Below are 144,179 nucleotides of genomic sequence, written 5' to 3'. Positions count from 1 at the left end.
AGCGTGATATTATGACGTTATACGCCGTTTTGAGCCATGTTTGAACTTTCTATCACTTTTGGTTCCGGTAATTCTGTCGACCATATTTGTGATATTTAGGCGCCAAATGACATGTTGGAGCATGTTGGAGATAAAAAACAAAATGTGCCCAAAACGTGATATTATGAAGTTATACGCCGTTTTGAGCCATGTTTGAACTTTCTACCACTTTTGGTTCCGGTAATTCTGTCGACCATATAGGTGATATTCAGATACCAAACGTCACATTGGAGCATGTTGGAGATAAAAAACAAAATGTGCCCAAAACGTGATATTATGACGTTATACGCCGTTCTGAGACATGTTTGAACTTTCTATCACTTTTGGTTCCGATAATTCTGCTGACCATATTTGTGATATTTAGGCGCCAAATGACATGTTGGAGCATGTTGGAGATAAAAAACAAAATGTGTCCAAAACGTGATATTATGACGTTATACGCCGTTCTGAGACATGTTTGAACTTTCTATCACTTTTGGTTCCGATAATTCTGCTGACCATATTTGTGATATTTAGGCGCCAAATGACATGTTGGAGCATGTTGGAGATAAAAAACAAAATGTGCCCAAAACGTGATATTATGAAGTTATACGCCGTTTTGAGCCATGTTTGAACTTTCTACCACTTTTGGTTCCGGTAATTCTGTCGACCATATAGGTGATATTCAGATGCCAAATGTCACATTGGAGCATGTTGGAGATAAAAAACAAAATGTGCCCAAAACGTGATATTATGACGTTATACGCCGTTTTGAGCCATGTTTGAACTTGCTATCACTTTTGGTTCCGGTAATTCCGTCGACCATATATGAGATATTCAGATGCTAAATGTCACATTGGAGCATGTTGGAGATAAAAAACAAAATGTGCCCAAAACGTGATATTATGAAGTTATACGACGTTTTGAGCCATCTTTGAACTTTCTATCACTTTTGGTTCCGGTAATTCCGTCGACCATATACGTGATATTCAGATGCCAAATGTTATATTGGAGCATGTTGGAGATAAAAAACAAAATGTGCCCAAAAGTGATATTATGACGTTATACGCCGTTTTGAGCCATGTTTGAACTTTCTATCACTTTTGGTTCCGGTAATTCTGGTGACCATATATGTGATATTCAGATGGTAAATATTATTTTGGAGCTTGTTGGAGATAAAAAACAAAATGTGCCCAAAAGTGATATTATGACGTTATACGCCGTTTTGAGCCATGTTTGAACTTTCTATCACTTTTGGTTCCGGTAATTCTGGTGACCATATATGTGATATTCAGATGGTAAATATTATTTTGGAGCTTGTTGGAGATAAAAAACAAAATGTGCCCAAAACGTGATATTATGACGTTATACGCCGTTTTGAGCCATGTTTGAACTTGCTATCACTTTTGGTTCCGGTAATTCCGTCGACCATATATGAGATATTCAGATGCTAAATGTCACATTGGAGCATGTTGGAGATAAAAAACAAAATGTGCCCAAAACGTGATATTATGAAGTTATACGACGTTTTGAGCCATCTTTGAACTTTCTATCACTTTTGGTTCCGGTAATTCCGTCGACCATATACGTGATATTCAGATGCCAAATGTTATATTGGAGCATGTTGGAGATAAAAAACAAAATGTGCCCAAAACGTGATATTATGAAGTTATACGCCGTTCTGAGCCATGTTTGAACTTTCTATCACTTTTGGTTCCGATAATTCTGCTGACCATATTTGTGATATTTAGGCGCCAAATGACATGTTGGAGCATGTTGGAGATAAAAAACAAAATGTGCACAAAATGTGATATTATGACGTTATACGCCGTTCTGAGCCATGTTTGAACTTTCTATCACTTTTGGTTCCGATAATTCTGCTGACCATATTTGTGATATTTAGGCGCCAAATGACATGTTGGAGCATGTTGGAGATAAAAAACAAAATGTGCCCAAAATGTGATATTATGACGTTATACGCCGTTTTGAGTCATGTTGGAACTTTCTATCACTTTTGGTTCCGATAATTCTGCTGACCATATTTGTGATATTTAGGCGCCAAATGACATGTTGGAGCATGTTGGAGATAGAAAACAAAATGTGCCCAAAACGTGATATTATGACGTTATACGCCGTTTTGAGCCATGTTTGAACTTTCAATCTCTTTTGGTTCCGGTAATTCTGTCTACCATATATGTGATATTCGGGTGGCAAATGTCACATTGGAGTATGTTGGAGTTAAAAAACAAAATGTGCCCAAAACGTTTTATTATGACGTTATATGCAGTTTTGAGCCATGTTTGAACTTTCTATCACTTTTGGTTCCGGTAATTCTGTCGACCGTATATGTGATATTCAGATGGTAAATATTATTTTGGAGTATGTTGGAGATAAAAAACAAAATGTGCCCAAAACGTGATATCATGACGTTATACGCCGTTTTGGGCCATGTTTGAACTTTCTATCACTTTTGGTTCCGGAAATTCTGTGGACCATATATGTGATATTCAGATGGTAAATATTATTTTGGAGTATGTTGGAGATAAAAAACAAAATTTGCCCAAAACGTGATATCATGACGTTATACGCCGTTTTGAGCCACGTTTGAACTTTCTATCACTTTTGGTTCCGGTAATTCTGTCGACCATATAGGTGATATTCAGATGCCAAATGTTATATTAGAGCATGTTGGGGATAAAAAACAAAATGTGCCCAAAACGTGATATTATGACGTTATACGCCGTTTTGAGCGATGTTTGAACTTTCTATCACTTTTGGTTCCGGTAATTCCGTCGACCATATATGTGATATTCGGGTGGCAAATGTCACATTGGAGCATATTGGAGATAAAAGACATAATGTGCCCAAAACGTGATATTATGAAGTTATACGCCGTTTTGAGCCATGTTTGAACTTTCTACCACTTTTGGTTCCGGTAATTCTGTCGACCATATAGGTGATATTCAGATGCCAAATGTTACATTGGAGCATGTTGGAGATAAAAAACAAAATGTGCCCAAAACGTGATATTATGACGTTATACGCCGTTTTGAGCCATGTTTGAACTTGTTATCACTTTTGGTTCCGGTAATTCCGTCGACCATATATGTGATATTCAGATGCTAAATGTCACATTGGAGCATGTTGGAGATAAAAAACAAAATGTGCCCAAAACGTGATATTATGACGTTATACGCCGTTTTGAGCCATGTTTGAACTTTCTATCACTTTTGGTTCCGGTAATTCTGGCGACCATATATGTGATATTCAGATGGTAAATATTATTTTGGAGCTTGTTGGAGATAAAAAACAAAATGTGCCCAAAACGTGATATTATGACGTTATACGCCGTTTTGAGCAATGTTTGAACTTTCTATCACTTTTGGTTCTGGTAATTCTGTCGACCATATAGGTGATATTCAGATGCCAAATGTTATATTAGAGCATGTTGGGGATAAAAAACAAAATGTGCCCAAAACGTGATATTATGACATTATACGCCGTTTTGAGCCATGTTTGAACTTTCAATCTCTTTTGGTTCCGGTAATTCTGTCGACCATATATGTGATATTCGGGTGGCAAATGTCACATTGGAGTATGTTGGAGTTAAAAAACAAAATGTGCCCAAAACGTGATATTATGACGTTATACGCCGTGTTGAGCCATGTTTGAACATTCTATCACTTTTGGTTCCGGTAATTCCGTCGACCATATTTGTGATATTTAGGCGCCAAATGACATGTTGGAGCATGTTGGAGATAAAAAACAAAATGTGCCCAAAACGTGATATTATGACGTTATACGCCGTTTTGAGCCATGTTTGAACTTTCTATCACTTTTGGTTCCGGTAATTCTGTCGACCATATATGTGATATTCAGGTGGCAAATGTCACATTGGAGCATGTTGGAGATAAAAGACAAAATGTGCCCAAAACGTGATATTATGAAGTTATACGCCGTTTTGAGCCATGTTTGAACTTTCTACCACTTTTGGTTCCGGTAATTCTGTCGACCATATAGGTGATATTCAGATGCCAAATGTCACATTGGAGTATGTTGGAGTTAAAAAACAAAATGTGCCCAAAACGTGATATTATGACGTTATACGCCGTGTTGAGCCATGTTTGAACATTCTATCACTTTTGGTTCCGGTAATTCCGTCGACCATATGCGTGATATTCAGATGCCAAATGTTATATTGGAGCATGTTGGAGATAAAAAACAAAATGTGCCCAAAACGTGATATTATGACGTTATACGCCGTTTTGAGCCATGTTTGAACTTGCTATCACTTTTGGTTCCGGTAATTCCGTCGACCATATATGAGATATTCAGATGCTAAATGTCACATTGGAGCATGTTGGAGATAAAAAACAAAATGTGCCCAAAACGTGATATTATGAAGTTATACGACGTTTTGAGCCATCTTTGAACTTTCTATCACTTTTGGTTCCGGTAATTCCGTCGACCATATACGTGATATTCAGATGCCAAATGTTATATTGGAGCATGTTGGAGATAAAAAACAAAATGTGCCCAAAAGTGATATTATGACGTTATACGCCGTTTTGAGCCATGTTTGAACTTTCTATCACTTTTGGTTCCGGTAATTCTGGTGACCACATATGTGATATTCAGATGGTAAATATTATTTTGGAGCTTGTTGGAGATAAAAAACAAAATGTGCCCAAAACGTGATATTATGACGTTATACGCCGTTTTGAGCCATGTTTGAACTTTCTATCACTTTTGGTTCCGGTAATTCTGTCGACCATATAGGTGATATTCAGATGCCAAATGTTATATAAGAGCATGTTGGGGATAAAAAACAAAATGTGCCCAAAACGTGATATTATGACGTTATACGCCGTTTTAAGCCATGTTTGAACTTTCAATCTCTTTTGGTTCCGGTAATTCTGTCGACCATATATGTGATATTCGGGTGGCAAATGTCACATTGGAGTATGTTGGAGTTAAAAAACAAAATGTGCCCAAAACGTGATATTATGACGTTATACGCCGTTTTGAGCCATGTTTGAACTTTCTATCACTTTTGGTTCCGGTAATTCTGTCGACCATATAGGTGATATTCAGATGCCAAATGTTATATAAGAGCATGTTGGGGATAAAAAACAAAATGTGCCCAAAACGTGATATTATGACGTTATACGCCGTTTTAAGCCATGTTTGAACTTTCAATCTCTTTTGGTTCCGGTAATTCTGTCGACCATATATGTGATATTCGGGTGGCAAATGTCACATTGGAGTATGTTGGAGTTAAAAAACAAAATGTGCCCAAAACATGATATTATGACGTTATACGCCGTGTTGAGCCATGTTTGAACATTCTATCACTTTTGGTTCCGGTAATTCCGTCGACCATATGCGTGATATTCAGATGCCAAATGTTATATTGGAGCATGTTGGAGATAAAAAACAAAATGTGCCCAAAACGTGATATTATGACGTTATACGCCGTTCTGAGCCATGTTTGAACTTTCTATCACTTTTGGTTCCGATAATTCTGCTGACCATATTTGTGATATTCAGATGGTAAATATTATTTTGGAGCATGTTGGAGATAAAAAAACAAAATGTGCCCAAAACGTGATATTATGACGTTATACGCCGTTTTGAGCCATGTTTGAACTTTCTATCACTTTTGGTTCCGATAATTCTGCTGACCATATTTGTGATATTTAGGCGCCAAATGACATGTTGGAGCATGTTGGAGATAAAAAACAAAATGTGCCCAAAACGTGATATTATGACGTTATACGCCGTTTTGAGCCATGTTTGAACTTTCTATCACTTTTGGTTCCGGTAATTCCGTCGACCATATATGTGATATTCGGGTGGCAAATGTCACATTGGAGCATATTGGAGATAAAAGACAAAATGTGCCCAAAACGTGATATTATGAAGTTATACGCCGTTTTGAGCCATGTTTGAACTTTCTACCACTTTTGGTTCCGGTAATTCTGTCGACCATATAGGTGATATTCAGATGCCAAATGTCACATTGGAGCATGTTGGAGATAAAAAACAAAATGTGCCCAAAACGTGATATTATGACGTTATACGCCGTTTTGAGCCATGTTTGAACTTGCTATCACTTTTGGTTCCGGTAATTCCGTCGACCATATATGAGATATTCAGATGCTAAATGTCACATTGGAGCATGTTGGAGATAAAAAACAAAATGTGCCCAAAAGTGATATTATGACGTTATACGCCGTTTTGAGCCATGTTTGAACTTTCTATCACTTTTGGTTCCGGTAATTCTGGTGACCATATATGTGATATTCAGATGGTAAATATTATTTTGGAGCTTGTTGGAGATAAAAAACAAAATGTGCCCAAAAGTGATATTATGACGTTATACGCCGTTTTGAGCCATGTTTGAACTTTCTATCACTTTTGGTTCCGGTAATTCTGTCGACCATATAGGTGATATTCAGATGCCAAATGTTATATAAGAGCATGTTGGGGATAAAAAACAAAATGTGCCCAAAACGTGATATTATGACGTTATACGCCGTTTTAAGCCATGTTTGAACTTTCAATCTCTTTTGGTTCCGGTAATTCTGTCGACCATGTATGTGATATTCGGGTGGCAAATGTCACATTGGAGTATGTTGGAGTTAAAAAACAAAATGTGCCCAAAACGTGATATTATGACGTTATACGCCGTGTTGAGCCATGTTTGAACATTCTATCACTTTTGGTTCCGGTAATTCCGTCGACCATATACGTGATATTCAGATGCCAAATGTTATATTGGAGCATGTTGGAGATAAAAAACAAAATATGCCCAAAACGTGATATTATGACGTTATACGCCGTTCTGAGCCATGTTTGAACTTTCTATCACTTTTGGTTCCGATAATTCTGCTGACCATATTTGTGATATTCAGATGGTAAATATTATTTTGGAGCATGTTGGAGATAAAAAAACAAAATGTGCCCAAAACGTGATATTATGACGTTATACGCCGTTTTGAGCCATGTTTGAACTTTCTATCACTTTTGGTTCCGGAAATTCTGTCGACCATATATGTGATATTCAGATGGTAAATATTATTTTAGAGCATGTTGGAGATAAAAAACAAAATGAGCCCAAAACGTGATATTATGACGTTATACGCCGTTTTGAGCCATGTTTGAACTTTCTATCACTTTTGGTTCCGGTAATTCTGTCGACCATATATGTGATATTCAGGTGGCAAATGTCACATTGGAGCATGTTGGAGTTAAAAAACAAAATGTGCCCAAAGCGTGATATTATGACGTTATACGCCGTTTTGAGCCATGTTTGAACTTTCTATCACTTTTGGTTCCGGTAATTCTGTCGACCATATTTGTGATATTTAGGCGCCAAATGACATGTTGGAGCATGTTGGAGATAAAAAACAAAATGTGCCCAAAACGTGATATTATGAAGTTATACGCCGTTTTGAGCCATGTTTGAACTTTCTACCACTTTTGGTTCCGGTAATTCTGTCGACCATATAGGTGATATTCAGATACCAAACGTCACATTGGAGCATGTTGGAGATAAAAAACAAAATGTGCCCAAAACGTGATATTATGACGTTATACGCCGTTCTGAGACATGTTTGAACTTTCTATCACTTTTGGTTCCGATAATTCTGCTGACCATATTTGTGATATTTAGGCGCCAAATGACATGTTGGAGCATGTTGGAGATAAAAAACAAAATGTGCCCAAAACGTGATATTATGACGTTATACGCCGTTTTGAGCCATGTTTGAACTTTCTATCACTTTTGGTTCCGGTAATTCCGTCGACCATATACGTGATATTCAGATGCCAAATGTTATATTGGAGCATGTTGGAGATAAAAAACAAAATATGCCCAAAACGTGATATTATGACGTTATACGCCGTTCTGAGCCATGTTTGAACTTTCTATCACTTTTGGTTCCGATAATTCTGCTGACCATATTTGTGATATTCAGATGGTAAATATTATTTTGGAGCATGTTGGAGATAAAAAAACAAAATGTGCCCAAAACGTGATATTATGACGTTATACGCCGTTTTGAGCCATGTTTGAACTTTCTATCACTTTTGGTTCCGGTAATTCTGTCGACCATATATGTGATATTCAGATGGTAAATATTATTTTGGAGCATGTTGGAGATAAAAAAACAAAATGTGCCCAAAACGTGATATTATGACGTTATACGCCGTTTTGAGCCATGTTTGAACTTTCTATCACTTTTGGTTCCGGAAATTCTGTCGACCATATATGTGATATTCAGATGGTAAATATTATTTTAGAGCATGTTGGAGATAAAAAACAAAATGAGCCCAAAACGTGATATTATGACGTTATACGCCGTTTTGAGCCATGTTTGAACTTTCTATCACTTTTGGTTCCGGTAATTCTGTCGACCATATATGTGATATTCAGGTGGCAAATGTCACATTGGAGCATGTTGGAGTTAAAAAACAAAATGTGCCCAAAGCGTGATATTATGACGTTATACGCCGTTTTGAGCCATGTTTGAACTTTCTATCACTTTTGGTTCCGGTAATTCTGTCGACCATATTTGTGATATTTAGGCGCCAAATGACATGTTGGAGCATGTTGGAGATAAAAAACAAAATGTGCCCAAAACGTGATATTATGAAGTTATACGCCGTTTTGAGCCATGTTTGAACTTTCTACCACTTTTGGTTCCGGTAATTCTGTCGACCATATAGGTGATATTCAGATACCAAACGTCACATTGGAGCATGTTGGAGATAAAAAACAAAATGTGCCCAAAACGTGATATTATGACGTTATACGCCGTTCTGAGACATGTTTGAACTTTCTATCACTTTTGGTTCCGATAATTCTGCTGACCATATTTGTGATATTTAGGCGCCAAATGACATGTTGGAGCATGTTGGAGATAAAAAACAAAATGTGTCCAAAACGTGATATTATGACGTTATACGCCGTTCTGAGACATGTTTGAACTTTCTATCACTTTTGGTTCCGATAATTCTGCTGACCATATTTGTGATATTTAGGCGCCAAATGACATGTTGGAGCATGTTGGAGATAAAAAACAAAATGTGCCCAAAACGTGATATTATGAAGTTATACGCCGTTTTGAGCCATGTTTGAACTTTCTACCACTTTTGGTTCCGGTAATTCTGTCGACCATATAGGTGATATTCAGATGCCAAATGTCACATTGGAGCATGTTGGAGATAAAAAACAAAATGTGCCCAAAACGTGATATTATGACGTTATACGCCGTTTTGAGCCATGTTTGAACTTGCTATCACTTTTGGTTCCGGTAATTCCGTCGACCATATATGAGATATTCAGATGCTAAATGTCACATTGGAGCATGTTGGAGATAAAAAACAAAATGTGCCCAAAACGTGATATTATGAAGTTATACGACGTTTTGAGCCATCTTTGAACTTTCTATCACTTTTGGTTCCGGTAATTCCGTCGACCATATACGTGATATTCAGATGCCAAATGTTATATTGGAGCATGTTGGAGATAAAAAACAAAATGTGCCCAAAAGTGATATTATGACGTTATACGCCGTTTTGAGCCATGTTTGAACTTTCTATCACTTTTGGTTCCGGTAATTCTGGTGACCATATATGTGATATTCAGATGGTAAATATTATTTTGGAGCTTGTTGGAGATAAAAAACAAAATGTGCCCAAAAGTGATATTATGACGTTATACGCCGTTTTGAGCCATGTTTGAACTTTCTATCACTTTTGGTTCCGGTAATTCTGGTGACCATATATGTGATATTCAGATGGTAAATATTATTTTGGAGCTTGTTGGAGATAAAAAACAAAATGTGCCCAAAACGTGATATTATGACGTTATACGCCGTTTTGAGCCATGTTTGAACTTGCTATCACTTTTGGTTCCGGTAATTCCGTCGACCATATATGAGATATTCAGATGCTAAATGTCACATTGGAGCATGTTGGAGATAAAAAACAAAATGTGCCCAAAACGTGATATTATGAAGTTATACGACGTTTTGAGCCATCTTTGAACTTTCTATCACTTTTGGTTCCGGTAATTCCGTCGACCATATACGTGATATTCAGATGCCAAATGTTATATTGGAGCATGTTGGAGATAAAAAACAAAATGTGCCCAAAAGTGATATTATGACGTTATACGCCGTTTTGAGCCATGTTTGAACTTTCTATCACTTTTGGTTCCGGTAATTCTGGTGACCATATATGTGATATTCAGATGGTAAATATTATTTTGGAGCTTGTTGGAGATAAAAAACAAAATGTGCCCAAAAGTGATATTATGACGTTATACGCCGTTTTGAGCCATGTTTGAACTTTCTATCACTTTTGGTTCCGGTAATTCTGTCGACCATATAGGTGATATTCAGATGCCAAATGTTATATAAGAGCATGTTGGGGATAAAAAACAAAATGTGCCCAAAACGTGATATTATGACGTTATACGCCGTTTTAAGCCATGTTTGAACTTTCAATCTCTTTTGGTTCCGGTAATTCTGTCGACCATGTATGTGATATTCGGGTGGCAAATGTCACATTGGAGTATGTTGGAGTTAAAAAACAAAATGTGCCCAAAACGTGATATTATGACGTTATACGCCGTGTTGAGCCATGTTTGAACATTCTATCACTTTTGGTTCCGGTAATTCCGTCGACCATATACGTGATATTCAGATGCCAAATGTTGTATTGGAGCATGTTGGAGATAAAAAACAAAATATGCCCAAAAGTGACATTATGACGTTATACGCCGTTTTGAGCCATGTTTGAACTTTCTATCACTTTTGGTTCCGGTAATTCTGTCGACCATATATGTGATATTCAGATGGTAAATATTATTTTGGAGCATGTTGGAGATAAAAAAACAAAATGTGCCCAAAACGTGATATTATGACGTTATACGCCGTTTTGAGCCATGTTTGAACTTGCTATCACTTTTGGCTCAAAACGGCGTATAACGTCATAATATCACGTCTTGGGCACATTTTGTTTTTTATCTCCAACATACTCCAAAATAATATTTACCATCTGAATATCACATATATGGTCGCCAGAATTACCGGAATCAAAAGTGATAGTTCAAACATGGCTCAAAACGGCGTATAATGTCATAATATCACGTTTTGGGCACATTTTGTTTTTTATCTCCAACATGCCCCAATATAACATTTGGCATCTGAATATCACATATATGGTCGACAGAATTACCGGAACCAAAAGTGATAGAAAGTACAAACATGGCTCAAAACGGCGTATAATATCATAATATCACGTTTTGGGCACATTTTGTTTTTTAACTCCAACATGCTCCAATGTGACATTTGCCACCTGAATATCCATATATGGTCGACAGAATACCGGAACCAAAAGTGATAGAAAGTTCCAACATGGTTCAAAACGGCGTATATCGTCATTATATCGCTTTTGGGCACATTTTGTTATTTATCTCCAACATACTCCAAAATAATATTTGCCATCTGAATATCACATATATGGTCGCCAGAATTACCATAACCAAAAGTGATAGAAAGTTGAAACATGGCTCAAAACGGCGTATAACGTCATAATATCACGTCTTGAGCACATTTTGTTTTTTATCTCCAACATACTCCAAAATAATATTTACCATCTGAATATCACATATATGGTCGCCAGAATTACCGGAATCAAAAGTGATAGAAAATTCAAACATGGCTCAAAACGGCGTATAACGTCATAATATCACGTTTTGGGCACATTTTGTTTTTTATCTCCAACATGCCCCAATATAACATTTGGCATCTGAATATCACATATATGGTCGACAGAATTACCGGAACCAAAAGTGATAGAAAGTTCAAACATGGCTCAAAACGGCGTACAACGTCATAATATCACGTTTTGGGCACATTTTGTTTTTTATCTCCAACATACTCCAAAATAATATTTACCATCTGAATATCACATATATGGTCGCCAGAATTACCGGAACCAAAAGTGATAGAAAGTTCAAATATGGCTCAAAACGGCGTATAACGTCATAATATCACGCTTTGGGCACATTTTGTTTTTTAACTCCAACATGCTCCAATGTGACCTTTGCCACCTGAATATCACATATATGGTCGACAGAATTACCGGAACCAAAAGTGATAAAAAGTTCAAACATGGCTCAAAACGGCGTATAACGTCATAATATCACGTTTTGGGCACATTTTGTTTTTTATCTCCAACATGCTCCAACATGTCATTTGGCGCCTAAATATCACAAATATGGTCAGCAGAATTATCGGAACCAAAAGTGATAGAAAGTTCAAACATGGCTCAGAACGGCGTATAACGTCATAATATCACGTTTTGGGCACATTTTGTTTTTTATCTCCAACATGCTCCAATACAACATTTGGCATCTGATAATCACCTATATGGTCGACAGAATTACCGGAACCAAAAGTGATAGAAAGTTCAAACATGGTTCAAAACGGCGTATAACGTCATAATATCACGCTTTGAGCACATTTTGTTTGTTATCTCCAACATACTCCAAAATAATATTTACCATCTGAATATCACATATATGGTCGCCAGAATTACCGGAACCAAAAGTGATAGAAAGTTCAAACATGGCTCAAAACGGCGTATAATATCATAATATCACGTTTTGGGCACATTTTGTTTTTTAACTCCAACATGCTCCAATGTGACATTTGCCACCTGAATATCCATATATGGTCGACAGAATTACCGGAACCAAAAGTGATAGAAAATTCCAACATGGTTCAAAACGGCGTATATCGTCATTATATCACGTCTTGGGCACATTTTGTTTTTTATCTGCAACATACTCCAAAATAATATTTACCATCTGAATATCACATATATGGTCGCCAGAATTACCGGAATCAAAAGTGATAGAAAGTTCAAACATGGCTCAAAACGGCGTATAACGTCATAATATCACGTTTAAGGCACATTTTGTTTTTTATCTCCAACGTACTCCAAAATAATATTTACCATCTGAATATCACATATGTGGTCGCCAGAATTACCGGAACCAAAAGTGATAGAAAGTTCAAACATGGCTCAAAACGGCGTATAACGTCATAATATCACGTTTTGGGCACATTTTGTTTTTTATCTACAACATGCTCCAAAATAATATTTACCATCAGAATATCACATATATGGTCGCCAGAATTACCGGAACCAAAAGTGATAGAAAGTTCAAACATGGCTCAAAACGGCGTATAACGTCATAATATCACGTTTTGGGCACATTTTGTTTTTTAACTCCAGCATGCTCCAATGTGACATTTGCCACCTGAATATCAATATATGGTCGACAGAATTACCGGAACCAAAAGTGATAGAAAGTTCAAACATGGCTCAAAACGGCGTATAACGTCATAATATTACGTTTTGGGCACATTTTGTTTTTTATCTCCAACATGCTGCAAAATAATATTTACCATCTGAATATCACATATATGGTCGCCAGAATTACCGGAACCAAAAGTGATAGAAAGTTCAAACATGGCTCAAAACGGCGTATAACGTCATAATATCACGTTTTGGGCACATTTTGTTTTTTATCTCCAACATGCTCCAAAATAATATTTACCATCTGAATATCACATATATGGTCGCCAGAATTACCGGAACCAAAAGTGATAGAAAGTTCAAACATGGCTCAAAACGGCGTATAACGTCATAATATCACGTTTTGGGCACATTTTGTTTTTTATCTCCAACATGCTCCAAAATAATACTTACCATCTGAATATTACATATATGGTCGCCAGAATTACCGGAACCAAAAGTGATAGAAAGTTCAAATATGGCTCAAAACGGCGTATAACGTCATAATATCACGTTTTGGGCACATTTTGTTTTTTATCTCCAACATGCTCCAATGTGACATTTGGCATCTGAATATTACCTATATGGTCGATGGAATTACCGGAAACAAAAGTGATAGAAAGTTCAAACATGGCTCAAACGGCGTATAACGTCATAATATCACGTTTTGGGCACATTTTGTTTTTTATCTCCAACATGCTCCAATATAACATTTGGCATCTGAATATCACCTATATGGTCGACAGAATTACCGGAACCAAAAGTGATAGAATGTTCAAACATGGCTCAAAACGGCGATAACGTCATAATATCACGTTTTGGACACATTTTGTTTTTTATCTCCAACATGCTCCAATGTGACATTTGGTATCTGAATATCACATATATGGTCGACGGAATTACCGGAACCAAAAGTGATAGAAAGTTCAAACATTTCTAAAAACGGCGTATAACGTCATAATATCACGTTTTGGGCACATTTTGTTTTTTATCTCCAACATGCTCCAATATAACATTTGGCGTCTCAATATCACCTATATGGTCGACAGAATTACCGGAACCAAAAGTGATAAAAAGTTCAAACATGGCTCAAAACGGCGTATAACGTCATAATATCACGTTTTGGGCACATTTTGTTTTTTATCTCCAACATGCTCCAACATGTCATTTGGCGCCTAAATATCACAAATATGGTCAGCAGAATTATCGAAACCAAAAGTGATAGAAAGTTCAAACATGGCTCAGAACGGCGTATAACGTCATAATATCACGTTTTGGGCACATTTTGTTTTTTATCTAAAACATGCTTCAAAATAATATTTACCATCTGAATATCACATATATGGTCGCCAGAATTACCGGAACCAAAAGTGATAGAAAGTTCAAACATGGCTCAAAACGGCGTATATCGTCATTATATCACGTCTTGGGTACATTTTGTTTTTTATCTCCAACATGCTTCAATATGACATTTGGCCCTGAATATCACATATATGGTCGCCAGAATTACCGGAACCAAAAGTGATAGAAAGTTCAAACATGGCTCAAAACGGCGTATAACGTCATAATATCACGTTTTGGGCACATTTTGCTTTTTATCTCCAAAATGCCCCAATATAACATTTGGCATCTGAATATCACATATATGGTCGCCAGAATTACCGGAACCAAAAGTGATAGAAAGTTCAAACATGGCTCAAAACGGCGTATATCGTCATTATATCACGTCTTGGGTACATATTGTTTTTTATCTCCAACATGCTTCAATATGACATTTGGCCCTGAATATCACATATATGGTCGCCAGAATTACCGGAACCAAAAGTGATAGAAAGTTCAAACATGGCTCAAAACGGCGTATATCGTCATTATATCACGTCTTGGGTACATTTTGTTTTTTATCTCCAACATGCTTCAATATGACATTTGGCCCTGAATATCACATATATGGTCGCCAGAATTACCGGAACCAAAAGTGATAGAAAGTTGAAACATGGCTCAAAACGGCGTATATCATCATTATATCACGTCTTGGGCACATTTTGTTTTTTATCTCCAACATACTCCAAAATAATATTTACCATCAGAATATCAAATATATCGTCGCCAGAATTACCGTAACCAAAAGTGATAGAAAGTTCAAACATGGCTCAAAACGGCGTCTAACGTCATAATATAACGTTTTGGGCACATTTTGTTTTTTATCTCCAACATGCTCCAATATAACATTTGGCATCTGAATATCACATATATGGTCGCCAGATTTACCGGAGCCAAAAGTGATAGAAAGTTCAAACATGGCTCAAAACGGTATATAACGTCATAATATCACGTTTTGGGCACATTTTGTTTTTTATCTCCAACATGCTCCAATGTGACATTTGGCATCTGAATATCACCTATATGGTCGACAGAATTACCGGAACCAAAAGTGATAGAAAGTTCAAACATGGCTCAAAACGGCGTATAACGTCATAATATCACGTTTTGGGCACATTTTGTTTTTTATCTCCAACATGCTCTAATATAACATTTGGCATCTGAATATCACCTATATGGTCGACAGAATTACCGGAACCAAAAGTGATAGAAAGTTCAAACATGGCTCAAAACGTCGTATAACTTCATAATATCACGTTTTGGGCACATTTTGTTTTTTATCTCCAACATGCTCCAATGTGACATTTGGCATCTGAATATCACATATATGGTCGACGGAATTACCGGAACCAAAAGTGATAGCAAGTTCAAACATGGCTCAAAACGGCGTATAACGTCATAATATCACGTTTTGGGCACATTTTGTTTTTTATCTCCAACACGCTCCAATGTGACATTTGGCATCTGAATATCACCTATATGGTCGACAGAATTACCGGAACCAAAAGTGATAGAAAGTTCAAATATGGCTCAAAACGGTGTATAACTTCATAATATCACGTTTTAGGCACATTTTGTCTTTTATCTCCAATATGCTCCAATGTGACATTTGCCACCCGAATATCGCATATATGGTCGACGGAATTACCGGAACCAAAAGTGATGGAAAGTTCAAACATGGCTCAAAACGGCGTATAACGTCATAATATCACGTTTTGGGCACATTTTGTTTTTTATCTCCAACATGCTCCAATGTGACATTTGGCATCTGAATATCACATATATGGTCGACGGAATTACCGGAACCAAAAGTGATAGAAAGTTCAAACACGGCTCAAAACGGCGCATAACGTCATAATATCACGTTTTGGGCACATTTTGTTTTTTATCTCCAACATGCTCCAATGTGACATATAGCATCTGAATATCACATATATGGTCGACAGAATTATCGGAACCAAAAGTGATAGAAAGTTCAAACATGGCTCAAAACGGCGTATAACGTCATAATATCACGTTTTGGGCACATTTTGTTTTTTATCTCCAACATGCCCCAATATAACATTTGGCATCTGAATATCACATATATGGTCGCCAGAATTACCTGAACCAAAAGTGATAGAAAGTTGAAACATGGCTCAAAACGGCGTATATCGTCATTATATCACGTCTTGGGCACATTTTGTTTTTTATCTCCAACATACTCCAAAATAATATTTACCATCAGAATATCACATATATGGTCGCCAGATTTACCGGAGCCAAAAGTGATAGAAAGTTCAAACGTGGCTCAAAACGGCGTATAACGTCATAATATCACGTTTTGGGCACATTTTGTTTTTTATCTCCAACATGCCCCAATATAACATTTGGCATCTGAATATCACATATATGGTCGCCAGAATTACCTGAACCAAAAGTGATAGAAAGTTGAAACATGGCTCAAAACGGCGTATATCGTCATTATATCACGTCTTGGGCACATTTTGTTTTTTATCTCCAACATACTCCAAAATAATATTTACCATCAGAATATCACATATATCGTCGCCAGAATTACCGTAACCAAAAGTGATAGAAAGTTCAAACATGGCTCAAAACGGCGTCTAACGTCATAATATCACGTTTTGGGCACATTTTGTTTTTTATCTCCAACATGCTCCAATATAACATTTGGCATCTGAATATCACATATATGGTCGCCAGATTTACCGGAGCCAAAAGTGATAGAAAGTTCAAACGTGGCTCAAAACGGCGTATAACGTCATGATATCACGTTTTGGGCAAATTTTGTTTTTTATCTCCAACATACTCCAAAATAATATTTACCATCTGAATATCACGAATATGGTCGACAGAATTACCGGAACCAAAAGTGATAGAAAGTTCAAACATGGCTCAAAACGGCGTATAACGTCATAATATCACTTTAGGGCACATTTTGTTTTTTATCTCCAACATACTCCAAAATAATATTTACCATCTGAATATCACGAATATGGTCGACAGAATTACCGGAACCAAAAGTGATAGAAAGTTCAAACATGGCTCAAAACGGCGTATAACGTCATAATATCCCGTTTTGGGCACATTTTATTTTTTTATCTCCAACATGCTCCAATGTGACATTTGGCGCCTGAATATCACAAATATGGTCCACAGAATTATCGGAACCAAAAGTTATAGAAAGTTCAAACATGGCTCAGAACGGCGTATAACGTCATAATATCACGTTTTGGGCACATTTTGTTTTTTAACTCCAGCATGCTCCAATGTGACATTTGCCACCTGAATATCAATATATGGTCGACAGAATTACCGGAACCAAAAGTGATAGAAAGTTCAAACATGGCTCAAAACGGCGTATAACGTCATAATATCACGTTTTGGGCACATTTTGTTTTTTATCTCCAACATGCTCCAAAATAATATTTACCATCTGAATATCACATATATGGTCGCCAGAATTACCGGAACCAAAAGTGATAGAAAGTTCAAACATGGCTCAAAACGGCGTATAACGTCATAATATCACGTTTTGGGCACATTTTGTTTTTTATCTCCAACATGCTCCAAAATAATATTTACCATCTGAATATCACATATATGGTCGCCAGAATTACCGGAACCAAAAGTGATAGAAAGTTCAAACATGGCTCAAAACGTCGTATAACGTCATAATATCACGTTTTGGGCACATTTTGTTTTTTATCTCCAACATGCTCCAAAATAATACTTACCATCTGAATATTACATATATGGTCGCCAGAATTACCGGAACCAAAAGTGATAGAAAGTTCAAACATGGCTCAAAACGGCGTATAACGTCATAATATCACGTTTTGGGCACATTTTGTTTTTTATCTCCAACATGCTCCAATGTGACATTTGGCATCTGAATATCACCTATATGGTCGATGGAATTACCGGAAACAAAAGTGATAGAAAGTTCAAACATGGCTCAAACGGCGTATAACGTCATAATATCACGTTTTGGGCACATTTTGTTTTTTATCTCCAACATGCTCCAATATAACATTTGGCATCTGAATATCACCTATATGGTCGACAGAATTACCGGAACCAAAAGTGATAGAATGTTCAAACATGGCTCAAAACGGCGGTAACGTCATAATATCACGTTTTGGGCACATTTTGTTTTTTATCTCCAACATGCTCCAATGTGACATTTGGTATCTGAATATCACATATATGGTCGACGGAATTACCGGAACCAAAAGTGATAGAAAGTTCAAACATTTCTAAAAACGGCGTATAACGTCATAATATCACGTTTTGGGCACATTTTGTTTTTTATCTCCAACATGCTCCAATATAACATTTGGCGTCTCAATATCACCTATATGGTCGACAGAATTACCGGAACCAAAAGTGATAAAAAGTTCAAACATGGCTCAAAACGGCGTATAACGTCATAATATCACGTTTTGGGCACATTTTGTTTTTTATCTCCAACATGCTCCAACATGTCATTTGGCGACTAAATATCACAAATATGGTCAGCAGAATTATCGAAACCAAAAGTGATAGAAAGTTCAAACATGGCTCAGAACGGCGTATAACGTCATAATATCACGTTTTGGGCACATTTTGTTTTTTATCTCGAACATGCTTCAAAATAATATTTACCATCTGAATATCACATATATGGTCGCCAGAATTACCGGAACCAAAAGTGATAGAAAGTTCAAACATGGCTCAAAACGGCGTATATCGTCATTATATCACGTCTTGGGTACATTTTGTTTTTTATCTCCAACATGCTTCAATATGACATTTGGCCCTGAATATCACATATATGGTCGCCAGAATTACCGGAACCAAAAGTGATAGAAAGTTCAAACATGGCTCAAAACGGCGTATAACGTCATAATATCACGTTTTGGGCACATTTTGCTTTTTATCTCCAAAATGCCCAATATAACATTTGGCATCTGAATATCACATATATGGTCGCCAGAATTACCTGAACCAAAAGTGATAGAAAGTTGAAACATGGCTCAAAACGGCGTATATCATCATTATATCACGTCTTGGGCACATTTTGTTTTTTATCTCCAACATACTCCAAAATAATATTTACCATCAGAATATCAAATATATCGTCGCCAGAATTACCGTAACCAAAAGTGATAGAAAGTTCAAACATGGCTCAAAACGGCGTCTAACGTCATAATATCACGTTTTGGGCACATTTTGTTTTTATCTCCAACATGCTCCAATGTGACATTTGGCATCTGAATATCACCTATATGGTCGACGGAATTACCGGAACCAAAAGTGATAGAAAGTTCAAACACGGCTCAAAACGGCGCATAACGTCATAATATCACGTTTTGGGCACATTTTGTTTTTTATCTCCAACATGCTCCAATGTGACATATAGCATCTGAATATCACATATATGGTCGACAGAATTACCGGAACCAAAAGTGATAGAAAGTTCAAACATGGCTCAAAACGGCGTGTAACGTCACAATATCACGTTTTGGGCACATTTTGTTTTTTATCTCCAACATGCCCCAATATAACATTTGGCATCTGAATATCACATATATGGTCGCCAGAATTACCTGAACCAAAAGTGATAGAAAGTTGAAACATGGCTCAAAACGGCGTATATCGTCATTATATCACGTCTTGGGCACATTTTGTTTTTTATCTCCAACATACTCCAAAATAATATTTACCATCAGAATATCACATATATCGTCGCCAGAATTACCGTAACCAAAAGTGATAGAAAGTTCAAACATGGCTCAAAACGGCGTCTAACGTCATAATATCACGTTTTGGGCATATTTTGTTTTTTATCTCCAACATGCTCCAATATAACATTTGGCATCTGAATATCACATATATGGTCGCCAGATTTACCGGAGCCAAAAGTGATAGAAAGTTCAAACGTGGCTCAAAACGGCGTATAACGTCATGATATCACGTTTTGGGCAAATTTTGTTTTTTATCTCCAACATACTCCAAAATAATATTTACCATCTGAATATCACGAATATGGTCGACAGAATTACCGGAACCAAAAGTGATAGAAAGTTCAAACATGGCTCAAAACGGCGTATAACGTCATAATATCACTTTAGGGCACATTTTGTTTTTTATCTCCAACATACTCCAAAATAATATTTACCATCTGAATATCACATATATGGTCGACAGAATTACCGGAACCAAAAGTGATAGAAAGTTCAAACATGGCTCAAAACGGCGTATAACGTCATAATATCCCGTTTTGGGCACATTTTGTTTTTTTATCTCCAACATGCTCCAATGTGACATTTGTCGCCTGAATATCACAAATATGGTCCACAGAATTATCGGAACCAAAAGTTATAGAAAGTTCAAACATGGCTCAGAACGGCGTATAACGTCATAATATCACGTTTTGGGCACATTTTGTTTTTTATCTCCAGCATGCTCCAATGTGACATTTGGCATCGGAATATCACCTATATGGTCGACAGAATTACCGGAACCAAAAGTGATAGAAAGTTCAAACATGGCTCAAAACGTCGTATAACTTCATAATATCACGTTTTGGGCACATTTTGTTTTTTATCTCCAACATGCTCCAATGTGACATTTGGCATCTGAATGTCACCTATATGGTCGACAGAATTACCGGAACCAAAAGTGATAGAAAGTTCAAACATGGCTCAAAACGTCGTATAACTTCATAATATCACGTTTTGGGCACATTTTGTTTTTTATCTCCAACCTGCTCCAATGTGACATTTGGCATCTGAATATCACATATATGGTCGACGGAATTACCGGAACCAAAAGTGATAGCAAGTTCAAACATGGCTCAAAACGGCGTATAACGTCATAATATCACGTTTTGGGCACATTTTGTTTTTTATCTCCAAATGCTCCAATGTGACATTTGGCATCTGAATATCACATATGTGGTCGACGGAATTACCGGAACCAAAAGTGATAGAAAGTTCAAACATGTCTCAGAACGGCGTATAACGTCATAATATCACGTTTAAGGCACATTTTGTTTTTTATCTCCAACATACTTCAAAATAATATTTACCATCTGAATATCACATATATGGTCGACAGAATTACCGGAACCAAAAGTGATAGAAAGTTCAAACATGGCTCAAAACGGCGTATAACGTCATAGTATCACGTTTTGGGCACGTTTTGTTTTTTATCTCCAACGTGCTCCAACATGTCATTTGGCGCCTAAATATCACAAATATGGTCAGCAGAATTATCGGAACCAAAAGTGATAGAAAGTTCAAACATGGCTCAAAACGGCGTATAACGTCATAATATCACGTTTTGGGCACATTTTGTTTTTTATCTCTAACATGCTCCAATGTGACATTTGCCACCTGAATATCACATATATGGTCGACAGAGTTACCGGAACCAAAAGTGATAGAAAGCTCAAACATGGCTCAAAACGGCGTATAACGTCATAATATCACGTTTTGGGCACATTTTGTTTTTTATCTCCAACATGCTCCAATGTGACATTTGGCATCTGAATATCACATATATGGTCGACGGAATTACCGGAACCAAAAGTGATAGAAAGTTCAAACATGGCTCAGAACGGCGTATAACGTCATAATATCACGTTTAAGGCACATTTTGTTTTTTATCTCCAACATACTTCAAAATAATATTTACCATCTGAATATCACATATATGGTCGACAGAATTACCGGAACCAAAAGTGATAGAAAGTTCAAACATGGCTCAAAACGGCGTATAACCTCATAATATCACGTTTTGGGCACGTTTTGTTTTTTATCTCCAATATGCTCCAACATGTCATTTGGCGCCTAAATATCACAAATATGGTCAGCAGAATTATCGGAACCAAAAGTGATAGAAAGTTCAAACATGGCTCAGAACGGCGTATAACGTCATAATATCACGTTTTGGGTACATTTTGTTTTTTATCTCCAACATCCTCCAATATGACATTTGGCGCCTGAATATCACAAATATGGTCCACAGAATTATCGGAACCAAAAGTGATAGAAAGTTCAAACATGGCTCAGAACGGCGTATAACGTCATAATATCACGTTTTGGACACATTTTGTTTTTATCTCCAACATGCTCCAATATAACATTTGGCATCTGAATATCACCTATATGGTCGATGGAATTACCGGAACCAAAAGTGATAGAAAGTTCAAACCTGGCTCAATACGGCGTATAACGTCATAATATCACGTTTTGGGCACATTTTGTTTTTTATCTCCAACATGCTCCAATGTGACATTTGCCACTTGAATATCACATATATGGTCGACAGAATTACCGGAACCAAAAGTGATAGAAAGCTCAAACATGGCTCAAAACGGTGTATAACGTCATAATATCACGTTTTGGGCACATTTTGTTTTTTATCTCCAACATGCTCCAATGTGACATTTGGCATCTGAATATCACATATATGGTCGACGGAATTACCGGAACCAAAAGTGATAGAAAGTTCAAACATGGCTCAGAACGGCGTATAACGTCATAATATCACGTTAAAGGCACTTTTTGTTTTTTATCTCCAACATACTTCAAAATAATATTTACCATCTGAATATCACATATATGGTCGACAGAATTACCGGAACCAAAAGTGATAGAAAGTTCAAACATGGCTCAAAACGGCGTATAACGTCATAATATCACGTTTTGGGCACGTTTTGTTTTTTATCTCCAACATGCTCCAACATGTCATTTGGCGCCTAAATATCACAAATATGGTCAGCAGAATTATCGGAACCAAAAGTGATAGAAAGTTCAAACCTGGCTCAATACGGCGTATAACGTCATAATATCACGTTTTGGGCACATTTTGTTTTTTATCTCCAACATGCTCCAATGTGACATTTGCCACTTGAATATCACATATATGGTCGACAGAATTACCGGAACCAAAAGTGATAGAAAGCTCAAACATGGCTCAAAACGGCGTATAACGTCATAATATCACGTTTTGGGCACATTTTGTTTTTTATCTCCAACATGCTCCAATATGACATTTGGCGCCTGAATATCACAAATATGGTCCACAGAATTATCGGAACCAAAAGTGATAGAAAGTTCAAACATGGCTCAGAACGGCGTATAACGTCATAATATCACGTTTTGGGCACATTTTGTTTTTTATCTCCAACATGCTCCAATGTGACATTTGCCACCTGAATATCACATATATGGTCGACAGAATTACCGGAACCAAAAGTGATAGAAAGCTCAAACATGGCTCAAAACGGCGCATAACGTCATAGTATCACGTTTTGGGCACGTTCTGTTTTTTATCTCCAACGTGCTCCAACATGTCATTTGGCGCCTAAATATCACAAATATGGTCAGCAGAATTATCGGAACCAAAAGTGGTAGAAAGTTCAAACATGGCTCAAAACGGCGTATAACGTCATAATATCACGTTTTGGGCACATTTTGTTTTTTATCTCCAACATGCTCCAATGTGACATTTGCCACCTGAATATCACATATATGGTCGACAGAGTTACCGGAACCAAAAGTGATAGAAAGCTCAAACATGGCTCAAAACGGCGTATAACGTCATAATATCACGTTTTGGGCACATTTTGTATTTTATCTGAAACATGCTCCAATGTGACATTTGGCATCTGAATATCACATATATGGTCGACGGAATTACCGGAACCAAAAGTGATAGAAAGTTCAAACATGGCTCAGAACGGCGTATAACGTCATTATATCACGTTTAAGGCACATTTTGTTTTTTATCTCCAAAATACTTCAAAATAATATTTACCATCTGAATATCACATATATGGTCGACAGAATTACCGAAACCAAAAGTGATAGAAAGTTCAAACATGGCTCAAAACGGCGTATAACGTCATAATATCACGTTTTGGGCACGTTTTGTTTTTTATCTCCAACATGCTCCAACATGTCATTTGGCGCCTAAATATCACAAATATGGTCAGCAGAATTATCGGAACCAAAAGTGATAGAAAGTTCAAACATGGCTCAGAACGGCGTATAACGTCATAATATCACGTTTTGGGCACATTTTGTTTTTATCTCCAACATGCTCCAATATAACATTTGGCACCTGAATATCACCTATATGGTCGATGGAATTACTGGAACCAAAAGTGATAGAAAGTTCAAACCTGGCTCAATACGGCGTATAACGTCATAATATCACGTTTTGGGCACATTTTGTTTTTTATCTCCAACATGCTCCAATGTGACATTTGCCACTTGATATATCACATATATGGTCGACAGAATTACCGGAACCAAAAGTGATAGAAAGCTCAAACATGGCTCAAAACGGTGTATAACGTCATAATATCACGTTTTGGGCACATTTTGTTTTTTATCTCCAACATGCTCCAATGTGACATTTGGCATCTGAATATCACATATATGGTCGACGGAATTACCGGAACCAAAAGTGATAGAAAGTTCAAACATGGCTCAGAACGGCGTATAACGTCATAATATCACGTTAAAGGCACTTTTTGTTTTTTATCTCCAACATACTTCAAAATAATATTTACCATCTGAATATCACATATATGGTCGACAGAATTACCGGAACCAAAAGTGATAGAAAGTTCAAACATGGCTCAAAACGGCGTATAACGTCATAATATCACGTTTTGGGCACGTTTTGTTTTTTATCTCCAACATGCTCCAACATGTCATTTGGCGCCTAAATATCACAAATATGGTCAGCAGAATTATCGGAACCAAAAGTGATAGAAAGTTCAAACATGGCTCAGAACGGCGTATAACGTCATAATATCACGTTTTGGGTACATTTTGTTTTTTATCTCCAACATCCTCCAATATGACATTTGGCGCCTGAATATCACAAATATGGTCCACAGAATTATCGGAACCAAAAGTGATAGAAAGTTCAAACATGGCTCAGAACGGCGTATAACGTCATAATATCACGTTTTGGGCACATTTTGTTTTTATCTCCAACATGCTCCAATATAACATTTGGCATCTGAATATCACCTATATGGTCGATGGAATTACCGGAACCAAAAGTGATAGAAAGTTCAAACCTGGCTCAATACGGCGTATAACGTCATAATATCACGTTTTGGGCACATTTTGTTTTTTATCTCCAACATGCTCCAATGTGACATTTGCCACTTGAATATCACATATATGGTCGACAGAATTACCGGAACCAAAAGTGATAGAAAGCTCAAACATGGCTCAAAACGGCGTATAACGTCATAATATCACGTTTTGGGCACATTTTGTTTTTTATCTCCAACATGCTCCAATATGACATTTGGCGCCTGAATATCACAAATATGGTCCACAGAATTATCGGAACCAAAAGTGATAGAAAGTTCAAACATGGCTCAGAACGGCGTATAACGTCATAATATCACGTTTTGGGCACATTTTGTTTTTTATCTCCAACATGCTCCAATGTGACATTTGCCACCTGAATATCACATATATGGTCGACAGAATTACCGGAACCAAAAGTGATAGAAAGCTCAAACATGGCTCAAAACGGCGCATAACGTCATAGTATCACGTTTTGGGCACGTTCTGTTTTTTATCTCCAACGTGCTCCAACATGTCATTTGGCGCCTAAATATCACAAATATGGTCAGCAGAATTATCGGAACCAAAAGTGATAGAAAGTTCAAACATGGCTCAAAACGGCGTATAACGTCAAAATATCACGTTTTGGGCACATTTTGTTTTTTATCTCCAACATGCTCCAATGTGACATTTGCCACCTGAATATCACATATATGGTCGACAGAGTTACCGGAACCAAAAGTGATAGAAAGCTCAAACATGGCTCAAAACGGCGTATAACGTCATAATATCACGTTTTGGGCACATTTTGTATTTTATCTGAAACATGCTCCAATGTGACATTTGGCATCTGAATATCACATATATGGTCGACGGAATTACCGGAACCAAAAGTGATAGAAAGTTCAAACATGGCTCAGAACGGCGTATAACGTCATTATATCACGTTTAAGGCACATTTTGTTTTTTATCTCCAACATACTTCAAAATAATATTTACCATCTGAATATCACATATATGGTCGACAGAATTACCGAAACCAAAAGTGATAGAAAGTTCAAACATGGCTCAAAACGGCGTATAACGTCATAATATCACGTTTTGGGCACGTTTTGTTTTTTATCTCCAACATGCTCCAACATGTCATTTGGCGCCTAAATATCACAAATATGGTCAGCAGAATTATCGGAACCAAAAGTGATAGAAAGTTCAAACATGGCTCAGAACGGCGTATAACGTCATAATATCACGTTTTGGGCACATTTTGTTTTTATCTCCAACATGCTCCAATATAACATTTGGCACCTGAATATCACCTATATGGTCGATAGAATTACTGGAACCAAAAGTGATAGAAAGTTCAAACCTGGCTCAATACGGCGTATAACGTCATAATATCACGTTTTGGGCACATTTTGTTTTTTATCTCCAACATGCTCCAATGTGACATTTGCCACTTGATATATCACATATATGGTCGACAGAATTACCGGAACCAAAAGTGATAGAAAGCTCAAACATGGCTCAAAACGGCGTATAACGTCATAATATCACGTTTTGGGCACATTTTGTTTTTTATCTCCAACATGCTCCAATATGACATTTGGCGCCTGAATATCACAAATATGGTCCACAGAATTATCGGAACCAAAAGTGATAGAAAGTTCAAACATGGCTCAGAACGACGTATAACGTCATAATATCACGTTTTGGGCACATTTTGTTTTTTATCTCCAACATGCTCCAATATAACATTTGGCATCTGAATATCACCTATATGGTCGAAGGAATTACCGGAACCAAAAGTGATAGAAAGTTCAAACATGGCTCAATACGGCGTATAACGTCATAATATCACGTTTTTTGCACATTTTGTTTTTTATCTCCAACATGCTCCAATGTGACATTTGCCACCTGAATATCACATATATGGTCGACAGAATTACCGGAACCAAAAGTGATAGAAAGCTCAATCATGGCTCAAAACGGCGCATAAAGTCATAATATCACGTTTTGGGCACATTTTGTTTTTTATCTCCAACATGCTCCAATGTGACATTTGGCATCTGAATATCACATATATGGTCGACGGAATTACCGGAACCAAAAGTGATAGAAAGTTCAAACATGGCTCAAAACGGCGTATAACGTCATGATATCACGCTTTGGACACATTTTGTTTTTTAACTCCAACATGCTCCAATGTGACATATGCCACCTGAATATCACATATATGGTCGACAGAATTACCGGAACCAAAAGTGATAGAAAGTGCCAACATGGCTCAAAACGGCGTATAACGTCATAATATCACGTCTAAGGCACATTTTGTTTGTTACCTCCAACATACTCCAAAATAATATTTACCATCTGAATATCACATATATGGTCGACAGAATTACCGGAACCAAAAGTGATAGAAAGTTCAAACATTGCTCAAAACGGCGTATAACGTCATAATATCAAGTTTTGGGCACATTTTGTTTTTTATCTCCAACATGCTCCAATGTGACATTTACAACCTGAATATCATATATCTGGTCGACAGAATTACCGGAACCAAAAGTGATAGAAAGTTCAAACATGGCTCAAAACGGTGTATAACGTCATAATATCACGTTCTGGGCACATTTTGTTTTTTATCTCCAACATGCTCCAATGTGACATTTGCCACCTGAATATCCATATATGGTCGACAGAATTACCGGAACCAAAAGTGACAGAAAGTTCAAACATGGCTCAAAACGGCGTATAACGTCATAATATCACGCTTTGGACACATTTTGTTTTTTAACTCCAACATGCTCCAATGTGACATTTGCCACCTGAATATCACATATATGGTCGACAGAATTACCGGAACCAAAAGTGATAGAAAGTTCCAACATGGCTCAAAACGGCGTATAACGTCATAATATCACGTCTAAGGCACATTTTGTTTGTTATCTCCAACATACTCCAAAATAATATTACCATCTGAATATCACATATATGGTCGACAGAATTACCGGAACCAAAAGTGATAGAAAGTTCAAACATTGCTCAAAACGGCGTATAACGTCATGATATCACGCTTTGGACACATTTTGTTTTTTAACTCCAACATGCTCCAATGTGACATTTGCCACCTGAATATCACATATATGGTCGACAGAATTACCGGAACCAAAAGTGATAGAAAGTTCAAACATTGCTCAAAACGGCGTATAACGTCATAATATCAAGTTTTGGGCACATTTTGTTTTTTATCTCCAACATGCTCCAATGTGACATTTACAACCTGAATATCATATATCTGGTCGACAGAATTACCGGAACCAAAAGTGATAGAAAGTTCAAACATGGCTCAAAACGGCGTATAACGTCATAATATCACGTTTTGGGCACATTTTGTTTTTTATCTCCAACATGCTCCAATGTGACATTTGCCACCTGAATATCCATATATGGTCGACAGAATTACCGGAATCAAAAGTGATAGAAAGTTCAAACATGGCTCAAAACGTCGTATAACTTCATAATATCACGTTTTGGGTACATTTTGTTTTTTATCTCCAACATCCTCCAATATGACATTTGGCGCCTGAATATCACAAATATGGTCCACAGAATTATCGGAACCAAAAGTGATAGAAAGTTCAAACATGGCTCAGAACGGCGTATAACGTCATAATATCACGTTTTGGGCACATTTTGTTTTTATCTCCAACATGCTCCAATATAACATTTGGCATCTGAATATCACCTATATGGTCGATGGAATTACCGGAACCAAAAGTGATAGAAAGTTCAAACCTGGCTCAATACGGCGTATAACGTCATAATATCACGTTTTGGGCACATTTTGTTTTTTATCTCCAACATGCTCCAATGTGACATTTGCCACTTGAATATCACATATATGGTCGACAGAATTACCGGAACCAAAAGTGATAGAAAGCTCAAACATGGCTCAAAACGGCGTATAACGTCATAATATCACGTTTTGGGCACATTTTGTTTTTTATCTCCAACATGCTCCAATATGACATTTGGCGCCTGAATATCACAAATATGGTCCACAGAATTATCGGAACCAAAAGTGATAGAAAGTTCAAACATGGCTCAGAACGGCGTATAACGTCATAATATCACGTTTTGGGCACATTTTGTTTTTTATCTCCAACATGCTCCAATGTGACATTTGCCACCTGAATATCACATATATGGTCGACAGAATTACCGGAACCAAAAGTGATAGAAAGCTCAAACATGGCTCAAAACGGCGCATAACGTCATAGTATCACGTTTTGGGCACGTTCTGTTTTTTATCTCCAACGTGCTCCAACATGTCATTTGGCGCCTAAATATCACAAATATGGTCAGCAGAATTATCGGAACCAAAAGTGATAGAAAGTTCAAACATGGCTCAAAACGGCGTATAACGTCAAAATATCACGTTTTGGGCACATTTTGTTTTTTATCTCCAACATGCTCCAATGTGACATTTGCCACCTGAATATCACATATATGGTCGACAGAGTTACCGGAACCAAAAGTGATAGAAAGCTCAAACATGGCTCAAAACGGCGTATAACGTCATAATATCACGTTTTGGGCACATTTTGTATTTTATTTGAAACATGCTCCAATGTGACATTTGGCATCTGAATATCACATATATGGTCGACGGAATTACCGGAACCAAAAGTGATAGAAAGTTCAAACATGGCTCAGAACGGCGTATAACGTCATTATATCACGTTTAAGGCACATTTTGTTTTTTATCTCCAACATACTTCAAAATAATATTTACCATCTGAATATCACATATATGGTCGACAGAATTACCGAAACCAAAAGTGATAGAAAGTTCAAACATGGCTCAAAACGGCGTATAACGTCATAATATCACGTTTTGGGCACGTTTTGTTTTTTATCTCCAACATGCTCCAACATGTCATTTGGCGCCTAAATATCACAAATATGGTCAGCAGAATTATCGGAACCAAAAGTGATAGAAAGTTCAAACATGGCTCAGAACGGCGTATAACGTCATAATATCACGTTTTGGGCACATTTTGTTTTTATCTCCAACATGCTCCAATATAACATTTGGCACCTGAATATCACCTATATGGTCGATGGAATTACTGGAACCAAAAGTGATAGAAAGTTCAAACCTGGCTCAATACGGCGTATAACGTCATAATATCACGTTTTGGGCACATTTTGTTTTTTATCTCCAACATGCTCCAATGTGACATTTGCCACTTGATATATCACATATATGGTCGACAGAATTACCGGAACCAAAAGTGATAGAAAGCTCAAACATGGCTCAAAACGGCGTATAACGTCATAATATCACGTTTTGGGCACATTTTGTTTTTTATCTCCAACATGCTCCAATATGACATTTGGCGCCTGAATATCACAAATATGGTCCACAGAATTATCGGAACCAAAAGTGATAGAAAGTTCAAACATGGCTCAGAACGACGTATAACGTCATAATATCACGTTTTGGGCACATTTTGTTTTTTATCTCCAACATGCTCCAATATAACATTTGGCATCTGAATATCACCTATATGGTCGAAGGAATTACCGGAACCAAAAGTGATAGAAAGTTCAAACATGGCTCAATACGGCGTATAAAGTCATAATATCACGTTTTGGGCACATTTTGTTTTTTATCTCCAACATGCTCCAATGTGACATTTGGCATCTGAATATCACATATATGGTCGACGGAATTACCGGAACCAAAAGTGATAGAAAGTTCAAACATGGCTCAAAACGGCGTATAACGTCATGATATCACGCTTTGGACACATTTTGTTTTTTAACTCCAACATGCTCCAATGTGACATATGCCACCTGAATATCACATATATGGTCGACAGAATTACCGGAACCAAAAGTGATAGAAAGTGCCAACATGGCTCAAAACGGCGTATAACGTCATAATATCACGTCTAAGGCACATTTTGTTTGTTACCTCCAACATACTCCAAAATAATATTTACCATCTGAATATCATATATCTGGTCGACAGAATTACCGGAACCAAAAGTGATAGAAAGTTCAAACATGGCTCAAAACGGTGTATAACGTCATAATATCACGTTCTGGGCACATTTTGTTTTTTATCTCCAACATGCTCCAATGTGACATTTGCCACCTGAATATCCATATATGGTCGACAGAATTACCGGAACCAAAAGTGACAGAAAGTTCAAACATGGCTCAAAACGGCGTATAACGTCATAATATCACGCTTTGGACACATTTTGTTTTTTAACTCCAACATGCTCCAATGTGACATTTGCCACCTGAATATCACATATATGGTCGACAGAATTACCGGAACCAAAAGTGATAGAAAGTTCCAACATGGCTCAAAACGGCGTATAACGTCATAATATCACGTCTAAGGCACATTTTGTTTGTTATCTCCAACATACTCCAAAATAATATTACCATCTGAATATCACATGTATGGTCGACAGAATTACCGGAACCAAAAGTGATAGAAAGTTCAAACATTGCTCAAAACGGCGTATAACGTCATGATATCACGCTTTGGACACATTTTGTTTTTTAACTCCAACATGCTCCAATGTGACATTTGCCACCTGAATATCACATATATGGTCGACAGAATTACCGGAACCAAAAGTGATAGAAAGTTCAAACATTGCTCAAAACGGCGTATAACGTCATAATATCAAGTTTTGGGCACATTTTGTTTTTTATCTCCAACATGCTCCAATGTGACATTTACAACCTGAATATCATATATCTGGTCGACAGAATTACCGGAACCAAAAGTGATAGAAAGTTCAAACATGGCTCAAAACGGCGTATAACGTCATAATATCACGTTTTGGGCACATTTTGTTTTTTATCTCCAACATGCTCCAATGTGACATTTGCCACCTGAATATCCATATATGGTCGACAGAATTACCGGAATCAAAAGTGATAGAAAGTTCAAACATGGCTCAAAACGTCGTATAACTTCATAATATCACGTTTTGGGCACATTTTGTTTTTTATCTCCAACATGCTCCAATGTGACATTTGGCATCTGAATATCACATATATGGTCGACGGAATTACCGGAACCAAAAGTGATAGCAAGTTCAAACATGGCTCAAAACGGCGTATAACGTCATAATATCACGTTTTGGGCACATTTTGTTTTTTATCTCCAACATGCTAGAATGTGACATTTGGCATCTGAATATCACCTATATGGTCGACAGAATTACCGGAACCAAAAGTGATAGAAAGTTCAAACATGGCTCAAAACGGCGTATAACTTCATAATATCACGTTTTGAGCACATTTTGTCCTTTATCTCCAATATGCTCCAATGTGACATTTGCCACCCGAATATCACATATGTGGTCGACGGAATTACCGGAACCAAAAGTGATAGAAAGTTCAAACATGGCTCAGAACGGCGTATAACGTCATAATATCACGTTTAAGGCACATTTTGTTTTTTATCTCCAACATACTTCAAAATAATATTTACCATCTGGATATCACATATATGGTCGACAGAATTACCGGAACCAAAAGTGATAGAAAGTTCAAACATGGCTCAAAACGGCGTATAACTTCATAATATCACGTTTTGAGCACATTTTGTCTTTTATCTCCAATATGCTCCAATGTGACATTTGCCACCCGAATATCACATATGTGGTCGACGGAATTACCGGAACCAAAAGTGATAGAAAGTTCAAACATGGCTCAAAACGGCGTATAACGTCATAATATCACTTTAGGGCACGTTTTGTTTTTTATCTCCAACATGCTCCAACATGTCATTTGGCGCCTAAATATCACAAATATGGTCAGCAGAATTATCGGAACCAAAAGTGATAGAAAGTTCAAACATGGCTCAGAACGGCGTATAACGTCATAATATCACGTTTTGGGTACATTTTGTTTTTTATCTCCAACATCCTCCAATATGACATTTGGCTCCTGAATATCACAAATATGGTCCACAGAATTACCGGAACCAAAAGTGATAGAAAGTTCAAACATGGCTCAAAACGGCGTATAACGTCATAATATCACGTTTTGGGCACATTTTGTTTTTTATCTCCAACATGCTCCAATATGACATTTGGCATCAGAATATCACATATATGGTCGACAGAATTACCGGAACCAAAAGTGATAGAAAGTTCAAACATGGCTCAAAACGGCGTATAACGTCATAATATCACGTTTTGGGCACGTTTTGTTTTTTATCTGCAACATGCTCCAACATGTCATTTGGCGCCTAAATATCACAAATATGGTCAGCAGAATTATCGGAACCAAAAGTGATAGAAAGTTCAAACATAGCTCAGAACGGCGTATAACGTCATAATATCACGTTTTGGGCACAATTTGTTTTTTATCACCAACATGCTCCAATATAACATTTGGCATCTGAATATCACCTATATGGTCGATGGAATTACCGGAACCAAAAGTGATAGAAAGCTCAAACATGGCTCAAAACGGCGTATAACGTCATAATATCACGATTTGGGCACATTTTGTTTTTTATCTCCAACATGCTCCAATATAACATTTGGCATCTGAATATCACATATATGGTCGCCAGATTTACCGGAGCCAAAAGTGATAGAAAGTTCAAACGTGGCTCAAAACGGCGTATAACGTGATGATATCACGTTTTGGGCAAATTTTGTTTTTTATCTCCAACATACTCCAAAATAATATTTACCATCTGAATATCACATATATGGTCGACAGAATTTCCGGAACCAAAAGTGATAGAAAGTTCAAACATGGCCCAAAACGGCGTATAACGTCATAATATCACGTTTTCGGCACATTTTGTTTTTTATCCTCAACATACTCCAAAATAATATTTACCATCTGAATATGACGTATATGGTCGACAGAATTACCGGAACCAAAAGTGATAGAAAGTTCAAACATGGGTCAAAACGGCGTATAACGTCATAATATCACTTTAGGGCACATTTTGTTTTTTATCTCCAACATACTCCAATGTGACATTTGGCATCTGAATATCACCTATATGGTCGACAGAATTACCGGAACCAAAAGTGATAGAAAGTTCAAATATGGCTCAAAACGGTGTATAACTTCATAATATCACGTTTTAGGCACATTTTGTCTTTTATCTCCAATATGCTCCAATGTGACATTTGCCACCCGAATATCGCATATATGGTCGACGGAATTACCGGAACCAAAAGTGATAGCAAGTTCAAACATGGCTCAAAACGGCGTATAACGTCATAATATCACGTTTTGGGCACATTTTGTTTTTTATCTCCAACACGCTCCAATGTGACATTTGGCATCTGAATATCACCTATATGGTCGACAGAATTACCGGAACCAAAAGTGATAGAAAGTTCAAATATGGCTCAAAACGGTGTATAACTTCATAATATCACGTTTTAGGCACATTTTGTCTTTTATCTCCAATATGCTCCAATGTGACATTTGCCACCCGAATATCGCATATATGGTCGACGGAATTACCGGAACCAAAAGTGATAGAAAGTTCAAACATGGCTCAAAACGGCGTATAACGTCATAATATCACGTTTTGGGCACATTTTGTTTTTTATCTCCAACATGCTCCAATGTGACATTTGGCATCTGAATATCACATATATGGTCGACGGAATTACCGGAACCAAAAGTGATAGAAAGTTCAAACACGGCTCAAAACGGCGCATAACGTCATAATATCACGTTTTGGGCACATTTTGTTTTTTATCTCCAACATGCTCCAATGTGACATATAGCATCTGAATATCACATATATGGTCGACAGAATTACCGGAACCAAAAGTGATAGAAAGTTCAAACATGGCTCAAAACGGCGTATAACGTCATAATATCACGTTTTGGGCACATTTTGTTTTTTATCTCCAACATGCCCCAATATAACATTTGGCATCTGAATATCACATATATGGTCGCCAGAATTACCTGAACCAAAAGTGATAGAAAGTTGAAACATGGCTCAAAACGGCGTATATCGTCATTATATCACGTCTTGGGCACATTTTGTTTTTTATCTCCAACATACTCCAAAATAATATTTACCATCAGAATATCACATATATCGTCGCCAGAATTACCGTAACCAAAAGTGATAGAAAGTTCAAACATGGCTCAAAACGGCGTCTAACGTCATAATATCACGTTTTGGGCACATTTTGTTTTTTATCTCCAACATGCTCCAATATAACATTTGGCATCTGAATATCACATATATGGTCGCCAGATTTACCGGAGCCAAAAGTGATAGAAAGTTCAAACGTGGCTCAAAACGGCGTATAACGTCATGATATCACGTTTTGGGCAAATTTTGTTTTTTATCTCCAACATACTCCAAAATAATATTTACCATCTGAATATCACGAATATGGTCGACAGAATTACCGGAACCAAAAGTGATAGAAAGTTCAAACATGGCTCAAAACGGCGTATAACGTCATAATATCACTTTAGGGCACATTTTGTTTTTTATCTCCAACATACTCCAAAATAATATTTACCATCTGAATATCACGAATATGGTCGACAGAATTACCGGAACCAAAAGTGATAGAAAGTTCAAACATGGCTCAAAACGGCGTATAACGTCATAATATCCCGTTTTGGGCACATTTTATTTTTTTATCTCCAACATGCTCCAATGTGACATTTGGCGCCTGAATATCACAAATATGGTCCACAGAATTATCGGAACCAAAAGTTATAGAAAGTTCAAACATGGCTCAGAACGGCGTATAACGTCATAATATCACGTTTTGGGCACATTTTGTTTTTTAACTCCAGCATGCTCCAATGTGACATTTGCCACCTGAATATCAATATATGGTCGACAGAATTACCGGAACCAAAAGTGATAGAAAGTTCAAACATGGCTCAAAACGGCGTATAACGTCATAATATTATGTTTTGGGCACATTTTGTTTTTTATCTCCAACATGCTGCAAAATAATATTTACCATCTGAATATCACATATATGGTCGCCAGAATTACCGGAACCAAAAGTGATAGAAAGTTCAAACATGGCTCAAAACGGCGTATAACGTCATAATATCACGTTTTGGGCACATTTTGTTTTTTATCTCCAACATGCTCCAAAATAATATTTACCATCTGAATATCACATATATGGTCGCCAGAATTACCGGAACCAAAAGTGATAGAAAGTTCAAACATGGCTCAAAACGGCGTATAACGTCATAATATCACGTTTTGGGCACATTTTGTTTTTTATCTCCAACATGCTCCAATGTGACATTTGGCATCTGAATATCACCTATATGGTCGATGGAATTACCGGAAACAAAAGTGATAGAAAGTTCAAACATGGCTCAAACGGCGTATAACGTCATAATATCACGTTTTGGGCACATTTTGTTTTTTATCTCCAACATGCTCCAAAATAATACTTACCATCTGAATATTACATATATGGTCGCCAGAATTACCGGAACCAAAAGTGATAGAAAGTTCAAACATGGCTCAAAACGGCGTATAACGTCATAATATCACGTTTTGGGCACATTTTGTTTTTTATCTCCAACATGCTCCAATGTGACATTTGGCATCTGAATATCACCTATATGGTCGATGGAATTACCGGAAACAAAAGTGATAGAAAGTTCAAACATGGCTCAAACGGCGTATAACGTCATAATATCACGTTTTGGGCACATTTTGTTTTTTATCTCCAACATGCTCCAATATAACATTTGGCATCTGAATATCACCTATATGGTCGACAGAATTACCGGAACCAAAAGTGATAGAATGTTCAAACATGGCTCAAAACGGCGGTAACGTCATAATATCACGTTTTGGGCACATTTTGTTTTTTATCTCCAACATGCTCCAATGTGACATTTGGTATCTGAATATCACATATATGGTCGACGGAATTACCGGAACCAAAAGTGATAGAAAGTTCAAACATTTCTAAAAACGGCGTATAACGTCATAATATCACGTTTTGGGCACATTTTGTTTTTTATCTCCAACATGCTCCAATATAACATTTGGCGTCTCAATATCACCTATATGGTCGACAGAATTACCGGAACCAAAAGTGATAAAAAGTTCAAACATGGCTCAAAACGGCGTATAACGTCATAATATCACGTTTTGGGCACATTTTGTTTTTTATCTCCAACATGCTCCAACATGTCATTTGGCGACTAAATATCACAAATATGGTCAGCAGAATTATCGAAACCAAAAGTGATAGAAAGTTCAAACATGGCTCAGAACGGCGTATAACGTCATAATATCACGTTTTGGGCACATTTTGTTTTTTATCTCCAACATGCTTCAAAATAATATTTACCATCTGAATATCACATATATGGTCGCCAGAATTACCGGAACCAAAAGTGATAGAAAGTTCAAACATGGCTCAAAACGGCGTATATCGTCATTATATCACGTCTTGGGTACATTTTGTTTTTTATCTCCAACATGCTTCAATATGACATTTGGCCCTGAATATCACATATATGGTCGCCAGAATTACCGGAACCAAAAGTGATAGAAAGTTCAAACATGGCTCAAAACGGCGTATAACGTCATAATATCACGTTTTGGGCACATTTTGCTTTTTATCTCCAAAATGCCCAATATAACATTTGGCATCTGAATATCACATATATGGTCGCCAGAATTACCTGAACCAAAAGTGATAGAAAGTTGAAACATGGCTCAAAACGGCGTATATCATCATTATATCACGTCTTGGGCACATTTTGTTTTTTATCTCCAACATACTCCAAAATAATATTTACCATCAGAATATCAAATATATCGTCGCCAGAATTACCGTAACCAAAAGTGATAGAAAGTTCAAACATGGCTCAAAACGGCGTCTAACGTCATAATATCACGTTTTGGGCACATTTTGTTTTTATCTCCAACATGCTCCAATGTGACATTTGGCATCTGAATATCACCTATATGGTCGACGGAATTACCGGAACCAAAAGTGATAGAAAGTTCAAACACGGCTCAAAACGGCGCATAACGTCATAATATCACGTTTTGGGCACATTTTGTTTTTTATCTCCAACATGCTCCAATGTGACATATAGCATCTGAATATCACATATATGGTCGACAGAATTACCGGAACCAAAAGTGATAGAAAGTTCAAACATGGCTCAAAACGGCGTATAACGTCATAATATCACGTTTTGGGCACATTTTGTTTTTTATCTCCAACATGCCCCAATATAACATTTGGCATCTGAATATCACATATATGGTCGCCAGAATTACCTGAACCAAAAGTGATAGAAAGTTGAAACATGGCTCAAAACGGCGTATATCGTCATTATATCACGTCTAGGGCACATTTTGTTTTTATCTCCAACATACTCCAAAATAATATTTACCATCAGAATATCACATATATCGTCGCCAGAATTACCGTAACCAAAAGTGATAGAAAGTTCAAACATGGCTCAAAACGGCGTCTAACGTCATAATATCACGTTTTGGGCATATTTTGTTTTTTATCTCCAACATGCTCCAATATAACATTTGGCATCTGAATATCACATATATGGTCGCCAGATTTACCGGAGCCAAAAGTGATAGAAAGTTCAAACGTGGCTCAAAACGGCGTATAACGTCATGATATCACGTTTTGGGCAAATTTTGTTTTTTATCTCCAACATACTCCAAAATAATATTTACCATCTGAATATCACGAATATGGTCGACAGAATTACCGGAACCAAAAGTGATAGAAAGTTCAAACATGGCTCAAAACGGCGTATAACGTCATAATATCACTTTAGGGCACATTTTGTTTTTTATCTCCAACATACTCCAAAATAATATTTACCATCTGAATATCACATATATGGTCGACAGAATTACCGGAACCAAAAGTGATAGAAAGTTCAAACATGGCTCAAAACGGCGTATAACGTCATAATATCCCGTTTTGGGCACATTTTGTTTTTTTATCTCCAACATGCTCCAATGTGACATTTGACGCCTGAATATCACAAATATGGTCCACAGAATTATCGGAACCAAAAGTTATAGAAAGTTCAAACATGGCTCAGAACGGCGTATAACGTCATAATATCACGTTTTGGGCACATTTTGTTTTTTATCTCCAGCATGCTCCAATGTGACATTTGGCATCGGAATATCACCTATATGGTCGACAGAATTACCGGAACCAAAAGTGATAGAAAGTTCAAACATGGCTCAAAACGTCGTATAACTTCATAATATCACGTTTTGGGCACATTTTGTTTTTTATCTCCAACATGCTCCAATGTGACATTTGGCATCTGAATGTCACCTATATGGTCGACAGAATTACCGGAACCAAAAGTGATAGAAAGTTCAAACATGGCTCAAAACGTCGTATAACTTCATAATATCACGTTTTGGGCACATTTTGTTTTTTATCTCCAACCTGCTCCAATGTGACATTTGGCATCTGAATATCACATATATGGTCGACGGAATTACCGGAACCAAAAGTGATAGCAAGTTCAAACATGGCTCAAAACGGCGTATAACGTCATAATATCACGTTTTGGGCACATTTTGTTTTTTATCTCCAAATGCTCCAATGTGACATTTGGCATCTGAATATCACATATGTGGTCGACGGAATTACCGGAACCAAAAGTGATAGAAAGTTCAAACATGTCTCAGAACGGCGTATAACGTCATAATATCACGTTTAAGGCACATTTTGTTTTTTATCTCCAACATACTTCAAAATAATATTTACCATCTGAATATCACATATATGGTCGACAGAATTACCGGAACCAAAAGTGATAGAAAGTTCAAACATGGCTCAAAACGGCGTATAACGTCATAGTATCACGTTTTGGGCACGTTTTGTTTTTTATCTCCAACGTGCTCCAACATGTCATTTGGCGCCTAAATATCACAAATATGGTCAGCAGAATTATCGGAACCAAAAGTGATAGAAAGTTCAAACATGGCTCAAAACGGCGTATAACGTCATAATATCACGTTTTGGGCACATTTTGTTTTTTATCTCTAACATGCTCCAATGTGACATTTGCCACCTGAATATCACATATATGGTCGACAGAGTTACCGGAACCAAAAGTGATAGCAAGTTCAAACATGGCTCAAAACGGCGTATAACGTCATAATATCACGTTTTGGGCACATTTTGTTTTTATCTCCAGCATGCTCCAATATAACATTTGGCACCTGAATATCACCTATATGGTCGATGGAATTACTGGAACCAAAAGTGATAGAAAGTTCAAACCTGGCTCAATACGGCGTATAACGTCATAATATCACGTTTTGGGCACATTTTGTTTTTTATCTCCAACATGCTCCAATGTGACATTTGCCACCCGAATATCGCATATATGGTCGACGGAATTACCGGAACCAAAAGTGATAGCAAGTTCAAACATGGCTCAAAACGGCGTATAACGTCATAATATCACGTTTTGGGCACATTTTGTTTTTTATCTCCAACATGCTCCAATATGACATTTGGCGCCTGAATATCACAAATATGGTCCACAGAATTATCGGAACCAAAAGTGATAGAAAGTTCAAACATGGCTCAGAACGACGTATAACGTCATAATATCACGTTTTGGGCACATTTTGTTTTTTATCTCCAACATGCTCCAATATAACATTTGGCATCTGAATATCACCTATATGGTCGAAGGAATTACCGGAACCAAAAGTGATAGAAAGTTCAAACATGGCTCAATACGGCGTATAACGTCATAATATCACGTTTTTTGCACATTTTGTTTTTTATCTCCAACATGCTCCAATGTGACATTTGCCACCTGAATATCACATATATGGTCGACAGAATTACCGGAACCAAAAGTGATAGAAAGCTCAATCATGGCTCAAAACGGCGCATAAAGTCATAATATCACGTTTTGGGCACATTTTGTTTTTTATCTCCAACATGCTCCAATGTGACATTTGGCATCTGAATATCACATATATGGTCGACGGAATTACCGGAACCAAAAGTGATAGAAAGTTCAAACATGGCTCAAAACGGCGTATAACGTCATGATATCACGCTTTGGACACATTTTGTTTTTTAACTCCAACATGCTCCAATGTGACATATGCCACCTGAATATCACATATATGGTCGACAGAATTACCGGAACCAAAAGTGATAGAAAGTGCCAACATGGCTCAAAACGGCGTATAACGTCATAATATCACGTCTAAGGCACATTTTGTTTGTTACCTCCAACATACTCCAAAATAATATTTACCATCTGAATATCACATATATGGTCGACAGAATTACCGGAACCAAAAGTGATAGAAAGTTCAAACATTGCTCAAAACGGCGTATAACGTCATAATATCACGTTCTGGGCACATTTTGTTTTTTATCTCCAACATGCTCCAATGTGACATTTGCCACCTGAATATCCATATATGGTCGACAGAATTACCGGAACCAAAAGTGACAGAAAGTTCAAACATGGCTCAAAACGGCGTATAACGTCATAATATCACGCTTTGGACACATTTTGTTTTTTAACTCCAACATGCTCCAATGTGACATTTGCCACCTGAATATCACATATATGGTCGACAGAATTACCGGAACCAAAAGTGATAGAAAGTTCCAACATGGCTCAAAACGGCGTATAACGTCATAATATCACGTCTAAGGCACATTTTGTTTGTTATCTCCAACATACTCCAAAATAATATTACCATCTGAATATCACATATATGGTCGACAGAATTACCGAAACCAAAAGTGATAGAAAGTTCAAACATTGCTCAAAACGGCGTATAACGTCATGATATCACGCTTTGGACACATTTTGTTTTTTAACTCCAACATGCTCCAATGTGACATTTGCCACCTGAATATCACATATATGGTCGACAGAATTACCGGAACCAAAAGTGATAGAAAGTTCAAACATTGCTCAAAACGGCGTATAACGTCATAATATCAAGTTTTGGGCACATTTTGTTTTTTATCTCCAACATGCTCCAATGTGACATTTACAACCTGAATATCATATATCTGGTCGACAGAATTACCGGAACCAAAAGTGATAGAAAGTTCAAACATGGCTCAAAACGGCGTATAACGTCATAATATCACGTTTTGGGCACATTTTGTTTTTTATCTCCAACATGCTCCAATGTGACATTTGCCACCTGAATATCCATATATGGTCGACAGAATTACCGGAATCAAAAGTGATAGAAAGTTCAAACATGGCTCAAAACGTCGTATAACTTCATAATATCACGTTTTGGGCACATTTTGTTTTTTATCTCCAACATGCTCCAATGTGACATTTGGCATCTGAATATCACATATATGGTCGACGGAATTACCGGAACCAAAAGTGATAGCAAGTTCAAACATGGCTCAAAACGGCGTATAACGTCATAATATCACGTTTTGGGCACATTTTGTTTTTTATCTCCAACATGCTAGAATGTGACATTTGGCGTCTGAATATCACCTATATGGTCGACAGAATTACCGGAACCAAAAGTGATAGAAAGTTCAAACATGGCTCAAAACGGCGTATAACTTCATAATATCACGTTTTGAGCACATTTTGTCCTTTATCTCCAATATGCTCCAATGTGACATTTGCCACCCGAATATCACATATGTGGTCGACGGAATTACCGGAACCAAAAGTGATAGAAAGTTCAAACATGGCTCAGAACGGCGTATAACGTCATAATATCACGTTTAAGGCACATTTTGTTTTTTATCTCCAACATACTTCAAATTAATATTTACCATCTGGATATCACATATATGGTCGACAGAATTACCGGAACCAAAAGTGATAGAAAGTTCAAACATGGCTCAAAACGGCGTATAACTTCATAATATCACGTTTTGAGCACATTTTGTCTTTTATCTCCAATATGCTCCAATGTGACATTTGCCACCCGAATATCACATATGTGGTCGACGGAATTACCGGAACCAAAAGTGATAGAAAGTTCAAACATGGCTCAAAACGGCGTATAACGTCATAATATCACTTTAGGGCACGTTTTGTTTTTTATCTCCAACATGCTCCAACATGTCATTTGGCGCCTAAATATCACAAATATGGTCAGCAGAATTATCGGAACCAAAAGTGATAGAAAGTTCAAACATGGCTCAGAACGGCGTATAACGTCATAATATCACGTTTTGGGTACATTTTGTTTTTTATCTCCAACATCCTCCAATATGACATTTGGCTCCTGAATATCACAAATATGGTCCACAGAATTACCGGAACCAAAAGTGATAGAAAGTTCAAACATGGCTCAAAACGGCGTATAACGTCATAATATCACGTTTTGGGCACATTTTGTTTTTTATCTCCAACATGCTCCAATATGACATTTGGCATCAGAATATCACATATATGGTCGACAGAATTACCGGAACCAAAAGTGATAGAAAGTTCAAACATGGCTCAAAACGGCGTATAACGTCATAATATCACGTTTTGGGCACGTTTTGTTTTTTATCTGCAACATGCTCCAACATGTCATTTGGCGCCTAAATATCACAAATATGGTCAGCAGAATTATCGGAACCAAAAGTGATAGAAAGTTCAAACATAGCTCAGAACGGCGTATAACGTCATAATATCACGTTTTGGGCACATTTTGTTTTTTATCTCCAACATGCTCCAATATAACATTTGGCATCTGAATATCACCTATATGGTCGATGGAATTACTGGAACCAAAAGTGATAGAAAGCTCAAACATGGCTCAAAACGGCGTATAACGTCATAATATCACGATTTGGGCACATTTTGTTTTTTATCTCCAACATGCTCCAATATAACATTTGGCATCTGAATATCACATATATGGTCGCCAGATTTACCGGAGCCAAAAGTGATAGAAAGTTCAAACGTGGCTCAAAACGGCGTATAACGTGATGATATCACGTTTTGGGCAAATTTTGTTTTTTATCTCCAACATACTCCAAAATAATATTTACCATCTGAATATCACATATATGGTCGACAGAATTTCCGGAACCAAAAGTGATAGAAAGTTCAAACATGGCCCAAAACGGCGTATAACGTCATAATATCACGTTTTCGGCACATTTTGTTTTTTATCCTCAACATACTCCAAAATAATATTTACCATCTGAATATGACGTATATGGTCGACAGAATTACCGGAACCAAAAGTGATAGAAAGTTCAAACATGGGTCAAAACGGCGTATAACGTCATAATATCACTTTAGGGCACATTTTGTTTTTTATCTCCAACATACTCCAATGTGACATTTGGCATCTGAATATCACCTATATGGTCGACAGAATTACCGGAACCAAAAGTGATAGAAAGTTCAAATATGGCTCAAAACGGTGTATAACTTCATAATATCACGTTTTAGGCACATTTTGTCTTTTATCTCCAATATGCTCCAATGTGACATTTGCCACCCGAATATCGCATATATGGTCGACGGAATTACCGGAACCAAAAGTGATAGCAAGTTCAAACATGGCTCAAAACGGCGTATAACGTCATAATATCACGTTTTGGGCACATTTTGTTTTTTATCTCCAACACGCTCCAATGTGACATTTGGCATCTGAATATCACCTATATGGTCGACAGAATTACCGGAACCAAAAGTGATAGAAAGTTCAAATATGGCTCAAAACGGTGTATAACTTCATAATATCACGTTTTAGGCACATTTTGTCTTTTATCTCCAATATGCTCCAATGTGACATTTGCCACCCGAATATCGCATATATGGTCGACGGAATTACCGGAACCAAAAGTGATAGAAAGTTCAAACATGGCTCAAAACGGCGTATAACGTCATAATATCACGTTTTGGGCACATTTTGTTTTTTATCTCCAACATGCTCCAATGTGACATTTGGCATCTGAATATCACATATATGGTCGACGGAATTACCGGAACCAAAAGTGATAGAAAGTTCAAACACGGCTCAAAACGGCGCATAACGTCATAATATCACGTTTTGGGCACATTTTGTTTTTTATCTCCAACATGCTCCAATGTGACATATAGCATCTGAATATCACATATATGGTCGACAGAATTACCGGAACCAAAAGTGATAGAAAGTTCAAACATGGCTCAAAACGGCGTATAACGTCATAATATCACGTTTTGGGCACATTTTGTTTTTTATCTCCAACATGCCCCAATATAACATTTGGCATCTGAATATCACATATATGGTCGCCAGAATTACCTGAACCAAAAGTGATAGAAAGTTGAAACATGGCTCAAAACGGCGTATATCGTCATTATATCACGTCTTGGGCACATTTTGTTTTTTATCTCCAACATACTCCAAAATAATATTTACCATCAGAATATCACATATATCGTCGCCAGAATTTCCGGAACCAAAAGTGATAGAAAGTTCAAACATGGCCCAAAACGGCGTATAACGTCATAATATCACGTTTTCGGCACATTTTGTTTTTTATCCTCAACATACTCCAAAATAATATTTACCATCTGAATATGACGTATATGGTCGACAGAATTACCGGAACCAAAAGTGATAGAAAGTTCAAACATGGGTCAAAACGGCGTATAACGTCATAATATCACTTTAGGGCACATTTTGTTTTTTATCTCCAACATACTCCAATGTGACATTTGGCATCTGAATATCACCTATATGGTCGACAGAATTACCGGAACCAAAAGTGATAGAAAGTTCAAATATGGCTCAAAACGGTGTATAACTTCATAATATCACGTTTTAGGCACATTTTGTCTTTTATCTCCAATATGCTCCAATGTGACATTTGCCACCCGAATATCGCATATATGGTCGACGGAATTACCGGAACCAAAAGTGATAGCAAGTTCAAACATGGCTCAAAACGGCGTATAACGTCATAATATCACGTTTTGGGCACATTTTGTTTTTTATCTCCAACACGCTCCAATGTGACATTTGGCATCTGAATATCACCTATATGGTCGACAGAATTACCGGAACCAAAAGTGATAGAAAGTTCAAATATGGCTCAAAACGGTGTATAACTTCATAATATCACGTTTTAGGCACATTTTGTCTTTTATCTCCAATATGCTCCAATGTGACATTTGCCACCCGAATATCGCATATATGGTCGACGGAATTACCGGAACCAAAAGTGATAGAAAGTTCAAACATGGCTCAAAACGGCGTATAACGTCATAATATCACGTTTTGGGCACATTTTGTTTTTTATCTCCAACATGCTCCAAAATAATATTTACCATCAGAATATCACATATATCGTCGCCAGAATTTCCGGAACCAAAAGTGATAGAAAGTTCAAACATGGCCCAAAACGGCGTATAACGTCATAATATCACGTTTTCGGCACATTTTGTTTTTTATCCTCAACATACTCCAAAATAATATTTACCATCTGAATATGACGTATATGGTCGACAGAATTACCGGAACCAAAAGTGATAGAAAGTTCAAACATGGGTCAAAACGGCGTATAACGTCATAATATCACTTTAGGGCACATTTTGTTTTTTATCTCCAACATACTCCAATGTGACATTTGGCATCTGAATATCACCTATATGGTCGACAGAATTACCGGAACCAAAAGTGATAGAAAGTTCAAATATGGCTCAAAACGGTGTATAACTTCATAATATCACGTTTTAGGCACATTTTGTCTTTTATCTCCAATATGCTCCAATGTGACATTTGCCACCCGAATATCGCATATATGGTCGACGGAATTACCGGAACCAAAAGTGATAGCAAGTTCAAACATGGCTCAAAACGGCGTATAACGTCATAATATCACGTTTTGGGCACATTTTGTTTTTTATCTCCAACACGCTCCAATGTGACATTTGGCATCTGAATATCACCTATATGGTCGACAGAATTACCGGAACCAAAAGTGATAGAAAGTTCAAATATGGCTCAAAACGGTGTATAACTTCATAATATCACGTTTTAGGCACATTTTGTCTTTTATCTCCAATATGCTCCAATGTGACATTTGCCACCCGAATATCGCATATATGGTCGACGGAATTACCGGAACCAAAAGTGATAGAAAGTTCAAACATGGCTCAAAACGGCGTCTAACGTCATAATATCACGTTTTGGGCACATTTTGTTTTTTATCTCCAACATGCTCCAATATAACATTTGGCATCTGAATATCACATATATGGTCGCCAGATTTACCGGAGCCAAAAGTGATAGAAAGTTCAAACGTGGCTCAAAACGGCGTATAACGTCATGATATCACGTTTTGGGCAAATTTTGTTTTTTATCTCCAACATACTCCAAAATAATATTTACCATCTGAATATCACGAATATGGTCGACAGAATTACCGGAACCAAAAGTGATAGAAAGTTCAAACATGGCTCAAAACGGCGTATAACGTCATAATATCACTTTAGGGCACATTTTGTTTTTTATCTCCAACATACTCCAAAATAATATTTACCATCTGAATATCAAGAATATGGTCGACAGAATTACCGGAACCAAAAGTGATAGAAAGTTCAAACATGGCTCAAAACGGCGTATAACGTCATAATATCCCGTTTTGGGCACATTTTATTTTTTTATCTCCAACATGCTCCAATGTGACATTTGGCGCCTGAATATCACAAATATGGTCCACAGAATTATCGGAACCAAAAGTTATAGAAAGTTCAAACATGGCTCAGAACGGCGTATAACGTCATAATATCACGTTTTGGGCACATTTTGTTTTTTAACTCCAGCATGCTCCAATGTGACATTTGCCACCTGAATATCAATATATGGTCGACAGAATTACCGGAACCAAAAGTGATAGAAAGTTCAAACATGGCTCAAAACGGCGTATAACGTCATAATATTATGTTTTGGGCACATTTTGTTTTTTATCTCCAACATGCTGCAAAATAATATTTACCATCTGAATATCACATATATGGTCGCCAGAATTACCGGAACCAAAAGTGATAGAAAGTTCAAACATGGCTCAAAACGGCGTATAACGTCATAATATCACGTTTTGGGCACATTTTGTTTTTTATCTCCAACATGCTCCAAAATAATATTTACTATCTGAATATCACATATATGGTCGCCAGAATTACCGGAACCAAAAGTGATAGAAAGTTCAAACATGGCTCAAAACGGCGTATAACGTCATAATATCACGTTTTGGGCACATTTTGTTTTTTATCTCCAACATGCTCCAAAATAATATTTACCATCTGAATATCACATATATGGTCGCCAGAATTACCGGAACCAAAAGTGATAGAAAGTTCAAACATGGCTCAAAACGTCGTATAACGTCATAATATCACGTTTTGAGCACATTTTGTTTTTTATCTCCAACATGCTCCAAAATAATACTTACCATCTGAATATTACATATATGGTCGCCAGAATTACCGGAACCAAAAGTGATAGAAAGTTCAAACATGGCTCAAAACGGCGTATAACGTCATAATATCACGTTTTGGGCACATTTTGTTTTTTATCTCCAGCATGCTCCAATATAACATTTGGCACCTGAATATCACCTATATGGTCGATGGAATTACTGGAACCAAAAGTGATAGAAAGTTCAAACCTGGCTCAATACGGCGTATAACGTCATAATATCACGTTTTGGGCACATTTTGTTTTTTATCTCCAACATGCTCCAATGTGACATTTGCCACCCGAATATCGCATATATGGTCGACGGAATTACCGGAACCAAAAGTGATAGCAAGTTCAAACATGGCTCAAAACGGCGTATAACGTCATAATATCACGTTTTGGGCACATTTTGTTTTTTATCTCCAACATGCTCCAATATGACATTTGGCGCCTGAATATCACAAATATGGTCCACAGAATTATCGGAACCAAAAGTGATAGAAAGTTCAAACATGGCTCAGAACGACGTATAACGTCATAATATCACGTTTTGGGCACATTTTGTTTTTTATCTCCAACATGCTCCAATATAACATTTGGCATCTGAATATCACCTATATGGTCGAAGGAATTACCGGAACCAAAAGTGATAGAAAGTTCAAACATGGCTCAATACGGCGTATAACGTCATAATATCACGTTTTTTGCACATTTTGTTTTTTATCTCCAACATGCTCCAATGTGACATTTGCCACCTGAATATCACATATATGGTCGACAGAATTACCGGAACCAAAAGTGATAGAAAGCTCAATCATGGCTCAAAACGGCGCATAAAGTCATAATATCACGTTTTGGGCACATTTTGTTTTTTATCTCCAACATGCTCCAATGTGACATTTGGCATCTGAATATCACATATATGGTCGACGGAATTACCGGAACCAAAAGTGATAGAAAGTTCAAACATGGCTCAAAACGGCGTATAACGTCATAATATCAAGTTTTGGGCACATTTTGTTTTTTATCTCCAACATGCTCCAATGTGACATTTACAACCTGAATATCATATATCTGGTCGACAGAATTACCGGAACCAAAAGTGATAGAAAGTTCAAACATGGCTCAAAACGGTGTATAACGTCATAATATCACGTTCTGGGCACATTTTGTTTTTTATCTCCAACATGCTCCAATGTGACATTTGCCACCTGAATATCCATATATGGTCGACAGAATTACCGGAACCAAAAGTGACAGAAAGTTCAAACATGGCTCAAAACGGCGTATAACGTCATAATATCACGCTTTGGACACATTTTGTTTTTTAACTCCAACATGCTCCAATGTGACATTTGCCACCTGAATATCACATATATGGTCGACAGAATTACCGGAGCCAAAAGTGATAGAAAGTTCCAACATGGCTCAAAACGGCGTATAACGTCATAATATCACGTCTAAGGCACATTTTGTTTGTTATCTCCAACATACTCCAAAATAATATTATCATCTGAATATCACATATATGGTCGACAGAATTACCGGAACCAAAAGTGATAGAAAGTTCAAACATTGCTCAAAACGGCGTATAACGTCATGATATCACGCTTTGGACACATTTTGTTTTTTAACTCCAACATGCTCCAATGTGACATTTGCCACCTGAATATCACATATATGGTCGACAGAATTACCGGAACCAAAAGTGATAGAAAGTTCAAACATTGCTCAAAACGGCGTATAACGTCATAATATCAAGTTTTGGGCACATTTTGTTTTTTATCTCCAACATGCTCCAATGTGACATTTACAACCTGAATATCATATATCTGGTCGACAGAATTACCGGAACCAAAAGTGATAGAAAGTTCAAACATGGCTCAAAACGGCGTATAACGTCATAATATCACGTTTTGGGCACATTTTGTTTTTTATCTCCAACATGCTCCAATGTGACATTTGCCACCTGAATATCCATATATGGTCGACAGAATTACCGGAATCAAAAGTGATAGAAAGTTCAAACATGGCTCAAAACGTCGTATAACTTCATAATATCACGTTTTGGGCACATTTTGTTTTTTATCTCCAACATGCTCCAATGTGACATTTGGCATCTGAATATCACATATATGGTCGACGGAATTACCGGAACCAAAAGTGATAGCAAGTTCAAACATGGCTCAAAACGGCGTATAACGTCATAATATCACGTTTTGGGCACATTTTGTTTTTTATCTCCAACATGCTAGAATGTGACATTTGGCATCTGAATATCACCTATATGGTCGACAGAATTACCGGAACCAAAAGTGATAGAAAGTTCAAACATGGCTCAAAACGGCGTATAACTTCATAATATCACGTTTTGAGCACATTTTGTCCTTTATCTCCAATATGCTCCAATGTGACATTTGCCACCCGAATATCACATATGTGGTCGACGGAATTACCGGAACCAAAAGTGATAGAAAGTTCAAACATGGCTCAGAACGGCGTATAACGTCATAATATCACGTTTAAGGCACATTTTGTTTTTTATCTCCAACATACTTCAAAATAATATTTACCATCTGGATATCACATATATGGTCGACAGAATTACCGGAACCAAAAGTGATAGAAAGTTCAAACATGGCTCAAAACGGCGTATAACTTCATAATATCACGTTTTGAGCACATTTTGTCTTTTATCTCCAATATGCTCCAATGTGACATTTGCCACCCGAATATCACATATGTGGTCGACGGAATTACCGGAACCAAAAGTGATAGAAAGTTCAAACATGGCTCAAAACGGCGTATAACGTCATAATATCACTTTAGGGCACGTTTTGTTTTTTATCTCCAACATGCTCCAACATGTCATTTGGCGCCTAAATATCACAAATATGGTCAGCAGAATTATCGGAACCAAAAGTGATAGAAAGTTCAAACATGGCTCAGAACGGCGTATAACGTCATAATATCACGTTTTGGGTACATTTTGTTTTTTATCTCCAACATCCTCCAATATGACATTTGGCTCCTGAATATCACAAATATGGTCCACAGAATTACCGGAACCAAAAGTGATAGAAAGTTCAAACATGGCTCAAAACGGCGTATAACGTCATAATATCACGTTTTGGGCACATTTTGTTTTTTATCTCCAACATGCTCCAATATGACATTTGGCATCAGAATATCACATATATGGTCGACAGAATTACCGGAACCAAAAGTGATAGAAAGTTCAAACATGGCTCAAAACGGCGTATAACGTCATAATATCACGTTTTGGGCACGTTTTGTTTTTTATCTGCAACATGCTCCAACATGTCATTTGGCGCCTAAATATCACAAATATGGTCAGCAGAATTATCGGAACCAAAAGTGATAGAAAGTTCAAACATAGCTCAGAACGGCGTATAACGTCATAATATCACGTTTTGGGCACATTTTGTTTTTTATCTCCAACATGCTCCAATATAACATTTGGCATCTGAATATCACCTATATGGTCGATGGAATTACTGGAACCAAAAGTGATAGAAAGCTCAAACATGGCTCAAAACGGCGTATAACGTCATAATATCACGATTTGGGCACATTTTGTTTTTTATCTCCAACATGCTCCAATATAACATTTGGCATCTGAATATCACATATATGGTCGCCAGATTTACCGGAGCCAAAAGTGATAGAAAGTTCAAACGTGGCTCAAAACGGCGTATAACGTGATGATATCACGTTTTGGGCAAATTTTGTTTTTTATCTCCAACATACTCCAAAATAATATTTACCATCTGAATATCACATATATGGTCGACAGAATTTCCGGAACCAAAAGTGATAGAAAGTTCAAACATGGCCCAAAACGGCGTATAACGTCATAATATCACGTTTTCGGCACATTTTGTTTTTTATCCTCAACATACTCCAAAATAATATTTACCATCTGAATATGACGTATATGGTCGACAGAATTACCGGAACCAAAAGTGATAGAAAGTTCAAACATGGGTCAAAACGGCGTATAACGTCATAATATCACTTTAGGGCACATTTTGTTTTTTATCTCCAACATACTCCAATGTGACATTTGGCATCTGAATATCACCTATATGGTCGACAGAATTACCGGAACCAAAAGTGATAGAAAGTTCAAATATGGCTCAAAACGATGTATAACTTCATAATATCACGTTTTAGGCACATTTTGTCTTTTATCTCCAATATGCTCCAATGTGACATTTGCCACCCGAATATCGCATATATGGTCGACGGAATTACCGGAACCAAAAGTGATAGCAAGTTCAAACATGGCTCAAAACGGCGTATAACGTCATAATATCACGTTTTGGGCACATTTTGTTTTTTATCTCCAACACGCTCCAATGTGACATTTGGCATCTGAATATCACCTATATGGTCGACAGAATTACCGGAACCAAAAGTGATAGAAAGTTCAAATATGGCTCAAAACGGTGTATAACTTCATAATATCACGTTTTAGGCACATTTTGTCTTTTATCTCCAACATGCTCCAATGTGACATTTACAACCTGAATATGATATATCTGGTCGACAGAATTACCGGAACCAAAAGTGATAGAAAGTTCAAACATGGCTCAAAACGGCGTATAACGTCATAATATCACGTTTTGGGCACATTTTGTTTTTTATCTCCAACATGCTCCAATATGACATTTGGCATCAGAATATCACATATATGGTCGACAGAATTACCGGAACCAAAAGTGATAGAAAGTTCAAACATGGCTCAAAACGGCGTATAACGTCATAATATCACGTTTTGGGCACGTTTTGTTTTTTATCTGCAACATGCTCCAACATGTCATTTGGCGCCTAAATATCACAAATATGGTCAGCAGAATTATCGGAACCAAAAGTGATAGAAAGTTCAAACATAGCTCAGAACGGCGTATAACGTCATAATATCACGTTTTGGGCACATTTTGTTTTTTATCTCCAACATGCTCCAATATAACATTTGGCATCTGAATATCACCTATATGGTCGATGGAATTACTGGAACCAAAAGTGATAGAAAGCTCAAACATGGCTCAAAACGGCGTATAACGTCATAATATCACGATTTGGGCACATTTTGTTTTTTATCTCCAACATGCTCCAATATAACATTTGGCATCTGAATATCACATATATGGTCGCCAGATTTACCGGAGCCAAAAGTGATAGAAAGTTCAAACGTGGCTCAAAACGGCGTATAACGTGATGATATCACGTTTTGGGCAAATTTTGTTTTTTATCTCCAACATACTCCAAAATAATATTTACCATCTGAATATCACATATATGGTCGACAGAATTTCCGGAACCAAAAGTGATAGAAAGTTCAAACATGGCCCAAAACGGCGTATAACGTCATAATATCACGTTTTCGGCACATTTTGTTTTTTATCCTCAACATACTCCAAAATAATATTTACCATCTGAATATGACGTATATGGTCGACAGAATTACCGGAACCAAAAGTGATAGAAAGTTCAAACATGGGTCAAAACGGCGTATAACGTCATAATATCACTTTAGGGCACATTTTGTTTTTTATCTCCAACATACTCCAATGTGACATTTGGCATCTGAATATCACCTATATGGTCGACAGAATTACCGGAACCAAAAGTGATAGAAAGTTCAAATATGGCTCAAAACGGTGTATAACTTCATAATATCACGTTTTAGGCACATTTTGTCTTTTATCTCCAATATGCTCCAATGTGACATTTGCCACCCGAATATCGCATATATGGTCGACGGAATTACCGGAACCAAAAGTGATAGCAAGTTCAAACATGGCTCAAAACGGCGTATAACGTCATAATATCACGTTTTGGGCACATTTTGTTTTTTATCTCCAACACGCTCCAATGTGACATTTGGCATCTGAATATCACCTATATGGTCGACAGAATTACCGGAACCAAAAGTGATAGAAAGTTCAAATATGGCTCAAAACGGTGTATAACTTCATAATATCACGTTTTAGGCACATTTTGTCTTTTATCTCCAATATGCTCCAATGTGACATTTGCCACCCGAATATCGCATATATGGTCGACGGAATTACCGGAACCAAAAGTGATAGAAAGTTCAAACATGGCTCAAAACGTCGTATAACTTCATAATATCACGTTTTGGGCACATTTTGTTTTTTATCTCCAACATGCTCCAATGTGACATTTGGCATCTGAATATCACATATATGGTCGACGGAATTACCGGAACCAAAAGTGATAGAAAGTTCAAACACGGCTCAAAACGGCGCATAACGTCATAATATCACGTTTTGGGCACATTTTGTTTTTTATCTCCAACATGCTCCAATGTGACATATAGCATCTGAATATCACATATATGGTCGACAGAATTACCGGAACCAAAAGTGATAGAAAGTTCAAACATGGCTCAAAACGGCGTATAACGTCATAATATCACGTTTTGGGCACATTTTGTTTTTTATCTCCAACATGCCCCAATATAACATTTGGCATCTGAATATCACATATATGGTCGCCAGAATTACCTGAACCAAAAGTGATAGAAAGTTGAAACATGGCTCAAAACGGCGTATATCGTCATTATATCACGTCTTGGGCACATTTTGTTTTTTATCTCCAACATACTCCAAAATAATATTTACCATCAGAATATCACATATATCGTCGCCAGAATTTCCGGAACCAAAAGTGATAGAAAGTTCAAACATGGCCCAAAACGGCGTATAACGTCATAATATCACGTTTTCGGCACATTTTGTTTTTTATCCTCAACATACTCCAAAATAATATTTACCATCTGAATATGACGTATATGGTCGACAGAATTACCGGAACCAAAAGTGATAGAAAGTTCAAACATGGGTCAAAACGGCGTATAACGTCATAATATCACTTTAGGGCACATTTTGTTTTTTATCTCCAACATACTCCAATGTGACATTTGGCATCTGAATATCACCTATATGGTCGACAGAATTACCGGAACCAAAAGTGATAGAAAGTTCAAATATGGCTCAAAACGGTGTATAACTTCATAATATCACGTTTTAGGCACATTTTGTCTTTTATCTCCAATATGCTCCAATGTGACATTTGCCACCCGAATATCGCATATATGGTCGACGGAATTACCGGAACCAAAAGTGATAGCAAGTTCAAACATGGCTCAAAACGGCGTATAACGTCATAATATCACGTTTTGGGCACATTTTGTTTTTTATCTCCAACACGCTCCAATGTGACATTTGGCATCTGAATATCACCTATATGGTCGACAGAATTACCGGAACCAAAAGTGATAGAAAGTTCAAATATGGCTCAAAACGGTGTATAACTTCATAATATCACGTTTTAGGCACATTTTGTCTTTTATCTCCAATATGCTCCAATGTGACATTTGCCACCCGAATATCGCATATATGGTCGACGGAATTACCGGAACCAAAAGTGATAGAAAGTTCAAACATGGCTCAAAACGGCGTATAACGTCATAATATCACGTTTTGGGCACATTTTGTTTTTTATCTCCAACATGCTCCAATGTGACATTTGGCATCTGAATATCACATATATGGTCGACGGAATTACCGGAACCAAAAGTGATAGAAAGTTCAAACACGGCTCAAAACGGCGCATAACGTCATAATATCACGTTTTGGGCACATTTTGTTTTTTATCTCCAACATGCTCCAATGTGACATATAGCATCTGAATATCACATATATGGTCGACAGAATTACCGGAACCAAAAGTGATAGAAAGTTCAAACATGGCTCAAAACGGCGTATAACGTCATAATATCACGTTTTGGGCACATTTTGTTTTTTATCTCCAACATGCCCCAATATAACATTTGGCATCTGAATATCACATATATGGTCGCCAGAATTACCTGAACCAAAAGTGATAGAAAGTTGAAACATGGCTCAAAACGGCGTATATCGTCATTATATCACGTCTTGGGCACATTTTGTTTTTTATCTCCAACATACTCCAAAATAATATTTACCATCAGAATATCACATATATCGTCGCCAGAATTACCGTAACCAAAAGTGATAGAAAGTTCAAACATGGCTCAAAACGGCGTCTAACGTCATAATATCACGTTTTGGGCACATTTTGTTTTTTATCTCCAACATGCTCCAATATAACATTTGGCATCTGAATATCACATATATGGTCGCCAGATTTACCGGAGCCAAAAGTGATAGAAAGTTCAAACGTGGCTCAAAACGGCGTATAACGTCATGATATCACGTTTTGGGCAAATTTTGTTTTTTATCTCCAACATACTCCAAAATAATATTTACCATCTGAATATCACGAATATGGTCGACAGAATTACCGGAACCAAAAGTGATAGAAAGTTCAAACATGGCTCAAAACGGCGTATAACGTCATAATATCACTTTAGGGCACATTTTGTTTTTTATCTCCAACATACTCCAAAATAATATTTACCATCTGAATATCAAGAATATGGTCGACAGAATTACCGGAACCAAAAGTGATAGAAAGTTCAAACATGGCTCAAAACGGCGTATAACGTCATAATATCCCGTTTTGGGCACATTTTATTTTTTTATCTCCAACATGCTCCAATGTGACATTTGGCGCCTGAATATCACAAATATGGTCCACAGAATTATCGGAACCAAAAGTTATAGAAAGTTCAAACATGGCTCAGAACGGCGTATAACGTCATAATATCACGTTTTGGGCACATTTTGTTTTTTAACTCCAGCATGCTCCAATGTGACATTTGCCACCTGAATATCAATATATGGTCGACAGAATTACCGGAACCAAAAGTGATAGAAAGTTCAAACATGGCTCAAAACGGCGTATAACGTCATAATATTATGTTTTGGGCACATTTTGTTTTTTATCTCCAACATGCTGCAAAATAATATTTACCATCTGAATATCACATATATGGTCGCCAGAATTACCGGAACCAAAAGTGATAGAAAGTTCAAACATGGCTCAAAACGGCGTATAACGTCATAATATCACGTTTTGGGCACATTTTGTTTTTTATCTCCAACATGCTCCAAAATAATATTTACCATCTGAATATCACATATATGGTCGCCAGAATTACCGGAACCAAAAGTGATAGAAAGTTCAAACATGGCTCAAAACGGCGTATAACGTCATAATATCACGTTTTGGGCACATTTTGTTTTTTATCTCCAACATGCTCCAAAATAATATTTACCATCTGAATATCACATATATGGTCGCCAGAATTACCGGAACCAAAAGTGATAGAAAGTTCAAACATGCCTCAAAACGTCGTATAACGTCATAATATCACGTTTTGGGCACATTTTGTTTTTTATCTCCAACATGCTCCAAAATAATACTTACCATCTGAATATTACATATATGGTCGCCAGAATTACCGGAACCAAAAGTGATAGAAAGTTCAAACATGGCTCAAAACGGCGTATAACGTCATAATATCACGTTTTGGGCACATTTTGTTTTTTATCTCCAGCATGCTCCAATATAACATTTGGCACCTGAATATCACCTATATGGTCGATGGAATTACTGGAACCAAAAGTGATAGAAAGTTCAAACCTGGCTCAATACGGCGTATAACGTCATAATATCACGTTTTGGGCACATTTTGTTTTTTATCTCCAACATGCTCCAATGTGACATTTGCCACCCGAATATCGCATATATGGTCGACGGAATTACCGGAACCAAAAGTGATAGCAAGTTCAAACATGGCTCAAAACGGCGTATAACGTCATAATATCACGTTTTGGGCACATTTTGTTTTTTATCTCCAACATGCTCCAATATGACATTTGGCGCCTGAATATCACAAATATGGTCCACAGAATTATCGGAACCAAAAGTGATAGAAAGTTCAAACATGGCTCAGAACGACGTATAACGTCATAATATCACGTTTTGGGCACATTTTGTTTTTTATCTCCAACATGCTCCAATATAACATTTGGCATCTGAATATCACCTATATGGTCGAAGGAATTACCGGAACCAAAAGTGATAGAAAGTTCAAACATGGCTCAATACGGCGTATAACGTCATAATATCACGTTTTTTGCACATTTTGTTTTTTATCTCCAACATGCTCCAATGTGACATTTGCCACCTGAATATCACATATATGGTCGACAGAATTACCGGAACCAAAAGTGATAGAAAGCTCAATCATGGCTCAAAACGGCGCATAAAGTCATAATATCACGTTTTGGGCACATTTTGTTTTTTATCTCCAACATGCTCCAATGTGACATTTGGCATCTGAATATCACATATATGGTCGACGGAATTACCGGAACCAAAAGTGATAGAAAGTTCAAACATGGCTCAAAACGGCGTATAACGTCATGATATCACGCTTTGGACACATTTTGTTTTTTAACTCCAACATGCTCCAATGTGACATATGCCACCTGAATATCACATATATGGTCGACAGAATTACCGGAACCAAAAGTGATAGAAAGTGCCAACATGGCTCAAAACGGCGTATAACGTCATAATATCACGTCTAAGGCACATTTTGTTTGTTACCTCCAACATACTCCAAAATAATATTTACCATCTGAATATCACATATATGGTCGACAGAATTACCGGAACCAAAAGTGATAGAAAGTTCAAACATTGCTCAAAACGGCGTATAACGTCATAATATCAAGTTTTGGGCACATTTTGTTTTTTATCTCCAACATGCTCCAATGTGACATTTACAACCTGAATATCATATATCTGGTCGACAGAATTACCGGAACCAAAAGTGATAGAAAGTTCAAACATGGCTCAAAACGGTGTATAACGTCATAATATCACGTTCTGGGCACATTTTGTTTTTTATCTCCAACATGCTCCAATGTGACATTTGCCACCTGAATATCCATATATGGTCGACAGAATTACCGGAACCAAAAGTGACAGAAAGTTCAAACATGGCTCAAAACGGCGTATAACGTCATAATATCACGCTTTGGACACATTTTGTTTTTTAACTCCAACATGCTCCAATGTGACATTTGCCACCTGAATATCACATATATGGTCGACAGAATTACCGGAACCAAAAGTGATAGAAAGTTCCAACATGGCTCAAAACGGCGTATAACGTCATAATATCACGTCTAAGGCACATTTTGTTTGTTATCTCCAACATACTCCAAAATAATATTACCATCTGAATATCACATATATGGTCGACAGAATTACCGGAACCAAAAGTGATAGAAAGTTCAAACATTGCTCAAAACGGCGTATAACGTCATGATATCACGCTTTGGACACATTTTGTTTTTTAACTCCAACATGCTCCAATGTGACATTTGCCACCTGAATATCACATATATGGTCGACAGAATTACCGGAACCAAAAGTGATAGAAAGTTCAAACATTGCTCAAAACGGCGTATAACGTCATAATATCAAGTTTTGGGCACATTTTGTTTTTTATCTCCAACATGCTCCAATGTGACATTTACAACCTGAATATCATATATCTGGTCGACAGAATTACCGGAACCAAAAGTGATAGAAAGTTCAAACATGGCTCAAAACGGCGTATAACGTCATAATATCACGTTTTGGGCACATTTTGTTTTTTATCTCCAACATGCTCCAATGTGACATTTGCCACCTGAATATCCATATATGGTCGACAGAATTACCGGAATCAAAAGTGATAGAAAGTTCAAACATGGCTCAAAACGTCGTATAACTTCATAATATCACGTTTTGGGCACATTTTGTTTTTTATCTCCAACATGCTCCAATGTGACATTTGGCATCTGAATATCACATATATGGTCGACGGAATTACCGGAACCAAAAGTGATAGCAAGTTCAAACATGGCTCAAAACGGCGTATAACGTCATAATATCACGTTTTGGGCACATTTTGTTTTTTATCTCCAACATGCTAGAATGTGACATTTGGCATCTGAATATCACCTATATGGTCGACAGAATTACCGGAACCAAAAGTGATAGAAAGTTCAAACATGGCTCAAAACGGCGTATAACTTCATAATATCACGTTTTGAGCACATTTTGTCCTTTATCTCCAATATGCTCCAATGTGACATTTGCCACCCGAATATCACATATGTGGTCGACGGAATTACCGGAACCAAAAGTGATAGAAAGTTCAAACATGGCTCAGAACGGCGTATAACGTCATAATATCACGTTTAAGGCACATTTTGTTTTTTATCTCCAACATACTTCAAAATAATATTTACCATCTGGATATCACATATATGGTCGACAGAATTACCGGAACCAAAAGTGATAGAAAGTTCAAACATGGCTCAAAACGGCGTATAACTTCATAATATCACGTTTTGAGCACATTTTGTCTTTTATCTCCAATATGCTCCAATGTGACATTTGCCACCCGAATATCACATATGTGGTCGACGGAATTACCGGAACCAAAAGTGATAGAAAGTTCAAACATGGCTCAAAACGGCGTATAACGTCATAATATCACTTTAGGGCACGTTTTGTTTTTTATCTCCAACATGCTCCAACATGTCATTTGGCGCCTAAATATCACAAATATGGTCAGCAGAATTATCGGAACCAAAAGTGATAGAAAGTTCAAACATGGCTCAGAACGGCGTATAACGTCATAATATCACGTTTTGGGTACATTTTGTTTTTTATCTCCAACATCCTCCAATATGACATTTGGCTCCTGAATATCACAAATATGGTCCACAGAATTACCGGAACCAAAAGTGATAGAAAGTTCAAACATGGCTCAAAACGGCGTATAACGTCATAATATCACGTTTTGGGCACATTTTGTTTTTTATCTCCAACATGCTCCAATATGACATTTGGCATCAGAATATCACATATATGGTCGACAGAATTACCGGAACCAAAAGTGATAGAAAGTTCAAACATGGCTCAAAACGGCGTATAACGTCATAATATCACGTTTTGGGCACGTTTTGTTTTTTATCTGCAACATGCTCCAACATGTCATTTGGCGCCTAAATATCACAAATATGGTCAGCAGAATTATCGGAACCAAAAGTGATAGAAAGTTCAAACATAGCTCAGAACGGCGTATAACGTCATAATATCACGTTTTGGGCACATTTTGTTTTTTATCTCCAACATGCTCCAATATAACATTTGGCATCTGAATATCACCTATATGGTCGATGGAATTACTGGAACCAAAAGTGATAGAAAGCTCAAACATGGCTCAAAACGGCGTATAACGTCATAATATCACGATTTGGGCACATTTTGTTTTTTATCTCCAACATGCTCCAATATAACATTTGGCATCTGAATATCACATATATGGTCGCCAGATTTACCGGAGCCAAAAGTGATAGAAAGTTCAAACGTGGCTCAAAACGGCGTATAACGTGATGATATCACGTTTTGGGCAAATTTTGTTTTTTATCTCCAACATACTCCAAAATAATATTTACCATCTGAATATCACATATATGGTCGACAGAATTTCCGGAACCAAAAGTGATAGAAAGTTCAAACATGGCCCAAAACGGCGTATAACGTCATAATATCACGTTTTCGGCACATTTTGTTTTTTATCCTCAACATACTCCAAAATAATATTTACCATCTGAATATGACGTATATGGTCGACAGAATTACCGGAACCAAAAGTGATAGAAAGTTCAAACATGGGTCAAAACGGCGTATAACGTCATAATATCACTTTAGGGCACATTTTGTTTTTTATCTCCAACATACTCCAATGTGACATTTGGCATCTGAATATCACCTATATGGTCGACAGAATTACCGGAACCAAAAGTGATAGAAAGTTCAAATATGGCTCAAAACGGTGTATAACTTCATAATATCACGTTTTAGGCACATTTTGTCTTTTATCTCCAATATGCTCCAATGTGACATTTGCCACCCGAATATCGCATATATGGTCGACGGAATTACCGGAACCAAAAGTGATAGCAAGTTCAAACATGGCTCAAAACGGCGTATAACGTCATAATATCACGTTTTGGGCACATTTTGTTTTTTATCTCCAACACGCTCCAATGTGACATTTGGCATCTGAATATCACCTATATGGTCGACAGAATTACCGGAACCAAAAGTGATAGAAAGTTCAAATATGGCTCAAAACGGTGTATAACTTCATAATATCACGTTTTAGGCACATTTTGTCTTTTATCTCCAATATGCTCCAATGTGACATTTGCCACCCGAATATCGCATATATGGTCGACGGAATTACCGGAACCAAAAGTGATAGAAAGTTCAAACATGGCTCAAAACGGCGTATAACGTCATAATATCACGTTTTGTGCACATTTTGTTTTTTATCTCCAACATGCTCCAATGTGACATTTGGCATCTGAATATCACATATATGGTCGACGGAATTACCGGAACCAAAAGTGATAGAAAGTTCAAACACGGCTCAAAACGGCGCATAACGTCATAATATCACGTTTTGGGCACATTTTGTTTTTTATCTCCAACATGCTCCAATGTGACATATAGCATCTGAATATCACATATATGGTCGACAGAATTACCGGAACCAAAAGTGATAGAAAGTTCAAACATGGCTCAAAACGGCGTATAACGTCATAATATCACGTTTTGGGCACATTTTGTTTTTTATCTCCAACATGCCCCAATATAACATTTGGCATCTGAATATCACATATATGGTCGCCAGAATTACCTGAACCAAAAGTGATAGAAAGTTGAAACATGGCTCAAAACGGCGTATATCGTCATTATATCACGTCTTGGGCACATTTTGTTTTTTATCTCCAACATACTCCAAAATAATATTTACCATCAGAATATCACATATATCGTCGCCAGAATTTCCGGAACCAAAAGTGATAGAAAGTTCAAACATGGCCCAAAACGGCGTATAACGTCATAATATCACGTTTTCGGCACATTTTGTTTTTTATCCTCAACATACTCCAAAATAATATTTACCATCTGAATATGACGTATATGGTCGACAGAATTACCGGAACCAAAAGTGATAGAAAGTTCAAACATGGGTCAAAACGGCGTATAACGTCATAATATCACTTTAGGGCACATTTTGTTTTTTATCTCCAACATACTCCAATGTGACATTTGGCATCTGAATATCACCTATATGGTCGACAGAATTACCGGAACCAAAAGTGATAGAAAGTTCAAATATGGCTCAAAACGGTGTATAACTTCATAATATCACGTTTTAGGCACATTTTGTCTTTTATCTCCAATATGCTCCAATGTGACATTTGCCACCCGAATATCGCATATATGGTCGACGGAATTACCGGAACCAAAAGTGATAGCAAGTTCAAACATGGCTCAAAACGGCGTATAACGTCATAATATCACGTTTTGGGCACATTTTGTTTTTTATCTCCAACATGCTCCAATATGACATTTGGCGCCTGAATATCACAAATATGGTCCACAGAATTATCGGAACCAAAAGTGATAGAAAGTTCAAACATGGCTCAGAACGACGTATAACGTCATAATATCACGTTTTGGGCACATTTTGTTTTTTATCTCCAACATGCTCCAATATAACATTTGGCATCTGAATATCACCTATATGGTCGAAGGAATTACCGGAACCAAAAGTGATAGAAAGTTCAAACATGGCTCAATACGGCGTATAACGTCATAATATCACGTTTTTTGCACATTTTGTTTTTTATCTCCAACATGCTCCAATGTGACATTTGCCACCTGAATATCACATATATGGTCGACAGAATTACCGGAACCAAAAGTGATAGAAAGCTCAATCATGGCTCAAAACGGCGCATAAAGTCATAATATCACGTTTTGGGCACATTTTGTTTTTTATCTCCAACATGCTCCAATGTGACATTTGGCATCTGAATATCACATATATGGTCGACGGAATTACCGGAACCAAAAGTGATAGAAAGTTCAAACATGGCTCAAAACGGCGTATAACGTCATGATATCACGCTTTGGACACATTTTGTTTTTTAACTCCAACATGCTCCAATGTGACATATGCCACCTGAATATCACATATATGGTCGACAGAATTACCGGAACCAAAAGTGATAGAAAGTGCCAACATGGCTCAAAACGGCGTATAACGTCATAATATCACGTCTAAGGCACATTTTGTTTGTTACCTCCAACATACTCCAAAATAATATTTACCATCTGAATATCACATATATGGTCGACAGAATTACCGGAACCAAAAGTGATAGAAAGTTCAAACATTGCTCAAAACGGCGTATAACGTCATAATATCAAGTTTTGGGCACATTTTGTTTTTTATCTCCAACATGCTCCAATGTGACATTTACAACCTGAATATCATATATCTGGTCGACAGAATTACCGGAACCAAAAGTGATAGAAAGTTCAAACATGGCTCAAAACGGTGTATAACGTCATAATATCACGTTCTGGGCACATTTTGTTTTTTATCTCCAACATGCTCCAATGTGACATTTGCCACCTGAATATCCATATATGGTCGACAGAATTACCGGAACCAAAAGTGACAGAAAGTTCAAACATGGCTCAAAACGGCGTATAACGTCATAATATCACGCTTTGGACACATTTTGTTTTTTAACTCCAACATGCTCCAATGTGACATTTGCCACCTGAATATCACATATATGGTCGACAGAATTACCGGAACCAAAAGTGATAGAAAGTTCCAACATGGCTCAAAACGGCGTATAACGTCATAATATCACGTCTAAGGCACATTTTGTTTGTTATCTCCAACATACTCCAAAATAATATTACCATCTGAATATCACATATATGGTCGACAGAATTACCGGAACCAAAAGTGATAGAAAGTTCAAACATTGCTCAAAACGGCGTATAACGTCATGATATCACGCTTTGGACACATTTTGTTTTTTAACTCCAACATGCTCCAATGTGACATTTGCCACCTGAATATCACATATATGGTCGACAGAATTACCGGAACCAAAAGTGATAGAAAGTTCAAACATTGCTCAAAACGGCGTATAACGTCATAATATCAAGTTTTGGGCACATTTTGTTTTTTATCTCCAACATGCTCCAATGTGACATTTACAACCTGAATATCATATATCTGGTCGACAGAATTACCGGAACCAAAAGTGATAGAAAGTTCAAACATGGCTCAAAACGGCGTATAACGTCATAATATCACGTTTTGGGCACATTTTGTTTTTTATCTCCAACATGCTCCAATGTGACATTTGCCACCTGAATATCCATATATGGTCGACAGAATTACCGGAATCAAAAGTGATAGAAAGTTCAAACATGGCTCAAAACGTCGTATAACTTCATAATATCACGTTTTGGGCACATTTTGTTTTTTATCTCCAACATGCTCCAATGTGACATTTGGCATCTGAATATCACATATATGGTCGACGGAATTACCGGAACCAAAAGTGATAGCAAGTTCAAACATGGCTCAAAACGGCGTATAACGTCATAATATCACGTTTTGGGCACATTTTGTTTTTTATCTCCAACATGCTAGAATGTGACATTTGGCATCTGAATATCACCTATATGGTCGACAGAATTACCGGAACCAAAAGTGATAGAAAGTTCAAACATGGCTCAAAACGGCGTATAACTTCATAATATCACGTTTTGAGCACATTTTGTCCTTTATCTCCAATATGCTCCAATGTGACATTTGCCACCCGAATATCACATATGTGGTCGACGGAATTACCGGAACCAAAAGTGATAGAAAGTTCAAACATGGCTCAGAACGGCGTATAACGTCATAATATCACGTTTAAGGCACATTTTGTTTTTTATCTCCAACATACTTCAAAATAATATTTACCATCTGGATATCACATATATGGTCGACAGAATTACCGGAACCAAAAGTGATAGAAAGTTCAAACATGGCTCAAAACGGCGTATAACTTCATAATATCACGTTTTGAGCACATTTTGTCTTTTATCTCCAATATGCTCCAATGTGACATTTGCCACCCGAATATCACATATGTGGTCGACGGAATTACCGGAACCAAAAGTGATAGAAAGTTCAAACATGGCTCAAAACGGCGTATAACGTCATAATATCACTTTAGGGCACGTTTTGTTTTTTATCTCCAACATGCTCCAACATGTCATTTGGCGCCTAAATATCACAAATATGGTCAGCAGAATTATCGGAACCAAAAGTGATAGAAAGTTCAAACATGGCTCAGAACGGCGTATAACGTCATAATATCACGTTTTGGGTACATTTTGTTTTTTATCTCCAACATCCTCCAATATGACATTTGGCTCCTGAATATCACAAATATGGTCCACAGAATTACCGGAACCAAAAGTGATAGAAAGTTCAAACATGGCTCAAAACGGCGTATAACGTCATAATATCACGTTTTGGGCACATTTTGTTTTTTATCTCCAACATGCTCCAATATGACATTTGGCATCAGAATATCACATATATGGTCGACAGAATTACCGGAACCAAAAGTGATAGAAAGTTCAAACATGGCTCAAAACGGCGTATAACGTCATAATATCACGTTTTGGGCACGTTTTGTTTTTTATCTGCAACATGCTCCAACATGTCATTTGGCGCCTAAATATCACAAATATGGTCAGCAGAATTATCGGAACCAAAAGTGATAGAAAGTTCAAACATAGCTCAGAACGGCGTATAACGTCATAATATCACGTTTTGGGCACATTTTGTTTTTTATCTCCAACATGCTCCAATATAACATTTGGCATCTGAATATCACCTATATGGTCGATGGAATTACTGGAACCAAAAGTGATAGAAAGCTCAAACATGGCTCAAAACGGCGTATAACGTCATAATATCACGATTTGGGCACATTTTGTTTTTTATCTCCAACATGCTCCAATATAACATTTGGCATCTGAATATCACATATATGGTCGCCAGATTTACCGGAGCCAAAAGTGATAGAAAGTTCAAACGTGGCTCAAAACGGCGTATAACGTGATGATATCACGTTTTGGGCAAATTTTGTTTTTTATCTCCAACATACTCCAAAATAATATTTACCATCTGAATATCACATATATGGTCGACAGAATTTCCGGAACCAAAAGTGATAGAAAGTTCAAACATGGCCCAAAACGGCGTATAACGTCATAATATCACGTTTTCGGCACATTTTGTTTTTTATCCTCAACATACTCCAAAATAATATTTACCATCTGAATATGACGTATATGGTCGACAGAATTACCGGAACCAAAAGTGATAGAAAGTTCAAACATGGGTCAAAACGGCGTATAACGTCATAATATCACTTTAGGGCACATTTTGTTTTTTATCTCCAACATACTCCAATGTGACATTTGGCATCTGAATATCACCTATATGGTCGACAGAATTACCGGAACCAAAAGTGATAGAAAGTTCAAATATGGCTCAAAACGGTGTATAACTTCATAATATCACGTTTTAGGCACATTTTGTCTTTTATCTCCAATATGCTCCAATGTGACATTTGCCACCCGAATATCGCATATATGGTCGACGGAATTACCGGAACCAAAAGTGATAGCAAGTTCAAACATGGCTCAAAACGGCGTATAACGTCATAATATCACGTTTTGGGCACATTTTGTTTTTTATCTCCAACACGCTCCAATGTGACATTTGGCATCTGAATATCACCTATATGGTCGACAGAATTACCGGAACCAAAAGTGATAGAAAGTTCAAATATGGCTCAAAACGGTGTATAACTTCATAATATCACGTTTTAGGCACATTTTGTCTTTTATCTCCAATATGCTCCAATGTGACATTTGCCACCCGAATATCGCATATATGGTCGACGGAATTACCGGAACCAAAAGTGATAGAAAGTTCAAACATGGCTCAAAACGGCGTATAACGTCATAATATCACGTTTTGGGCACATTTTGTTTTTTATCTCCAACATGCTCCAATGTGACATTTGGCATCTGAATATCACATATATGGTCGACGGAATTACCGGAACCAAAAGTGATAGAAAGTTCAAACACGGCTCAAAACGGCGCATAACGTCATAATATCACGTTTTGGGCACATTTTGTTTTTTATCTCCAACATGCTCCAATGTGACATATAGCATCTGAATATCACATATATGGTCGACAGAATTACCGGAACCAAAAGTGATAGAAAGTTCAAACATGGCTCAAAACGGCGTATAACGTCATAATATCACGTTTTGGGCACATTTTGTTTTTTATCTCCAACATGCCCCAATATAACATTTGGCATCTGAATATCACATATATGGTCGCCAGAATTACCTGAACCAAAAGTGATAGAAAGTTGAAACATGGCTCAAAACGGCGTATATCGTCATTATATCACGTCTTGGGCACATTTTGTTTTTTATCTCCAACATACTCCAAAATAATATTTACCATCAGAATATCACATATATCGTCGCCAGAATTTCCGGAACCAAAAGTGATAGAAAGTTCAAACATGGCCCAAAACGGCGTATAACGTCATAATATCACGTTTTCGGCACATTTTGTTTTTTATCCTCAACATACTCCAAAATAATATTTACCATCTGAATATGACGTATATGGTCGACAGAATTACCGGAACCAAAAGTGATAGAAAGTTCAAACATGGGTCAAAACGGCGTATAACGTCATAATATCACTTTAGGGCACATTTTGTTTTTTATCTCCAACATACTCCAATGTGACATTTGGCATCTGAATATCACCTATATGGTCGACAGAATTACCGGAACCAAAAGTGATAGAAAGTTCAAATATGGCTCAAAACGGTGTATAACTTCATAATATCACGTTTTAGGCACATTTTGTCTTTTATCTCCAATATGCTCCAATGTGACATTTGCCACCCGAATATCGCATATATGGTCGACGGAATTACCGGAACCAAAAGTGATAGCAAGTTCAAACATGGCTCAAAACGGCGTATAACGTCATAATATCACGTTTTGGGCACATTTTGTTTTTTATCTCCAACACGCTCCAATGTGACATTTGGCATCTGAATATCACCTATATGGTCGACAGAATTACCGGAACCAAAAGTGATAGAAAGTTCAAATATGGCTCAAAACGGTGTATAACTTCATAATATCACGTTTTAGGCACATTTTGTCTTTTATCTCCAATATGCTCCAATGTGACATTTGCCACCCGAATATCGCATATATGGTCGACGGAATTACCGGAACCAAAAGTGATAGAAAGTTCAAACATGGCTCAAAACGGCGTATAACGTCATAATATCACGTTTTGGGCACATTTTGTTTTTTATCTCCAACATGCTCCAATGTGACATTTGGCATCTGAATATCACATATATGGTCGACGGAATTACCGGAACCAAAAGTGATAGAAAGTTCAAACACGGCTCAAAACGGCGCATAACGTCATAATATCACGTTTTGGGCACATTTTGTTTTTTATCTCCAACATGCTCCAATGTGACATATAGCATCTGAATATCACATATATGGTCGACAGAATTACCGGAACCAAAAGTGATAGAAAGTTCAAACATGGCTCAAAACGGCGTATAACGTCATAATATCACGTTTTGGGCACATTTTGTTTTTTATCTCCAACATGCCCCAATATAACATTTGGCATCTGAATATCACATATATGGTCGCCAGAATTACCTGAACCAAAAGTGATAGAAAGTTGAAACATGGCTCAAAACGGCGTATATCGTCATTATATCACGTCTTGGGCACATTTTGTTTTTTATCTCCAACATACTCCAAAATAATATTTACCATCAGAATATCACATATATCGTCGCCAGAATTACCGTAACCAAAAGTGATAGAAAGTTCAAACATGGCTCAAAACGGCGTCTAACGTCATAATATCACGTTTTGGGCACATTTTGTTTTTTATCTCCAACATGCTCCAATATAACATTTGGCATCTGAATATCACATATATGGTCGCCAGATTTACCGGAGCCAAAAGTGATAGAAAGTTCAAACGTGGCTCAAAACGGCGTATAACGTCATGATATCACGTTTTGGGCAAATTTTGTTTTTTATCTCCAACATACTCCAAAATAATATTTACCATCTGAATATCACGAATATGGTCGACAGAATTACCGGAACCAAAAGTGATAGAAAGTTCAAACATGGCTCAAAACGGCGTATAACGTCATAATATCACTTTAGGGCACATTTTGTTTTTTATCTCCAACATACTCCAAAATAATATTTACCATCTGAATATCAAGAATATGGTCGACAGAATTACCGGAACCAAAAGTGATAGAAAGTTCAAACATGGCTCAAAACGGCGTATAACGTCATAATATCCCGTTTTGGGCACATTTTATTTTTTTATCTCCAACATGCTCCAATGTGACATTTGGCGCCTGAATATCACAAATATGGTCCACAGAATTATCGGAACCAAAAGTTATAGAAAGTTCAAACATGGCTCAGAACGGCGTATAACGTCATGATATCACGCTTTGGGCACATTTTGTTTTTTATCTCCAACATGCTCCAATGTGACATTTGGCATCTGAATATCACATATATGGTCGACGGAATTACCGGAACCAAAAGTGATAGAAAGTTCAAACACGGCTCAAAACGGCGCATAACGTCATAATATCACGTTTTGGGCACATTTTGTTTTTTATCTCCAACATGCTCCAATGTGACATATAGCATCTGAATATCACATATATGGTCGACAGAATTACCGGAACCAAAAGTGATAGAAAGTTCAAACATGGCTCAAAACGGCGTATAACGTCATAATATCACGTTTTGGGCACATTTTGTTTTTTATCTCCAACATGCCCCAATATAACATTTGGCATCTGAATATCACATATATGGTCGCCAGAATTACCTGAACCAAAAGTGATAGAAAGTTGAAACATGGCTCAAAACGGCGTATATCGTCATTATATCACGTCTTGGGCACATTTTGTTTTTTATCTCCAACATACTCCAAAATAATATTTACCATCAGAATATCACATATATCGTCGCCAGAATTACCGTAACCAAAAGTGATAGAAAGTTCAAACATGGCTCAAAACGGCGTCTAACGTCATAATATCACGTTTTGGGCACATTTTGTTTTTTATCTCCAACATGCTCCAATATAACATTTGGCATCTGAATATCACATATATGGTCGCCAGATTTACCGGAGCCAAAAGTGATAGAAAGTTCAAACGTGGCTCAAAACGGCGTATAACGTCATGATATCACGTTTTGGGCAAATTTTGTTTTTTATCTCCAACATACTCCAAAATAATATTTACCATCTGAATATCACGAATATGGTCGACAGAATTACCGGAACCAAAAGTGATAGAAAGTTCAAACATGGCTCAAAACGGCGTATAACGTCATAATATCACTTTAGGGCACATTTTGTTTTTTATCTCCAACATACTCCAAAATAATATTTACCATCTGAATATCAAGAATATGGTCGACAGAATTACCGGAACCAAAAGTGATAGAAAGTTCAAACATGGCTCAAAACGGCGTATAACGTCATAATATCCCGTTTTGGGCACATTTTATTTTTTTATCTCCAACATGCTCCAATGTGACATTTGGCGCCTGAATATCACAAATATGGTCCACAGAATTATCGGAACCAAAAGTTATAGAAAGTTCAAACATGGCTCAGAACGGCGTATAACGTCATAATATCACGTTTTGGGCACATTTTGTTTTTTAACTCCAGCATGCTCCAATGTGACATTTGCCACCTGAATATCAATATATGGTCGACAGAATTACCGGAACCAAAAGTGATAGAAAGTTCAAACATGGCTCAAAACGGCGTATAACGTCATAATATTATGTTTTGGGCACATTTTGTTTTTTATCTCCAACATGCTGCAAAATAATATTTACCATCTGAATATCACATATATGGTCGCCAGAATTACCGGAACCAAAAGTGATAGAAAGTTCAAACATGGCTCAAAACGGCGTATAACGTCATAATATCACGTTTTGGGTACATTTTGTTTTTTATCTCCAACATGCTCCAAAATAATATTTACCATCTGAATATCACATATATGGTCGCCAGAATTACCGGAACCAAAAGTGATAGAAAGTTCAAACATGGCTCAAAACGGCGTATAACGTCATAATATCACGTTTTGGGCACATTTTGTTTTTTATCTCCAACATGCTCCAAAATAATATTTACCATCTGAATATCACATATATGGTCGCCAGAATTACCGGAACCAAAAGTGATAGAAAGTTCAAACATGGCTCAAAACGTCGTATAACGTCATAATATCACGTTTTGGGCACATTTTGTTTTTTATCTCCAACATGCTCCAAAATAATACTTACCATCTGAATATTACATATATGGTCGCCAGAATTACCGGAACCAAAAGTGATAGAAAGTTCAAACATGGCTCAAAACGGCGTATAACGTCATAATATCACGTTTTGGGCACATTTTGTTTTTTATCTCCAACATGCTCCAATGTGACATTTGGCATCTGAATATCACCTATATGGTCGATGGAATTACCGGAAACAAAAGTGATAGAAAGTTCAAACATGGCTCAAACGGCGTATAACGTCATAATATCACGTTTTGGGCACATTTTGTTTTTTATCTCCAACATGCTCCAATATAACATTTGGCATCTGAATATCACCTATATGGTCGACAGAATTACCGGAACCAAAAGTGATAGAATGTTCAAACATGGCTCAAAACGGCGGTAACGTCATAATATCACGTTTTGGGCACATTTTGTTTTTTATCTCCAACATGCTCCAATGTGACATTTGGTATCTGAATATCACATATATGGTCGACGGAATTACCGGAACCAAAAGTGATAGAAAGTTCAAACATTTCTAAAAACGGCGTATAACGTCATAATATCACGTTTTGGGCACATTTTGTTTTTTATCTCCAACATGCTCCAATATAACATTTGGCGTCTCAATATCACCTATATGGTCGACAGAATTACCGGAACCAAAAGTGATAAAAAGTTCAAACATGGCTCAAAACGGCGTATAACGTCATAATATCACGTTTTGGGCACATTTTGTTTTTTATCTCCAACATGCTCCAACATGTCATTTGGCGACTAAATATCACAAATATGGTCAGCAGAATTATCGAAACCAAAAGTGATAGAAAGTTCAAACATGGCTCAGAACGGTGTATAACGTCATAATATCACGTTTTGGGCACATTTTGTTTTTTATCTCCAACATGCTTCAAAATAATATTTACCATCTGAATATCACATATATGGTCGCCAGAATTACCGGAACCAAAAGTGATAGAAAGTTCAAACATGGCTCAAAACGGCGTATATCGTCATTATATCACGTCTTGGGTACATTTTGTTTTTTATCTCCAACATGCTTCAATATGACATTTGGCCCTGAATATCACATATGTGGTCGCCAGAATTACCGGAACCAAAAGTGATAGAAAGTTCAAACATGGCTCAAAACGGCGTATAACGTCATAATATCACGTTTTGGGCACATTTTGCTTTTTATCTCCAAAATGCCCAATATAACATTTGGCATCTGAATATCACATATATGGTCGCCAGAATTACCTGAACCAAAAGTGATAGAAAGTTGAAACATGGCTCAAAACGGCGTATATCATCATTATATCACGTCTTGGGCACATTTTGTTTTTTATCTCCAACATACTCCAAAATAATATTTACCATCAGAATATCAAATATATCGTCGCCAGAATTACCGTAACCAAAAGTGATAGAAAGTTCAAACATGGCTCAAAACGGCGTCTAACGTCATAATATCACGTTTTGGGCACATTTTGTTTTTTACCTCCAACATGCTTCAATATGACATTTGGCCCTGAATATCAAATATATGGTCGCCAGAATTACCGGAACCAAAAGTGATAGAAAGTTCAAACATGGCTCAAAACGGCGTATATCGTCATTATATCACGTCTTGGGCACATTTTGTTTTTTAACTCCAACATGCTTCAATATGACATTTGGCCCTGAATATCAAATATATGGTCGCCAGAATTACCGGAACCAAAAGTGATAGAAAGTTCAAACATGGCTCAAAACGGCGTATATCGTCATTATATCACGTCTTGGGCACATTTTGTTTTTTAACTCCAACATGCTTCAATATGACATTTGGCCCTGAATATCAAATATATGGTCGCCAGAATTACCGGAACCAAAAGTGATAGAAAGTTCAAACATGGCTCAAAACGGCGTATATCGTCATTATATCACGTCTTGGGCACATTTTGTTTTTTAACTCCAACATACTTCAATATGACATTTGGCCCCTGAATATCACATATATGGTCGCCAGAATTACCGGAACCAAAAGTGATAGAAAGTTCAAACATGGCTCAAAACGGCGTATAACGTCATAATATCACGTTTTGGGCACATTCTGTTTTTTATCTCCAACATGCTCCAACATGTCATTTGGCGCCTAAATATCACAAATATGGTCAGCAGAATTATCGGAACCAAAAGTGATAGAAAGTTCAAACATGGCTCAGAACGGCGTATAACGTCATAATATCACGTTTTGGGCACATTTTGTTTTTTATCTCCAACATGCTCCAATATGACATTTGGCATCTGAATATCACGTATATGGTCGACGGAATTACCGGAACCAAAAGTGATAGAAAGTTCAAACATGGCTCAAAACGTCGTATAACTTCATAATATCACGTTTTGGGCACATTTTGTTTTTTATCTCCAACATGTTTCAATGTGACATTTGGCATCTGAATATCACATATATGGTCGACGGAATTACCGGAACCAAAAGTGATAGAAAGTTCAAACATGGCTCAAAACGGCGTATAACGTCATGATATCACGCTTTGGACACATTTTGTTTTTTATCTCCAACATGCTCCAATATAACATTTGGCATCTGAATATCACCTATATGGTCGAAGGAATTACCGGAACCAAAAGTGATAGAAAGTTCAAACATGGCTCAATACGGCGTATAACGTCATAATATCACGTTTTGGGCACATTTTGTTTTTTATCTCCAACATGCTCCAATGTGACATTTGGCATCTGAATATCACATATATGGTCGACGGAATTACCGGAACCAAAAGTGATAGAAAGTTCAAACATGGCTCAAAACGGCGTATAACGTCATGATATCACGCTTTGGACACATTTTGTTTTTTAACTCCAACATGCTCCAATGTGACATTTGCCACCTGAATATCACATATATGGTCGACAGAATTACCGGAACCAAAAGTGATAGAAAGTTCCAACATTGCTCAAAACGGCGTATAACGTCATAATATCACGTCTAAGGCACATTTTGTTTGTTATCTCCAACATACTCGAAAATAATATTTACCATCTGAATATCACATATATGGTCGACAGAATTACCGGAACCAAAAGTGATAGAAAGTTCAAACATTGCTCAAAACGGCGTATAACGTCATAATATCAAGTTTTGGGCACATTTTGTTTTTTATCTCCAACATGCTCCAATGTGACATTTACAACCTGAATATGATATATCTGGTCGACAGAATTACCGGAACCAAAAGTGATAGAAAGTTCAAACATGGCTCAAAACGGCGTATAACGTCATAATATCACGTTTTGGGCACATTTTGTTTTTTATCTCCAACATGCTCCAATGTGACATTTGCCACCTGAATATCCATATATGGTCGACAGAATTACCGGAACCAAAAGTGATAGAAAGTTCCAACATGGCTCAAAACGGCGTATAACATCATAATATCACGTTTTGGGCACATTTTGTTTTTTATCTCCAACATGCTCTAAAATAATATTTACCATCTGAATATCAGATATATGGTCGACAGAATTACCGGAACCAAAAGTGATAGAAAGTTCAAACATGGCTCAAAACGGTATATAACGTCATAATATCACGTTTTGGGCACATTTTGTTTTTTATCTCCAACATGCTCTAATATAACATTTGGCATCTGAATATCACATATGTGGTCGACGGAATTACCGGAACCAAAAGTGATAGAAAGTTCAAACATGGCTCAAAACGGCGTATAACGTCATGATATCACGCTTTGGACACATTTTGTTTTTTAACTCCAACATGCTCCAATGTGACATTTGCCACCTGAATATCACATATATGGTCGACAGAATTACCGGAACCAAAAGTGATAGAAAGTTCCAACATTGCTCAAAACGGCGTATAACGTCATAATATCACGTCTAAGGCACATTTTGTTTGTTATCTCCAACATACTCCAAAATAATATTTACCATCTGAATATCACATATATGGTCGACAGAATTACCGGAACCAAAAGTGATAGAAAGTTCAAACATTGCTCAAAACGGCGTATAACGTCATAATATCAAGTTTTGGGCACATTTTGTTTTTTATCTCCAACATGCTCCAATGTGACATTTACAACCTGAATATGATATATCTGGTCGACAGAATTACCGGAACCAATAGTGATAGAAAGTTCAAACATGGCTCAAAACGGCGTATAACGTCATAATATCACGTTTTGGGCACATTTTGTTTTTTATCTCCAACATGCTCCAATGTGACATTTGCCACCTGAATATCCATATATGGTCGACAGAATTACCGGAACCAAAAGTGATAGAAAGTTCCAACATGGCTCACAACGGCGTATAACATCATAATATCACGTTTTGGGCACATTTTGTTTTTTATCTCCAACATGCTCTAAAATAATATTTACCATCTGAATATCAGATATATAGTCGACAGAATTACCGGAACCAAAAGTGATAGAAAGTTCAAACATGGCTCAAAACGGTATATAACGTCATAATATCACGTTTTGGGCACATTTTGTTTTTTATCTCCAACATGCTCTAATATAACATTTGGCATCTGAATATCACCTATATGGTCGACAGAATTACCGGAACCAAAAGTGATAGAAAGTTTCAACATGGCTCAGAACGGCGTATAACGTCATAATATCACGTTTTGGGCACATTTTGTTTTTATCTCCAACATGCTCCAATGTGACATTTGCCACTTGAATATCACATATATGGTCGACAGAATTACCGGAACCAAAAGTGATAGAAAGCTCAAACATGGCTCAAAACGGCGTATAACGTCATAATATCACGTTTTGGGAACATTTTGTTTTTTATCTCCAACATTCTCCAATATGACATTTGGCGCCTGAATATCACAAATATGGTCCACAGAATTATCGGAACCAAAAGTGATAGAAAGTTCAAACATGGCTCAGAACGGCGTATAACGTCATAATATCACGTTTTGGGCACATTTTGTTTTTTATCTCCAACATGCTCCAATATAACATTTGGCATCTGAATATCACCTATATGGTCGAAGGAATTACCGGAACCAAAAGTGATAGAAAGTTCAAACATGGCTCAATACGGCGTATAACGTCATAATATCACGTTTTGGGCACATTTTGTTTTTTATCTCCAACATGCTCCAATGTGACATTTGCCACCTGAATATCACATATATGGTCGACAGAATTACCGGAATCAAAATTGATAGAAAGCTCAAATATGGCTCAAAACGGCGTATAACGTCATAATATCACGTTTTGGGCACATTTTGTTTTTTATCTCCAACATGCTTCAATGTGACATTTGCCACCTGAATATCACATATATGGTCGACAGAATTACCGGAACCAAAAGTGATAGAAAGCTCAAACATGGCTCAAAACGGCGCATAACGTCATAATATCACGTTTTGGGCACATTTTGTTTTTTATCTCCAACATGCTCCAATGTGACATTTGGCATCTGAATATCACATATATGGTCGACGGAATTACCGGAACCAAAAGTGATAGAAAGTTCAAACATGGCTCAAAACGGCGTATAACGTCATGATATCACGCTTTGGACACATTTTGTTTTTTAACTCCAACATGCTCCAATGTGACATTTGCCACCTGAATATCACATATATGGTCGACAGAATTACCGGAACCAAAAGTGATAGAAAGTTCCAACATTGCTCAAAACGGCGTATAACGTCATAATATCACGTCTAAGGCACATTTTGTTTGTTATCTCCAACATACTCCAAAATAATATTTACCATCTGAATATCACATATATGGTCGACAGAATTACCGGAACCAAAAGTGATAGAAATTTCAAACATTGCTCAAAACGGCGTATAACGTCATAATATCAAGTTTTGGGCACATTTTGTTTTTTATCTCCAACATGCTCCAATGTGACATTTACAACCTGAATATGATATATCTGGTCGACAGAATTACCGGAACCAAAAGTGATAGAAAGTTCAAACATGGCTCAAAACGGCGTATAACGTCATAATATCACGTTTTGGGCACATTTTGTTTTTTATCTCCAACATGCTCCAATGTGACATTTGCCACCTGAATATCCATATATGGTCGACAGAATTACCGGAACCAAAAGTGATAGAAAGTTCCAACATGGCTCAAAACGGCGTATAACATCATAATATCACGTTTTGGGCACATTTTGTTTTTTATCTCCAACATGCTCTAAAATAATATTTACCATCTGAATATCAGATATATGGTCGACAGAATTACCGGAACCAAAAGTGATAGAAAGTTCAAACATGGCTCAAAACGGTATATAACGTCATAATATCACGTTTTGGGCACATTTTGTTTTTTATCTCCAACATGCTCTAATATAACATTTGGCATCTGAATATCACATATATGGTCGACGGAATTACCGGAACCAAAAGTGATAGAAAGTTCAAACATGGCTCAAAACGGCGTATAACGTCATGATATCACGCTTTGGACACATTTTGTTTTTTAACTTCAACATGCTCCAATGTGACATTTGCCACCTGAATATCACATATATGGTCGACAGAATTACCGGAACCAAAAGTGATAGAAAGTTCCAACATTGCTCAAAACGGCGTATAACGTCATAATATCACGTCTAAGGCACATTTTGTTTGTTATCTCCAACATACTCCAAAATAATATTTACCATCTGAATATCACATATATGGTCGACAGAATTACCGGAACCAAAAGTGATAGAAAGTTCAAACATTGCTCAAAACGGCGTATAACGTCATAATATCAAGTTTTGGGCACATTTTGTTTTTTATCTCCAACATGCTCCAATGTGACATTTACAACCTGAATATGATATATCTGGTCGACAGAATTACCGGAACCAATAGTGATAGAAAGTTCAAACATGGCTCAAAACGGCGTATAACGTCATAATATCACGTTTTGGGCACATTTTGTTTTTTATCTCCAACATGCTCCAATGTGACATTTGCCACCTGAATATCCATATATGGTCGACAGAATTACCGGAACCAAAAGTGATAGAAAGTTCCAACATGGCTCAAAACGGCGTATAACATCATAATATCACGTTTTGGGCACATTTTGTTTTTTATCTCCAACATGCTCTAAAATAATATTTACCATCTGAATATCAGATATATGGTCGACAGAATTACCGGAACCAAAAGTGATAGAAAGTTCAAACATGGCTCAAAACGGTATATAACGTCATAATATCACGTTTTGGGCACATTTTGTTTTTTATCTCCAACATGCTCCAATGTGACATTTGGCATCTGAATATCACCTATATGGTCGACAGAATTACCGGAACCAAAAGTGATAGAAAGTTTCAACATGGCTCAGAACGGCGTATAACGTCATAATATCACGTTTTGGGCACATTTTGTTTTTTATCTCCAGCATGCTCCAACATAACATTTGGCATCTGAATATCACATATATGGTCGACAGAATTACCGGAACCAAAAGTGATAGAAAGTTCAAACATTGTTCAAAACGGCGTATAACGTCATAATATCAGGTTTTGGGCACATTTTGTTTTTTATCTCCAACATGCTCCAATGTGGCATTTGCAACCTGAATATCACATATATGGTCGACAGAATTACCGGAACCAAAAGTGATAGAAAGTTCAAACATTGCTCAAAACGGCGTATAACATCATAATATCACTTTTTGGGCACATTTTGTTTTTTAACTCCAACATGCTCCAATGTGGCATTTGCAACCTGAATATCATATATATGGTCGACAGAATTACCGGAACCAAAAGTGATAGAAAGTTCAAACATTGCTCAAAACGGCGTATAACGTCATAATATCAGGTTTTGGGCACATTTTGTTTTTTATCTCCAACATGCTCCAATGTGACATTTGCCACCTGAATATCACATATATGGTCGACAGAATTACCGGAACCAAAAGTGATAGAAAGTTCCAACATGGCTCAAAACGGCGTATAACGTCATAATATCACGTTTTGGGCACATTTTGTTTTTTATCTCCAACATGCTCCAATGTGACATTTGGCATCTGAATATCACCTATATGGTCGACAGAATTACCGGAACCAAAAGTGATAGAAAATTCAAACATGGCTCAAAATGGCGGATAACGTCATAATATCACGTTTAAGGCACATTTTGTTTTTTATCTCCAACATACTCCAAAATAATATTTACCATCAGAATATCACATATATCGTCGCCAGAATTACCGGAACCAAAAGTGATAGAAAGTTCAAACATGGCTCAAAACGGCGTATAACGTCATAATATCACGTTTTGGGCACATTTTGTTTTTTATCTCCAACATGCTCCAATGTGACATTTGGCATCTGAATATCACCTATATGGTCGACAGAATTACCGGAACCAAAAGTGATAGAAAATTCAAACATGGCTCAAAATGGCGGATAACGTCATAATATCACGTTTAAGGCACATTTTGTTTTTTATCTCCAACATACTCCAAAATAATATTTACCATCAGAATATCACATATATCGTCGCCAGAATTACCGTAACCAAAAGTGATAGAAAGTTCAAACATGGCTCAAAACGGCGTCTAACGTCATAATATCACGATTTGGGCACATTTTGTTTTTTATCTCCAACATGCTCCAATATAACATTTGGCATCTGAATATCACATATATGGTCGACAGAATTACCGTAACCAAAAGTGATAGAAAGTTCAAACATGGCTCAAAACGGCGCATAACGTCATAATATCACGTTTTGGGCACATTTCGTTTTTTATCTCCAACATACTCCAAAATAATATTTACCATCTGAATATCACATATATGATCGACAGAATTACCGGAACCAAAAGTGATAGAAAGTTCAAACGTGGCTCAAAACGGCGTATAACGTCACAATATCACGCTTTGGGCACATTTTGTTTTTTATTTCCAACATGCTCCAAAATAATATTTACCATCTGAATATCACATATATGGTCGCCAGAATTACCGGAACCAAAAGTGATAGAAAGTTCAAACATGGCTCAAAACGGCGTATATCGTCATTATATCACGTCTTGGGCACATTCATGTATATGGTCGACGGAATTACCGGAACCAAAAGTGATAGAAAGTTCAAACATGGCTTAAAACGGCGTATAACGTCATAATATCACGTTTTGGGCACATTTTGTTTTTTATCTCCAACATGCTCCAATGTGACATTTGGCATCTGAATATCACATATATAGTCGCCAGAATTACCTGAACCAAAAGTGATAGAAAGTTCAAACATGGCTCAAAACGGCGGATAACGTCATAATATCACGTTTAAGGCACATTTTGTTTTTTATCTCCAACATACTCCAAAATAATATTTACCATCAGAATATCACATATATCGTCGCCAGAATTACCGTAACCAAAAGTGATAGAAAGTTCAAACATGGCTCAAAACGGCGTCTAACGTCATAATATCACGTTTTGGGCACATTTTGTTTTTTATCTCCAACATGCTCCAATATAACATTTGGCATCTGAATATCACATATATGGTCGACAGAATTACCGTAACCAAAAGTGATAGAAAGTTCAAACATGGCTCAAAACGGCGCATAACGTCATAATATCACGTTTTGGGCACATTTCGTTTTTTATCTCCAACATACTCCAAAATAATATTTACCATCTGAATATCACATATATGGTCGACAGAATTACCGGAACCAAAAGTGATAGAAAGTTCAAACATGGCTCAAAACGGCGTATAACGTCATAATAACACGTTTTGGGCACATTTTGTTTTTTATCTCCAGCATGCTCCAACATAACATTTGGCATCTGAATATCACATATATGGTCGACAGAATTACCGGAACCAAAAGTGATAGAAAGTTCAAACATGGCTCAAAACGTCGTATAACTTCATAATATCACGTTTTGGGCACATTTTGTTTTTTATCTCCAACATGCTCCAATGTGACATTTGGCCTCTGAATATCACATATATGGTCGACGGAATTACCGGAACCAAAAGTGATAGAAAGTTCAAACATAGCTCAACACGGCGTATAACGTCATAATATCACGTTTTGGGCACATTTTGTATTTTATCTCCAACATACTTCAAAATAATATTTACCATCTGAATATCACATATATGGTCGACAGAATTACCGGAACCAAAAGTGATAGAAAGTTCAAACATGGCTCAAAACGGCGTATAACGTCATAATATCACGTTTTGGGCACATTTTGTTTTTTAACTCCAACATGCTCCAATGTGACATTTGCCACCTGAATATCACATATATGGTCGACAGAATTACCGGAACCGAAAGTGATAGAAAGTTCAAACATTGCTCAAAACGGCGTATAACGTCATAATATCAGGTTTTGGGCACATTTTGTTTTTTATCTCCAACATGCTCCAATGTGGCATTTGCAACCTGAATATCACATATATGGTCGACAGAATTACCGGAACCAAAAGTGATAGAAAGTTCAAACATTGCTCAAAACGGCGTATAACATCATAATATCACTTTTTGGGCACATTTTGTTTTTTAACTCCAACATGCTCCAATGTGGCATTTGCAACCTGAATATCATATATATGGTCGACAGAATTACCGGAACCAAAAGTGATAGAAAGTTCAAACATTGCTCAAAACGGCGTATAACGTCATAATATCAGGTTTTGGGCACATTTTGTTTTTTATCTCCAACATGCTCCAATGTGACATTTGCCACCTGAATATCACATATATGGTCGACAGAATTACCGGAACCAAAAGTGATAGAAAGTTCCAACATGGCTCAAAACGGCGTATAACGTCATAATATCACGTTTTGGGCACATTTTGTTTTTTATCTCCAACATGCTCCAATGTGACATTTGGCATCTGAATATCACCTATATGGTCGACAGAATTACCGTAACCAAAAGTGATAGAAAGTTCAAACATGGCTCAAAACGGCGCATAACGTCATAATATCACGTTTTGGGCACATTTCGTTTTTTATCTCCAACATACTCCAAAATAATATTTACCATCTGAATATCACATATATGATCGACAGAATTACCGGAACCAAAAGTGATAGAAAGTTCAAACGTGGCTCAAAACGGCGTATAACGTCACAATATCACGTTTTGGGCACATTTTGTTTTTTATTTCCAACATGCTCCAAAATAATATTTACCATTTGAATATCACATATATGGTCGCCAGAATTACCGGAACCAAAAGTGATAGAAAGTTCAAACATGGCTCAAAACGGCGTATATCGTCATTATATCACGTCTTGGGCACATTCACGTATATGGTCGACGGAATTACCGGAACCAAAAGTGATAGAAAGTTCAAACATGGCTCAAAACGGCGTATAACGTCATAATATCACGTTTTGGGCACATTTTGTTTTTTATCTCCAACATGCTCCAATGTGACATTTGGCATCTGAATATCACATATATAGTCGCCAGAATTACCTGAACTAAAAGTGATAGAAAATTCAAACATGGCTCAAAACAGCCTATAACGTCATAATATCACGTTTAAGGCACATTTTGTTTTTTATCTCCAACATACTCCAAAATAATATTTACCATCTGAATATCACATATATGGTCGACAGAATTACCGGAACCAAAAGTGATAGAAAGTTCAAACATGGCTCAAAACGGCGGATAACGTCATAATATCACGTTTAAGGCACATTTTGTTTTTATCTCCAACATACTCCAAAATAATATTTACCATCAGAATATCACATATATCGTCGCCAGAATTACCGTAACCAAAAGTGATAGAAAGTTCAAACATGGCTCAAAACGGCGTCTAACGTCATAATATCACGTTTTGGGCACATTTTGTTTTTTATCTCCAACATGCTCCAATATAACATTTGGCATCTGAATATCACATATATGGTCGACAGAATTACCGTAACCAAAAGTGATAGAAAGTTCAAACATGGCTCAAAACGGCGCATAACGTCATAATATCACGTTTTGGGCACATTTCGTTTTTTATCTCCAACATACTCCAAAATAATATTTACCATCTGAATATCACATATATGGTCGACAGAATTACCGGAACCAAAAGTGATAGAAAGTTCAAACATGGCTCAAAACGGCGTATAACGTCATAATATCACGTTTTGGGCACATTTTGTTTTTTATCTCCAGCATGCTCCAACATAACATTTGGCATCTGAATATCACATATATGGTCGACAGAATTACCGGAACCAAAAGTGATAGAAAGTTCAACATGGCTCAAAACGGCGTATAACGTCATAATATCACGTTTTGGGCACATTTTGTTTTTTATCTCCAACATGCTCCAATATGACATTTGGCATCTGAATATCACGTATATGGTCGACGGAATTACCGGAACCAAAAGTGATAGAAAGTTCAAACATAGCTCAAAACGTCGTATAACTTCATAATATCACGTTTTGGGCACATTTTGTTTTGTATCTCCAACATGCTCCAATGTGACATTTGGCATCTGAATATCACATATATGGTCGACGGAATTACCGGAACCAAAAGTGATAGCAAGTTCAAACATGGCTCAAAACAGCGTATAACGTCATATTATCACATTTTGGGCACATTTTGTTTTTTATCTCCAACATGCTCCAATGTGACATTTGGCATCGGAATATCACCTATATGGTCGACAGAATTACCGGAACCAAAAGTGATAGAAAGTTCAAACATGGCTCAAAACGGCGTATAACGTCATAATATCACGTTTTGGGCACATTTTGTTTTTTATCTCCAACATGCTCCAATGTGACATTTGGCATCTGAATATCACCTATATGGTCGACAGAATTACCGGAACCAAAAGTGATAGAAAATTCAAACATGGCTCAAAATGGCGGATAACGTCATAATATCACGTTTAAGGCACATTTTGTTTTTTATCTCCAACATACTCCAAAATAATATTTACCATCAGAATATCACATATATCGTCGCCAGAATTACCGTAACCAAAAGTGATAGCAAGTTCAAACATGGCTCAAAACAGCGTATAACGTCATATTATCACATTTTGGGCACATTTTGTTTTTTATCTCCAACATGCTCCAATATAACATTTGGCATCTGAATATCACATATATGGTCGACAGAATTACCGTAACCAAAAGTGATAGAAAGTTCAAACATGGCTCAAAACGGCGCATAACGTCATAATATCACGTTTTGGGCACATTTCGTTTTTTATCTCCAACATACTCCAAAATGATATTTACCATCTGAATATCACATATATGATCGACAGAATTACCGGAACCAAAAGTGATAGAAAGTTCAAACATGGCTCAAAACGGCGTATATCGTCATTATATCACGTCTTGGGCACATTCACGTATATGGTCGACGGAATTACCGGAACCAAAAGTGATAGAAAGTTCCAACATGGCTCAAAACGGCGTATAACGTCATAATATCACGTTTTGGGCACATTTTGTTTTTTATCTCCAACATGCTCCAATGTGACATTTGGCATCTGAATATCACCTATATGGTCGACGGAATTACCGGAACCAAAAGTGATAGAAAGTTCAAACATGGCTCAAAACGGCGTATAACGTCATAATATCACGTTTTGGGCACATTTTGTTTTTTATCTCCAACATGCTCCAATATAACATTTGCCACCCGAATATCACCTATATGGTCGACGGAATTACCGGAACCAAAAGTGATAGAAAGTTCAAACATGACTCAAAACGGCGTATAACGTCATACTATTACGTTTTGGGCACATTTTGTCTTTTATCTCCAATATGCTCCGATGTGACATTTGCCACCCGAATATCACATATATGGTCGACGGAATTACCGGAACCAAAAGTGATAGAAAGTTCAAACATGGTTCAAAACGGCGTATAACGTCATAATATCACGTTTTGGGCACATTTTGTTTTTTATCTCCAACATGCTCCAATATAACATTTGCCACCCGAATATCACCTATATGGTCGACGGAATTACCGGAACCAAAAGTGATAGAAAGTTCAAACACGGCTCAAAACGGCGCATAACGTCATAATATCACGTTTTGGGCACATTTTGTTTTTTATCTCCAACATGCTCCAATGTGACATATGGCATCTGAATATCACATATGTGGTCGACGGAATTACCGGAACCAAAAGTGATAGAAAGTTCAAACACGGCTCAAAACGGCGCATAACGTCATAATATCACGTTTTGGGCACATTTTGTTTTTTATCTCCAACATGCTCCAATGTGACATATGGCATCTGAATATCACATATATGGTCGACGGAATTACCGGAACCAAAAGTGATAGAAAGTTCAAACATGTCTCAGAACGGCGTATAACGTCATAATATCACGTTTAAGGCACATTTTGTTTTTTATCTCCAACATACTTCAAAATAATATTTACCATCTGAATATCACATATATGGTCGACAGAATTACCGGAACCAGAAGTGATAGAAAGTTCAAACATGGCTCAAAACGGCGTATAACGTCATAATATCACGTTTTAGGCACGTTTTGTTTTTTATCTCCAACGTGCTCCAACATGTCATTTGGCGCCTAAATATCACAAATATGGTCAGCAGAATTATCGGAACCAAAAGTGATAGAAAGTTCAAACATGGCTCAAAACGGCGTATAACGTCATAATATCACGTTTTGGGCACATTTTGTTTTTTATCTCCAACATGCTCCAATGTGACATTTGCCACCTGAATATCACATATATGGTCGACAGAGTTACCGGAACCAAAAGTGATAGAAAGCTCAAACATGGCTCAAAACGGCGTATAACGTCATAATATCACGTTTTGGGCACATTTTGTTTTTTATCTCCAACATGCTCCAATGTGACATTTGGCATCTGAATATCACATATATGGTCGACGGAATTACCGGAACCAAAAGTGATAGAAAGTTCAAACATGGCTCAGAACGGCGTATAACGTCATAATATCACGTTTAAGGCACATTTTGTTTTTTATCTGCAACATGCTCCAACATGTCATTTGGCGCCTAAATATCACAAATATGGTCAGCAGAATTATCGGAACCAAAAGTGATAGAAAGTTCAAACATGGCTCAAAACGGCGTATAACGTCATAATATCACGTTTTGGGCACATTTCGTTTTTTATCTCCAACATACTCCAAAATAATATTTACCATCTGAATATCACATATATGATCGACAGAATTACCGGAACCAAAAGTGATAGAAAGTTCAAACGTGGCTCAAAACGGCGTATAACGTCACAATATCACGTTTTGGGCACATTTTGTTTTTTATTTCCAACATGCTCCAAAATAATATTTACCATTTGAATATCACATATATGGTCGCCAGAATTACCGGAACCAAAAGTGATAGAAAGTTCAAACATGGCTCAAAACGGCGTATATCGTCATTATATCACGTCTTGGGCACATTCACGTATATGGTCGACGGAATTACCGGAACCAAAAGTGATAGAAAGTTCAAACATGGCTCAAAACGGCGTATAACGTCATAATATCACGTTTTGGGCACATTTTGTTTTTTATCTCCAACATGCTCCAATGTGACATTTGGCATCTGAATATCACATATATAGTCGCCAGAATTACCTGAACTAAAAGTGATAGAAAATTCAAACATGGCTCAAAACAGCCTATAACGTCATAATATCACGTTTAAGGCACATTTTGTTTTTTATCTCCAACATACTCCAAAATAATATTTACCATCTGAATATCACATATATGGTCGACAGAATTACCGGAACCAAAAGTGATAGAAAGTTCAAACATGGCTCAAAACGGCGGATAACGTCATAATATCACGTTTAAGGCACATTTTGTTTTTATCTCCAACATACTCCAAAATAATATTTACCATCAGAATATCACATATATCGTCGCCAGAATTACCGTAACCAAAAGTGATAGAAAGTTCAAACATGGCTCAAAACGGCGTCTAACGTCATAATATCACGTTTTGGGCACATTTTGTTTTTTATCTCCAACATGCTCCAATATAACATTTGGCATCTGAATATCACATATATGGTCGACAGAATTACCGTAACCAAAAGTGATAGAAAGTTCAAACATGGCTCAAAACGGCGCATAACGTCATAATATCACGTTTTGGGCACATTTCGTTTTTTATCTCCAACATACTCCAAAATAATATTTACCATCTGAATATCACATATATGGTCGACAGAATTACCGGAACCAAAAGTGATAGAAAGTTCAAACATGGCTCAAAACGGCGTATATCGTCATTATATCACGTCTTGGGCACATTCATGTATATGGTCGACGGAATTACCGGAACCAAAAGTGATAGAAAGTTCAAACATGGCTTAAAACGGCGTATAACGTCATAATATCACGTTTTGGGCACATTTTGTTTTTTATCTCCAACATGCTCCAATGTGACATTTGGCATCTGAATATCACATATATAGTCGCCAGAATTACCTGAACCAAAAGTGATAGAAAGTTCAAACATGGCTCAAAACGGCGGATAACGTCATAATATCACGTTTAAGGCACATTTTGTTTTTTATCTCCAACATACTCCAAAATAATATTTACCATCAGAATATCACATATATCGTCGCCAGAATTACCGTAACCAAAAGTGATAGAAAGTTCAAACATGGCTCAAAACGGCGTCTAACGTCATAATATCACGTTTTGGGCACATTTTGTTTTTTATCTCCAACATGCTCCAATATAACATTTGGCATCTGAATATCACATATATGGTCGACAGAATTACCGTAACCAAAAGTGATAGAAAGTTCAAACATGGCTCAAAACGGCGCATAACGTCATAATATCACGTTTTGGGCACATTTCGTTTTTTATCTCCAACATACTCCAAAATAATATTTACCATCTGAATATCACATATATGGTCGACAGAATTACCGGAACCAAAAGTGATAGAAAGTTCAAACATGGCTCAAAACGGCGTATAACGTCATAATAACACGTTTTGGGCACATTTTGTTTTTTATCTCCAGCATGCTCCAACATAACATTTGGCATCTGAATATCACATATATGGTCGACAGAATTACCGGAACCAAAAGTGATAGAAAGTTCAAACATGGCTCAAAACGTCGTATAACTTCATAATATCACGTTTTGGGCACATTTTGTTTTTTATCTCCAACATGCTCCAATGTGACATTTGGCCTCTGAATATCACATATATGGTCGACGGAATTACCGGAACCAAAAGTGATAGAAAGTTCAAACATAGCTCAACACGGCGTATAACGTCATAATATCACGTTTTGGGCACATTTTGTATTTTATCTCCAACATACTTCAAAATAATATTTACCATCTGAATATCACATATATGGTCGACAGAATTACCGGAACCAAAAGTGATAGAAAGTTCAAACATGGCTCAAAACGGCGTATAACGTCATAATATCACGTTTTGGGCACATTTTGTTTTTTAACTCCAACATGCTCCAATGTGACATTTGCCACCTGAATATCACATATATGGTCGACAGAATTACCGGAACCGAAAGTGATAGAAAGTTCAAACATTGCTCAAAACGGCGTATAACGTCATAATATCAGGTTTTGGGCACATTTTGTTTTTTATCTCCAACATGCTCCAATGTGGCATTTGCAACCTGAATATCACATATATGGTCGACAGAATTACCGGAACCAAAAGTGATAGAAAGTTCAAACATTGCTCAAAACGGCGTATAACATCATAATATCACTTTTTGGGCACATTTTGTTTTTTAACTCCAACATGCTCCAATGTGGCATTTGCAACCTGAATATCATATATATGGTCGACAGAATTACCGGAACCAAAAGTGATAGAAAGTTCAAACATTGCTCAAAACGGCGTATAACGTCATAATATCAGGTTTTGGGCACATTTTGTTTTTTATCTCCAACATGCTCCAATGTGACATTTGCCACCTGAATATCACATATATGGTCGACAGAATTACCGGAACCAAAAGTGATAGAAAGTTCCAACATGGCTCAAAACGGCGTATAACGTCATAATATCACGTTTTGGGCACATTTTGTTTTTTATCTCCAACATGCTCCAATGTGACATTTGGCATCTGAATATCACCTATATGGTCGACAGAATTACCGTAACCAAAAGTGATAGAAAGTTCAAACATGGCTCAAAACGGCGCATAACGTCATAATATCACGTTTTGGGCACATTTCGTTTTTTATCTCCAACATACTCCAAAATAATATTTACCATCTGAATATCACATATATGATCGACAGAATTACCGGAACCAAAAGTGATAGAAAGTTCAAACGTGGCTCAAAACGGCGTATAACGTCACAATATCACGTTTTGGGCACATTTTGTTTTTTATTTCCAACATGCTCCAAAATAATATTTACCATTTGAATATCACATATATGGTCGCCAGAATTACCGGAACCAAAAGTGATAGAAAGTTCAAACATGGCTCAAAACGGCGTATATCGTCATTATATCACGTCTTGGGCACATTCACGTATATGGTCGACGGAATTACCGGAACCAAAAGTGATAGAAAGTTCAAACATGGCTCAAAACGGCGTATAACGTCATAATATCACGTTTTGGGCACATTTTGTTTTTTATCTCCAACATGCTCCAATGTGACATTTGGCATCTGAATATCACATATATAGTCGCCAGAATTACCTGAACTAAAAGTGATAGAAAATTCAAACATGGCTCAAAACAGCCTATAACGTCATAATATCACGTTTAAGGCACATTTTGTTTTTTATCTCCAACATACTCCAAAATAATATTTACCATCTGAATATCACATATATGGTCGACAGAATTACCGGAACCAAAAGTGATAGAAAGTTCAAACATGGCTCAAAACGGCGGATAACGTCATAATATCACGTTTAAGGCACATTTTGTTTTTATCTCCAACATACTCCAAAATAATATTTACCATCAGAATATCACATATATCGTCGCCAGAATTACCGTAACCAAAAGTGATAGAAAGTTCAAACATGGCTCAAAACGGCGTCTAACGTCATAATATCACGTTTTGGGCACATTTTGTTTTTTATCTCCAACATGCTCCAATATAACATTTGGCATCTGAATATCACATATATGGTCGACAGAATTACCGTAACCAAAAGTGATAGAAAGTTCAAACATGGCTCAAAACGGCGCATAACGTCATAATATCACGTTTTGGGCACATTTCGTTTTTTATCTCCAACATACTCCAAAATAATATTTACCATCTGAATATCACATATATGGTCGACAGAATTACCGGAACCAAAAGTGATAGAAAGTTCAAACATGGCTCAAAACGGCGTATAACGTCATAATATCACGTTTTGGGCACATTTTGTTTTTTATCTCCAGCATGCTCCAACATAACATTTGGCATCTGAATATCACATATATGGTCGACAGAATTACCGGAACCAAAAGTGATAGAAAGTTCAACATGGCTCAAAACGGCGTATAACGTCATAATATCACGTTTTGGGCACATTTTGTTTTTTATCTCCAACATGCTCCAATATGACATTTGGCATCTGAATATCACGTATATGGTCGACGGAATTACCGGAACCAAAAGTGATAGAAAGTTCAAACATAGCTCAAAACGTCGTATAACTTCATAATATCACGTTTTGGGCACATTTTGTTTTGTATCTCCAACATGCTCCAATGTGACATTTGGCATCTGAATATCACATATATGGTCGACGGAATTACCGGAACCAAAAGTGATAGCAAGTTCAAACATGGCTCAAAACAGCGTATAACGTCATATTATCACATTTTGGGCACATTTTGTTTTTTATCTCCAACATGCTCCAATGTGACATTTGGCATCGGAATATCACCTATATGGTCGACAGAATTACCGGAACCAAAAGTGATAGAAAGTTCAAACATGGCTCAAAACGGCGTATAACGTCATAATATCACGTTTTGGGCACATTTTGTTTTTTATCTCCAACATGCTCCAATGTGACATTTGGCATCTGAATATCACCTATATGGTCGACAGAATTACCGGAACCAAAAGTGATAGAAAATTCAAACATGGCTCAAAATGGCGGATAACGTCATAATATCACGTTTAAGGCACATTTTGTTTTTTATCTCCAACATACTCCAAAATAATATTTACCATCAGAATATCACATATATCGTCGCCAGAATTACCGTAACCAAAAGTGATAGCAAGTTCAAACATGGCTCAAAACAGCGTATAACGTCATATTATCACATTTTGGGCACATTTTGTTTTTTATCTCCAACATGCTCCAATATAACATTTGGCATCTGAATATCACATATATGGTCGACAGAATTACCGTAACCAAAAGTGATAGAAAGTTCAAACATGGCTCAAAACGGCGCATAACGTCATAATATCACGTTTTGGGCACATTTCGTTTTTTATCTCCAACATACTCCAAAATGATATTTACCATCTGAATATCACATATATGATCGACAGAATTACCGGAACCAAAAGTGATAGAAAGTTCAAACATGGCTCAAAACGGCGTATATCGTCATTATATCACGTCTTGGGCACATTCACGTATATGGTCGACGGAATTACCGGAACCAAAAGTGATAGAAAGTTCCAACATGGCTCAAAACGGCGTATAACGTCATAATATCACGTTTTGGGCATATTTTGTTTTTTATCTCCAACATGCTCCAATGTGACATTTGGCATCTGAATATCACCTATATGGTCGACGGAATTACCGGAACCAAAAGTGATAGAAAGTTCAAACATGGCTCAAAACGGCGTATAACGTCATAATATCACGTTTTGGGCACATTTTGTTTTTTATCTCCAACATGCTCCAATATAACATTTGCCACCCGAATATCACCTATATGGTCGACGGAATTACCGGAACCAAAAGTGATAGAAAGTTCAAACATGACTCAAAACGGCGTATAACGTCATACTATTACGTTTTGGGCACATTTTGTCTTTTATCTCCAATATGCTCCGATGTGACATTTGCCACCCGAATATCACATATATGGTCGACGGAATTACCGGAACCAAAAGTGATAGAAAGTTCAAACATGGTTCAAAACGGCGTATAACGTCATAATATCACGTTTTGGGCACATTTTGTTTTTTATCTCCAACATGCTCCAATATAACATTTGCCACCCGAATATCACCTATATGGTCGACGGAATTACCGGAACCAAAAGTGATAGAAAGTTCAAACACGGCTCAAAACGGCGCATAACGTCATAATATCACGTTTTGGGCACATTTTGTTTTTTATCTCCAACATGCTCCAATGTGACATATGGCATCTGAATATCACATATGTGGTCGACGGAATTACCGGAACCAAAAGTGATAGAAAGTTCAAACACGGCTCAAAACGGCGCATAACGTCATAATATCACGTTTTGGGCACATTTTGTTTTTTATCTCCAACATGCTCCAATGTGACATATGGCATCTGAATATCACATATATGGTCGACGGAATTACCGGAACCAAAAGTGATAGAAAGTTCAAACATGTCTCAGAACGGCGTATAACGTCATAATATCACGTTTAAGGCACATTTTGTTTTTTATCTCCAACATACTTCAAAATAATATTTACCATCTGAATATCACATATATGGTCGACAGAATTACCGGAACCAGAAGTGATAGAAAGTTCAAACATGGCTCAAAACGGCGTATAACGTCATAATATCACGTTTTAGGCACGTTTTGTTTTTTATCTCCAACGTGCTCCAACATGTCATTTGGCGCCTAAATATCACAAATATGGTCAGCAGAATTATCGGAACCAAAAGTGATAGAAAGTTCAAACATGGCTCAAAACGGCGTATAACGTCATAATATCACGTTTTGGGCACATTTTGTTTTTTATCTCCAACATGCTCCAATGTGACATTTGCCACCTGAATATCACATATATGGTCGACAGAGTTACCGGAACCAAAAGTGATAGAAAGCTCAAACATGGCTCAAAACGGCGTATAACGTCATAATATCACGTTTTGGGCACATTTTGTTTTTTATCTCCAACATGCTCCAATGTGACATTTGGCATCTGAATATCACATATATGGTCGACGGAATTACCGGAACCAAAAGTGATAGAAAGTTCAAACATGGCTCAGAACGGCGTATAACGTCATAATATCACGTTTAAGGCACATTTTGTTTTTTATCTGCAACATGCTCCAACATGTCATTTGGCGCCTAAATATCACAAATATGGTCAGCAGAATTATCGGAACCAAAAGTGATAGAAAGTTCAAACATAGCTCAGAACGGCGTATAACGTCATAATATCACGTTTTGGGCACGTTTTGTTTTTTATCTGCAACATGCTCCCACATGTCATTTGGCGCCTAAATATCACAAATATGGTCAGCAGAATTATCGGAACCAAAAGTGATAGAAAGTTCAAACATAGCTCAGAACGGCGTATAACGTCATAATATCACGTTTTGGGCACATTTTGTTTTTTATCTCCAACATGCTCCAATATAACATTTGGCATCTGAATATCACATATATGGTCGCCAGATTTACCGGAGCCAAAAGTGATAGAAAGTTCAAACGTGGCTCAAAACGGCGTATAACGTGATGATATCACGTTTTGGGCAAATTTTGTTTTTTATCTCCAACATACTCCAAAATAATATTTACCATCTGAATATCACATATATGGTCGACAGAATTTCCGGAACCAAAAGTGATAGAAAGTTCAAACATGGGTCAAAACGGCGTATAACGTCATAATATCACTTTAGGGCACATTTTGTTTTTTATCTCCAACATACTCCAAAATAATATTTACCATCTGAATATCACATATATGGTCGACAGAATTTCCGGAACCAAAAGTGATAGAAAGTTCAAACATGGCCCAAAACGGCGTATAACGTCATAATATCACGTTTTCGGCACATTTTGTTTTTTATCTCCAACATACTCCAAAATAATCTTTACCATCTGAATATGACGTATATGGTCGACAGAATTACCGGAACCAAAAGTGATAGAAAGTTCAAACATGGGTCAAAACGGCGTATAACGTCATAATATCACTTTAGGGCAAATTTTGTTTTTTATCTCCAACATACTCCAAAATAATATTTACCATCTGAATATCACATATATGGTCGACAGAATTTCCGGAACCAAAAGTGATAGAAAGTTCAAACATGGCCCAAAACGGCGTATAACGTCATAATATCACGTTTTCGGCACATTTTGTTTTTTATCTCCAACATACTCCAAAATAATCTTTACCATCTGAATATGACGTATATGGTCGACAGAATTACCGGAACCAAAAGTGATAGAAAGTTCAAACATGGGTCAAAGCGGCGTATAACGTCATAATATCACTTTAGGGCACATTTTGTTTTTTATCTCCAACATACTCCAAAATAATATTTACCATCTGAATATCACATATATGGTCGACAGAATTTCCGGAACCAAAAGTGATAGAAAGTTCAAACATGGCCCAAAACGGCGTATAACGTCATAATATCACGTTTTCGGCACATTTTGTTTTTTATCTCCAACATACTCCAAAATAATCTTTACCATCTGAATATGACGTATATGGTCGACAGAATTACCGGAACCAAAAGTGATAGAAAGTTCAAACATGGGTCAAAACGGCGTATAACGTCATAATATCACTTTAGGGCACATTTTGTTTTTTATCTCCAACATACTCCAAAATAATATTTACCATCTGAATATCACATATATGGTCGACAGAATTTCCGGAACCAAAAGTGATAGAAAGTTCAAACATGGCCCAAAACGGCGTATAACGTCATAATATCACGTTTTCGGCACATTTTGTTTTTTATCTCCAACATACTCCAAAATAATCTTTACCATCTGAATATGACGTATATGGTCGACAGAATTACCGGAACTAAAAGTGATAGAAAGTTCAAACATGGGTCAAAACGGCGTATAACGTCATAATATCACTTTAGGGCACATTTTGTTTTTTATCTCCAACATACTCCAAAATAATATTTACCATCTGAATATGACGTATATGGTCGACAGAATTACCGGAACCAAAAGTGATAGAAAGTTCAAACATGGCTCAAAACGGCGTATAACGTCATAATATCACGTTTTGGGCACATTTTGTTTTTTAACTCCAACATGCTTCAATATGACATTTGGCCCTGAATATCACATATATGGTCGCCAGAATTACCGGAACCAAAAGTGATAGAAAGTTCAAACATGGCTCAAAGCGGCGTATATCCTCATTATATCACGTCTTGGGCACATTTTGTTTTTTATCTCCAACATGCTTCAATATGACATTTGGCCCCTGAATATCACATATATGGTCGCCAGAATTACCGGAACCAAAAGTGATAGAAAGTTCAAACATGGCTCAAAACGGCGTATAACGTCATAATATCACGTTTTGGGCACATTCTGTTTTTTATCTCCAACATGCTCCAAAATAATATTTATTTCTAAATATCACATATATGGTCGCCAGAATTACCGGAACCAAAAGTGATAGAAAGTTCAAACATGGCTCAAAACGGCGTATAACGTCATAATATCACGTTTTGGGCACATTTTGTTTTTTATCTCAGCATGCTCCAACATAACATTTGGCATCTGAATATCACATATATGGTCGACAGAATTACCGGAACCAAAAGTGATAGAAAGTTCAAACATGGCTCAAAACGTCGTATAACTTCATAATATCACGTTTTGGGCACATTTTGTTTTTTATCTCCAACATGCTCCAATGTGACATTTGGCATCTGAATATCACATATATGGTCGACGGAATTACCGGAACCAAAAGTGATAGAAAGTTCAAACATGGCTCAAAACGGCGTATAACGTCATAATATCACGTTTTGGGCACATTTTGTTTTTTATCTCCAACATACTTCAAAATAATATTTACCATCTGAATATCACATATATAGTCGACAGAATTACCGGAACCAAAAGTGATAGAAAGTTCAAACATGGCTCAAAACGGCGTATAACGTCATAATATCACGTTTTGGGCACATTTTGTTTTTTAACTCCAACATGCTCCAATGTGACATTTGCCACCTGAATATCACATATATGGTCGACAGAATTACCGGAACCGAAAGTGATAGAAAGTTCAAACATGGCTCAAAACGGCGTATAACGTCACAATATCACGTTTTGGGCACATTTTGTTTTTTATCTCCAGCATGCTCCAACATAACATTTGGCATCTGAATATCACATATATGGTCGACAGAATTACCGGAACCAAAAGTGATAGAAAGTTCAAACATTGCTCAAAACGGCGTATAACGTCATAATATCAGGTTTTGGGCACATTTTGTTTTTTATCTCCAACATGCTCCAATGTGGCATTTGCAACCTGAATATCACATATATGGTCGACAGAATTACCGGAACCAAAAGTGATAGAAAGTTCAAACATTGCTCAAAACGGCGTATAACATCATAATATCACTTTTTGGGCACATTTTGTTTTTTAACTCCAACATGCTCCAATGTGGCATTTGCAACCTGAATATCATATATATGGTCGACAGAATTACCGGAACCAAAAGTGATAGAAAGTTCAAACATTGCTCAAAACGGCGTATAACGTCATAATATCACGTTTTGGGCACATTTTGTTTTTAGCTCCAACATGCTCGAATGTGACATTTGCCACCTGAATATCACATATATGGTCGACACAATTACCGGAACCAAAAGTGATAGAAAGTTCCAACATGGCTCAAAACGGCGTATAACGTCATAATATCACGTTTTGGGCACATTTTGTTTTTTAACTCCAACATGCTCCAATGTGACATTTGCCACCTGAATATCACATATATGGTCGACAGAAATAATGGAACCAAAAGTGATAGAAAGTTCAAACATGGCTCAAAACGGCGTATAACGTCATAATATCACGTTTTGGGCACATTTTGTTTTTTATCTCCAACATGCCTCAATATAACATTTGGCATCTGAATATCACATATATAGTCGCCAGAATTACCTGAACCAAAAGTGATAGAAAATTCAAACATGGCTCAAAACGGCGTATAACGTCATAATATCACGTTTTGGGCACATTTTGTTTTTTATCTCCAACATGCCTCAATATAACATTTGGCATCTGAATATCACATATATAGTCGCCAGAATTACCTGAACTAAAAGTGATAGAAAATTCAAACATGGCTCAAAACGGCGTATAACGTCATAATATCACGTTTAAGGCACATTTTGTTTTTTATCTCCAACATGCCTCAATATAATATTTACCATCAGAATATCACATATATCGTCGCCAGAATTACCGTAACCAAAAGTGATAGAAAGTTCAAACATGGCTCAAAACGGCGCATAACGTCATAATATCAGGTTTTGGGCACATTTTGTTTTTTATCTCCAACATGCTCCAAAATAATATTTACTATCTGAATATCACATATATGGTCGCCAGAATTACCGGAACCAAAAGTGATAGAAAGTTCAAACATGGCTCAAAACGGCGTATAACGTCATAATATCACGTTTTGGGCACATTTTGTTTTTTATCTCCAACATGCTCTAAAATAATATTTACCATCTGAATATCAGATATATGGTCGACAGAATTACCGGAACCAAAAGTGATGGAAAGTTCAATCATGGCTCAAAACGGCGTATAACGTCATAATATCACGTTTTGGGCACATTTTGTTTTTTAACTCCAACATGCTCCAATGTGACATTTGCCACCTGAATATCACATATATGGTCGACAGAAATAATGGAACCAAAAGTGATAGAAAGTTCAAACATGGCTCAAAACGGCGTATAACGTCATAATATAACGTTTTGGGCACATTTTGTTTTTTATCTCCAACATGCTCCAATATAACATTTGACATCTGAATATCACATATATGGTCGACAGAATTACCGGAACCAAAAGTGATAGAATGTTCAAACATGGCTCAAAACGGCGTATAACGTCATAATATAACGTTTTGGGCACATTTTGTTTTTTATCTCCAACATGCTCCAATATAACATTTGGCATCTGAATATCACGTATATGGTCGACAGAATTATCGGAACCAAAAGTGATAGAAAGTTCAAACATGGCTCAAAACGGCGTATAACGTCATAATATTACGTTTTGGGCACATTTTGTTTTTTATCTCCAACATGCTCCAAAATAATATTTACCATCTGAATATCACATATATGGTCGCCAGAATTACCGGAACCAAAAGTGATAGAAAGTTCAAACATGGCTCAAAACGGCGTATTACGTCATAATATCACGTTATGGGCACATTTTGTTTTTTATCTCCAACATGCTCCAATATGACATTTGGCGCCTAATTATCACAAATATGATCAAAAGAATTATCGGATCCAAAAGTGATAGAAAGTTCAAACATGGCTCAGAACGGCGTATAACGTCATAATATCACGTTTTGGGTACATTTTGTTTTTTATCTCCAACATCCTCCAATGTGACATTTGCCACCTGAATATCACATATATGGTCGACAGAATTACCGGAACCAAAAGTGATAGAAAGCTCAAACATGGCTCAAAACGGCGTATAACGTCATAATATCACGTTTTGGACACATTTTGTTTTTTATCTTCAACATGCTCCAATATAACATTTGGCATCTGAATATCACGTATATGGTCGACAGAATTATCGGAACCAAAAGTGATAGAAAGTTCAAACATGGCTCAAAACGGCGTATAACGTCATAATATTACGTTTTGGGCACATTTTGTTTTTTATCTCCAACATGCTCCAAAATAATATTTACCATCTGAATATCACATATATGGTCGCCAGAATTACCGGAACCAAAAGTGATAGAAAGTTCAAACATGGCTCAAAACGGCGTATTACGTCATAATATCACGTTATGGGCACATTTTGTTTTTTATCTCCAACATGCTCCAATATGACATTTGGCGCCTAATTATCACAAATATGATCAAAAGAATTATCGGATCCAAAAGTGATAGAAAGTTCAAACATGGCTCAGAACGGCGTATAACGTCATAATATCACGTTTTGGGTACATTTTGTTTTTTATCTCCAACATCCTCCAATGTGACATTTGCCACCTGAATATCACATATATGGTCGACAGAATTACCGGAACCAAAAGTGATAGAAAGCTCAAACATGGCTCAAAACGGCGTATAACGTCATAATATCACGTTTTGGACACATTTTGTTTTTTATCTTCAACATGCTCCAATGTGACATTTGCCACCTGAATATCACATATATGGTCGACAGAATTACCGGAACCAAAAGTGATAGAACGCTCAAACATGGCTCAAAACGGCGCATAACGTCATAATATCACGTTTTGGGCACATTTTGTTTTTTATCTCCAACATGCTCCAATATAACATTTGACATCTGAATATCACATATATGGTCGCCAGAATTACCGGAACCAAAAGTGATAGAAAGTTCAAACATGGCTCAAAACGGCGCATAACGTCATAATATCACGTTTTGGGTACATTTTGTTTTTTATCTCCAACATCCTCCAATGTGACATTTGCCACCTGAATATCACATATATGGTCGACAGAATTACCGGAACCAAAAGTGATAGAATGTTCAAACATGGCTCAAAACGGCGCATAACGTCATAATATCACGTTTTGGGCACATTTCGTTTTTTATCTCCAACATACTCCAAAATAATATTTACCATCAGAATATCACATATATCGTCGCCAGAATTACCGTAACCAAAAGTGATAGAAAGTTCAAACATGGCTCAAAACGGCGCATAACGTCATAATATCAGGTTTTGGGCACATTTTGTTTTTTATCTCCAACATGCTCCAAAATAATATTTACCATCTGAATATCACATATATGGTCGCCAGAATTACCGGAACCAAAAGTGATAGAAAGTTCAAACATGGCTCAAAACGGCGTATAACGTCATAATATCAAGTTTTGGGCACATTTTGTTTTTTATCTCCAACATGCTCCAATATAACATTTGGCATCTGAATATCACATATACGGTCGACAGAATTACCGTAACCAAAAGTGATAGAAAGTTCAAACATGGCTCAAAACGGCGCATAACGTCATAATATCAGGTTTTGGGCACATTTTGTTTTTTATCTCCAACATGCTCCAATATAACATTTGGCATCTGAATATCACATATATAGTCGCCAGAATTACCTGAACTAAAAGTGATAGAAAATTCAAACATGGCTCAAAACGGCGTATAACGTCATAATATCACGTTTAAGGCACATTTTGTTTTTTATCTCCAACATACTCCAAAATAATATTTACCATCTGAATATCACATATATGGTCGACAGAATTACCGTAACCAAAAGTGATAGAAAGTTCAAACATGGCTCAAAACGGCGTATAACGTCATGATATCACGTTTTGGGCAAATTTTGTTTTTTATCTCCAACATACTCCAAAATAATATTTACCATCTGAATATCACGAATATGGTCGACAGAATTACCGGAACCAAAAGTGATAGAAAGTTCAAACATGGCTCAAAACGGCGTATAACGTCGTAATATCACTTTAGGGCACATTTTGTTTTTTATCTCCAACATACTCCAAAATAATATTTACCATCTGAATATCACATATATGGTCGACAGAATTACCGGAACCAAAAGTGATAGAATGTTCAAACATGGCTCAAAACGGCGTATAACGTCATAATATAACGTTTTGGGCACATTTTGTTTTTTATCTCCAACATGCTCCAATATAACATTTGGCATCTGAATATCACGTATATGGTCGACAGAATTATCGGAACCAAAAGTGATAGAAAGTTCAAACATGGCTCAAAACGGCGTATAACGTCATAATATTACGTTTTGGGCACATTTTGTTTTTTATCTCCAACATGCTCCAAAATAATATTTACCATCTGAATATCACATATATGGTCGCCAGAATTACCGGAACCAAAAGTGATAGAAAGTTCAAACATGGCTCAAAACGGCGTATTACGTCATAATATCACGTTATGGGCACATTTTGTTTTTTATCTCCAACATGCTCCAATATGACATTTGGCGCCTAATTATCACAAATATGATCAAAAGAATTATCGGATCCAAAAGTGATAGAAAGTTCAAACATGGCTCAGAACGGCGTATAACGTCATAATATCACGTTTTGGGTACATTTTGTTTTTTATCTCCAACATCCTCCAATGTGACATTTGCCACCTGAATATCACATATATGGTCGACAGAATTACCGGAACCAAAAGTGATAGAAAGCTCAAACATGGCTCAAAACGGCGTATAACGTCATAATATCACGTTTTGGACACATTTTGTTTTTTATCTTCAACATGCTCCAATGTGACATTTGCCACCTGAATATCACATATATGGTCGACAGAATTACCGGAACCAAAAGTGATAGAACGCTCAAACATGGCTCAAAACGGCGCATAACGTCATAATATCACGTTTTGGGCACATTTTGTTTTTTATCTCCAACATGCTCCAATATAACATTTGACATCTGAATATCACATATATGGTCGCCAGAATTACCGGAACCAAAAGTGATAGAAAGTTCAAACATGGCTCAAAACGGCGTATAACGTCATAATATCACGTTTTGGGCACATTTTGTTTTTTATCTCCAACATGCTCTAAAATAATATTTACCATCTGAATATCAGATATATGGTCGACAGAATTACCGGAACCAAAAGTGATGGAAAGTTCAATCATGGCTCAAAACGGCGTGTAACGTCATAATATCACGTTTTGGGCACATTTTGTTTTTTAACTCCAACATGCTCCAATGTGACATTTGCCACCTGAATATCACATATATGGTCGACAGAAATAATGGAACCAAAAGTGATAGAAAGTTCAAACATGGCTCAAAACGGCGTATAACGTCATAATATAACGTTTTGAGCACATTTTGTTTTTTATCTCCAACATGCTCCAATATAACATTTGACATCTGAATATCACATATATGGTCGACAGAATTACCGGAACCAAAAGTGATAGAATGTTCAAACATGGCTCAAAACGGCGTATAACGTCATAATATAACGTTTTGGGCACATTTTGTTTTTTATCTCCAACATGCTCCAATAAAACATTTGGCATCTGAATATCACGTATATGGTCGACAGAATTATCGGAACCAAAAGTGATAGAAAGTTCAAACATGGCTCAAAACGGCGTATAACGTCATAATATTACGTTTTGGGCACATTTTGTTTTTTATCTCCAACATGCTCCAAAATAATATTTACCATCTGAATATCACATATATGGTCGCCAGAATTACCGGAACCAAAAGTGATAGAAAGTTCAAACATGGCTCAAAACGGCGTATTACGTCATAATATCACGTTATGGGCACATTTTGTTTTTTATCTCCAACATGCTCCAATATGACATTTGGCGCCTAATTATCACAAATATGATCAAAAGAATTATCGGATCCAAAAGTGATAGAAAGTTCAAACATGGCTCAGAACGGCGTATAACGTCATAATATCACGTTTTGGGTACATTTTGTTTTTTATCTCCAACATCCTCCAATGTGACATTTGCCACCTGAATATCACATATATGGTCGACAGAATTACCGGAACCAAAAGTGATAGAATGTTCAAACATGGCTCAAAACGGCGCATAACGTCATAATATCACGTTTTGGGCACATTTCGTTTTTTATCTCCAACATACTCCAAAATAATATTTACCATCAGAATATCACATATATCGTCGCCAGAATTACCGTAACCAAAAGTGATAGAAAGTTCAAACATGGCTCAAAACGGCGCATAACGTCATAATATCAGGTTTTGGGCACATTTTGTTTTTTATCTCCAACATGCTCCAAAATAATATTTACCATCTGAATATCACATATATGGTCGCCAGAATTACCGGAACCAAAAGTGATAGAAAGTTCAAACATGGCTCAAAACGGCGTATAACGTCATAATATCAAGTTTTGGGCACATTTTGTTTTTTATCTCCAACATGCTCCAATATAACATTTGGCATCTGAATATCACATATATGGTCGACAGAATTACCGTAACCAAAAGTGATAGAAAGTTCAAACATGGCTCAAAACGGCGCATAACGTCATAATATCAGGTTTTGGGCACATTTTGTTTTTTATCTCCAACATGCTCCAATATAACATTTGGCATCTGAATATCACATATATAGTCGCCAGAATTACCTGAACTAAAAGTGATAGAAAATTCAAACATGGCTCAAAACGGCGTATAACGTCATAATATCACGTTTAAGGCACATTTTGTTTTTTATCTCCAACATACTCCAAAATAATATTTACCATCTGAATATCACATATATGGTCGACAGAATTACCGTAACCAAAAGTGATAGAAAGTTCAAACATGGCTCAAAACGGCGTATAACGTCATGATATCACGTTTTGGGCAAATTTTGTTTTTTATCTCCAACATACTCCAAAATAATATTTACCATCTGAATATCACGAATATGGTCGACAGAATTACCGGAACCAAAAGTGATAGAAAGTTCAAACATGGCTCAAAACGGCGTATAACGTCATAATATCACTTTAGGGCACATTTTGTTTTTTATCTCCAACATACTCCAAAATAATATTTACCATCTGAATATCACATATATGGTCGACAGAATTACCGGAACCAAAAGTGATAGAAAGTTCAAACATGGCTCAAAACGGCGTATAACGTCATAATATCCCGTTTTGGGCACATTTTGTTTTTTTATCTCCAACATGCTCCAATGTGACATTTGACGCCTGAATATCACAAATATGGTCCACAGAATTATCGGAACCAAAAGTTATAGAAAGTTCAAACATGGCTCAGAACGGCGTATAACGTCATAATATCACGTTTTGGGCACATTTTGTTTTTTATCTCCAGCATGCTCCAATGTGACATTTGGCATCGGAATATCACCTATATGGTCGACAGAATTACCGGAACCAAAAGTGATAGAAAGTTCAAACATGGCTCAAAACGTCGTATAACTTCATAATATCACGTTTTGGGCACATTTTGTTTTTTATCTCCAACATGCTCCAATGTGACATTTGGCATCTGAATGTCACCTATATGGTCGACAGAATTACCGGAACCAAAAGTGATAGAAAGTTCAAACATGGCTCAAAACGTCGTATAACTTCATAATATCACGTTTTGGGCACATTTTGTTTTTTATCTCCAACCTGCTCCAATGTGACATTTGGCATCTGAATATCACATATATGGTCGACGGAATTACCGGAACCAAAAGTGATAGCAAGTTCAAACATGGCTCAAAACGGCGTATAACGTCATAATATCACGTTTTGGGCACATTTTGTTTTTTATCTCCAAATGCTCCAATGTGACATTTGGCATCTGAATATCACATATGTGGTCGACGGAATTACCGGAACCAAAAGTGATAGAAAGTTCAAACATGTCTCAGAACGGCGTATAACGTCATAATATCACGTTTAAGGCACATTTTGTTTTTTATCTCCAACATACTTCAAAATAATATTTACCATCTGAATATCACATATATGGTCGACAGAATTACCGGAACCAAAAGTGATAGAAAGTTCAAACATGGCTCAAAACGGCGTATAACGTCATAGTATCACGTTTTGGGCACGTTTTGTTTTTTATCTCCAACGTGCTCCAACATGTCATTTGGCGCCTAAATATCACAAATATGGTCAGCAGAATTATCGGAACCAAAAGTGATAGAAAGTTCAAACATGGCTCAAAACGGCGTATAACGTCATAATATCACGTTTTGGGCACATTTTGTTTTTTATCTCTAACATGCTCCAATGTGACATTTGCCACCTGAATATCACATATATTGTCGACAGAGTTACCGGAACCAAAAGTGATAGAAAGCTCAAACATGGCTCAAAACGGCGTATAACGTCATAATATCACGTTTTGGGCACATTTTGTTTTTTATCTCCAACATGCTCCAATGTGACATTTGGCATCTGAATATCACATATATGGTCGACGGAATTACCGGAACCAAAAGTGATAGAAAGTTCAAACATGGCTCAGAACGGCGTATAACGTCATAATATCACGTTTAAGGCACATTTTGTTTTTTATCTCCAACATACTTCAAAATAATATTTACCATCTGAATATCACATATATGGTCGACAGAATTACCGGAACCAAAAGTGATAGAAAGTTCAAACATGGCTCAAAACGGCGTATAACCTCATAATATCACGTTTTGGGCACGTTTTGTTTTTTATCTCCAATATGCTCCAACATGTCATTTGGCGCCTAAATATCACAAATATGGTCAGCAGAATTATCGGAACCAAAAGTGATAGAAAGTTCAAACATGGCTCAGAACGGCGTATAACGTCATAATATCACGTTTTGGGTACATTTTGTTTTTTATCTCCAACATCCTCCAATATGACATTTGGCGCCTGAATATCACAAATATGGTCCACAGAATTATCGGAACCAAAAGTGATAGAAAGTTCAAACATGGCTCAGAACGGCGTATAACGTCATAATATCACGTTTTGGACACATTTTGTTTTTATCTCCAACATGCTCCAATATAACATTTGGCATCTGAATATCACCTATATGGTCGATGGAATTACCGGAACCAAAAGTGATAGAAAGTTCAAACCTGGCTCAATACGGCGTATAACGTCATAATATCACGTTTTGGGCACATTTTGTTTTTTATCTCCAACATGCTCCAATGTGACATTTGCCACTTGAATATCACATATATGGTCGACAGAATTACCGGAACCAAAAGTGATAGAAAGCTCAAACATGGCTCAAAACGGTGTATAACGTCATAATATCACGTTTTGGGCACATTTTGTTTTTTATCTCCAACATGCTCCAATGTGACATTTGGCATCTGAATATCACATATATGGTCGACGGAATTACCGGAACCAAAAGTGATAGAAAGTTCAAACATGGCTCAGAACGGCGTATAACGTCATAATATCACGTTAAAGGCACTTTTTGTTTTTTATCTCCAACATACTTCAAAATAATATTTACCATCTGAATATCACATATATGGTCGACAGAATTACCGGAACCAAAAGTGATAGAAAGTTCAAACATGGCTCAAAACGGCGTATAACGTCATAATATCACGTTTTGGGCACGTTTTGTTTTTTATCTCCAACATGCTCCAACATGTCATTTGGCGCCTAAATATCACAAATATGGTCAGCAGAATTATCGGAACCAAAAGTGATAGAAAGTTCAAACATGGCTCAGAACGGCGTATAACGTCATAATATCACGTTTTGGGTACATTTTGTTTTTTATCTCCAACATCCTCCAATATGACATTTGGCGCCTGAATATCACAAATATGGTCCACAGAATTATCGGAACCAAAAGTGATAGAAAGTTCAAACATGGCTCAGAACGGCGTATAACGTCATAATATCACGTTTTGGGCACATTTTGTTTTTATCTCCAACATGCTCCAATATAACATTTGGCATCTGAATATCACCTATATGGTCGATGGAATTACCGGAACCAAAAGTGATAGAAAGTTCAAACCTGGCTCAATACGGCGTATAACGTCATAATATCACGTTTTGGGCACATTTTGTTTTTTATCTCCAACATGCTCCAATGTGACATTTGCTACTTGAATATCACATATATGGTCGACAGAATTACCGGAACCAAAAGTGATAGAAAGCTCAAACATGGCTCAAAACGGCGTATAACGTCATAATATCACGTTTTGGGCACATTTTGTTTTTTATCTCCAACATGCTCCAATATGACATTTGGCGCCTGAATATCACAAATATGGTCCACAGAATTATCGGAACCAAAAGTGATAGAAAGTTCAAACATGGCTCAGAACGGCGTATAACGTCATAATATCACGTTTTGGGCACATTTTGTTTTTTATCTCCAACATGCTCCAATGTGACATTTGCCACCTGAATATCACATATATGGTCGACAGAATTACCGGAACCAAAAGTGATAGAAAGCTCAAACATGGCTCAAAACGGCGCATAACGTCATAGTATCACGTTTTGGGCACGTTCTGTTTTTTATCTCCAACGTGCTCCAACATGTCATTTGGCGCCTAAATATCACAAATATGGTCAGCAGAATTATCGGAACCAAAAGTGATAGAAAGTTCAAACATGGCTCAAAACGGCGTATAACGTCAAAATATCACGTTTTGGGCACATTTTGTTTTTTATCTCCAACATGCTCCAATGTGACATTTGCCACCTGAATATCACATATATGGTCGACAGAGTTACCGGAACCAAAAGTGATAGAAAGCTCAAACATGGCTCAAAACGGCGTATAACGTCATAATATCACGTTTTGGGCACATTTTGTATTTTATCTGAAACATGCTCCAATGTGACATTTGGCATCTGAATATCACATATATGGTCGACGGAATTACCGGAACCAAAAGTGATAGAAAGTTCAAACATGGCTCAGAACGGCGTATAACGTCATTATATCACGTTTAAGGCACATTTTGTTTTTTATCTCCAACATACTTCAAAATAATATTTACCATCTGAATATCACATATATGGTCGACAGAATTACCGAAACCAAAAGTGATAGAAAGTTCAAACATGGCTCAAAACGGCGTATAACGTCATAATATCACGTTTTGGGCACGTTTTATTTTTTATCTCCAACATGCTCCAACATGTCATTTGGCGCCTAAATATCACAAATATGGTCAGCAGAATTATCGGAACCAAAAGTGATAGAAAGTTCAAACATGGCTCAGAACGGCGTATAACGTCATAATATCACGTTTTGGGCACATTTTGTTTTTATCTCCAACATGCTCCAATATAACATTTGGCACCTGAATATCACCTATATGGTCGATGGAATTACTGGAACCAAAAGTGATAGAAAGTTCAAACCTGGCTCAATACGGCGTATAACGTCATAATATCACGTTTTGGGCACATTTTGTTTTTTATCTCCAACATGCTCCAATGTGACATTTGCCACTTGATATATCACATATATGGTCGACAGAATTACCGGAACCAAAAGTGATAGAAAGCTCAAACATGGCTCAAAACGGCGTATAACGTCATAATATCACGTTTTGGGCACATTTTGTTTTTTATCTCCAACATGCTCCAATATGACATTTGGCGCCTGAATATCACAAATATGGTCCACAGAATTATCGGAACCAAAAGTGATAGAAAGTTCAAACATGGCTCAGAACGACGTATAACGTCATAATATCACGTTTTGGGCACATTTTGTTTTTTATCTCCAACATGCTCCAATATAACATTTGGCATCTGAATATCACCTATATGGTCGAAGGAATTACCGGAACCAAAAGTGATAGAAAGTTCAAACATGGCTCAATACGGCGTATAACGTCATAATATCACGTTTTTTGCACATTTTGTTTTTTATCTCCAACATGCTCCAATGTGACATTTGCCACCTGAATATCACATATATGGTCGACAGAATTACCGGAACCAAAAGTGATAGAAAGCTCAATCATGGCTCAAAACGGCGCATAAAGTCATAATATCACGTTTTGGGCACATTTTGTTTTTTATCTCCAACATGCTCCAATGTGACATTTGGCATCTGAATATCACATATATGGTCGACGGAATTACCGGAACCAAAAGTGATAGAAAGTTCAAACATGGCTCAAAACGGCGTATAACGTCATGATATCACGCTTTGGACACATTTTGTTTTTTAACTCCAACATGCTCCAATGTGACATATGCCACCTGAATATCACATATATGGTCGACAGAATTACCGGAACCAAAAGTGATAGAAAGTGCCAACATGGCTCAAAACGGCGTATAACGTCATAATATCACGTCTAAGGCACATTTTGTTTGTTACCTCCAACATACTCCAAAATAATATTTACCATCTGAATATCACATATATGGTCGACAGAATTACCGGAACCAAAAGTGATAGAAAGTTCAAACATTGCTCAAAACGGCGTATAACGTCATAATATCAAGTTTTGGGCACATTTTGTTTTTTATCTCCAACATGCTCCAATGTGACATTTACAACCTGAATATCATATATCTGGTCGACAGAATTACCGGAACCAAAAGTGATAGAAAGTTCAAACATGGCTCAAAACGGTGTATAACGTCATAATATCACGTTCTGGGCACATTTTGTTTTTTATCTCCAACATGCTCCAATGTGACATTTGCCACCTGAATATCCATATATGGTCGACAGAATTACCGGAACCAAAAGTGACAGAAAGTTCAAACATGGCTCAAAACGGCGTATAACGTCATAATATCACGCTTTGGACACATTTTGTTTTTTAACTCCAACATGCTCCAATGTGACATTTGCCACCTGAATATCACATATATGGTCGACAGAATTACCGGAACCAAAAGTGATAGAAAGTTCCAACATGGCTCAAAACGGCGTATAACGTCATAATATCACGTCTAAGGCACATTTTGTTTGTTATCTCCAACATACTCCAAAATAATATTACCATCTGAATATCACATATATGGTCGACAGAATTACCGGAACCAAAAGTGATAGAAAGTTCAAACATTGCTCAAAACGGCGTATAACGTCATGATATCACGCTTTGGACACATTTTGTTTTTTAACTCCAACATGCTCCAATGTGACATTTGCCACCTGAATATCACATATATGGTCGACAGAATTACCGGAACCAAAAGTGATAGAAAGTTCAAACATTGCTCAAAACGGCGTATAACGTCATAATATCAAGTTTTGGGCACATTTTGTTTTTTATCTCCAACATGCTCCAATGTGACATTTACAACCTGAATATCATATATCTGGTCGACAGAATTACCGGAACCAAAAGTGATAGAAAGTTCAAACATGGCTCAAAACGGCGTATAACGTCATAATATCACGTTTTGGGCACATTTTGTTTTTTATCTCCAACATGCTCCAATGTGACATTTGCCACCTGAATATCCATATATGGTCGACAGAATTACCGGAATCAAAAGTGATAGAAAGTTCAAACATGGCTCAAAACGTCGTATAACTTCATAATATCACGTTTTGGGCACATTTTGTTTTTTATCTCCAACATGCTCCAATGTGACATTTGGCATCTGAATATCACATATATGGTCGACGGAATTACCGGAACCAAAAGTGATAGCAAGTTCAAACATGGCTCAAAACGGCGTATAACGTCATAATATCACGTTTTGGGCACATTTTGTTTTTTATCTCCAACATGCTAGAATGTGACATTTGGCATCTGAATATCACCTATATGGTCGACAGAATTACCGGAACCAAAAGTGATAGAAAGTTCAAACATGGCTCAAAACGGCGTATAACTTCATAATATCACGTTTTGAGCACATTTTGTCCTTTATCTCCAATATGCTCCAATGTGACATTTGCCACCCGAATATCACATATGTGGTCGACGGAATTACCGGAACCAAAAGTGATAGAAAGTTCAAACATGGCTCAGAACGGCGTATAACGTCATAATATCACGTTTAAGGCACATTTTGTTTTTTATCTCCAACATACTTCAAAATAATATTTACCATCTGGATATCACATATATGGTCGACAGAATTACCGGAACCAAAAGTGATAGAAAGTTCAAACATGGCTCAAAACGGCGTATAACTTCATAATATCACGTTTTGAGCACATTTTGTCTTTTATCTCCAATATGCTCCAATGTGACATTTGCCACCCGAATATCACATATGTGGTCGACGAAATTACCGGAACCAAAAGTGATAGAAAGTTCAAACATGGCTCAAAACGGCGTATAACGTCATAATATCACGTTTTGGGCACGTTTTGTTTTTTATCTCCAACATGCTCCAACATGTCATTTGGCGCCTAAATATCACAAATATGGTCAGCAGAATTATCGGAACCAAAAGTGATAGAAAGTTCAAACATGGCTCAGAACGGCGTATAACGTCATAATATCACGTTTTGGGTACATTTTGTTTTTTATCTCCAACATCCTCCAATATGACATTTGGCTCCTGAATATCACAAATATGGTCCACAGAATTACCGGAACCAAAAGTGATAGAAAGTTCAAACATGGCTCAAAACGGCGTATAACGTCATAATATCACGTTTTGGGCACGTTTTGTTTTTTATCTGCAACATGCTCCAACATGTCATTTGGCGCCTAAATATCACAAATATGGTCAGCAGAATTATCGGAACCAAAAGTGATAGAAAGTTCAAACATAGCTCAGAACGGCGTATAACGTCATAATATCACGTTTTGGGCACATTTTGTTTTTTATCTCCAACATGCTCCAATATAACATTTGGCATCTGAATATCACCTATATGGTCGATGGAATTACCGGAACCAAAAGTGATAGAAAGCTCAAACATGGCTCAAAACGGCGTATAACGTCATAATATCACGATTTGGGCACATTTTGTTTTTTATCTCCAACAGGCTCCAATATAACATTTGGCATCTGAATATCACATATATGGTCGCCAGATTTACCGGAGCCAAAAGTGATAGAAAGTTCAAACGTGGCTCAAAACGGCGTATAACGTGATGATATCACGTTTTGGGCAAATTTTGTTTTTTATCTCCAACATACTCCAAAATAATATTTACCATCTGAATATCACATATATGGTCGACAGAATTTCCGGAACCAAAAGTGATAGAAAGTTCAAACATGGCCCAAAACGGCGTATAACGTCATAATATCACGTTTTCGGCACATTTTGTTTTTTATCCACAACATACTCCAAAATAATATTTACCATCTGAATATGACGTATATGGTCGACAGAATTACCGGAACCAAAAGTGATAGAAAGTTCAAACATGGGTCAAAACGGCGTATAACGTCATAATATCACTTTAGGGCACATTTTGTTTTTTATCTCCAACATACTCCAAAATAATATTTACCATCTGAATATCACATATATGGTCGACAGTATTACCGGAACCAAATGTGATAGAAAGTTCAAACATGGCTCAAAACGGCGTATAACGTCATAATATCACGTTTTGGGCACATTTTGTTTTTTACCTCCAACATGCTTCAATATGACATTTGGCCCTGAATATCAAATATATGGTCGCCAGAATTACCGGAACCAAAAGTGATAGAAAGTTCAAACATGGCTCAAAACGGCGTATATCGTCATTATATCACGTCTTGGGCACATTTTGTTTTTTAACTCCAACATGCTTCAATATGACATTTGGCCCTGAATATCAAATATATGGTCGCCAGAATTACCGGAACCAAAAGTGATAGAAAGTTCAAACATGGCTCAAAACGGCGTATATCGTCATTATATCACGTCTTGGGCACATTTTGTTTTTTAACTCCAACATGCTTCAATATGACATTTGGCCCCTGAATATCACATATATGGTCGCCAGAATTACCGGAACCAAAAGTGATAGAAAGTTCAAACATGGCTCAAAACGGCGTATAACGTCATAATATCACGTTTTGGGCACATTCTGTTTTTTATCTCCAACATGCTCCAACATGTCATTTGGCGCCTAAATATCACAAATATGGTCAGCAGAATTACCGGAACCAAAAGTGATAGAAAGTTCAAACATGGCTCAAAACGGCGTATAACGTCATAATATCACGTTTTGGGCACGTTTTGTTTTTTATCTCCAACATGCTCCAACATGTCATTTGGCGCCTAAATATCACAAATATGGTCAGCAGAATTATCGGAACCAAAAGTGATAGAAAGTTCAAACATGGCTCAGAACGGCGTATAACGTCATAATATCACGTTTTGGGTACATTTTGTTTTTTATCTCCAACATCCTCCAATATGACATTTGGCTCCTGAATATCACAAATATGGTCCACAGAATTACCGGAACCAAAAGTGATAGAAAGTTCAAACATGGCTCAAAACGGCGTATAACGTCATAATATCACGTTTTGGGCACGTTTTGTTTTTTATCTGCAACATGCTCCAACATGTCATTTGGCGCCTAAATATCACAAATATGGTCAGCAGAATTATCGGAACCAAAAGTGATAGAAAGTTCAAACATAGCTCAGAACGGCGTATAACGTCATAATATCACGTTTTGGGCACATTTTGTTTTTTATCTCCAACATGCTCCAATATAACATTTGGCATCTGAATATCACCTATATGGTCGATGGAATTACCGGAACCAAAAGTGATAGAAAGCTCAAACATGGCTCAAAACGGCGTATAACGTCATAATATCACGATTTGGGCACATTTTGTTTTTTATCTCCAACAGGCTCCAATATAACATTTGGCATCTGAATATCACATATATGGTCGCCAGATTTACCGGAGCCAAAAGTGATAGAAAGTTCAAACGTGGCTCAAAACGGCGTATAACGTGATGATATCACGTTTTGGGCAAATTTTGTTTTTTATCTCCAACATACTCCAAAATAATATTTACCATCTGAATATCACATATATGGTCGACAGAATTTCCGGAACCAAAAGTGATAGAAAGTTCAAACATGGCCCAAAACGGCGTATAACGTCATAATATCACGTTTTCGGCACATTTTGTTTTTTATCCACAACATACTCCAAAATAATATTTACCATCTGAATATGACGTATATGGTCGACAGAATTACCGGAACCAAAAGTGATAGAAAGTTCAAACATGGGTCAAAACGGCGTATAACGTCATAATATCACTTTAGGGCACATTTTGTTTTTTATCTCCAACATACTCCAAAATAATATTTACCATCTGAATATCACATATATGGTCGACAGTATTACCGGAACCAAATGTGATAGAAAGTTCAAACATGGCTCAAAACGGCGTATAACGTCATAATATCACGTTTTGGGCACATTTTGTTTTTTACCTCCAACATGCTTCAATATGACATTTGGCCCTGAATATCAAATATATGGTCGCCAGAATTACCGGAACCAAAAGTGATAGAAAGTTCAAACATGGCTCAAAACGGCGTATATCGTCATTATATCACGTCTTGGGCACATTTTGTTTTTTAACTCCAACATGCTTCAATATGACATTTGGCCCTGAATATCAAATATATGGTCGCCAGAATTACCGGAACCAAAAGTGATAGAAAGTTCAAACATGGCTCAAAACGGCGTATATCGTCATTATATCACGTCTTGGGCACATTTTGTTTTTTAACTCCAACATGCTTCAATATGACATTTGGCCCCTGAATATCACATATATGGTCGCCAGAATTACCGGAACCAAAAGTGATAGAAAGTTCAAACATGGCTCAAAACGGCGTATAACGTCATAATATCACGTTTTGGGCACATTCTGTTTTTTATCTCCAACATGCTCCAACATGTCATTTGGCGCCTAAATATCACAAATATGGTCAGCAGAATTATCGGAACCAAAAGTGATAGAAAGTTCAAACATGGCTCAGAACGGCGTATAACGTCATAATATCACGTTTTGGGCACATTTTGTTTTTTATCTCCAACATGCTCCAATATGACATTTGGCATCTGAATATCACGTATATGGTCGACGGAATTACCGGAACCAAAAGTGATAGAAAGTTCAAACATGGCTCAAAACGGCGTATAACGTCATGATATCACGCTTTGGACACATTTTGTTTTTTATCTCCAACATGCTCCAATATAACATTTGGCATCTGAATATCACCTATATGGTCGAAGGAATTACCGGAACCAAAAGTGATAGAAAGTTCAAACATGGCTCAATACGGCGTATAACGTCATAATATCACGTTTTGGGCACATTTTGTTTTTTATCTCCAACATGCTCCAATGTGACATTTGGCATCTGAATATCACATATATGGTCGACGGAATTACCGGAACCAAAAGTGATAGAAAGTTCAAACATGGCTCAAAACGGCGTATAACGTCATGATATCACGCTTTGGACACATTTTGTTTTTTAACTCCAACATGCTCCAATGTGACATTTGCCACCTGAATATCACATATATGGTCGACAGAATTACCGGAACCAAAAGTGATAGAAAGTTCCAACATTGCTCAAAACGGCGTATAACGTCATAATATCACGTCTAAGGCACATTTTGTTTGTTATCTCCAACATACTCCAAAATAATATTTACCATCTGAATATCACATATATGGTCGACAGAATTACCGGAACCAAAAGTGATAGAAAGTTCAAACATTGCTCAAAACGGCGTATAACGTCATAATATCAAGTTTTGGGCACATTTTGTTTTTTATCTCCAACATGCTCCAATGTGACATTTACAACCTGAATATGATATATCTGGTCGACAGAATTACCGGAACCAAAAGTGATAGAAAGTTCAAACATGGCTCAAAACGGCGTATAACGTCATAATATCACGTTTTGGGCACATTTTGTTTTTTATCTCCAACATGCTCCAATGTGACATTTGCCACCTGAATATCCATATATGGTCGACAGAATTACCGGAACCAAAAGTGATAGAAAGTTCCAACATGGCTCAAAACGGCGTATAACATCATAATATCACGTTTTGGGCACATTTTGTTTTTTATCTCCAACATGCTCTAAAATAATATTTACCATCTGAATATCAGATATATGGTCGACAGAATTACCGGAACCAAAAGTGATAGAAAGTTCAAACATGGCTCAAAACGGTATATAACGTCATAATATCACGTTTTGGGCACATTTTGTTTTTTATCTCCAACATGCTCTAATATAACATTTGGCATCTGAATATCACATATATGGTCGACGGAATTACCGGAACCAAAAGTGATAGAAAGTTCAAACATGGCTCAAAACGGCGTATAACGTCATGATATCACGCTTTGGACACATTTTGTTTTTTAACTCCAACATGCTCCAATGTGACATTTGCCACCTGAATATCACATATATGGTCGACAGAATTACCGGAACCAAAAGTGATAGAAAGTTCCAACATTGCTCAAAACGGCGTATAACGTCATAATATCACGTCTAAGGCACATTTTGTTTGTTATCTCCAACATACTCCAAAATAATATTTACCATCTGAATATCACATATATGGTCGACAGAATTACCGGAACCAAAAGTGATAGAAAGTTCAAACATTGCTCAAAACGGCGTATAACGTCATAATATCAAGTTTTGGGCACATTTTGTTTTTTATCTCCAACATGCTCCAATGTGACATTTACAACCTGAATATGATATATCTGGTCGACAGAATTACCGGAACCAATAGTGATAGAAAGTTCAAACATGGCTCAAAACGGCGTATAACGTCATAATATCACGTTTTGGGCACATTTTGTTTTTTATCTCCAACATGCTCCAATGTGACATTTGCCACCTGAATATCCATATATGGTCGACAGAATTACCGGAACCAAAAGTGATAGAAAGTTCCAACATGGCTCAAAACGGCGTATAACATCATAATATCACGTTTTGGGCACATTTTGTTTTTTATCTCCAACATGCTCTAAAATAATATTTACCATCTGAATATCAGATATATAGTCGACAGAATTACCGGAACCAAAAGTGATAGAAAGTTCAAACATGGCTCAAAACGGTATATAACGTCATAATATCACGTTTTGGGCACATTTTGTTTTTTATCTCCAACATGCTCTAATATAACATTTGGCATCTGAATATCACCTATATGGTCGACAGAATTACCGGAACCAAAAGTGATAGAAAGTTTCAACATGGCTCAGAACGGCGTATAACGTCATAATATCACGTTTTGGGCACATTTTGTTTTTATCTCCAACATGCTCCAATGTGACATTTGCCACTTGAATATCACATATATGGTCGACAGAATTACCGGAACCAAAAGTGATAGAAAGCTCAAACATGGCTCAAAACGGCGTATAACGTCATAATATCACGTTTTGGGAACATTTTGTTTTTTATCTCCAACATGCTCCAATATGACATTTGGCGCCTGAATATCACAAATATGGTCCACAGAATTATCGGAACCAAAAGTGATAGAAAGTTCAAACATGGCTCAGAACGGCGTATAACGTCATAATATCACGTTTTGGGCACATTTTGTTTTTTATCTCCAACATGCTCCAATATAACATTTGGCATCTGAATATCACCTATATGGTCGAAGGAATTACCGGAACCAAAAGTGATAGAAAGTTCAAACATGGCTCAATACGGCGTATAACGTCATAATATCACGTTTTGGGCACATTTTGTTTTTTATCTCCAACATGCTCCAATGTGACATTTGCCACCTGAATATCACATATATGGTCGACAGAATTACCGGAATCAAAATTGATAGAAAGCTCAAATATGGCTCAAAACGGCGTATAACGTCATAATATCACGTTTTGGGCACATTTTGTTTTTTATCTCCAACATGCTTCAATGTGACATTTGCCACCTGAATATCACATATATGGTCGACAGAATTACCGGAACCAAAAGTGATAGAAAGCTCAAACATGGCTCAAAACGGCGCATAACGTCATAATATCACGTTTTGGGCACATTTTGTTTTTTATCTCCAACATGCTCCAATGTGACATTTGGCATCTGAATATCACATATATGGTCGACGGAATTACCGGAACCAAAAGTGATAGAAAGTTCAAACATGGCTCAAAACGGCGTATAACGTCATGATATCACGCTTTGGACACATTTTGTTTTTTAACTCCAACATGCTCCAATGTGACATTTGCCACCTGAATATCACATATATGGTCGACAGAATTACCGGAACCAAAAGTGATAGAAAGTTCCAACATTGCTCAAAACGGCGTATAACGTCATAATATCACGTCTAAGGCACATTTTGTTTGTTATCTCCAACATACTCCAAAATAATATTTACCACCTGAATATCACATATATGGTCGACAGAATTACCGGAACCAAAAGTGATAGAAAGTTCAAACATTGCTCAAAACGGCGTATAACGTCATAATATCAAGTTTTGGGCACATTTTGTTTTTTATCTCCAACATGCTCCAATGTGACATTTACAACCTGAATATGATATATCTGGTCGACAGAATTACCGGAACCAAAAGTGATAGAAAGTTCAAACATGGCTCAAAACGGCGTATAACGTCATAATATCACGTTTTGGGCACATTTTGTTTTTTATCTCCAACATGCTCCAATGTGACATTTGCCACCTGAATATCCATATATGGTCGACAGAATTACCGGAACCAAAAGTGATAGAAAGTTCCAACATGGCTCAAAACGGCGTATAACATCATAATATCACGTTTTGGGCACATTTTGTTTTTTATCTCCAACATGCTCTAAAATAATATTTACCATCTGAATATCAGATATATGGTCGACAGAATTACCGGAACCAAAAGTGATAGAAAGTTCAAACATGGCTCAAAACGGTATATAACGTCATAATATCACGTTTTGGGCACATTTTGTTTTTTATCTCCAACATGCTCTAATATAACATTTGGCATCTGAATATCACATATATGGTCGACGGAATTACCGGAACCAAAAGTGATAGAAAGTTCAAACATGGCTCAAAACGGCGTATAACGTCATGATATCACGCTTTGGACACATTTTGTTTTTTAACTCCAACATGCTCCAATGTGACATTTGCCACCTGAATATCACATATATGGTCGACAGAATTACCGGAACCAAAAGTGATAGAAAGTTCCAACATTGCTCAAAACGGCGTATAACGTCATAATATCACGTCTAAGGCACATTTTGTTTGTTATCTCCAACATACTCCAAAATAATATTTACCATCTGAATATCACATATATGGTCGACAGAATTACCGGAACCAAAAGTGATAGAAAGTTCAAACATTGCTCAAAACGGCGTATAACGTCATAATATCAAGTTTTGGGCACATTTTGTTTTTTATCTCCAACATGCTCCAATGTGACATTTACAACCTGAATATGATATATCTGGTCGACAGAATTACCGGAACCAATAGTGATAGAAAGTTCAAACATGGCTCAAAACGGCGTATAACGTCATAATATCACGTTTTGGGCACATTTTGTTTTTTATCTCCAACATGCTCCAATGTGACATTTGCCACCTGAATATCCATATATGGTCGACAGAATTACCGGAACCAAAAGTGATAGAAAGTTCCAACATGGCTCAAAACGGCGTATAACATCATAATATCACGTTTTGGGCACATTTTGTTTTTTATCTCCAACATGCTCTAAAATAATATTTACCATCTGAATATCAGATATATGGTCGACAGAATTACCGGAACCAAAAGTGATAGAAAGTTCAAACATGGCTCAAAACGGTATATAACGTCATAATATCACGTTTTGGGCACATTTTGTTTTTTATCTCCAACATGCTCCAATGTGACATTTGGCATCTGAATATCACCTATATGGTCGACAGAATTACCGGAACCAAAAGTGATAGAAAGTTTCAACATGTCTCAGAACGGCGTATAACGTCATAATATCACGTTTTGGGCACATTTTGTTTTTATCTCCAACATGCTCCAATGTGACATTTGCCACTTGAATATCACATATATGGTCGACAGAATTACCGGAACCAAAAGTGATAGAAAGCTCAAACATGGCTCAAAACGGCGTATAACGTCATAATATCACGTTTTGGGAACATTTTGTTTTTTATCTCCAACATGCTCCAATATGACATTTGGCGCCTGAATATCACAAATATGGTCCACAGAATTATCGGAACCAAAAGTGATAGAAAGTTCAAACATGGCTCAGAACGGCGTATAACGTCATGATATCACGCTTTGGACACATTTTGTTTTTTAACTCCAACATGCTCCAATGTGACATTTGCCACCTGAATATCACATATATGGTCGAAGGAATTACCGGAACCAAAAGTGATAGAAAGTTCAAACATGGCTCAATACGGCGTATAACGTCATAATATCACGTTTTGGGCACATTTTGTTTTCTATCTCCAACATGCTCCAATGTGACATTTGCCACCTGAATATCACATATATGGTCGCCAGATTTACCGGAGCCAAAAGTGATAGAAAGTTCAAACATGGCTCAGAACGGCGTATAACGTCATAATATCACGTTTTGGGCACATTTTGTTTTTTATCTCCAACATGCTCCAATATAACATTTGGCATCTGAATATCACCTATATGGTCGAAGGAATTACCGGAACCAAAAGTGATAGAAAGTTCAAACATGGCTCAATACGGCGTATAACGTCATAATATCACGTTTTGGGCACATTTTGTTTTCTATCTCCAACATGCTCCAATGTGACATTTGCCACCTGAATATCACATATATGGTCGACAGAATTACCGGAATCAAAATTGATAGAAAGCTCAAATATGGCTCAAAACGGCGTATAACGTCATAATATCACGTTTTGGGCACATTTTGTTTTTTATCTCCAACATGCTCCAATGTGACATTTGGCATCTGAATATCACATATATGGTCGACGGAATTACCGGAACCAAAAGTGATAGAAAGTTCAAACATGGCTCAAAACGGCGTATAACGTCATGATATCACGCTTTGGACACATTTTGTTTTTTATCTCCAACATGCTCCAATATAACATTTGGCATCTGAATATCACCTATATGGTCGAAGGAATTACCGGAACCAAAAGTGATAGAAAGTTCAAACATGGCTCAAAACGGCGTATAACGTCATAATATCACGTTTTGGGCACATTTTGTTTATTATCTCCAACATGCTCCAATGTGACATTTGGCACCTGAATATCCATATATGGTCGACAGAATTACCGGAACCAAAAGTGATAGAAAGTTCCAACATGGCTCAAAACGGCGTATAACATCATAATATCACGTTTTGGGCACATTTTGTTTTTTATCTCCAACATGCTCTAAAATAATATTTACCATCTGAATATCAGATATATGGTCGACAGAATTACCGGAACCAAAAGTGATAGAAAGTTCAAACATGGCTCAAAACGGTATATAACGTCATAATATCACGTTTTGGGCACATTTTGTTTTTTATCTCCAACATGCTCTAATATAACATTTGGCATCTGAATATCACATATATGGTCGACGGAATTACCGGAACCAAAAGTGATAGAAAGTTCAAACATGGCTCAAAACGGCGTATAACGTCATGATATCACGCTTTGGACACATTTTGTTTTTTAACTCCAACATGCTCCAATGTGACATTTGCCACCTGAATATCACATATATGGTCGACAGAATTACCGGAACCAAAAGTGATAGAAAGTTCCAACATTGCTCAAAACGGCGTATAACGTCATAATATCACGTCTAAGGCACATTTTGTTTGTTATCTCCAACATACTCCAAAATAATATTTACCATCTGAATATCACATATATGGTCGACAGAATTACCGGAACCAAAAGTGATAGAAAGTTCAAACATTGCTCAAAACGGCGTATAACGTCATAATATCAAGTTTTGGGCACATTTTGTTTTTTATCTCCAACATGCTCCAATGTGACATTTACAACCTGAATATGATATATCTGGTCGACAGAATTACCGGAACCAAAAGTGATAGAAAGTTCAAACATGGCTCAAAACGGCGTATAACGTCATAATATCACGTTTTGGGCACATTTTGTTTTTTATCTCCAACATGCTCCAATGTGACATTTGCCACCTGAATATCCATATATGGTCGACAGAATTACCGGAACCAAAAGTGATAGAAAGTTCCAACATGGCTCAAAACGGCGTATAACATCATAATATCACGTTTTGGGCACATTTTGTTTTTTATCTCCAACATGCTCTAAAATAATATTTACCATCTGAATATCAGATATATGGTCGACAGAATTACCGGAACCAAAAGTGATAGAAAGTTCAAACATGGCTCAAAACGGTATATAACGTCATAATATCACGTTTTGGGCACATTTTGTTTTTTATCTCCAACATGCTCTAATATAACATTTGGCATCTGAATATCACCTATATGGTCGACAGAATTACCGGAACCAAAAGTGATAGAAAGTTTCAACATGGCTCAAAACGGCGTATAACGTCATAATATCACGTTTTGGGCACATTTTGTTTTTTAACTCCAACATGCTCTAATATAACATTTGCCACCTGAATATCAGATATATGGTCGACAGAATTACCGGAACCAAAAGTGATAGAAAGTTTCAACATGGCTCAAAACGGTATATAACGTCATAATATCACGTTTTGGGCACATTTTGTTTTTTATCTCCAACATGCTCTAATATAACATTTGCCACCTGAATATCAGATATATGGTCGACAGAATTACCGGAACCAAAAGTGATAGAAAGTTCCAACATGGCTCAAAACGGCGTATATCGTCATTATATCACGTCTTGGGCACATTTTGTTTTTTATCTCCAACATGCTTCAATATGACATTTGGCCCCTGAATATCACATATATGGTCGCCAGAATTACCGGAACCAAAAGTGATAGAAAGTTCAAACATGGCTCAAAACGGCGTATAACGTCATAATATCACGTTTTGGGCACATTCTGTTTTTTATCTCCAACATGCTCCAACATGTCATTTGGCGCCTAAATATCACAAATATGGTCAGCAGAATTATCGGAACCAAAAGTGATAGAAAGTTCAAACATGGCTCAGAACGGCGTATAACGTCATAATATCACGTTTTGGGCACATTTTGTTTTTTATCTCCAACATGCTCCAATATGACATTTGGCATCTGAATATCACGTATATGGTCGACGGAATTACCGGAACCAAAAGTGATAGAAAGTTCAAACATGGCTCAAAACGGCGTATAACGTCATAATATCACGTTTTGGGCACATTTTGTTTTTTATCTCCAACATGCTCCAATGTGACATTTGGCATCTGAATATCACCTATATGGTCGACAGAATTACCGGAACCAAAAGTGATGGAAAATTCAAGCATGGCTCAAAACGGCGTATAACGTCAAAATATCACGTTTAAGGCACATTTTGTTTTTTATCTCCAACATGCCTCAATATAACATTTGGCATCTGAATATCACATATATAGTCGCCAGAATTACCTGAACTAAAAGTGATAGAAAATTCAAACATGGCTCAAAACGGCCTATAACGTCATAATATCACGTTTAAGGCACATTTTGTTTTTTATCTCCAACATACTCCAAAATAATATTTACCATCTGAATATCACATATATGGTCGACAGAATTACCGGAACGAAAAGTGATAGAAAGTTCAAACATGGCTCAAAACGGCGTCTAACGTCATAATATCACGTTTTGGGCACATTTTGTTTTTTATCTCCAACATGCTCCAATATAACATTTGGCATCTGAATATCACATATATGGTCGACAGAATTACCGTAACCAAAAGTGATAGAAAGTTCAAACATGGCTCAAAACGGCGCATAACGTCATAATATCACGTTTTGGGCACATTTCGTTTTTTATCTCCAACATACTCCAAAATAATATTTACCATCTGAATATCACATATATGGTCGACAGAATTACCGGAACCAAAAGTGATAGAAAGTTCAAACATGGCTCAAAACGGCGTATAACGTCATAATATCACGTTTTGGGCACATTTTGTTTTTTATCTCCAGCATGCTCCAACATAACATTTGGCATCTGAATATCACATATATGGTCGACAGAATTACCGGAACCAAAAGTGATAGAAAGTTCAAACATGGCTCAAAACGTCGTATAACTTCATAATATCACGTTTTGGGCACATTTTGTTTTTTATCTCCAACATGCTCCAATATGACATTTGGCATCTGAATATCACATATATGGTCGACGGAATTACCGGAACCAAAAGTGATAGAAAGTTCAAACATGGCTCAAAACGGCGTATAACGTCATAATATCACGTTTTGGGCACATTTTGTTTTTTATCTAACATACTTCAAAATAATATTTACCATCTGAATATCACATATATGGTCGACAGAATTACCGGAACCAAAAGTGATAGAAAGTTCAAACATGGCTCAAAACGGCGTATAACGTCATAATATCACGTTTTGGGCACATTTTGTTTTTTAACTCCAACATGCTCCAATGTGACATTTGCCACCTGAATATCACATATATGGTCGACAGAATTACCGGAACCAAAAGTGATAGAAAGTTCAAACATGGCTCAATACGGCGTATAACGTCATAATATCACGTTTTGGACACATTTTGTTTTTTATCTCCAGCATGCTCCAACATAACATTTGGCATCTGAATATCACATATATGGTCGACAGAATTACCGGAACCAAAAGTGATAGAAAGTTCAAACATTGCTCAAAACGGCGTATAACGTCATAATATCAGGTTTTGGGCACATTTTGTTTTTTATCTCCAACATGCTCCAATGTGGCATTTGCAACCTGAATATCACATATATGGTCGACAGAATTACCGGAACCAAAAGTGATAGAAAGTTCAAACATTGCTCAAAACGGCGTATAACATCATAATATCACTTTTTGGGCACATTTTGTTTTTTAACTCCAACATGCTCCAATGTGGCATTTGCAACCTGAATATCATATATATGGTCGACAGAATTACCGGAACCAAAAGTGATAGAAAGTTCAAACATTGCTCAAAACGGCGTATAACGTCATAATATCAGGTTTTGGGCACATTTTGTTTTTTATCTCCAACATGCTCCAATGTGACATTTGCCACCTGAATATCACATATATGGTCGACAGAATTACCGGAACCAAAAGTGATAGAAAGTTCCAACATGGCTCAAAACGGCGTATAACGTCATAATATCACGTTTTGGGCACATTTTGTTTTTTATCTCCAACATGCTCCAATGTGACATTTGGCATCTGAATATCACCTATATGGTCGACAGAATTACCGGAACCAAAAGTGATAGAAAATTCAAACATGGCTCAAAATGGCGGATAACGTCATAATATCACGTTTAAGGCACATTTTGTTTTTTATCTCCAACATACTCCAAAATAATATTTACCATCAGAATATCACATATATCGTCGCCAGAATTACCGGAACCAAAAGTGATAGAAAGTTCAAACATGGCTCAAAACGGCGTATAACGTCATAATATCACGTTTTGGGCACATTTTGTTTTTTATCTCCAACATGCTCCAATGTGACATTTGGCATCTGAATATCACCTATATGGTCGACAGAATTACCGGAACCAAAAGTGATAGAAAATTCAAACATGGCTCAAAATGGCGGATAACGTCATAATATCACGTTTAAGGCACATTTTGTTTTTTATCTCCAACATACTCCAAAATAATATTTACCATCAGAATATCACATATATCGTCGCCAGAATTACCGTAACCAAAAGTGATAGAAAGTTCAAACATGGCTCAAAACGGCGTCTAACGTCATAATATCACGATTTGGGCACATTTTGTTTTTTATCTCCAACATGCTCCAATATAACATTTGGCATCTGAATATCAAATATATGGTCGACAGAATTACCGTAACCAAAAGTGATAGAAAGTTCAAACATGGCTCAAAACGGCGCATAACGTCATAATATCACGTTTTGGGCACATTTCGTTTTTTATCTCCAACATACTCCAAAATAATATTTACCATCTGAATATCACATATATGGTCGCCAGAATTACCGGAACCAAAAGTGATAGAAAGTTCAAACATGGCTCAAAACGGCGTATATCGTCATTATATCACGTCTTGGGCACATTCACGTATATGGTCGACGGAATTACCGGAACCAAAAGTGATAGAAAGTTCAAACATGGCTTAAAACGGCGTATAACGTCATAATATCACGTTTTGGGCACATTTTGTTTTTTATCTCCAACATGCTCCAATGTGACATTTGGCATCTGAATATCACATATATAGTCGCCAGAATTACCTGAACCAAAAGTGATAGAAAGTTCAAACATGGCTCAAAACGGCGGATAACGTCATAATATCACGTTTAAGGCACATTTTGTTTTTTATCTCCAACATACTCCAAAATAATATTTACCATCAGAATATCACATATATCGTCGCCAGAATTACCGTAACCAAAAGTGATAGAAAGTTCAAACATGGCTCAAAACGGCGTCTAACGTCATAATATCACGATTTGGGCACATTTTGTTTTTTATCTCCAACATGCTCCAATATAACATTTGGCATCTGAATATCACATATATGGTCGACAGAATTACCGTAACCAAAAGTGATAGAAAGTTCAAACATGGCTCAAAACGGCGCATAACGTCATAATATCACGTTTTGGGCACATTTCGTTTTTTATCTCCAACATACTCCAAAATAATATTTACCATCTGAATATCGCATATATGGTCGACAGAATTACCGGAACCAAAAGTGATAGAAAGTTCAAACATGGCTCAAAACGGCGTATAACGTCATAATAACACGTTTTGGGCACATTTTCTTTTTTATCTCCAGCATGCTCCAACATAACATTTGGCATCTGAATATCACATATATGGTCGACAGAATTACCGGAACCAAAAGTGATAGAAAGTTCAAACATGGCTCAAAACGTCGTATAACTTCATAATATCACGTTTTGGGCACATTTTGTTTTTTATCTCCAACATGCTCCAATGTGACATTTGGCCTCTGAATATCACATATATGGTCGACGGAATTACCGGAACCAAAAGTGATAGAAAGTTCAAACATAGCTCAAAACGGCGTATAACGTCATAATATCACGTTTTGGGCACATTTTGTTTTTTATCTCCAACATACTTCAAAATAATATTTACCATCTGAATATCACATATATGGTCGACAGAATTACCGGAACCAAAAGTGATAGAAAGTTCAAACATGGCTCAAAACGGCGTATAACGTCATAATATCACGTTTTGGGCGCATTTTGTTTTTTAACTCCAACATGCTCCAATGTGACATTTGCCACCTGAATATCACATATATGGTCGACAGAATTACCGGAACCGAAAGTGATAGAAAGTTCAAACATTGCTCAAAACGGCGTATAACGTCATAATATCAGGTTTTGGGCACATTTTGTTTTTTATCTCCAACATGCTCCAATGTGGCATTTGCAACCTGAATATCACATATATGGTCGACAGAATTACCGGAACCAAAAGTGATAGAAAGTTCAAACATTGCTCAAAACGGCGTATAACATCATAATATCACTTTTTGGGCACATTTTGTTTTTTAACTCCAACATGCTCCAATGTGGCATTTGCAACCTGAATATCATATATATGGTCGACAGAATTACCGGAACCAAAAGTGATAGAAAGTTCAAACATTGCTCAAAACGGCGTATAACGTCATAATATCAGGTTTTGGGCACATTTTGTTTTTTATTTCCAACATGCTCCAATGTGACATTTGCCACCTGAATATCACATATATGGTCGACAGAATTACCGGAACCAAAAGTGATAGAAAGTTCCAACATGGCTCAAAACGGCGTATAACGTCATAATATCACGTTTTGGGCACATTTCGTTTTTTATCTCCAACATACTCCAAAATAATATTTACCATCTGAATATCACATATATGGTCGCCAGAATTACCGGAACCAAAAGTGATAGAAAGTTCAAACATGGCTCAAAACGGCGTATATCGTCATTATATCACGTCTTGGGCACATTCACGTATATGGTCGACGGAATTACCGGAACCAAAAGTGATAGAAAGTTCAAACATGGCTCAAAACGGCGTATAACGTCATAATATCACGTTTTGGGCACATTTTGTTTTTTATCTCCAACATGCTCCAATGTGACATTTGGCATCTGAATATCACATATATAGTCGCCAGAATTACCTGAACTAAAAGTGATAGAAAATTCAAACATGGCTCAAAACAGCCTATAACGTCATAATATCACGTTTAAGGCACATTTTGTTTTTTATCTCCAACATACTCCAAAATAATATTTACCATCTGAATATCACATATATGGTCGACAGAATTACCGGAACCAAAAGTGATAGAAAGTTCAAACATGGCTCAAAACGGCGGATAACGTCATAATATCACGTTTAAGGCACATTTTGTTTTTATCTCCAACATACTCCAAAATAATATTTACCATCAGAATATCACATATATCGTCGCCAGAATTACCGTAACCAAAAGTGATAGAAAGTTCAAACATGGCTCAAAACGGCGTATAACGTCATAATATCACGTTTTGGGCACATTTTGTTTTTTATCTCCAGCATGCTCCAACATAACATTTGGCATCTGAATATCACATATATGGTCGACAGAATTACCGGAACCAAAAGTGATAGAAAGTTCAACATGGCTCAAAACGGCGTATAACGTCATAATATCACGTTTTGGGCACATTTTGTTTTTTATCTCCAACATGCTCCAATATGACATTTGGCATCTGAATATCACGTATATGGTCGACGGAATTACCGGAACCAAAAGTGATAGAAAGTTCAAACATGGCTCAAAACGTCGTATAACTTCATAATATCACGTTTTGGGCACATTTTGTTTTGTATCTCCAACATGCTCCAATGTGACATTTGGCATCTGAATATCACATATATGGTCGACGGAATTACCGGAACCAAAAGTGATAGCAAGTTCAAACATGGCTCAAAACAGCGTATAACGTCATATTATCACATTTTGGGCACATTTTGTTTTTTATCTCCAACATGCTCCAATGTGACATTTGGCATCGGAATATCACCTATATGGTCGACAGAATTACCGGAACCAAAAGTGATAGAAAGTTCAAACATGGCTCAAAACGGCGTATAACGTCATAATATCACGTTTTGGGCACATTTTGTTTTTTATCTCCAACATGCTCCAATGTGACATTTGGCATCTGAATATCACCTATATGGTCGACAGAATTACCGGAACCAAAAGTGATAGAAAATTCAAACATGGCTCAAAATGGCGGATAACGTCATAATATCACGTTTAAGGCACATTTTGTTGTTTATCTCCAACATACTCCAAAATAATATTTACCATCAGAATATCACATATATCGTCGCCAGAATTACCGTAACCAAAAGTGATAGCAAGTTCAAACATGGCTCAAAACAGCGTATAACGTCATATTATCACATTTTGGGCACATTTTGTTTTTTATCTCCAACATGCTCCAATATAACATTTGGCATCTGAATATCACATATATGGTCGACAGAATTACCGTAACCAAAAGTGATAGAAAGTTCAAACATGGCTCAAAACGGCGCATAACGTCATAATATCACGTTTTGGGCACATTTCGTTTTTTATCTCCAACATACTCCAAAATGATATTTACCATCTGAATATCACATATATGATCGACAGAATTACCGGAACCAAAAGTGATAGAAAGTTCAAACATGGCTCAAAACGGCGTATATCGTCATTATATCACGTCTTGGGCACATTCACGTATATGGTCGACGGAATTACCGGAACCAAAAGTGATAGAAAGTTCCAACATGGCTCAAAACGGCGTATAACGTCATAATATCACGTTTTGGGCACATTTTGTTTTTTATCTCCAACATGCTCCAATGTGACATTTGGCATCTGAATATCACCTATATGGTCGACGGAATTACCGGAACCAAAAGTGATAGAAAGTTCAAACATGGCTCAAAACGGCGTATAACGTCATAATATCACGTTTTGGGCACATTTTGTTTTTTATCTCCAACATGCTCCAATATAACATTTGCCACCCGAATATCACCTATATGGTCGACGGAATTACCGGAACCAAAAGTGATAGAAAGTTCAAACATGACTCAAAACGGCGTATAACGTCATACTATTACGTTTTGGGCACATTTTGTCTTTTATCTCCAATATGCTCCGATGTGACATTTGCCACCCGAATATCACATATATGGTCGACGGAATTACCGGAACCAAAAGTGATAGAAAGTTCAAACATGGTTCAAAACGGCGTATAACGTCATAATATCACGTTTTGGGCACATTTTGTTTTTTATCTCCAACATGCTCCAATATAACATTTGCCACCCGAATATCACCTATATGGTCGACGGAATTACCGGAACCAAAAGTGATAGAAAGTTCAAACACGGCTCAAAACGGCGCATAACGTCATAATATCACGTTTTGGGCACATTTTGTTTTTTATCTCCAACATGCTCCAATGTGACATATGGCATCTGAATATCACATATGTGGTCGACGGAATTACCGGAACCAAAAGTGATAGAAAGTTCAAACACGGCTCAAAACGGCGCATAACGTCATAATATCACGTTTTGGGCACATTTTGTTTTTTATCTCCAACATGCTCCAATGTGACATATGGCATCTGAATATCACATATATGGTCGACGGAATTACCGGAACCAAAAGTGATAGAAAGTTCAAACATGTCTCAGAACGGCGTATAACGTCATAATATCACGTTTAAGGCACATTTTGTTTTTTATCTCCAACATACTTCAAAATAATATTTACCATCTGAATATCACATATATGGTCGACAGAATTACCGGAACCAGAAGTGATAGAAAGTTCAAACATGGCTCAAAACGGCGTATAACGTCATAATATCACGTTTTAGGCACGTTTTGTTTTTTATCTCCAACGTGCTCCAACATGTCATTTGGCGCCTAAATATCACAAATATGGTCAGCAGAATTATCGGAACCAAAAGTGATAGAAAGTTCAAACATGGCTCAAAACGGCGTATAACGTCATAATATCACGTTTTGGGCACATTTTGTTTTTTATCTCCAACATGCTCCAATGTGACATTTGCCACCTGAATATCACATATATGGTCGACAGAGTTACCGGAACCAAAAGTGATAGAAAGCTCAAACATGGCTCAAAACGGCGTATAACGTCATAATATCACGTTTTGGGCACATTTTGTTTTTTATCTCCAACATGCTCCAATGTGACATTTGGCATCTGAATATCACATATATGGTCGACGGAATTACCGGAACCAAAAGTGATAGAAAGTTCAAACATGGCTCAGAACGGCGTATAACGTCATAATATCACGTTTAAGGCACATTTTGTTTTTTATCTGCAACATGCTCCAACATGTCATTTGGCGCCTAAATATCACAAATATGGTCAGCAGAATTATCGGAACCAAAAGTGATAGAAAGTTCAAACATAGCTCAGAACGGCGTATAACGTCATAATATCACGTTTTGGGCACGTTTTGTTTTTTATCTGCAACATGCTCCCACATGTCATTTGGCGCCTAAATATCACAAATATGGTCAGCAGAATTATCGGAACCAAAAGTGATAGAAAGTTCAAACATAGCTCAGAACGGCGTATAAAGTCATAATATCACGTTTTGGGCACATTTTGTTTTTTATCTCCAACATGCTCCAATATAACATTTGGCATCTGAATATCACATATATGGTCGCCAGATTTACCGGAGCCAAAAGTGATAGAAAGTTCAAACGTGGCTCAAAACGGCGTATAACGTGATGATATCACGTTTTGGGCAAATTTTGTTTTTTATCTCCAACATACTCCAAAATAATATTTACCATCTGAATATCACATATATGGTCGACAGAATTTCCGGAACCAAAAGTGATAGAAAGTTCAAACATGGCCCAAAACGGCGTATAACGTCATAATATCACGTTTTCGGCACATTTTGTTTTTTATCTCCAACATACTCCAAAATAATCTTTACCATCTGAATATGACGTATATGGTCGACAGAATTACCGGAACCAAAAGTGATAGAAAGTTCAAACATGGGTCAAAACGGCGTATAACGTCATAATATCACTTTAGGGCACATCTTGTTTTTTATCTCCAACATACTCCAAAATAATATTTACCATCTGAATATCACATATATGGTCGACAGAATTTCCGGAACCAAAAGTGATAGAAAGTTCAAACATGGCCCAAAACGGCGTATAACGTCATAATATCACGTTTTCGGCACATTTTGTTTTTTATCTCCAACATACTCCAAAATAATCTTTACCATCTGAATATGACGTATATGGTCGACAGAATTACCGGAACCAAAAGTGATAGAAAGTTCAAACATGGGTCAAAACGGCGTATAACGTCATAATATCACTTTAGGGCAAATTTTGTTTTTTATCTCCAACATACTCCAAAATAATATTTACCATCTGAATATCACATATATGGTCGACAGAATTTCCGGAACCAAAAGTGATAGAAAGTTCAAACATGGCCCAAAACGGCGTATAACGTCATAATATCACGTTTTCGGCACATTTTGTTTTTTATCTCCAACATACTCCAAAATAATCTTTACCATCTGAATATGACGTATATGGTCGACAGAATTACCGGAACCAAAAGTGATAGAAAGTTCAAACATGGGTCAAAACGGCGTATAACGTCATAATATCACTTTAGGGCACATTTTGTTTTTTATCTCCAACATACTCCAAAATAATATTTACCATCTGAATATCACATATATGGTCGACAGAATTTCCGGAACCAAAAGTGATAGAAAGTTCAAACATGGCCCAAAACGGCGTATAACGTCATAATATCACGTTTTCGGCACATTTTGTTTTTTATCTCCAACATACTCCAAAATAATCTTTACCATCTGAATATGACGTATATGGTCGACAGAATTACCGGAACCAAAAGTGATAGAAAGTTCAAACATGGGTCAAAACGGCGTATAACGTCATAATATCACTTTAGGGCACATTTTGTTTTTTATCTCCAACATACTCCAAAATAATATTTACCATCTGAATATCACATATATGGTCGACAGAATTTCCGGAACCAAAAGTGATAGAAAGTTCAAACATGGCCCAAAACGGCGTATAACGTCATAATATCACGTTTTCGGCACATTTTGTTTTTTATCTCCAACATACTCCAAAATAATCTTTACCATCTGAATATGACGTATATGGTCGACAGAATTACCGGAACTAAAAGTGATAGAAAGTTCAAACATGGGTCAAAACGGCGTATAACGTCATAATATCACTTTAGGGCACATTTTGTTTTTTATCTCCAACATACTCCAAAATAATATTTACCATCTGAATATGACGTATATGGTCGACAGAATTACCGGAACCAAAAGTGATAGAAAGTTCAAACATGGCTCAAAACGGCGTATAACGTCATAATATCACGTTTTGGGCACATTTTGTTTTTTAACTCCAACATGCTTCAATATGACATTTGGCCCTGAATATCACATATATGGTCGCCAGAATTACCGGAACCAAAAGTGATAGAAAGTTCAAACATGGCTCAAAACGGCGTATATCCTCATTATATCACGTCTTGGGCACATTTTGTTTTTTATCTCCAACATGCTTCAATATGACATTTGGCCCCTGAATATCACATATATGGTCGCCAGAATTACCGGAACCAAAAGTGATAGAAAGTTCAAACATGGCTCAAAACGGCGTATAACGTCATAATATCACGTTTTGGGCACATTCTGTTTTTTATCTCCAACATGCTCCAACATGTCATTTGGCGCCTAAATATCACAAATATGGTCAGCAGAATTATCGGAACCAAAAGTGATAGAAAGTTCAAACATGGCTCAGAACGGCGTATAACGTCATAATATCACGTTTTGGGCACATTTTGTTTTTTATCTCCAACATGCCCCAATGTGACATTTGCCACCTGAATATCACATATATGGTCGACAGAGTTACCGGAACCAAAAGTGATAGAAAGCTCAAACATGGCTCAAAACGGCGTATAACGTCATAATATCACGTTTTGGGCACATTTTGTTTTTTATCTCCAACATGCTCCAATGTGACATTTGGCATCGGAATATCACATATATGGTCGACGGAATTACCGGAACCAAAAGTGATAGAAAGTTCAAACATGGCTCAGAACGGCGTATAACGTCATAATATCACGTTTAAGGCACATTTTGTTTTTTATCTCCAACATACTTCAAAATAATATTTACCATCTGAATATCACATATATGGTCGACGGAATTACCGGAACCAAAAGTGATAGAAAGTTCAAACATGGCTCAAAACGGTATATAACGTCATAATATCACGTTTTGGGCACATTTTGTTTTTTATCTCCAAGATGCTCCAATATAACATTTGCCACCCGAATATCACCTATATGGTCGACGGAATTACCGGAACCAAAAGTGATAGAAAGTTCAAACACGGCTCAAAACGGCGCATAACGTCATAATATCACGTTTTGGGCACATTTTGTTTTTTATCTCCAACATGCTCCAATGTGACATATGGCATCTGAATATCACATATGTGGTCGACGGAATTACCGGAACCAAAAGTGATAGAAAGTTCAAACACGGCTCAAAACGGCGCATAACGTCATAATATCACGTTTTGGGCACATTTTGTTTTTTATCTCCAACATGCTCCAATGTGACATATGGCATCTGAATATCACATATATGGTCGACGGAATTACCGGAACCAAAAGTGATAGAAAGTTCAAACATGTCTCAGAACGGCGTATAACGTCATAATATCACGTTTAAGGCACATTTTGTTTTTTATCTCCAACATACTTCAAAATAATATTTACCATCTGAATATCACATATATGGTCGACAGAATTACCGGAACCAGAAGTGATAGAAAGTTCAAACATGGCTCAAAACGGCGTATAACGTCATAATATCACGTTTTAGGCAAGTTTTGTTTTTTATCTCCAACGTGCTCCAACATGTCATTTGGCGCCTAAATATAACAAATATGGTCAGCAGAATTATCGGAACCAAAAGTGATAGAAAGTTCAAACATGGCTCAAAACGGCGTATAACGTCATAATATCACGTTTTGGGCACATTTTGTTTTTTATCTCCAACATGCTCCAATGTGACATTTGCCACCTGAATATCACATATATGGTCGACAGAGTTACCGGAACCAAAAGTGATAGAAAGCTCAAACATGGCTCAAAACGGCGTATAACGTCATAATATCACGTTTTGGGCACATTTTGTTTTTTATCTCCAACATGCTCCAATGTGACATTTGGCATCGGAATATCACATATATGGTCGACGGAATTACCGGAACCAAAAGTGATAGAAAGTTCAAACATGGCTCAGAACGGCGTATAACGTCATAATATCACGTTTAAGGCACATTTTGTTTTTTATCTCCAACATACTTCAAAATAATATTTACCATCTGAATATCACATATATGGTCGACGGAATTACCGGAACCAAAAGTGATAGAAAGTTCAAACATGGCTCAAAACGGTATATAACGTCATAATATCACGTTTTGGGCACATTTTGTTTTTTATCTCCAAGATGCTCCAATATAACATTTGCCACCCGAATATCATCTATATGGTCGACGGAATTACCGGAACCAAAAGTGATAGAAAGTTCAAACACGGCTCAAAACGGCGCATAACGTCATAATATCACGTTTTGGGCACATTTTGTTTTTTATCTCCAACATGCTCCAATGTGACATATGGCATCTGAATATCACATATGTGGTCGACGGAATTACCGGAACCAAAAGTGATAGAAAGTTCAAACACGGCTCAAAACGGCGCATAACGTCATAATATCACGTTTTGGGCACATTTTGTTTTTTATCTCCAACATGCTCCAATGTGACATATGGCATCTGAATATCACATATATGGTCGACGGAATTACCGGAACCAAAAGTGATAGAAAGTTCAAACATGTCTCAGAACGGCGTATAACGTCATAATATCACGTTTAAGGCACATTTTGTTTTTTATCTCCAACATACTTCAAAATAATATTTACCATCTGAATATCACATATATGGTCGACAGAATTACCGGAACCAGAAGTGATAGAAAGTTCAAACATGGCTCAAAACGGCGTATAACGTCATAATATCACGTTTTAGGCAAGTTTTGTTTTTTATCTCCAACGTGCTCCAACATGTCATTTGGCGCCTAAATATCACAAATATGGTCAGCAGGATTATCGGAACCAAAAGTGATAGAAAGTTCAAACATGGCTCAAAACGGCGTATAACGTCATAATATCACGTTTTGGGCACATTTTGTTTTTTATCTCCAACATGCTCCAATGTGACATTTGCCACCTGAATATCACATATATGGTCGACAGAGTTACCGGAACCAAAAGTGATAGGAAGCTCAAACATGGCTCAAAACGGCGTATAACGTCATAATATCACGTTTTGGGCACATTTTGTTTTTTATCTCCAACATGCTCCAATGTGACATTTGGCATCTGAATATCACATATATGGTCGACGGAATTACCGGAACCAAAAGTGATAGAAAGTTCAAACATGGCTCAGAACGGCGTATAACGTCATAATATCACGTTTAAGGCACATTTTGTTTTTTATCTCCAACATACTTCAAAATAATATTTATCATCTGAATATCACATATATGGTCGACAGAATTACCGGAACCAAAAGTGATAGAAAGTTCAAACATGGCTCAAAACGGCGTATAACGTCATAATATCACGTTTTGGGCACATTTTGTTTTTTAACTCCAACATGCTCCAATGTGACATTTGCCACCTGAATATCACATATATGGTCGACAGAATTACCGGAACCGAAAGTGATAGAAAGTTCAAACATGGCTCAAAACGGCGTATAACGTCACAATATCACGTTTTGGGCATATTTTGTTTTTTATCTCCAGCATGCTCCAACATAACATTTGGCATCTGAATATCACATATATGGTCGACAGAATTACCGGAACCAAAAGTGATAGAAAGTTCAAACATGGCTCAGAACCGCGTATGACGTCATAATATCACGTTTTGGGCACATTTTGTTTTTTATCTCCAATATGCTCCAAAATAATATTTACCATCTGAATATCACATATATGGTCGCCAGAATTACCGGAACCAAAAGTGATAGAAAGTTCAAACATGGCTCAAAACGGCGTATAACGTCATAATATCACGTTTTGGGCACATTTTGTTTTTTATCTCCAGCATGCTCCAACATAACATTTGGCATCTGAATATCACATATATGGTCGACAGAATTACCGGAACCAAAAGTGATAGAAAGTTCAAACATGGCTCAAAACGTCGTATAACTTCATAATATCACGTTTTGGGCACATTTTGTTTTTTATCTCCAACATGCTCCAATGTGACATTTGGCATCTGAATATCACATATATGGTCGACGGAATTACCGGAACCAAAAGTGATAGAAAGTTCAAACATGGCTCAAAACGGCGTATAACGTCATAATAACACGTTTTGGGCACATTTTGTTTTTTATCTCCAACATACTTCAAAATAATATTTACCATCTGAATATCACATATATAGTCGACAGAATTACCGGAACCAAAAGTGATAGAAAGTTCAAACATGGCTCAAAACGGCGTATAACGTCATAATATCACGTTTTGGGCACATTTTGTTTTTTAACTCCAACATGCTCCAATGTGACATTTGCCACCTGAATATCACATATATGGTCGACAGAATTACCGGAACCGAAAGTGATAGAAAGTTCAAACATGGCTCAAAACGGCGTATAACGTCACAATATCACGTTTTGGGCACATTTTGTTTTTTATCTCCAGCATGCTCCAACATAACATTTGGCATCTGAATATCACATATATGGTCGACAGAATTACCGGAACCAAAAGTGATAGAAAGTTCAAACATTGCTCAAAACGGCGTATAACGTCATAATATCAGGTTTTGGGCACATTTTGTTTTTTATCTCCAACATGCTCCAATGTGGCATTTGCAACCTGAATATCACATATATGGTCGACAGAATTACCGGAACCAAAAGTGATAGAAAGTTCAAACATTGCTCAAAACGGCGTATAACATCATAATATCACTTTTTGGGCACATTTTGTTTTTTAACTCCAACATGCTCCAATGTGGCATTTGCAACCTGAATATCATATATATGGTCGACAGAATTACCGGAACCAAAAGTGATAGAAAGTTCAAACATGGGTCAAAACGGCGTATAACGTCATAATATCACTTTAGGGCACATTTTGTTTTTTATCTCCAACATACTCCAAAATAATATTTACCATCTGAATATGACGTATATGGTCGACAGAATTACCGGAACCAAAAGTGATAGAAAGTTCAAACATGGCTCAAAACGGCGTATAACGTCATAATATCACGTTTTGGGCACATTTTGTTTTTTAACTCCAACATGCTTCAATATGACATTTGGCCCTGAATATCACATATATGGTCGCCAGAATTACCGGAACCAAAAGTGATAGAAAGTTCAAACATGGCTCAAAACGGCGTATAACGTCATAATATCACGTTTTGGGCACATTCTGTTTTTTATCTCCAACATGCTCCAACATGTCATTTGGCGCCTAAATATCACAAATATGGTCAGCAGAATTATCGGAACCAAAAGTGATAGAAAGTTCAAACATGGCTCAGAACGGCGTATAACGTCATAATATCACGTTTTGGGCACATTTTGTTTTTTATCTCCAACATGCCCCAATGTGACATTTGCCACCTGAATATCACATATATGGTCGACAGAGTTACCGGAACCAAAAGTGATAGAAAGCTCAAACATGGCTCAAAACGGCGTATAACGTCATAATATCACGTTTTGGGCACATTTTGTTTTTTATCTCCAACATGCTCCAATGTGACATTTGGCATCGGAATATCACATATATGGTCGACGGAATTACCGGAACCAAAAGTGATAGAAAGTTCAAACATGGCTCAGAACGGCGTATAACGTCATAATATCACGTTTAAGGCACATTTTGTTTTTTATCTCCAACATACTTCAAAATAATATTTACCATCTGAATATCACATATATGGTCGACGGAATTACCGGAACCAAAAGTGATAGAAAGTTCAAACATGGCTCAAAACGGTATATAACGTCATAATATCACGTTTTGGGCACATTTTGTTTTTTATCTCCAAGATGCTCCAATATAACATTTGCCACCCGAATATCACCTATATGGTCGACGGAATTACCGGAACCAAAAGTGATAGAAAGTTCAAACACGGCTCAAAACGGCGCATAACGTCATAATATCACGTTTTGGGCACATTTTGTTTTTTATCTCCAACATGCTCCAATGTGACATATGGCATCTGAATATCACATATGTGATCGACGGAATTACCGGAACCAAAAGTGATAGAAAGTTCAAACATGTCTCAGAACGGCGTATAACGTCATAATATCACGTTTAAGGCACATTTTGTTTTTTATCTCCAACATACTTCAAAATAATATTTACCATCTGAATATCACATATATGGTCGACAGAATTACCGGAACCAGAAGTGATAGAAAGTTCAAACATGGCTCAAAACGGCGTATAACGTCATAATATCACGTTTTAGGCAAGTTTTGTTTTTTATCTCCAACGTGCTCCAACATGTCATTTGGCGCCTAAATATCACAAATATGGTCAGCAGAATTATCGGAACCAAAAGTGATAGAAAGTTCAAACATGGCTCAAAACGGCGTATAACGTCATAATATCACGTTTTGGGCACATTTTGTTTTTTATCTCCAACATGCTCCAATGTGACATTTGCCACCTGAATATCACATATATGGTCGACAGAGTTACCGGAACCAAAAGTGATAGAAAGCTCAAACATGGCTCAAAACGGCGTATAACGTCATAATATCACGTTTTGGGCACATTTTGTTTTTTATCTCCAACATGCTCCAATGTGACATTTGGCATCGGAATATCACATATATGGTCGACGGAATCACCGGAACCAAAAGTGATAGAAAGTTCAAACATGGCTCAGAACGGCGTATAACGTCATAATATCACGTTTAAGGCACATTTTGTTTTTTATCTCCAACATACTTCAAAATAATATTTACCATCTGAATATCACATATATGGTCGACGGAATTACCGGAACCAAAAGTGATAGAAAGTTCAAACATGGCTCAAAACGGTATATAACGTCATAATATCACGTTTTGGGCACATTTTGTTTTTTATCTCCAAGATGCTCCAATATAACATTTGCCACCCGAATATCACCTATATGGTCGACGGAATTACCGGAACCAAAAGTGATAGAAAGTTCAAACACGGCTCAAAACGGCGCATAACGTCATAATATCACGTTTTGGGCACATTTTGTTTTTTATCTCCAACATGCTCCAATGTGACATTTGCCACCTGAATATCACATATATGGTCGACAGAATTACCGGAACCGAAAGTGATAGAAAGTTCAAACATGGCTCAAAACGGCGTATAACGTCACAATATCACGTTTTGGGCATATTTTGTTTTTTATCTCCAGCATGCTCCAACATAACATTTGGCATCTGAATATCACATATATGGTCGACAGAATTACCGGAACCAAAAGTGATAGAAAGTTCAAACATGGCTCAGAACCGCGTATGACGTCATAATATCACGTTTTGGGCACATTTTGTTTTTTATCTCCAATATGCTCCAAAATAATATTTACCATCTGAATATCACATATATGGTCGCCAGAATTACCGGAACCAAAAGTGATAGAAAGTTCAAACATGGCTCAAAACGGCGTATAACGTCATAATATCACGTTTTGGGCACATTTTGTTTTTTATCTCCAGCATGCTCCAACATAACATTTGGCATCTGAATATCACATATATGGTCGACAGAATTACCGGAACCAAAAGTGATAGAAAGTTCAAACATGGCTCAAAACGTCGTATAACTTCATAATATCACGTTTTGGGCACATTTTGTTTTTTATCTCCAACATGCTCCAATGTGACATTTGGCATCTGAATATCACATATATGGTCGACGGAATTACCGGAACCAAAAGTGATAGAAAGTTCAAACATGGCTCAAAACGGCGTATAACGTCATAATAACACGTTTTGGGCACATTTTGTTTTTTATCTCCAACATACTTCAAAATAATATTTACCATCTGAATATCACATATATAGTCGACAGAATTACCGGAACCAAAAGTGATAGAAAGTTCAAACATGGCTCAAAACGGCGTATAACGTCATAATATCACGTTTTGGGCACATTTTGTTTTTTAACTCCAACATGCTCCAATGTGACATTTGCCACCTGAATATCACATATATGGTCGACAGAATTACCGGAACCGAAAGTGATAGAAAGTTCAAACATGGCTCAAAACGGCGTATAACGTCACAATATCACGTTTTGGGCACATTTTG

Source organism: Onthophagus taurus, chromosome 10, assembly GCF_036711975.1.
Source record: "Onthophagus taurus isolate NC chromosome 10, IU_Otau_3.0, whole genome shotgun sequence".
Classification (NCBI taxonomy): domain Eukaryota; kingdom Metazoa; phylum Arthropoda; class Insecta; order Coleoptera; family Scarabaeidae; genus Onthophagus; species Onthophagus taurus.
Note: the sequence above shows the minus strand (reverse complement) of the source record.